Source organism: Nomascus leucogenys, chromosome 14, assembly GCF_006542625.1.
Source record: "Nomascus leucogenys isolate Asia chromosome 14, Asia_NLE_v1, whole genome shotgun sequence".
Lineage (NCBI taxonomy): Eukaryota > Metazoa > Chordata > Mammalia > Primates > Hylobatidae > Nomascus > Nomascus leucogenys.
In genome coordinates, this window is record NC_044394.1 from 11,919,439 (window position 1) to 12,063,261 (window position 143,823).

Consider the following 143,823-nt stretch of genomic DNA (forward strand, 5'->3'; position numbering starts at 1 on the left):
CACATTAGATGCACTTTAGCAAGATTTTCAAAAGCAGATTGGAGAAGGAGCCCATGCTTCTGCTGGTTTTTTTGCTGGCAAGTGAGGGGTTCTGTTTTTCCTGGAATGGCTTTATCATGGTGGCATCTGAAAAAGGTTATTTCTTGATCAGAGAGACAGCAACCCCCTCAGTGACCTGGTTCTGTGGGTGTGTCTCTCCTGAGAGTTAATCCCAGAGCTCAACCTAGAGCTCAACCCTAGAGTCTCTTAAGGCTTCCCAGGGGTGGGGGTGCATTTAACAGTCCAAGTTGAAGAGAAAATAAAGGCCATTAAAGACCAAACATTGAGCACTGAGTGAAAAAGTTTTATTGCCAAACAGGAAATCTGATTCAGGCCAGGGTCTTGGAAGGTTGTTCAGGATGAGATGGGGAAGGAGAAATGGGGTAGGTCTTTGAAAACCAACAGATTGCAAATTCTCTGTCCCATAGCAGGAAACCGCAGTCTCTGAGTGATGTCAGCTGGCTGCCAACACGTCAGTTGTATCAGCATTAGCTGGCTGAAGGTGGCCTGCTGTGTGCAGATGGTACCTGGCACAGGATTGCGGTGTCCAGGTGTCTCTCCTTAGCACATAAGACCCTGTCTGAGGACTGTGGCATGACGTGCTGGAGTCACGATTCTGTCACCCAGTCAGGTCATCAGTGTCAGAGAGCTAGGTGGCCAGGTTGGAGTTGATTGCCAATGATAGGTATTTTTCTGCTTAAATCAGCTGGACTGGATTCTATTGCATTAACTTGACCCTGACTCATGCCGCCAGGCCTAATTTATAAACCAAAATAAGAAAGGGCTACTCCACCCCCTCCAATTTGTGTAAGGCCAGGGGACCTCCCCCCCACTCCCCAACCTGAGGCATGGACCCTCCCTTAGATCAATGGCTGTATCTCTGAGAATGCGGAACCGTGATTAATCCAGCCTTGATGGGGAGGCAGCAGGAACTGTAGGCATTCTCACTTCACACCCATCCCAATCCCCTCCCCCTTGCTGTCCTCTTGTACAGAGGACTGAAAGCACAACACTCTCCCCCTCTTTCCCTTATAGGTGGTGATGATCATGTGACTCTCTTCTGGTCAATGAGATGCAGCAGAAAGTCCTAGGAAGGCCTAGGAAAAGTCCTGTTGGGAGAGAACATTTTTTACCTTCTCCCTGCTACTTCTTGCTACTAGTACCATGGACGTGAGCCTTGGAGGGGTAACTACCATCTGGCACCTGGGGTGGCAAGCCAACATGGAAAGGATGGCAGAGAGGGAAGGAGGAGCCAGCCTTACCGATGTCATCACTGTCACTGCGCTAGCCCCAGACCACCTGCTCCAGAGTTCTGATTATGGTAATGAAATAAACCTTGATTTTTATTCCTTAAAACTACCCTTCAATGGGTTTTCTGTTCATTACAGTTGAATGCTTTCATAACTGATACAGGAGGGACCCTATGATTGGCAGTTCCACTAGACTGCATGGAGATGGGTGGAGTTATCTAAAAGAACAGAGATAGTGTCCCTAGAAGAAGGGGACAGGAAAGCATCCTGGGTACACAAAAGTCAAGGCTCCAGGATCTGCCCTGGGGGCTATCTCAACACCCCTACACTCTCACTGCAGGTAGTTGGTAAGCTATGAATATAACCAACTCTCGTGGTTTATCTCTGTTCAGTGGAACATAGCAGCACTGTGACCTGCCCACGAGAAGATGGATTTTTAGAACTTAGAGCAATTTTAGGTAGAGGAGCAGACAAGATGGCGTATGGGAGAAACAGATCTATTAACCCTGGTATTAATATTAACTGGCTGCCGAGAATATATGAAGAATAGCTTATTCTTTGCCATGTTGAAGATAGAAAAGGAATGAAGGGCTGGAGAAGTAGAGCTGGGCGAAGCACAGAGCAGCCCAGTGCTTGGCATGGGACTCAGATCTGAAGCAGCCTCTCCGGACTTCTCTGAGCCTGCCCCCGGTGGTATGACTGTGATATCCCTGCTTCTATAGTTGCCAACCAACATGTCCTAGCTCTCAGACCATAGAGGGCCGGATTCATGTCTCATTGACTGTGTAATCTCCGTGTGGCCCAGTACAGAGCATGCACACAGTAGGTTCTCACATATGTTTGTTGAGTGAATGAACACAATACCAAACGAATGGACAGGACAGAGCTGTGGGCTAGCAGGAAGGACATCTGGCTTTTGCTTGAATTAGCTAGTGAATTGCTGTGTGGCCTCCTTACTGAGCCTCATTTCCCTCTGTCTGCAGAGTCAAGCAAATCTTGCATTTTTTGTTCCCCTGCTGCCAGAGCATGGCAGAGTAAATGTGTGAGTTGAAGGGAGCAACCTCATGAGGTTTTGCTTTGTGTCTTAATTACAGCCATTTGTGGAATTAGGCTTTTAATATAAATATTTGTGTGCCTGCGTCTGCATATATGTATTTGGACCAATGCTCTCGTGTGTGCAAATATATGTATTCCAAAGAAATCTGTCCAGAACCCCAGCATCTGTGGTGTCTGTGGTGGGAGGGGCTTCCATATTACAGAGAGATGCCCACAGTGCATGATGTTACCTGTACAGGTGTGACATCACAGAGTAACCAAATGCTTTTGCCCTGGGGGTGGGAGAGGGATGGGTGCACGGTGAACAGCAGGTGGGGTCTTTCCATAGGGGATGAGGAAGACAAGGCCACTTGGAGGCAGAAGAGACCACAGTGGGGCATGATGGTTGGGGAAGGCCTTTTACTTCTGCTGCTTAAGGATGCCCTGGAGTTCAGGCTTTCGGATCCCAGAGCTCTCATTAGAGCAGCCCTATGTTGTAGACTTTTCTGCAGTGACAGAAATGTTCTATATCTGTGCTATCCAATATGGTAGCCACAAGTTACATGTGGCTATTGAACGCTTGAAATGGGGTTAGTGCAATTGACGAGCTGAAAATTTAATTTAAATTCACTTACATTTAAATAGCTGTGTGTGGCTTGTGGCTACCTATTGGACTGTGCAATTCTGGAGAATGGTACTTTACTTGTCCTTGGGGAAGCAGAAACAAATGAAAACGAGGATCTGGAGCTCATGAAGGTTCTCACGGGGTGGGGTATGTGTGTTGAAGCTGCACCTTCAGCAGGAACCTGGCCAGTCCTTAGTGGAGGACATTTCCTTCCATCCTGCATCCAGATGGCTGGTCCTGCTCCTCCCAGTCCATGGAGAAAAAAGAATTGAACAAACTATCTAAGCTGGGTCAGGTACTCTGCAGATGTTTGCTGAGTATCATTCTTGATGGAAATCCCCGTGGAACTCCTACATTTTCTCCTCTCCTCTCCTTCCTTTCAGAACCTCAGAGTGACAGAGCCAAAAGACCAGTGCCTCATTTTGCTGACATGGAAAAGGAAACTTCGTGGGGGAAAGAGATCTGCTTGCAGTTGGCCAGAGACAGAACCGGGGCAGCGGTAAGCTCTCATGACCTGGTGTCTGTTGCCTTCTGGTTAAGTTTTTCATTTGTAATTCTACAAACATCCCTTCTGTAAGCATTTCTCTCAAAATGGAGTAGGAAGCTCTCAAAAATGGACCAGAAAGGGGTCAGGAATGTAACTTTCTCTGCCCAGATTCCAGGACTTACAGTGAGAAAGAGCCTTCTGGGAACTTCACAATGGCTAAAGTGTGCTAATGGGATGATGTGCCCTTGTACACCCACTGCCTCTGAACTCTGCTTTGCATTGCTGAGCAAACTACATTTCCCAGGATTCCTTGTTGGATTCCTTCCAAACAGGTTTACCACTGGGAGAGCCTGTTGGTGGGGGAGGGCAGGAAGAGGGAGGAAAGAGGAAGGGACTCACTTCCTGTTTCCAGCTGAAGTCTAAATCAATCCAGTAACAACAGGTAGCTATCATACTACCCTCATTGTCACCCCTCAGAGGTCCCACTGCAGCTGCATAATGTCCCCTCAGTGACCTGAACATGAGATGAACAACACTGTTCTTGGGAGTACCAGCCTCGCTTGGTACATGGCCACTTTGAATAAAATGTACCTTTTCCGGATTATCTTGCAGCTATATTAGGTCATGTGACAAAGTTCTGGCCAATAGCAAGGGAACACAAGTGATGTGTACAGATAGAAGTGTCTGATACTACATAGATTATGCTTGCACTCACTCTTAAGAGAGAGACATGAACTTTTACCCACAGAAGCCATTATTATTTTGAACCTCTGTTAGAGTGGCTTGAATCTGTATCCTAACTAGTATCCCTAATGTGTGACCCATGAAAATTAGCCAGGCAGCACCAGTTCCAAAGAAGCTCACACTCCCCTGAGGCTGCTTCTGCCAAGGTCACTGATATTTCCCTTTGCTAAATCTCGTGGGTGTTTTCTTCAGTCCTTGTCTTAATCACTCAGTGGCACTTGGCATTCATTCCTTCTTGAAGCCCTTGTTTCCCTTGGCTCTGTGGCATCCCGTGTTCTTGGTTTTCTCCCACATCTCTGACCCTCTTTCCTTAGTCTTTTTTCTTCTTCCTCCTGTCCCTTAAATGCTGGTTGTGATCCTCTTTTTATCTCCTTCTACACACTCACAGCCTGAGTAATTCACACCATCTTGATGCTGAGAACTTCCAAAATGTTGGTATAGCCTGGATCATTGTTATGAGCTCTAGACTCACAATGCCAATTGCTTGGTGGAAACCCCTCCCCCATGGTTATCTCATGGGTCCCTCAAGTCCAACTTCTCCTTCACTGAACTAATCACCTCTTCTGTTCCTCCTCCTGGGTTCCCAGGCTCAGTGGTGGCACCACTGTCTACCTGGCTGCTTAGCCTGAGACCTGGCTCCGTCCCAATTCCTCTCTCTCAGTCTTATCATCCCCATCCAGGCAAATCATTGATTCTGTGGACCTACTCTTTTGGGTGTCCCTCAAATCTCTCCACGTCTCTCTGTTCTCACTAGCACTACCTTGGTCCACCCTGCCATCTGCTTTCCTCCTCCACTCCTGCATTCTGAGTCATTTTCGGCAGCACATGCATCCTTAAAACCCCTCCACTGGCTTGCCAATGTCCTCAGGATTAGGCGAAAAGTCTTTGCTTTGTTTTACAAGGCCCTTTGCTATCTGGCCCCCCCATTACCTCCTTTGCTGTGCATGCCCCAGTCCTGCAGAACTACACACAGTTCCCCCAACAAGCCCCTGCTCTGCTCTCCCCACACACGGCTCCTCTGCCTGGGCCACTCTTCCTGCTCCTTGTCAGCAGGCTTGCTGCTCTCAGGCTCAGCATGGACAGCTGCTTCTGAGAGCCTTCTCTGCCTACCGAGGCTGGGTGGCTGCCTCTCTTTGGTGTGCCCATGGCAGCCCAGAATGCCTGGTGGACAGGGAGCCCTCAGCAGGCTGTACTGCAGCGCCCTGCCCCCATCAGCCTCCAGGAGCCTGGAGTCCAGGGACAGCAAGGGCCGTCCTGTCTTTCTCACCCTTGTCTCTCCAGCCCCTAACACAGGGGATGCCCGACCCCAAACTAGACGAGTTACTTGACCTCTCTGACCCAAGACAAAATGGGAGGAGAGTGCTAAATTTCCAAGATTGGCCAGGGGATTAAATAAGATAAATATGCAAGTCTCTTATCCAGGGGCCTGGCTTGGTAAATATAAAGTTCTTTTTTCTTTTCTTCCTTTTTCTTTTTTTTTCTTTCTTTTTGAGACAGGATCTTACTCTGTCACCAAGGCTGGAGTGCAGTGGCATGATCATGGCTCAATGAAACATCGATTTCCTGGGCTCAGGCGATCCTTCCACCTCAGCCCCCTGAGTCTCTGGGACTACAGGTGTGCATCACCATAACTGGCTAATTTTTTGTATTTTTAGTAAAGACAGGGTTTTGACATGTTGCCTAGGCTGGTCTCGAACTCCTAGGCTAAAGTGATCCACTTGTCTCAGCCTCCCAAAGTGCTGGGATTATAGGCATGAGCCACCGTGCCCAGCTAAAAGTTCCTTTTTAAAATCTGCTTGTTAGATACACCCATAGAAAGGTAACTGGCCACAGAAGGGAGAGGAATGGTAGTCCATCCAGGGATCACTGGAGTGTCATATGAAATGTTATAGGAATCACAAGCCTTAGAACTTGAAAGGAACCCAAGGATCATCTAGGCTACTTCATGCAGGTAAAACAGCCACCTGTGCCCATCACATAGCTGGGGCACAGCTGGAGACCCCAACAGAGAGGAGAGCTGATGGGTGACCGGAACTCAGGCCTCTCCACCATGGCAGCCTAGCTAATGGGTCTTGACTGGAAGCTAACAGGAAGGCCTCTTTCCAGAAACACTGTAAGCCAGTGTTTCTCAGATTGTTGGGTGTAATTCATAGGCAGATCATGAAATCAGTTTAATAGCTTTGACCAGCATTAAACCATTTATGCCTAGTGTTCCCTTATTGGAACACTAAGTCTGTGAGAGTTATTTACATCCTACTGCTTAAGGTCATCGCCAAGATCTGATTTTTTACACAAAAAATTTGCAACCTCCAGCATAAATGGGTTACAATAAAACTAAACAATACCAGAATGAAAAATAGTGCATGATCTGTACAGTATAGTTGTACAAAACTTCTTGTTTTATCATTTGATGTCATGAAAGTCCCTGCTGTAGATAAAAGATGGAGCTCATGCTTTTGAGTGGTCATGCTCAACAGGGTGGGGAGCCCAGGGGAGTGGGGAGTGATTGTGTAGACAGAGGTGGGTGGGGCCAGTGTGAGCCTGATGGTCAATTACTTCTCATTTCTAGGGAAAATTGAAGGAAATCTGGAGGGGGCTGTAGAGGGGAGAGAAGCCTCAGTAGAGTTTGCACTATTATTAGGGCAAGTAAGCTCCTTCTGAAAAGAAGGGGTTTGTAAAGGCAACTGGGCAAAAGCAATCTGCTGGAAGAACTTCATCCCCAGCTGACACTGTGGGAAGGACCCCATGCAGAAGCAATAGGGCAACCTGGTCCCATATCCTCATGAAATGTCTCTTATAATTGTGACATCTTGCAATTGTGGAGGACTTTACACTTTTCAGAGTTCCTAGCCCCTCATTTATTTCTCATAAGACCACTGGGAGGTGGGGGGATGGTATCATTATCCCACTTTAGAGATGGGGAAACAGGATTGGAGTGAGCTAAATGACTGCCAGATCCAAAACTGGAATTCAGACCTCCTAGTTTCTAAGTGGATGCTCTTTCTACACCACCATAATGTGAGTGTTCTGTGTTTACAGAGTGTATTCAAGTCTATGACTGCCCATTAGAATCCCCCAAAAAAATTCCAGGGCTGGCCTGAGTTGCTCCTTAGACCAATGAAATCAGACTCCTGGGAGTATGGCCCGGGCCATACTTTAAAGCTCCATTTGGAGAGCCTCGTGCACAGCCAGGTTAGGGCCATCTCCCAGTCCCCCAGCCTTGGCCCAGCCTGGCCAAGCTGCCCAGGAGGTCCCTTGGTGCCCTGGGCTCTGTTTCACTGTTGTTTTGTAGAGTAACTTCCCAGTGATGCTGCCACTGCCCCATCCTAACAGCTGAAGTCCCCCGGGCCCTCCTGAGAGGAGGTGTGAACTGGAAGATGGGGAGGCAGGCGGCTCTGACAGACAGAAAGCAAACAGCTCAGAGGGGTGGCAGGCTGCATTTTATTCATCGTTAATTTAAACACCCTTCAAGTCCTCTCTTGGAATGCTGCTCAGAAAAATAGATGTATTGTTTGAGAAACCCTGCAGGCTTGTCCCGCATGCTCTAGCCCCCTCCTGAGAGAACAGATAGCATAAAAAATGATTTGTAAAGCAAGGGGGAGCTTCCTTAGGGAAGAAGGGGAAAGGGAAGAGGGTCTGGGGCCAGGTCCAAGTGCAGAAATCTTCAATGCATGAGACTAGCGTGGAAGGTGTAGCAATTATGCTCTGGGGTGCCTGAAAGTGCCAGAGCTGCTCCAGGGGCAAGAGTCCAGGCCCCAAGTCCATGCTGATGAGCCCACCCTGGGGGTCAGGAAAGGCCTCAGCAGGCCCTCCCTCCCTCCCTCTCCACCCTACAAAGTGAGGAGCCTTCAGAGTCACCACGAGCACATTATACAACAATACAACAACCCTGCAACAGATGAAGCCCCAGCGCCTCTTCTGGACTCAGAAGTGCCCTAGGCTGGCTGTCTGGCTGTGCTTTCCAGACAGTGTGCATGTGGAATTGTGCTTTTTAAGAATGTAAAAAGTTACAGTAAGATCGAACCACAGGGCCCGTCGCTCCTATGGTCTCCGCCTGACTGGGCTGCCGTCTGCCTCAGTTCCCCAGAAGCTTCTCCTTTGGCCATGAGGGCTCAGTCACCCCTCACCCCAGAGCCCACAGGAAGAGGGGGTCTGCTGGGAGGCCAGTCTGAAGGACGGAGGATCCTGGGTCAATTTAGCAGCTATTTTCCAGGGTTTGGCTTGGGTTTGGATGCTGGCTTCTGTGTGAAACCTGAATACATGCAAATTGTACATAAAACTCCCCCAAGGCAGAGAGGGATTTTCCAGGCCCTGGTACATCTCTAGAGAGTTAAAAATGGGAAATCTTTCTTCTTAAAGTGGCCCAGACAGACTTTTCCTTGGGGAAAAGGGTTAGTAGCTCTTTGTAAGGCTGGTGTGTATATATGTGTGTATATATATACATATATGCATGATGCTGTGCAAATGCCTAGGGCTGTCTGGCATTTTCAACAAAATGAGAGCCTGAGATTGCCTAAGCCTTCTGATGCCTTCTCCAGGCCTGTTGGCACTGCTTCATTCAGAGGACACAAAGGCCTGACCACTTGGCTTTAGCAAGCTAGGACACCCAGGGTGGCTTCTTTATGTTGCTGCTCAGCTCTGAGAAGGCTGCTCGCCAAGACTCTGGCTTCTATGTGGCCACAGCCATATGGCGAGGGCTTCGTGGAGCTCATTCCACCTTTAAGGGAGCCGCACAGCACCAGCATGATGGGTAAGTCCAGGCCTAAGGTTAGGAAGCAACTCCTGGAGCGTGAGGAAGTTGTAGGCTACAGTGAGCTACCAGTGGTGGGCAAACTGGAGACCCCCAAGACAGTGAGAGAGGCCACAGCATCTGAGGGAATGGAGCTGTTTCTTGGCCTGAGGTTCAGAAGAACCTGCACCAAAGAAAGGCATCCCTATCAATGTCACTGTTCCTGAAATGATGGGAGAACCACATCCCTGCTTCAGGGAAGCAGCCCCTGGCGTCTGGGGCGCTGAGCCCTTTGGCCTGAGATGAAGGATGATGGTGTGACGTATCATGGCAGTGTGACTAAGACTGGGTTGGGGGATGGGGACAGGGGAACATAGGCAAAAATACACATGTGCCACTGGATCCTGAGCTGCCATTGTACCTTGGAGGACTGGCGTTTCTCTGGGAAGTTGGGAGGTGGGAAGGGGAAGGGTCTCATTTTCCTGCCCTTTGAAACCATGCTTACGATTCCTTTAGAAGATTGCTCAAGCTGCCTCCAATTGCCTCTTTCCAAAACCAAAGCATAAGAAAACAAGTAAAAACAGCTGAGGCTGCAGCATAAGCAACTTAGGATAGAGTCTAGGAAGCACCGCCAACAGAGAAGACTGCCAAGAAACGTTTCAAGTTTTTCTTCTCTGGAGGTGGGTCCTGGTTCCTCCCGTGGAGACCAGGATTCTCTGTAGTCCTGCACGCTGGGCGGGGGATTGCCTGGAGGTTTCTTTAGGCCTGTCTAGCTCACACAGTCTTGATGCCAGGGTTTTAGGCTGCTGTACTGTTGCTGGGGCTCACTTCCTGTGGGTAGGCTGTTATTTTGCCCGCAGATCAAGTCCTCACTGTCTAGATGCCTCTATCATGGGGATCTCTTCTTCCCTCTCTGGATGGCTCTGATCCCTAAGTTATTTCCTGTTGCCTAGGTAACACCTCTAATTGGATGCCTTTTAATCCTTCCCTTTTTTAAAGGGATAAACATGGATTTTATTTCTAGGTCCTGTCAGAGGGCCCTGCCCTAGAAAACATGTGCCCCGCTGAGTGGACAATCCCTTTACTGTGACCGCAACCATGGCTTGGATGGGGGGCACTCACTGGGCTGGCCTGACAGTCACAGTGAATCCTGAAAGCATGGTTTTCACAGGAGCCCACCCTTCATGATTTAGCAAGACTGACCTGTCTCCTGGCCAGCGTTGCTTCACTGGCTTCACCCCAGATTAGGGCCTGTGTTTAAAAACCAATCCCAACTCACATCAGAAATTACCCCAAATAGCTGGAGAGTCACTGAGATCTCAGGTAAGCTTTCCCTTCCTGCCATGAACTAGAAGGGGAAAGAAGAGTTTGACATTCAAGTTTGACTCTAATGCTGCGTGCGTGAGCGCATGCGTGCATGTTTGTGTGTGTGTGTGTTCCAGGCACATTTGCCAGGGAGAGAGATTTCACAGCATGGCTCGAGCTGGAGGCGGTGAGGCGGTGCTTTTCTAAGACTTCCTATCAGAAGCTGTGCATACTGGTGGGTCACGCCGTGCCTGTATAAACTCTGGCACCTGTCCTTGCCCTCATCATAGATGAGAAAAATGGGCAGAGAGAGTGTTCGTTTACAGCCCCAGACCACCATCCTTTCAATGAAGCCTGGGTATCTGGCCTTCCTCCAGGTCAGGGACCCCCTGTGCTGCAGAAGGCAAGTCTGGGAGAATCTGTCCCTTAGCCTGAGAGCAAAACTGTAATCCTAACATTACTTCCATCCACCAGTTTCACCAGCTCCCTCCTTCCTGCCTTCCTCTGCCTCTAATAGGCTGTGCATGGAGAAAACAAATCCTCTTGATAAACAATATTTAGAAAGGGATTCTATCTTTCCTGACCCCAAATACATCATGGCCTCTGGAGCCGAATACCCTGACATTTGCAAGATGGCTTCTTTTGGGTTCCTGGTGCTGCAGGCCCTGGTTCCCAAGGACGCAGCTGGCAGAGCTGCCTCCTTCAGAGGAGGAGGAGGAGAAGCTGGAGGGCTGCGCCCGGCAACCCCATGATCTCTTAAAGGGGGAAAAGTTGAACTGATCAACAGTAGTTAAGAAAAAAAAAATCCAGACCAACAAAGAAATATCTTGTCTGAGAATACCCAGATATTCCTGGTTAATACTGAAAAGCACTGCTGCGGATGAGCTTGTGAAAGGAAGGAAGGTTGGGGGATTCAAGATCTGCCGATCCGAGCCTGGAGATCAGCCAGCTAAAGCCCAGCAGGGCTCCTGCGGCCTCAGCGCTCCCCTCCTCACAGGTGCCCTGGACCGCCCACCATTAGAAGTAATTGCCCTGTGCTCTGTGCTAAATGGACTAACTCTGAGCTGAGAAAGGCCAGCTAAGCCCCTCACCACTGCAATTTCCAAATCTGGGGGAAATGCCACAGTCCGCAAGTTGGTGCTATGTTTCATCTCATTGCATAATACTACACCATTCTCTGTGTGTAGTGGCTGTTCTATATATATACATCGGGAGGCAACATATGGCTGTCCCTACCCCCACCTGTCAAAACTGTGACTATATCACTTCTGACGACCAGAAGGAAGCTGCTAGGCTGGGCCAGGATTCTAAATGCTGAGGAGGTAATTCAGAGCCACGAAAAGTTGCACCATATGCTTTGGGGTTGCCGGCTGCTTCTGTGCATGGGGACGGGGTTTAGTGCCAGTCTGCAAAACCCTCCTCGCTGCGGTATGCCCTGGGTGGGGGCCTGGGGAGCCACGTTTTCTCTCCCTGAAGGAGAATCTGCTGGGGACCACAGTTCTCCAAGAGGGGACTCACAAGGAACACAGGCGTCCCCAAAACCTGCCCTTGATAACATCAGGCCTGGCCAAATAGTATTTCTTTAAAAAAATTTTTTTTGTTTCATTTTATTGGATAAAGATTAAGAAAGCGCCAGCAGTGACTGAGAGAAGGGAAGCAAACCACGCCCGGCGGCCCCGCGGCCTGGAGAGGGTCCCCAGCGCGGGCGGACGGGCCGTCTACCTGGAGGCGCTGGTCTCGGCCAGCCGGTTGTTCATGATGCCCAGCGCGCCCACGCCGCCCGAGAAGCCGTTCTGGCGCGTGTTGACGCACACGCTGCGCGGGTAGCCGTTGGCCGTCTCCGACAGCTGCTTCTGCAGCAGCGCCAGCGACACCTTGTTGGAGGCCGTGAGGTCGCGCATGGAGATGAGCTCGCCCGAGAGGCGGCGGCCCTCGGCGTCGCTGTCGCGGGCCGCGGGGTCGGCGCCGAGCGCGGCCAGGCGGCGGCGCAGCCGGGAGCCCGGGGTGATGGCATTGCGCCTGGCCAGGGGCGCGCCGGGCGCCGGGCAGCAGCGCGCGCAGCAGCGGCAGCTCAGCTTGCGCAGCATCCAGTTGAGCACCTGCTTGATGAGGATGGAGATGACGTTGAAGAGCGAGTAAATGCAGCACACGCCGAGCAGGATGAAGAGGAAGTTGCCCAGGCGGTAGAGCCCCTGGTTCCGGTAGGCGGCGTGCTGGCTGCTCACCAGGTCCCCGAAGCCGATGGTGCTGAAGGTGACGAAGCAGAAGTACAGCGAGTCCACGTAGTCCCAGCCCTCCACGCTGGTGTACATGGCCGAGGCGCAGCACGACAGCAGCACGGCGAACAGGCCCAGGATGAGCAGCACGTGGTACACCGAGGGCTTCCAGCCCGCCAGGCTGTCCGCCTCCGAGAGCGCGGAGCCGCGGCGGAAGGTGGCAGGCAGCAGGCCGCTGCGGCGCAGCTGGCGCTCCCGGCAGGCGCGCATGATGAAGGCCAGCAGCGAGATGATGCGCTCCAGGAAGAGGTTAAAGAACAGGATGGTCCCGGCGCAGCCGAACAGCCCGTAGGCGATGAGGAAGGCCTTCCCGCCCACCGTCGCGGGGGTGGTCATGCCGAAACCTGTGGAGACAGGGCAGGGTCAGCGCGGTCCTGGCCGCGCAGGTGGTCCTCACTGGGCAGGGCAGGGGGTGGTGGTGCGGGGACGGGGGCATGCAGGTGCTTGCGCGGCTCGTATCTCGAGTGGCACCACTCAGGTGGAGGAAAAACAGCACTTAGTCATTTCTCTCCCTTGGTGGCACTTAATAGGGTTCCTGATCTTGGCAGCCCCTAAACTGATGGAGGAGACATGGCCCTTCATCTTGGGGACCTATAAACCCAAGTGGGTGGGGCAAGGAGTCACTAGGAAGGACCCATCATGACACAAAAAATAGAAACCACTCCTGCACAGGTGCAAACCACTGAGATACCCACAAAGCCAACAAGGGACCCCTGCTCTCCCACTCCTCCAAATTGTTTTTTAAAAACCGTCATCTTTATTTTAGTTCATAAATACGTTAATATACCAGTCTAGGTGAGTTTTGTTGAGTGAATTACAAATATTTACATTAGAAATCAAAACCAACATAGATCTCTTCAAAGATATCTAGCTTCTTATGTGCTTGTGCACTTTTTATACCAGTCTTGTTACTTGGAAACTCCACTGCCTACTTGAGAATAGTGAAAAAAGCCAAGTAATCTTAGTGCTGTGACTAATTTTCACTTTGCAGGCACTTCGAAAAGGCCTTTGGTCAAAGGACCATATTTTCTTTTTTGGGAGGACAGGTTCTTTGTCACTCAGGCTGGATGCAGTGGTACAATCGTAGCTCACTGCAGCCTTAAACTCCTGGGCTCAAGTGATCCTCCCACCTCAGCCTCCCAAGTGATAGAGCTACAGGTGTATGCCACCATGTCCAGTGAATTCTTTGTTATTTTTTCTAGCGGCGGAGAAAGGACCATATTTTCTTAGTCTGCCAACATTTCATGCCTCTGGAATTGGGCCTAAGGCCAAGTGGGTAGTCCGTCACTTCCCTAGTTCTTACAGTGTGAATATGGGGGTGACAAGACAATGTGCATTTCAAATCAATTCCCAGATGACTCCAAAGTCTTACATACTAGAATAGCAGACTTTTCTGTTTAAAGGGCAGTTTTTAAAGAGTTGTCATATGTGCCCAATTTTTTTTCCCAAGTGTGCCGTAGATTTTCGGTCCCTCCTTGTTATTAAAAAAAAAAATCAGTTTACCAACTCTGCCTACTAACTAAAGGACCCCAAAATTAAGTATCAGTGCTCAAAAGTCAACTGCAGCTCCTCTTCTTTCCTCAAGTTATTTGGAATTGTGAATGAATCCGAGCTGAACAACTGCTGACTATGAGTCTTTCTCCAAAAGCCTGGTTTTTAAATGTAACCCATAGTATACCTGGGCAGACAGCCTTGTTAGGGAAGCATTCCATAGGGCTTTGCCTTAATTGGGATTGTTCACTCTGGGACCAGGTAGAGTGTAACCAGGTAGCTAGAGTTAGTGGTCTCTGAAAAGAGCTTTGTGAGGCTGACAAAACGATTGTTTGAGAGTAGTCCACCCACACCCTTCAGAGACTGAGCATGGCTCTGCCATTGGGTGCCGGCTCCTTCTCAACCAAGGATCACCATCAATCATCCTTGCCCACACTTGTGGCCAAAGAAAGGCTCTGGCCCAGCTGGGTCCTGTGCTGCTGGTATATCTAAAATTGCTTTGTTCTGAGAGGTCTACACAACTGCGTATTGCTTCAGGCCCTTATCTTTGTTAACTTACCACTTGTTCAAAGCACAGGCTTTAAGGGTGTCTTTATCAATTGATTTCTGCAGAAGGTGTGGCTGCCTGCCGGTGTGCTCGCCCATGCCATCCAGGGCAGTGCAGAGTGGCAGCTCTGCCTCTCGACTGAGCTCCCTGCCCAGTGCTGGCTGTGATCTGTGGGACCCGTGGTTGCCTGACTCTGGTTATGGGAGAGGGTTTCATCTCTTGGTGGAAAGATTCACTTACTGCTTGGAGTCTGAGCTGAAAAAATGGATCATTTGTCTGAGCAGGACCATGATACCATTCAGCAACTCTGGCAGTGATCAGGGGCATCCCTGTTTAATTTGTGTCCTATGGCAGAAGGGCTACCTGTGCCCTGCCAGTGGGGTGGGGCCAGCCCTGGGAAAGTGGGGAAGAGTTTGTCCTATGTGGCTTACTAGTTTCTTAAACAGACTATAGGAAATTTTTCTTGTAATACTTTCAGTGTACATTCCTTAAGCCTATGTGCTAACAATCATTTTCTAGACTGTCTGAAGGAAATGCCCAGTTGCCCGAGTGTGGTGTTGATCTTATACTTAATGACTCAGGTTAGGGGAAAATCTTATGATGTTACCCACGTTGAGGAAGATAGATTATGTCCCTAGATTTACAGAAAGTGAAAAAAACCAAAATAGCTGTGTAACCAAGAACTTGATAGAGGGATTTTGCTACATTTTAAAGCCACACTCAAGTTATTGAGTTTATAAAGAAATCAACTCTGAATTTACATGGCTATAAGTGGAGTGGGAGTATATGTGTATATTTATAAAACGTTTTGGACCAATAACCTAAATGTCTAACAACACAACTAAATGACTGTCTATTCATAAAAAGGAAAACTATACAGCAATTAAAAAGCATGAACCATAGCTACTTGCAACAACACTGATAAATCTCACAAAAAGAATGTGGAACAAAATAAGCTGGACACAAAATAATACATTCTGCATTATTCCATTAATATAAAATTCAAAATCAGACCAAACTACAGCCTTTTTTAGGGATGCATGCATGGTTGGTAAAATTATAAGGGAAGGCAAGGAAGTAATTTTGATAAAAGTCAGAAGTGGGATTTCCTCTAGAGTATGGCAGGGGGTAGTAGCTGAGAGGGGACATAGGGACCTCTGGGGTGCTAGAAATGTTTTTGTTGACCTGGGTGGTAGTTACATGTGTGTTAGCTGTATAATAATTTGTAAAATTGTATGTTTTGTGAGTTTTTTTGTACTCATAGTGAGAAAAAAAATTTTTAATTTCTAGACTGTTAGAACTCTCAGATACCCAATTCTGACATACCCCTCACTGTATAGGTGAGGGAGTAGGGGCTGAGGGGCTGTGACCTGCGTCTCGGGGACAGACTCCCACCTCTTTGTCCTGGTTTCAAGCCTGGTACATAGACCAGTATACAGAACACTGCGTCTACTCACTGAGGGAAAACAAAATCTCTTATAGAAGGATAACTCTGTTAAATTCCTAAGGAAATTGAAAATCCTGGGCCTGGAAAACCAATACTTTGTCTAACTAAGAAAACGTTGAATTGGATTTTTCAGCTGAAGCCTCAAAGCTGAGAACAGTATGTGTACATTTCTCCCCATTCTAAAGAGAAGTTCCAGACACATCCATGCTGGACTTAATAAAACAGCAAAACAGGTCTGGGGCTAGCAACCCCCCACACCCCCACCTCCAGGCTGTACGGAAAGGCTGGGGATTGATGGGATCGTCCATCAATTGGGAAGTTGTTGTGGGGAGTTGTTGTGGCAGTGGGGAGTGCTGTGGATTCTTTCACTTACCCCCAGGCCAGGGGATGGTTGGAACAGGGAAGGTCAAGAGGACTTATGGAGCTTCAGCAAGAGAAGAGCCCGGCAGCTCACTTCCTAGCTGGCTGGGCACAGCCGCTCACAGGCCCACCCAGAGTGGAGCATGGTGAGAGTTCTGGGAGAACCCGGCAGTGTCCCCTGGAGTCCAGAGCTGTGCTGGAGAGTTCTCTGGGTGGGAGGCTGACTGGGGCAGCCCCCACAGGCAGGGGAGGAAGAGGGCAGTCACAGGAGCCATCTGCACTTTGAGGGCTTGCTGCATCAGGAGATGTGAGGGTGACCAGTGGATACTGGAAGGAAGAGATCTGAAGAGACTGCTCAAGAGGGCTGCCTGCTGGAGCAAGGGGGCCCTAGCAAGAAGAGGCTGAGGGGCAGAGGGCTGGGGGCAGCATGAGAGGGAGTCACAGGAGGAAAGATGGAGAGGGCAGTGCCCACTCAGGGAATGAGGCAGGGAGTGGTCCCTGTGCAGGGCTCCCAAGGACCCATAAATAGGCACCATGAAAGCACATATGCCTGTTCTAACAGGAAGCCTTGCAGCCCCACCAGCAAAAGTTAAGAAGGAATGATAGTGGCTCTAGTGATGTAAGATCACCCCCATGACCCATCCACTGCGGGTCCCCTGAGTCATGTGTCAGCCCAGAGCTAGAGGGGGAGGCTAAGCTCTGATTAGAAGTGAATTTGAAGATTTGATTAAACATCTGAGAACGAGTCTCAATCTTAAAACTGATACTTAACAACAACAAACAAAAGAGGCCGGGTGTGGTGGCTCATGCCTGTAATCCCAGCACTTTGGGAGGCCGAGGTGGGCAGGTCACCTGAGGTCAGGAGTTCGAGACCAGCCTGACCAATATGGAAAAACCCCAACTCTACTAAAAATACAAAAAATTAGCCGGGTGTGGTGGTGCATGCCTGTAATCCCAGCTACTCGGGAGGCTGAGGCAAGGGAATCGCTTGAACCCGGGAGGTAGAGGTTGTAGTGAGTCGAGATCACGCCACTACCCTCCAGCCTGGGCAATAAGAGTGAAACTCTGTCTCAAAAACAAAACAAAACAAACAAACAAAAAACAAGAAAAGAAAAGAAAGAAACTGGCTGAGCATGGTGGCTCATGCCTGTAATCCTAGAACTTTGGGAGGCCAAGGTGGCGGATCACTTGAGGCCAGGAGTTTGAGACCAGCCTGGGCAACTTGGCAAAACCCCGTCTCTACTAAAACTACAAAAATTAGCTGGGCATGGTGGTGTGCGCTTGTAATCCCAGCTACTTGGGAGGCTGAGGCATGAGAATCACTTCAATCAGGGAGGCAGAGGTTGCAGCAAGCCAAGATCGCGCCACTGCCCTCTAGCCGGGGTGACAGAGCGAAACTCCGTCTCAAAAAACAAAAACAAAAACAAAAACAAAAAAACCCCAAAACATAAAAAGACATAAAAACTATTTGGAAAACTCTAGCATCTACCCAAGATGTTAAGGAATCTAAAAGGGAGTTCTTAAGAGATGAGACAAAGCCATTTCTGGTTTTGGCCCATTTAATAAACTGGTTCCACCTGGATTTTCTCTTCACTGTGGTGAAAGCCACCACCTAACAGTGCTGGCCCTGCCTGCATCATCGCATGTCATCATGACAACCTGTGGGGGAGAACAGCTCCATTCAACAGATGCAGAAACTGCAGGTTAAAGGGTGAAAAGCAGTTGCGAAGGCCCCACAGCTTGGAAGTGGTGGAGCCGAGACTGAAACCCAGGTGTGCTAGCATCTAAAGTTCATGCTCTTTCCACCACATTACACTGTATTCTGAGGGCACTAAGGAAGCTCCATTTTTCTTAAGAAACCAAATTGCAGTCCTCCAGGGCCACAGCCAGGGGAGCATCTTTGTGGGAGAGTGGCTGCTGCTCAGAGTTGTGACTCGCATCCTTAAGAGTCCTCTGTCCTCTCTGGCCCCCTTTCTACTGATCAATCCTGCCCCCTTCACAGGGGAGAGGGGCCATGGCCTGTCCCCTAAAGAGTCTGCCAAGGTAGACTCATAACCTTCCTGTGGCACAGCTCAGACAAGCTGGGCTATTTCCGTAAGACTTGACCCAGGGCTTGGGGACAGCATGAAGAATGAGGTGCAGAGGAGACTGCTGCTTCTGGGTGACAGTCTGCCTGGCTGACCGCAGCCGGGATACTCATTGGCCTCTTGAGGCCCCCACAGGCCTGCCCTGCCTGGCCTACTTTCGTGAGGCCAAGGCCATCTCCTCCATTCTCTGGGGGCCTCTTCTGACTCCTCCAAACTCTTTCATGTCTGGACTCCTGGCTTCTGCCCAAGGCCATCTATTGGCGCTTGGGGTTTCCAGTTAAGGATCTGCCTTTTTCCTGGATGACCAAACCTAGAATGTGACCGGCCTCATGCTCCCTCCTCACAGGGGTGTGGCTTTATCCGAGGGCCTCAGCAAGGCAACCAACACCAGACATGAAGCTGGTAAGACCAACATCCACCTATTCATTCCTTCAGCAAACGTTTACTGTGGACAGCCTCAGGTTGGCAGCATCATGCGAGACTCAGGAATATGGTGGAAAAACAGACAGATGCAGTTCCTGTCCTCACAGTCTCTGGGCTGCCTTCCTAGAGGCCCCTCATTGGGTTTCTTAGCAGTTATGTACAGATCCTGCCCCCTTTGCTGCCAGCAGGCTCACCTCTGGGACAGGGTACGTAGAGTGGGCCAGAACTTGTCCTGGGGTCTTCTCGTGGCCCTGGTTCAGCTTGCATTCAGCATAACAACTTAATCAGGGAGTGCTGCAGGCCCCAAATGATGCTAAATACTAGACTGGCTGTGTAGCACCATCTGCCCAGAATGAAGGGACAGGCGGGTCAGAAGCGTCTCCGACAGCGCAGAGGGCAGCCAGTGAAAGCGTCCTTACTGTCCTGTTCCTGAGGTCTCTCTGTGCCTGCATTACTGCCCTTCTCTTTCCTACAGAGCACGCTCAGCTCAGCCTGGGAGACAAGGTGGGGGTGGAGGATGGTCCATCCTTCTTCTGCATCAAGGCCAGTAGGTTCAGAGCTCTGGGGGGGTGCTGAGACCCTGGGACAGGCTTCCTGCTGAGGGCACTGGGGCCTATGCTTGTGCCACTGCCTAGCCAGTTGCCTCCCAGAGTAGAGGAGCAGTCTCCCAAGCTCTTGCAATTTGTGGGGAGCCAAGCTGCTCTGGAGAGGGGCCTCAAAGCTTCAGCCAGAGAAAAGGCAAACCCAGCCACCCTGAGAATCTCCTCCTCCCCCTCAATCACACCCTGCAGAAGCGTGATCTGTCCCTGGGTTCGCACCAAGCCTGCTATTTTGTTTATGCCACAATTGATCTGCTATCCCAGTTTGCAAAGAGCAGACACTTGGGGGCTTTATTATGCCACTTTGACAAAAGCTGTGAAGCTCGTTCCCACAGCCTGTCTGGTGCCGCCTTCGCAAATGGGGCCCTGGTGACGGGGCCTTCAGAGATCAGCTCAGAGAGCATGGAAGTGAGATGGAGAGGCCAGCACTGATCTGTATCGTGTAGCCCTGGGTGGCAGCCTTGGTTGGGCCCTTGACACACTCCTCCCATCCAGGCCCCCAGCCACCCTGTGAGGGAGGCACTATTACCCGCAACAATGCAGGCAAGGAAATGGGCTGAGGGAGGGGAAGCATTCACTGAAGTTAGTTTGTACGTGGCTGAGCTGACCCTGAAGCCCATGCCCTTTCCACTTGCCAGACAGATGGGAAGTCTTGACTCATTACCCGCTGGAAACTTTTCCTGCTGGGCTCTGCACTGTCAACTGTGAGAGAGGGAAATAAAACGTACTGTACAATCCAATCTGGGATACTTCTGAGAGTGAAAGTGGCTCTACTAGTAATTACCCCAGGACAGCATGTATAAACCAGGGCTGTTCCAAGCAACTGGGACACATGATTAAAATGCAGATTCCATGGCAGGTCCCGCTCAGAGGTTTATTTAGTGGGTCAGAAAATGGGCCCAGGAGTTTCATTTTAACAAATGTCTCCAGATAAATCAGATGTAAATGGAATATTCCTTTAAGAATGCCATTCCTTTAAGAAATAATGTTAATAAGGTATTCCAGATGACCCTATTGGTTGGAATCTGTCCAACTACAAATATTTTGATTCAAATTTCCATTGACCTAAAATTTTGTGGTGGGCACTGCAGCTCTCTCCTTACCAATCATTCCCAACCTGTACTATATTGAGTAGCAGCCAGGCTACTTGGAGAACTGACCCAACTCCAGGAATGGGCTCTATTAGTCTAGGCCAATCAGGATAATCCAGTACCTTACCATGATTGGCTCAAGAATGGGTAGACCTAAGTCAATCAGTGCAGAGCATTTTCATGGCTACAGAGAAGCCATGGGAAGGCTGAGGCGTGGACTCAGTAGGCAGGGATGGAAAATGACTCAGAAATACTGGGCATGGCCCATGGCTCATTAGGGGTGCCGAGTAAAATACAGAACACCCAGTTAAATATGACTTGGGTAAACAAGAAATCATTTTTTAAGTATGTCCCAAATATTGCATGGGACATACTTATACTAAAATATAGTTGATTATCTGAAATCCAAATTTCACTGGGCATGCTCTCTTTTTATTTCCTAAACCTGGCAACCCTACTCATGACCCCACTTGTCAGCTTGGTACCTTCCTCTGAGAAGCTTCTCCCAATATCCCCATCTCATTTGATCCTTCCTGACTGGCCAGTGTTGGGATTAAGAGCCTCACTTTAATAATGAAGGAACCCAAGACTCACACAAGGCTGAGCCCTGCCCAGCTAGGCCAGCAGCCAGGCCTTCCCATGTCCCTCTCTCTCCGAACAGGGAGGAGTGGGAGATGTGGGGAGGGCTGTGGGATGGAGGGCGGGGCTGCCAACAGCCTGCTCTGTGGCTGGAACTGCGACGTCGCCTCTCTGGGAGTAGGAGGGGGCTTCTGGCCAGACTCAATGGGGGAGGACTGGACACTTGAGAGGCACTGGGCCAGAGACTTCCCTGGGACATGTGTCCCAGCCCTGGTACCTCAGGGCTGCACATGTCAGCCTTCTCCATGTCACACTGCTGGGGAGGACAACCGACCACCCTGGACAAGCCCTGAACCTTTTGGGAGAGCTGGTGCTAAAAGAATGGCTGGAGAAGTCATTAAAGTACTTACTGAGGACTGAAAGTGCAGAGAGTATAATAACCGCTGCTGTGTATCGAGCCTCACTATTTCCACGCACCGTGCCAAGTGCTGCATGTGTATCAATTCATTTAATCCTCACAACAACTGCATGAGGCTCCATGTTTTCATTGATTCCAAGTCACAGCTTTTTTCCTCTCATGTTAACATCTCTAAAATCATGTATCTTACAGTCAATGGCCTGATAGTTTATTTGGCAGTATTTTAAATTCTTAATGGTACATACCATGATTGTGTGTTCATAACCAATAGTGTCTTAGATTTGATGAACTACAGTGGAGATGATTATTGTCCCCAGTTGTGAGATTAGTAAACTGAGTTGCATTTAACAGGTAAAGACATTGAAGTTCAGTAACTTGCCCCAGATCACAAAGCAAGCACATGGCAGAGATTTGAAACTAGAGGAAGGAGCTTGCAATGTGATAAAGGAAAGCAGCAAATGTACAAGAGTTTGGAAGAAGGACAGGTAGATTGCTTTTGGCAAGAGCAGCAATTCTCAATTCTGGCTGCACAATGGAATCACCTGGGGAACTGAAAACAATCCCCAATCCCTGGGTGCATCCAGACCAGTTTAGGTCAACATCAGAGCTGAGGCCTTCCTGGTGGAATGATTAGGAAAGACATATGGAAGAAGAGATATTTGTGTTCAGTCTTAACAATTGGGTGGGGCCAGGCATGGTGGGGTGGCTCACACCTGTAATCCCAGCACCTTGGGAGGCTGAGGCGGATGGATTGCTTGAGCCCAGGAGTTCAAGACCAGCCTGGGCAACATAGTGGGACCCCATTTCTACAAATTTGAAAATCAGCTGGGTGTGGTGGCGTGTGCCTGTGGTCCTAGCTACTCAGGGGGCTGAAATGAGAAGATGGCTTGAGCCCTGGAGGTCAAGGCTGCAGTGAGCCATGACTGCACCCTTGCACTCCAGCCTGGGTGACAGGGCAAGACATTGTTTAAAAAAAAAAAAAAAAAAAAAAAAAGATTAGATGGGATTTCAAGAGATTGACAGGGAGCAGAGGCCTAAGTTTGGGAAAGGCATCTCCTGCTGGGAGAGTGCAGTGCCCAGGGCTACTGGGCAGGGTGAGGGGGTTCAGCCTGCTGGTGAAGCCTGGCCCATAGGAAATGTCCAGGGACTCTGGCTGATGGAGCAGGGGAATCTGTGGAAGAAGGCAAGGGACAATGCTGGTGAGGCAGGAGAACAGGGAGTTGGGGTAACCAAAAGTTAAGGCATAAGAACAGCGGGTGCAGCCAGTTCTAGGCAAGATTAGGCAGCACATAGGCCACATCCTCACTCCTGTGATAAGACAGAAGTTTCCACTTCAGCCTCTGATTGATTGTGGGCCAAGCTGTCACTTCAGCCTCTGATTGGTCACAGGCCAGTCTTTCATAGGGTGTAACTAACCCTAGGCCTCTAAAGGGCACCTAGGGGTGCTAGCAAATTCTTTTAGCTTTATAAAAACCCCGGGGAGAGGCGGAGGTTGCAGTGAGCTGGGATCACGTCACTGCACTCCAGCCTGGGTGACAGAGCGAGACTCCGTCTCAAAAAAAAAACCCAAAAAACAAAAAACAATATTCATTCATTCAAAAAACATTTATTTGCACACGATGTAGCAGGCTGTCATAGGCATTAGGGATACAGCTTTAAACAAAACAGACAACATTGACTATCCTGGAGCACACATTCTAGTAACAATAAGCAAACAAACAAATTTGTAAATAGCATGGGGAAAAAAAAACAACAAAAACCCTGGGGAGCATTGCAATAGAGAGGCTCCTGCGCCACCTGCTTGAGTCTGCTCCCACTTTGTGGAATGTACTTTTGCCTCAATAAATCTGTGCTTTCATTACTGTTTTTTTTTTTTTTTTTTTTTTTTTTTAAAGTTTATTCTTTGAGACAGGATCTTGCTCTGTCACCCCGGCTAGAGTGCAGTGGTATGATCTTGGTTCACTGCAACCTCTGCCCCCTGGGCTCAAGTGATCCTCCTGCCTCAGCCTCCAGAGTAGCTGGGACTACAGGCACCCACCACCACACCTGGCAACTGTTCTTTTGTTGCTTGGTCTTTCATTGCTTTATTCTTTTGTTAATTTGTAAGGTTTTTTCTGTTCTTTGTTTAACATGCCAAGAACCTGGACAACTCACAGTCAAGGCCTTCCATCTGGTAACATTGGGAGCACCTCCTAGCCACCTGGGACTCAGGTTGACCCTATAGGAGCTTTGTGAAGTGAGCATTGCCGGGCACTTTTAGGTGCCAGCATCCAAGCCTAGCACCTGGCATTGTGCCCTGCTCTGTAGAAACTTCTAGGCTCTGGTAAGCCTCATGCTCAGAAGACAAATTCAGCAAGTCTTCACTCCTGCAGGCTTGGGAAGGGCCTCCCTCGGAGAGCTGAGAGCAGAACTAGGAACAGGGACGGTAGTGTCAGGCTCTGGCGCCTCCACCTGCTAAGGAGGTGACATGGACACATTCCTTACCTTCTCGGACCCTCGCTTCTCCCTCTAAAAATGGCCCAATGCTCTACCTATTTATTTTTTATTTTTTTTGAGACAGTCTCACTCTTGTCGCCCAGGCTGGAGTGCAGTGGTGCAATCTTGGCTCACTGCAACCTCCACCTCCCAGGTTCAAGCCATTCTCTTGCCACAGCCTCCCAAGTAGCTGGGACTACAGGTGCGTGCCACCACATGTAGCTAATTTTTGTATCTTTAGTAGAGACGGGGTTTCACCATGTTGGCCAGGCTGGTCTCCAACTCCTGACCTCAGGTGATCTGCCCACCTTGGCCTCCCAAACTGCTGGGATTACATGAGTGCGCCACTGTGCCCAGCCCACTGCCCTACCTCTGAATGTCATTGTGAGGATTCAATGAGGATGTAGTTCCCACATGCATCCTACAGTGCCCGGGACATAGTAAGCTCCCCAAAAGCACCAAGCTTAGCTGGGAAGCACGATAGGTGAGACATGGACCTTATTTCACAGCAAAGTGGCCCAGGCGAGGCAGGCAAGGAATGGGCAAATCACGACATGACATATGGATTTCCAAGGCAGGGAGATGCCCCTATAGGCACACTCAAGCCTGGCTCTACCATTGACTTGCTGTTCTCCTACCTTGCTGGGCCTCCATCTCCTCACCTCTGGGCTCACTTCCTGCTTTGGCCCCTGCACTGGGTAGGAGGCCCAGCTAGAGGTTAGGCACCATCTTTTCCAGTCCCCAAAGTGAGAGTGTGTGTGTGTGGGAGGGATATTTTAAAATGTGGCTGTTGTGGAAAAGCCGAGACCGTGGGCTGCTCTATTTGTTGGCGCTTGCTGGTTTGTCTGATTTGCAGAGCTGGATGGACTGCTCCCTGAGGACAGAAGCTCTTGGTTTTCTTCCCTCCGAAGCCAGGTGTGGGGTGGGAGCATCCAGTGCACCCCTCTTGCATTGGGTGCGCAGTGATCCGGACAAAGAGGCTCCATGTCAGCCAGGCACAGAGAAAATGGCCCTCTGCCCCTGTTCTGCTTGCTTTTGTCTTGTTCTCTGGGGGCCTTTGAGGTGACTTTCTTCATTTGATGACAACAAGATGGGAGGTGGAGACAGCTAAGGTAGCAGGAGTAGGGGAGCTAGGGACAGAGGATGAACCCCACAGGTTCAGGCCAGTGAGTTCTAACATTAGAGAGGTTCTGGTTAACTGTGAGCAAATGCAAATGACTTCTTTGAATCGACTTTGTACCTCGGCGCAGCCTTCCTTGCTAGCGGGGCTGACTTCAACCACCCCCCACTCTGTGCTTTATCTCTGGGATTAAGGTTTTCTCTCCTCACCAGAAATCATTCAGCAAAACGAGTTATTAAAAGTCGGTTAACTACTCCTGCCTCCGGGTAGCTCCCGTTTAACAACCTCCCCTGGGGAGCAGCTGTCAAGTTCGGCCCCGAGCTGGCGGGAAGATGACTCATTTACATACAGCCCGTCTCCAGCCCCCCTCCCCAAGATCTGTCCCTGTCTCCCTGATGACTAATCCTTTCCAGGGATGAGATCACCGCCCCTTCTGCCCCCGCCCCCCAGAAAGAGCAGAGCCCTCATCTCAGCCCAGAATTTTGGGAGAAGACTAAATCCAAGACCAAGGGAGGCCTTTGATGGGACAAAGACGTGACTGATGAATCCGGAGTGAGGAGCAATGAGATGAAGAAAGCTCTGCCCACCTACCCCGTCCCTCACTCCTCCCACCCACCTCGGTGTTCATGTGGGGCTTGTGTGGGGAAGAGCTCCGGGGTCATACCACCTCTCAGAAGGGAGACAGACCAGCCGGCCGTGAGGAGGTGCTCGGAGCAGCAAGACAATGTCAATTCAATCACTTTACCTCAACTCCTCTATCACACAGGAGGAGATTTTAAAAGGAAGTCTCTGGTGGTTTGTAAAGCAACAAATCCTGCTTTCAAGTGGATAGTTCCAAGCCCTCCCAATGAATTCAGTTTTATACACCTGGAGAAGCACAGCCCCATCCTTTCCATGGAGCTACAAGCCACATCTGGGGGGGCTCAGTGCCCAGGCTGAGGGGGCACACAGAGCCCTCGGGGATGACTCAATGCACAGAGGCCACTCCTTAAGGGCCCGGCTCCCTCCAACTGAGGTGTCCCCATGCTTGGCCTTCCCACAGAAGCCAGCCTGGTTGGCTGCTTCAAAGGAGGAATAAAGATGAGGAGCCATGAGGAAAACAAACCCACACCTTTCAGCTGCAGCCAGGGAGGTGCTCTAGAGGCCCATGGGGAGCTGTGTGTCTGCTCTGCTAGCCCCTGACATGCACCTGCCCTATGGGCTGGTAAAGGGGCTGCCCACAGCACCTCAGCACAAGGGTCTCTCTCTCTTTTCATCCAGCCCAAAATGTCAAAGCACAAGGGTCTCTGTCAGGGCCTGGCTGTGGTCACTGGACTGCAGCTGAGGGGTAAGGCACACCCCTCCTCTAATGGGGGTGGGGCTGGAACTAACGGCACATTCCACTCTCAGCTGCCACAGACAGATGGGGAGGTTGATGGCCGGCACACAGGAAGTGAGGGATGTTGAGGACTGAATTTATGGAGCCCCTATTCCAGACCAAGCACTCTGCTGGTACTTTCACAGGTGTAATCCCTAGAGCAGCTCCTGGGGGAGGTGCCATTATGCAGGTGAGGAAACCAAGGCTCAGAGAAGTAAGGCAGCACACGTCCCAGCCCCATGCCAACAGCTCTTTCCACTCCACCTCTTGAGGCCTGACTCAGCCTTCGGTTCAGAGAATGCAACTGTGATTTTTCTCTGAGATGAGTATTCAATCATACCGCGCCAGGGTACTTGCTGTGGCCAAAACGCCTGCCCTGGATCTGTGGCATGACTTTGTGTCAGACCCTGTGTGATAGAAGGAGATGGAAGCTGAGGTTCAGAGACGTTAATGACCTTGAAGGTCAGGGTCACAGAAAATAACACAACCAGGATTGCAACTCAGTTCTGCCCAATTTCAAATCTACCTTCCTGCCACCTCCTTGCCTTGCCTATTGTCCCCCTCCCTTCATATGACCTGGGACCCAGACTCCCTGGTTTTCTGGAAATATTCTCTCTCCTTTTGGCTCATTCTGCACACTGTCCCAGTTGGTGGTATTGAGGCACAGCTCTGCCCAGATCACTCTCCGGCTCAGCTGCCCTGAGCTCCCCAGACCCACCTTTCAAGGTCAGGAATGACTTATTTCCTTTTCTCTTCACCTGTCTGAATCCTCTCCATCATCTGACAGCACTTTCAGCTCACCAGGCATTTAATTGTGTGCTGTCTTGTGACAGCCCCTGTCCTGACCATTGTCCCAGAGATTTAGCCCTTTGTGTTTTTCTATGTTAGCTTGCCAATGAGGACATGGCCCATGTCTTGGACTTCTTGCCACCCTCCAGAATGCAGGTCCTCAGGGAGCAGCTGCTAAATTCCCGACAGAACTGGCAGTTTGTCCAGTGATCACCAGCAGACACTGTACCAGAAACACGGTCTCCATCTTAGTTTCAGTTAACTCAACATGTTTTTGAGACCTGCTGTGTGCCAGGCATGAGGGCAGGGGAAGGAAGACTATGGTGAATAAGATTGCCCACAGACCTCCAGGAACACACCTGTAGTCAAACACAATTGAGCTTACTGGCTCACTGCAATGAGGAAGCTTGGCCACCATGGATTCTGGGGCATCTCAGTCACAGGGTATCAAAGAGGGCTAATTCTAGGAGTTGGGCTTGAGTTCTTGAGTTAGGTGATTTAGGGAGGGCTTAAGGAAGCAGGCTTTGCTCTGGATGGGATTCTGCCAAAGAGCGGGAGTACTTCTATGACTGGGCATCTTAATTCTTAGCTGGAAGATGGGAACGACATAGCAAGGCCAAGAAGCAGCAGTTGCTCATACTAACCATATGAGGGATGTTTGGTCTTTTTTGTGGTTTGGACGATGTTCTTGTTTTGGTCTGTGTTTGGACATGATTATGGGGTGAATGGTCTTGTTTTTCTCTCACTCCATCTTGGTCATAAGGCAGCCTTGCCTGATCAGGGGTTCTGGGAAATGCTTATGCTCCACGGCAGATCCTTCCAGCCCCACTGTGAGTGACAGGCCAGCTCTCGGCGCTCATTGGCTCCCTTCATTTTTCTCAAAATGCTGCTGTGCTCAGCAGCCCATAATAGCATTTTACTGGATGCCATTCATTATTTTTTGTAAATGAAATTCTTTCCAAGTATTCCAATTTACTTGGCTATGTATGTGCATGTGTGCACACACTTGTACTTAATTCCGTACATGGAGCACACTGCTCAGTTGTGAAAATATGGGTGACTTTCTTTTTTTTTTTGAAACGGCATGTTGCTCTGTCGCCCAGGCTGGAGTGCAGTGGTGCGATTTCAGCTCACTGCAACCTCTGCCTCTTGGGTTCAAGCGATTCTCCTGCCTCAGACTCCTGAGTAGCTGGGATTACAGAAGCCCACCACCATGCACAGCTAATTTTTATATTTTTAATAGAGACGGGGTTTCACCATGTTGGCCAGGATGGTCTCAATCTCTTGACCTCGTAATCCACCCCCCTCAGCCTCCCAAAGTGCTGGGATTAAAGGCGTGAGCCACCGCGCCCAGCTGTGATTTTCATTTTAAGTTTCTTCTATTTGCTTTTATAAATATTTCACATTTTCTGTGGTGCAAATGGGATAGTTGCTACTTTTGAAACCATAAGTTCACCCCCAACAAGCGCTGTTAAGTTTGTAAATAAAAATGAATAAGATATGATCCCTGTCCTCATACACAATGACCACAATGCCCTATGAAAATGACAGCGAGGGAGATGTCAGGGGATTCCAGGAAGCAGGAGAAGAGGTTTGGGAGGGTGTCCCAGAGCAGGTGCCATTGGAACTGAGTAGTGAAGATGCCTTAGCCAGGAGATGGAGGCAGTCAGGCACAAGGTCTGCAAGGTCCAGGTTGGCATTCAAGGGTTCAGGTGTCATGTGGATAAGACTTTCCAGGGAGCACGTGTGGTATGAGAACAAAGGCCCCTGAGGAACTCCAGTATCTAAAGAGCAGAAGAGGAGTCTATGAAGGAGACCACATTCATTCAACAAACATTTATTGAGGGCCTACTATGGCCAGGAACTGTGCTAGGCCCTTGGGATTCAACAGTGATCTAAACAGACAAAGTCCCCTACCCTTAAGAAGCTTACATTTCAGTATGGGAGACAGAATAATAAACCACAAACAATTATGCGGCCTGTGAGAAAGTGGCAAGTGCTACAAACAATAAAAAATAGAGCAGGCTAAGAGGGTGAGGAGTGTGCGGGCAGGGAGGAGGAAGGTCATGGTTTTAAGTGGGGTGGGTCCAGGGAGGCCTCATTAAGGAACGGATGTTTGATAAAGGACTAGGGTAAGAGTGTTTCAGGCTAGTCAACAGAACGAGCAAAGGCCCTGAGGCAGAGGGGCTGGAAACAGAGAAGAAAAGAGTGAAAGAGGACTGGGCATCGTGGCTTATGTCTGTAATCCCAGCACTTTGGGATGCTGAGACAGGTGGATCACTTGAGGTCAGGAGTTTGAGACCAGCCTGGCCAACATGGTGAAACCCCATCTCTACTAAAAATACAAAAATTAGCCAGGCGTGGTGGTGCATGCCTGTAATCCCAGTTACTTGGAAGGCTGAGGCAGGAGAATCATTTGAACCCAGGAGGCAAAGGTTGCAGTGAGCCCAGATTGCACCACTGCACTCTAGCCTGGGTGACAGACAAAACACTGGACAAAGAGATTAGCCAGCAAATGTCTCCTGCACACTTTCAGGGCAAAGTTTAGGTGATATAAATGTCCCTGAAATGAGAAAAACCATGACTTTCATTTGATTTTAATGTGAGGGAGAAACAGATAAACTAGTGGTTTTACAAAAAGAAAAAGAAATATAATATTCAAGTAGATTTCAAGCAACAGCAGATATGCTGAATATATTTGATAACTGTCTTCTTTTTCTCTGTCAGCAGAGTCTCATGCAATTTTAAAAGGAAATTAGATTAAACGAACACCCATCAACATCTTTAATAGCTGCAAGCAATGTGAAGCAAATTTTTTGTCTTATTTAATGTGGTCATCGCCATAACCCAGTAAAGACAATATCATCATTGCTCCCATTTTGTAGACAGGGAAACTGAATCCAGGATAAATAATGTAGCTTGCATGACATCAATCTTCCTCAAGTCTGAGCCAGAATTTATATCTCCAGTTTCTCAACCTCATCTCTCAAGCCTATAATCTTTCAGTTACAACAAGGGAAACACTTGAGGGTGTATCAGTTTGTGTTTTGTTCATAGTGTTTATATGCTTTCAATCAAGGACTGTTTATTAAAAATTTTTAGGAGGTGGTAGTCGAAATAAAAGTGTCTCTGGCTGCAGTACTGGGGACAGACTGCAGGGGTGAGTTCAGTGAGTCAAGTTCAGAGGCTGCGGATCAAACAGGTGGGGTGGCCCAGACCAGGGGAGTAGCCAAAAGGGGACTAAGGAAGGGAGGCCAAAGGGAGGCCACAAATGCAGGAGAAGATGAAGTTGCTGAAGCTAGAGGCTATTCAGGAAGGAAGGAATGATGGGGTACGGGGTCAGAAATTTCTAGAAGAATCTAGTAAGATGGAAACCTAAGAGTTCTACTGGGATTTGGCAACTGGGAGAAAGCTGGCTCTCTGCAGGAGAGAAGGAGGCACCACTGTGTGGATGCCAGACTGCAGAGGGCTGCAGAAGCAGCCAAAAGGGGAAGAAACGGACGCAGGTAGGGGAGGCTGCCGTTAAAGCCGCTTCCCAGGGAGGCCAAGGACATCCACAGCTGAAGTGCTCAGGACCATCCACAGCTGAAGTGCTCAGACACTGCGTTTTATCTCAGAGAGGCTGTGTGACTTGCCCATGTATGAGTACAGTGGCTAAATCACAAGCCCTGGAGTCAAGGGTTTAGGTTGATCCAGCCCCCACTACTCACTGGTGGCTGTCGGCAAGCTACTCGCTATGCCTCAGTTTCCCCATCTATCAAGTAGACAGCATTGCCTTACAGATGGTTGTGAGGATAAGAGGGGAGGGGACAGTTGGTGGATTTAGCAGAGTGTGTGGCACAGAGGAAACACTAAATATGCTTCTTCAGCTCCTTATTAAGGTTAGGCCTCCACAAAGGGTGGAGCAGGGAAGAGAAGGCCTCGCCAGGCAGACCTTTCTTGGAGAAGATACAAGCAATGGTGCTAAAGTTTCACAACAGTGTCAACCCCCTCCCTCACGTGTGTACTCACAGCTACTCACTTTCCTACTCTGTGTCAGCCATGAGGTGTAGTCACTGTGCCAGGGGGCTGAGTGTCCGGCCTGGGACGTGAGAGGGCATGGGCTCACCTGCTCAGGGTTTGAATGAGACCCCGGTAACCACAGCAGTAAAGACCCCTCAAATGCCATCTCTACATTAAAATGGGTGATCAGAAAATAGCAGGTGAACGATAGTGCCCTCACTGCCCACAGAAGTGCCTTCAGTCAGATTTAGTGCTCCATGTTCTGCCTTTCTGAAAGGACAGTGGAAGCATCCATTTGAAGACTCTTCCTGTGTCTTCTGCAAAACCAAAGAAAAACCATCACTGCCTATGTCTCTCTTTAAAGATCTGTTAGGCTAGGCACGGTGGCTCATGCCTGTCATTCCAGCACTTTGGGAGGCCAAGGCACGGGGATTGCTTGAGGCCAGGAGTTTGGGACCAGCCTGGGCAACATGGTGAGACTCCATCCCTAGAAACAAAAACAAACAAACAAACAAAAAGCAAGCTGGGCATGGTGGCTCACACCTGTAGTTCCAGCTACTCAGGAGGCTGAGGCAGGATTGTTTGAGCCCAAGAGGTCAAGGCTGGAGTGAGCTGTGATTCTACCACTGCACTCCAGCTTGGACAACAGAGTGAGACCCTGTCTGTACATGAATAAGTAAGATCCACCTGTGCAATTCCTTCCTCCTAGAATTCAGAATCTGAGGTGCTGGTTTCCTGAAGATGCTTGCGACTTGCTGCCTTTTATTGAACTCGGAGTGCCCTATTGCCCAGTTTGAGCGTTCCAATGGTAAGTGCGGAGCCACTGTGGCCATTCATTGCTGTAGAGCTGCGCCCCAGTACCTGATACATCCCTCACCCTTTTTCAATGGATTTTTAGCTTCCTTCATCCCTCCCTCTTTTCTTTCCCTTGTCCTCTTCCTGTCCACGGGAAGCCTGTTGGGAGCCTGCTATGGCAAGCGCTGTGCTAGGACACGGTCCTGCACTCTTAGAGTGTGTGGTTCAGTTATTCCAGTTTCAGCACTTACATTCATTCAAATGCTTTGTGGAAGCAAGCTGGCTTTTAGTCACCAGCAATAGCAATTTCTGAAAATCACCAAGCCACACCAAATATATGAAATATCTTTCTCTAAGGGGGTCTTTAAATTTTGGGCTGACTCTCCTCCCTCTAGGAATGTTCTGATGAGTTTCAGTCTGAAGGCAGGGAAATGGTCTCAGTGACCTCCTGGGCCCCTGTTCTGGGCTGAACTGTATGCCCCATAAATTCATATGTTGAGATCCTAACACTCCAGTACCTCAGAATGTTACTGCATTGGTAGAAAGGCTTTTTAAAAAAGGGAATCAAGGTAAAATGAGGCCACTGGGGTGAGCCCTAATCCAATATGGCTGGTGTCCTTACAGGAAGAGAGTATTAAGACACAGACATACACAAGGAAAACCACGTGAAGACACGGAGAAGGTGGTTGTCTGCAAGCCAAGGAGAGGGTCCTCAGAAGAAACCAACCCTGCCAGCCCCTTGATCTTAGACTTCTGGCCTCCAGAATTGTGAGAAAATACATTTCCATTGTTTAAGTCCCCCAGTCCATGGTACTTTGTTATGGCAGCCGGAGGAGAGTGGGGCTGCCTGCTTGCTTGGCTGCAGAAGCCCCACGTGGCTGCACCCTGCCTCATTCTGTTTTCTGTAACAGCAGCAGCAGCGGCAGCAGGGAGCCCAGGATGCAAAGCTTGGTTTCTGAGCCCTGATCAGGAGGCTGTGTTTATATTTATCCTGCTAACTGCAGGGGACTGTTTATTCCCAGAGAAATAACCTCCTGGGCAAGATAGGGGCAGCCAAGGAATCAGCTGCTTCCATCAGGCCTGCTGGGCTCCTCCAGGTTTTCATCATACCACTTCTGTCGAGGCTCTCTCTGACACAGCTCTCCTCACTCCACACCAGGCTTGGGCCCAGGGGCACAGCCTGGTCTTCCTGAGGATGCTCAGACGCAGAGACCAACTGCTCCTCACAAGCCCCCTGGCATGTGCACAGCTCAGGGACTGGAGCCTTTACAAACAAGTCACAGTCCTAGTCTGAGATTCAGTGCAACACTAGGCGCTTAGTAGATGCTCAATAAACAGAACAAGGATTTTTTTTTTAGTTTTAAAACATTAGTCTACCCATGCCTTGATAAACTGTAAAATGCCTCTGCCACCCATTCTCCCTTCTTGCTCCCTTTCATGGGAGCTCTGAGGGGAGGGTCTCTGGGGTGGATTCCAGCAACCCTGGGCCTGTTCTGGAGTCCTGCAGCCAGGTTGAGCTTTTAGAAGCCTATATTTCACCTGGGCCCTAGTTACACTACATAGATTTTTGTTTTATCAGAGAAATCACTGCCACACTGTGACCCTTAAGGTCCTCAGCAGGGATGGCGCGAGGTGAGAGTATCAAAGCCAGGTGAGAGCACTCAGATAGCTTCCGCCTTTGAGTGTGTGAGAAGCTCACTCATGCACAGCGACAAGCAAGAAAGACATGGGAAACTGACAGGTTTTCATCACTGGCTAGTGAAAACACATTTTATACTTCTGGGCCAACAAATACCTGGGTCAATTCACACATTGGCATGAGAATGAGTTCTTTTTCTTTTTATTTATTTAGAGATGGGGTCTCACTGTGTTGCCAAGCCTGGAGTGCAGTGGCTACTCACAGGCACAATCGTAACGCACTACAGCCTCAAACCTCTGAGCTCAAGAGATCCTCCCAGCTCAGCCTCCAAGTAGCTGGGACTATAGGTGTGCACTACTGTGCTTGGCCAACGTGTTTTTTTTAAAGGAATTTTTTGAGGTGGGAACTTTAATTTACTTGAGCAGATGTATCAACGTAGCTGTGAATAAGGAGCTACCAGGGCATTAGACTGCAGACTCTGACACAACCACCATCACCACAATAAATAGCAACAACCACCACCACAACAAGCACAGACACCTACATTTTTTTTTTAGCTCTGATTACTACACTGTGTTGCTTTCCTCACTGAGGCTTATGTGGGGTTTTCTGGTTTTAGAAATCATTTTCACACACGGTTTATTTACATTTCTTCACAACCACCTAGTGAGGTAAGCATTATCCTCGGTTTTTAGATGCACAATCTGAGGCTCAGAAAAGTGCAGTGTAACGTCACTTTGTGAATAAGTGATAGAGGTAATGTCAGAATTTGGGTCAGAGACTCCACAACGGCTGACCCTCCTTGCAGGTCTCCGAAGACACTGCATAAACCTGTGGGAAGCTCTGCTGTATTGATGGGTGCTCCTGTTCTGTGGCAGGACAACCTAGAAGGTGATAGGGGGTCTTCTCCAAAACATGTGCTCTGTTGGCTCTTTGGGAGAAAGGGCAGAGTGGGGATCAGGACGGTCATGCAGGCTGGCACTGCCCAGGGGCTGATCTTCCAGGAGCTGGGCTAGTAAGCTCGGGATGGGGGATGGGTCATTCCCTCCTTCTCCCCACTGTCACTATAATTCTGGAGATCTGTAAACGGATGTTTAACATGTTTAAAGTCTTTGTTTCCCATCCTTCTGCCAAGGATTGAGGCATCGCCCACCCAGCTTCAATCCTCATAGCTACTTCTGCCACTGATGGGAGGAGGATTGAGGTTCTTTCTACCAAGGAGCCAGGAGAATGGCTGTCACTGCTTCTGGAAGCAGGGACTCCCAGATGTGGGGTAAATACCCAGGGCCTGCCTTCTCTCCACTCTTGGTGGCTTCCAAAGGCCAACATTCTAGAAAGCCCACCACCCATGTCTCCTCTCTTTCTATTGGAGTGACTCTGCTGCTTCAGCAGGGAGTATTAAAAACAAAGACAGCCTTCCACCCTGACGTCAGACACACAGACACATGAGCACTAGCATCTTGTACTACCCTGTGCCCCCACTCCCCATCAGCATACACGTGGTGTTTCAGGGATAAAGGTACACCAAAGGAACCCTCCCATACAGGCTTGGTACAGTCTTAGCCTGTAACGCTTCCCTTTCGAAGAGCTGTCCCTCCAGCAAGGCCTCATAACCCAGGGAACCCCTGGCATCTCTGCCGAGGGCATAAACCATATTAGCTCTGAATTATAAAGAATGTTTACTGAGAACCACACTTGGGAAGACCTTTCTCTTTCAAACCCTTTCTTCCCAGGCCCCAGTGATGGCTTACACCATTGTTCCCGGCATTCCTACTGAAACACATTGGTCGTGTGTACTTTCCTGTCTAACTCATAGATTGCAAAAGCTATAATTTCATGGGATTTGTTTTAAGTGCCCTTTTCTGGCAGACGTAGGCTCAGTATGAGCACTCTGTAATTTTCCAGCCTCCTAAATGGCCCCCTGGCAGCTTACATACCGCATGGTGTAACCCACCCTTTTCCTATCCTGCAGACAGCCCAATTACTCACACAGTCTTCGCCAGGGCCCTCCTGGGTGGGTCCCCCAGGCTAGGTCCTGTGGGGGATGCAGTCACGCTTATAACAAACCATGGCACATCCTCTCCGAGGAATACTATGCATCCAACAAGAGGGATGCTTAGAAAGTTGATTTTGACATCACATACCAATACACAAAAACAAAACCCAAAATTCATCCAGAAAATAGACTCAAGGACAAAAAAATCTCTGGAGTACTATTTTAGTGGTGAAGCTAAAGGCTTTTTTTCCCTCTCACTTTTTTTGTGCTTCTCTTTTTCTCAAATGTTCTATAAGAAGTATCTATTATTCGAGTGAATTAAAGACCACTCGTTTTGTCATTATTTTTTAAAGGCAGAGTCTCACCGTCTGGGTGGGGAGGGAAGTCATACACAAGAGAGGAGATGGCAAGGTGCTAGGAGGTCAGATCATCACTGGCAGAAGGCAAATGGAGGAGGAGGCTCCATGAAGCCTGGACGATGAAAGTGGGCTCCGAAGAGGGAGTGGGCCTTAGATACATGAAGGGTAAAGGACAGGCAGGGATGCTCCAGGCAGGGAGAATGCCATGAATCAAGTTCAGGGTCTTGCTGATTAGTTTGGCTGGAGGAAAGGCTGCAGTGAGGGTAGCATTAGCCACACTCAGGCTTGGAAAGGCTGGGGACCACTGAAAAGCAAAGTAGCTTCCCCTGAAAGAAACCAGGGAGGCTGCTGCCAGAGAGTGGACCCTTTGAGAAGCCTAGATACAGATGGATGTCTTTTCCCAATTCAGTCATTTATAAGTAGCTCATATGTCTCTCAATTCCTCATCATTTGTGCAGCACCAACTTTGTGGGGAGTAGGGGGACTAGCTGTGGCGTCAGGGACACCTGGGCTAGAATCTCAGCTCTGTCACTTGCTGGCTCTTTGATCTGAGAAAGCCATTTAACCTCTTTTTGCCTCAGTTTCCTCATCTGTAAATGAGATGTGAACTGTGCTCACCTCCACAGGATGCTGATGAGGATTAAATGAAATGAAGTGTGTAAAATGCTCAGCATAGTGCTAATAGCATGACTACCTCAAAATGCAAGCCATTTGTGCTAACTGATGGACAGCAAGGAACAGAATTTCTAAAGAGAGTAGATAAGAAAAAAAATGGAGAAGAGGAGGTCGTGGAATATAAAGCCAAGACTGAATTGCACTTAACTTTTTTTTTTTTTTTTTTTCTCAAATAATTTGTTCAGGGCTGGGGCAGCCAGTATCATCTACATACTCTCTCACTCAGGGAGGAACCCACCTAACACTAAACTTCCAGAGAAAGAGGCAACTATGGACAGGGAAAAGCTGTAAATCAAGCAAGTGTCATAAGTTCTTCAGTAACACGCTCTCTCTTATTCAAAAACTTCCAGTGGCTTCCTAGGGTCTAGAACTGTGAGTCCCAATGATCAGGCTTGGAATCCTTTGGGAACTCTGCAGTTATTGCAAAGGCATATCAGTCTACTTGGTCACCAATTGTTGTTTGCAACCTTAACTTTCTCCTACATGGTTATGCTATTACTTTCCAAAAATATGTAAATGGTTTTCTGATGAAGATGCACTTAAAAGTGCTACTGAATTAATTCAGAGGACTTTGTGTGTCAATATGCCTTTTCCCTATTAATTAATGGATACTGAAAGTATATGTAACTTCCATCATATGGGTGCTGTGAAACTATTCCTCGCATTTAAAGCGATCCTCATGTTTAAAAAGTTGGAAGCAGTCTAAATGGCAAAACCCTGTCTCTAGGAAAACTACAAAAATTAGACAGGTGTGGTAGCGAGCACCTGTAATACCAGATACTGGGGAGGCTGAGGTGGGAGGATCTTTTGAGCCAGGGAGGTTGAGGCTGCAGTAAGCTGTGATCATGCCACTGCACTCCAGCCTGGGTGACAGAGGGAGACTCTCAGTGGAAAAAAAAATAATTGGGAGACTTCTGGTTCAAGATGATTACTTAATTACCTCAATTTATCTACTCTCCCTCTCAAGACTCTATTTAAATGATAGTAAAGGACATAAAGGTGTAAACTAGCAACAACACAGGGAATGGGCAGAGGGTTTACAGTGGAAGGGCCCGAGAATTTTCAACATGCTTGTGCAAGATGGACAGCTTGAGAGAGCTGTAACTGATGAAGGCAGGTGGAGAAACCCACAGCTCAGAGGGAGTACAGCTGAGAAGGGGAGGGAGGAGAACTGCCCCAAAGAACCCTGGAGAGACTTGGGTATGGGAAAGGCCATATAGATAATGGCTGGCTGCCCACCCTCTGCCCCAAAAAGAAAGCACACAGTCCACAAGCCCCGCCTATGCACACCGAGCTTCCAGTCCAATTTTCTATTTTTAATTCTTAAACGCTAGTGGACAGCCACAGTTCAGACATTTGAGGAAAGCCTGTAAGCCCTCTCTTGCATCTCCTCCTAGCTTAGCCTCCTTCATCTTCAAGGGCACTTCGGCTCAATCTTCAGATCTCTTCTGTTCTGCCTCCCAAGATCATGCCCTGGGACTCTATGGTTCTAACCTTGACAGCAATTGAAATTACTCTCATGAGGAGTTTTACAAAATGCTAATTCATAAGCCCCCACTTCCAGAGAGAATGATACAGTTGGTTAGGGCACACCCTGGGCATCAAGGCTTAAAAACTCCCAGGTAGCTTTAATATGCAGCCAGGGTTGAGAACCACTCTCCTAGGTGATCTTTTCTTTTTCTTTTTGCATCTGGGTCTGGCTGTATTTCCCAGGCTGGAGTGCAATGGCACGATCATAGCTCACTGCAACCTTGAATTCCTGGCCTCAAGTGATCCTCCTACCTCATCTTCCAGAGCCCCCTAGCTGATATTGGCAGGGCTTTATTTATTTTTGAGATGGAGTCTCATTCTGTCACCCAGGCTGGAGTGCAGTAGCATGATCTTGACTCACAGCAACCTCTGCCTCCCTGTTTCAAGCGAGTCTCCTGCCTCAGCCTCCCAAATAGCTGGGATTACAGGCATCTGCCACCATACTTGGTGAATTTTTATATTTTTGGTAGAGATGGGGTTTCACCGTGTTAGCCAGGCTGGTGTCAAACTCCTAACACGTATGAGTAGTTCTCACTCCTGGCTACATATTAGAGTTGATATGGCTATCATATTAGAGTTGATATCTACATATTACATATCATATAGAGTTGGCATCTACATATTAGAGTTGATATCTACATATTACATATCATATAGACTTGGCATCTACATATTAGAGTTGATATGGTTTGGATTTGTGTCCCTGCCCAAATCCCATGTTGAATTATAATCCCCAATGTTGGAGGAGGGGCCTGGTGGGAAGTGATTGGAACATGGGGGTGGATTTCCCCCTTGCTGTTCTCATGATGTGTCTGGAATTGGTGGGTTCTTGGTCTCACTGACTTCAAGAATGAAGCCGCGGACCCTCGCAGTGAGTGTTACAGCTCTTAAGGTGGCACGTCTGGAGTTGTTCATTCCTTCTGATGTTCTGATGTGTTCGGAGTTTCTTCCTTCTGGTGGGTTTGTGGTCTCGCTGGCTCAGGAGTGAAGCTGCAGACCTTCGCGGTGAGTGTGTCAGCTCTTAAGGCAGCGCATCTCGAGTTGTTCGTTCCTCCCGGTGGGCTTGTGGTCTTGCTGGCTTCAGGAGTGAAGCTGCAGACCTTCACAGTGAGTGTTACAGCTCATAAAAGCAGTGTGGACCCAAAGAGTGAGCAGTAGCAAGATTTATTGCAAAGAGCGAAAGAACAAAGCTTCCACGGTGTGGAAGGGGACCCGGGCGGGTTGCCACTGCTGGCTCGAGCAGCCTGCTTTTATTCTCTTATCTGGCCCCACCCACGTCCTGCTGATTGGTAGAACTGAGTGGTCTGTTTTGACAGGGTGCTGATTGGTGCGTTTACAATCCCTGAGCTAGACATAAAGGTTCTCCACGAACCCATGAGATCAGTTAGACAGAGTATCGACACAAAGGTTCTCCAAGGCCCCACCAGAGCAGCTAGATACAGAGTGTCAACTGGTGCACTCACAAACCCTGAGCTAGACACAGGGTGCTGATTGGTGTGTTTACAAACCTTGAGCTAGATACGGAGTGCCAATTGGTGTATTTACAATCCCTGAGCTAGACATAAAGGTTCTCCACGTCCCCACCAGACTCAGGAGCCCAGCTGGCTTCACCCAGTGGATCCCACACCAGGGCTGCAGGTGGCGCTGCCTGCCAGTCCCGCGCCATGCACTTGCACTCCTCAGCCCTTGGGTGAACGATGGGACTGGGCGCTGTGGAGCAGGGGGCGATGCTCATCGGGGAGGCTTGGGCTGCACAGGAGCCCACGGAGGTGGGGCAAGGCTCAGGCATGGCGGGCTGCAGTCCCGAGGCCTGCCCCACGGGAAGGCAGCTAAGGCCCGGCAAGAAATTGAGTGCAGTGTTGGTGGGCTGGCACTGCTGGGGGACCCAGTACACCCTCCACAGCCGCTGGCCCAGGTGCTAAGTCCCTCATTGCCCGGGGCCGGCAGGGCCGGCTGGCTGCTCCGAGTGTGGGGCCTGCCAAGCCCACGCCCACCCAGAACTCCAGCTGGCCCGCAAGCGCCGCGCGCAGCCCCAGTTCCTGCTCGCACCTCTCTCTCCACACCTCCCTGCAAGCTGAGGGAGCCGGCTCTGGCCTTGGCCAGCCCAGAAAGGGGCTCCCACGGTGCAGCAGTGGGCTGAAGGGCTCCTCAAGTGCCGCTAAAGTGGGAGCCCAGGCAGAGGAGGCGCCGAGAGCAAGCGAGGGCTGTGAGGACTGCCAGCACGCTGTCACCTCTCAATGATAGTAAGTTCTCATGAGATCTGGTTGTTTAAAAGTGTGTAGCACCTTCCCCGTTGCTCTCTTCCTCCTGCTCCAGCCATGAAGGACGTGTCTGCTTCCTCTTTGCCTTCTGACATGATTGTAAGTTCCCTGAGGCCTCTCCTGCCAAGCTTCCTGTAGCTTGCAGAACCGTGAGCCAATTAATCTTCTTTTCTTTATAAATTACCCACTCTCAGGTATCTTCTTCACTGATGATAACATTGCTTTAGCCAGGGTTAAGAACCAGTGGTCTATAGGCTGGCAAAATCTCAAACCAAACCTGTCCCTTGAGTTCTAGACTTGCCTATCCACTGTCTAACTGGCATCCGGCTTGGAAGTGGAAAAGTCATTTGAAAATTAACATTTCCAAAACGAAGCTCTTGATTCTCCCTCCCAACCAGCCCCTCCTTGATTCTACTTCAGCCTTTCCTATCTCAGTAAATGGCAAATCCATCCTTGCAGTTGCTAAGGGCAAAAGTCTTAGAGTCCTTTTTTATTCTTTTTCTTTCTCTCACACCCTACATCTGATCCAGGAACAAATCATGCCACCCTACTGTCAACACTTATCCAGATTCTACCCACTGACTTTTGCTTCAGGCCACGAGGGCGTAGCTGAATCGAGACTTCCCTCCCACCATAATCAACCAGGAAACAGGAAAAAGTCTATGAAATAATTATTTTCAGACATTGGAAAACAGGTAGTTCAGGATTATGGTCCCTGAGAGAAGGGAAACAAACAAGGTGACTGCTTCAAAAGTCCTAGTTTTTGCCTGGTGGCAGTTTTCAGACAGCCATGGGAATGGAGAGATCCAGACAGAGCCCAGAATTCTTGCTGAATTGAGGGGAGAAATTCAAGTTCAGGGAGGATAAATCAGCTGTCACTGCTTAACTGCTATAACTACTGTGGAGCACTGGAGAGGAAGGAACTATCAAGAAAAAGGACTCCAGAAATCTACTAGGGGTCCCTCTTTGTTATTCACCAAGGTCTGAATAACAATCTGTGCAGGTATAGGGTAAAACCTAGAAAAAAATAAGACCAAGAAAAACAACTTCCAGGAAATAACAATTTCCAGAGCCCTCACAAAGCCAGGAATCACCTGAGTTCCTATCAGTCAAAGGTGGAAAGGTTTCACTGAATCCACAAGGCATTCAGTAGAGACCCCAAAAAGGTTATTCTTTAATAGTGTGGCTCATCTAGTCCCAGAGAAAAGACTCCTTTAGACCTACCTTTAAAAAGCTTAAAAACAAGTCTGGAAAATATCAACTGATATATAAGGAACTGTCTGGCAGAACAAAGTCCAACCCTGCTTGAAAGAGTACAAAACAATCAAGCATCAACAATGTAAAATTCATAATGTTCTGATCTCTAATAAAAAATCAGATATGCAAAGAAGCAGGAAGATGTAACCCACAAATAAGAGAAAAATAGTCAATAGAATCAGACCCAGAAATGCCAGAGATTATGGAATTAGCAAAGGCATTTAAATACCTGTTAAAATATGTAAAATATGCTCAAGATTTAAAGGAGAAACATAATGATGAGAAAAATGGGAAAAAAATTTTTAAAACCAAGTAGAATTTCTGGAGATGAAAAATATAGGGGGCTGGGCGTGGTGGCTCAGGCCTGTAATCCCAGCACTTTGGGAGGCCAAGATGGGCAGATCACGAGGTCAGGAGTTCGAGACCAGCCTGGTCAACATGGTGAAACCCTGTCTCTACTAAAAATACAAAAATTAGCCAGGTGCAGTGGCAGGCGCCTGTAATCCTAGCTACTCAGGAGGCTGAGGCAGGAGAATTGCTTGAACCCGGGAGGCAGAGGTTGCAGTGAGCCGAGATCACATCACTGCACTCCAGCCTAGGTGACTGAGCAAGACTCCACTTCGGAAAAAAAAAAAAAAAAAAAAAATATAACGTCTGAAATGAAAAATTCACAGAATAGAGTTAACAACATACTAAAGACCGCTGAAAAAGGTTGAACTTGAAGACATAGCAATAGAACTATTCAAAATAAAGCACTGTAACCAAAAAAAGACTGAAAAGAGCCTCAGCTACCTGCAGAACAATGTAAATTAAGACTAACATATGTGCAGTTGGAGTTCAAAAAGAGAGGATAGAGTAGCAAAAATAATATTTGAAGCAATAATGTCAGTCTTTCCAAATTTGAGAAAATTCATAAACACACAGATCCAAGGAGCTCTATAAACACAAAGGAAACTACACAAAGGCACATCAAAATCAACTTGTTGAAAGTCAAGAATGAAGAGAAATCTTAACAGCAGCCAGAGAAAGGAGGCACAATTACTTACAGATAGAGAAAAATATTCACAGACTTCTGGTTTTGTTTTTTTTTTGAGATGGAGTCTTGCTCTGTCACCCAGGCTGGAGTGCGGTGGCATGATCTTGGCTCTCTGCAACCTTTGCCTCCTGGGTTCAAGTGATTCTCCTGCCTCAGCCTCCCGAGTAGCTGGGATTACAAGCGTGTACCACCATGCCCGGCTAATTTTTGTACTTTTAGTAGAGACAGGGTTTCACCGTGCTGGCCAGGCTGGTCTCAAATTCCTGACCTCAAGTGACCCACCCGCCTCGACCTCCCAAAGTGTTGGGATTACAGGTGTGAGCCACCACACCTGGCCACAGACTTCTTATCAGAAACTATGCAAGCCAGAAAACAATCTTTAAGGTGCTAAAAGAAACAGGAAAACAAAACAATGAAAAAAAACCCACACTTCAGTAAATATGCATTTCTTTTCTGAAAGATATAATCACTTCTCCCTGGCTCCACCAAACATGCCCTGGTCCAAATCATCATTATCTCTCACCTGGAATATTTCAAAAGCCTGCTAACGAGTCCCCACACTTCTATATTTCCCCCGTACAGTTGTTTTTGAACAGCAATGAGTGATCTTATAAATCAGATCATGTCAGGCCTCTTTTGTCTCCCCACTTTTTTTAACCTAAGTTTTGCCTCAGGATGTAATCATGCTTATTCTCAAAACCCTCCCGTGGCTCCCCATTTCACTCAGAGTAAAATCCAAAGGTCTTGCCATGGCCTGGAGACCCTGCATGACCTAGTCTGTGGCTACTGCTCTGACCTCACATTCTAACTCCCACTTGCCCCGCCTCCAAACACTATTCCAGACACACTGGCTTCCTTGCGTCTCCTCCAGCAAATCCTGCAAGCTCCTCCTAAGGGACCTTGGCGCTGGCTGGAGCCCTCTTCCTCCAGGCAGCCACGTGGCTCACTCCCTTACTTCATTCCAAGCCTCCACTCGAGTCACATCATCCAAGAGACCCTTTCAGACCACCCTACTTCCATCACTTTATGCTTACCCTGGTTTTGTTCTTTTTGCAGCATTTACCACCACCTGACATTTATTTGTATATTTATTGTCTATCTCCCCCAACTAGAATGTTAGCTCCATAAAGTAGGGACTTTGTCTACTTGTTCACTGCTGTATCCCTGGGGATTTTAAGTTGCTGGCAAATAGTGGGGCAGTCAAGAAGTATTTCTGAATAAATGGATCAATGGGGATCATGTTTTCTGGATGCCAAATTAGAATACAGGGCCTGCTAACTGTTCTGGAAAATATGACGTGTGAAATCAGTATTACCCCCTACCCCACACGGCACCATATTTTTCTGGAGCTCTCCAGTTCTAGACTCGTTGACACCTAAAAATATTTTGGTGCTAGTCCTGGGGAAGGCAGATTATTGGTTTAAGATTCAGTTCTAGCCACAGGCTGCACTGTGCATAAATCTAGGGGGCTACATGGAGTTCTGAATTACATGTGTCTCACTACAGCGGCATTACAGAGAAGGCCTGGAAACATTACAAGGGAGTAGAGCCAGGGCCTTGTAGATACTGGCTCATTCAATCCTGCAACCCAGAGGAGCTGGACCTCCTCCTGAAGGGCCTGCATCACCTCCTTCCTTCTTGTGCAGCCCTGGGGACTGGGGACGACGGGTGGCGGGGAGGCAGGGGAAGGTCAGGAACTGAGAGAGAATTTATCAGCATACTGGCTCCGAGTCTGCAGCTAGGATGCCCTTTAGCCATAAACAGCTATAAAAGAATAAGTTTTATGGAAAAACATTAAAAAAGAAATAAAGCAAGAACATAGATGGAAGTGAAGGGGACTCTAGGGACAAAAATGCTATGAATTAAGGTCATTGCTACACACCAACCTCTGCTGTACCCCCGCCCCCAGGTAGTGCCTTTCCCACCTGCAGGGCACAGGGGGCTGCCCTCAGCAATCTCTGACAAGTGAGGGGAAGGCTGCCCTCAGCAATCTCTGAGCAGTGAGGGGAGGGCTGCCCTGCTGAGCCCAGCTTTGGAGGAGGGGTATCCTCCTCCAGCCTCAGCCTGCTTCATTCCCCACTTCCTGGGTGGCTGCAGCATCTTCAACTGCCTTCCCCCCATTATGAGACATGCCCACAAATCTCCAGATGCATTGTTAGAAACCCTGGGGCCCTGTAGAGCATGGCGGCTCACGCCTGTAATCCCAACACTTTGGGAGGCTGAGGTGGGCAGATTACTTGAGGCCAGGAGTTCGAGACCAGCCTGGCCAACATGGTGAAACCCCATCTCTACTAAAAATACAAAAATTAGCTGGGCATAGTGGTGCATGTCTGTAATCCCAGCTACTCGGGAGGCTGAGGCACAAGAACCACTTGAACCCAGGAGGCAGAGGTTGCAGTGAGTGGGGATTGCACCACTGCGCTCTAGCCTGGATGATGCAGTGAGACTCTGGCTCCAAAAAAAAGGAAAGAAATCCCCAGGCCCATGGTCAGCCCCTTTGCCTAGATCTTCCTGTGTGGGCATGATATCAAGAAATAAGGGGGGAATGGACAGCAAGAAGACCCAAGATCAGCAGAGGTCATGTTGAGTCTTGTTGAGTGCCGATAACCAAATTCTGTCTTTGGCTCCTGAAAATATCTCTTACCCCTTTTCTTTTGCTCCTTTCCAAAGGCCACATGATCCCCCAGTTCCTATCCCTAGTCCCCTCTACCCAATTCATCCTGCCACAAATATTCAGCATCCTGGGCTGCCATATAAACAAATGAACAAACATTTACTGGTTCTCAGGCTATGCAAGGGTCCTCCCCACGACCCTGTGAGGTAGGCCTCATTGTGATAGTATATAGCTCTTCAGTCTAATGTGACAAATTCTGCTCTTTGTTTAAAGTGTGAACACCAGTAGCTATAAAATAAAATTATAACTCATAGATTATGAACCACTTAGAGCGCATAAAGAAACAATTCATGTTGGCAGTCCTCTTGAATAAGTTTGGAATCATATAGCAGTTCAGAGCTGAATATACAAACTAAGCACATATTCCTCAGTGATTTATCACTGATAGAGATATATAAGCTGGTTTTTTGGTGGGGGGGGGGACCCAGGATCTCGCTCTGTCACCCAGGCAGAAGTACAGTGGTAAGCTCTTGATAAAGTGAGAGGACAGTTGATGATGGGCTGATTTAATGTTTGAGGTGAACAGCCAAAACAAGGGACTTCACAATTATCTGGTTGTTTGAAGGCAGTTCTAGAGACTAACAATTTAGACTAACGAGGTTGCTTGACTTAACAGCCTAACTACATAGTGACTAAAGTGCCAGAATCTTCTTCTAAAACAGTCATGATCACATTACACCCCGTTCAAGAACTCCAGTGGTTTCCTGTTGCCCCCATACCAAGTCTAAATGTTTCCACCTGGCTTTCAAAGCCCTCCAATATGACCTTAACCTATTGAAGCAGTTTCACCTGTTATTGTTCCTTAACTTGCTTAAGGCAGGCTGGTGCTGACCTCACTCACACTGTTCTTTCAAACCTGCCTACCCTGCAACCTGAGAGGTGGCATCAGACATACTGGAAAGAACAAAAGATCTGGGGTCAGAGAACTCAGCTCAGGGTTTAGCTTTGCCACTTACATGTGAACTCAGCCAGATTATCTATTAATAAAAATATAAGCCCACATTAGAGTGCTTATGAAATACCAGGGCCAGACCAAGTACCTGCATTCATTGTCTCATATAATTCTCCCAACCACCACATGATACAGGTGTTATTATGATTCCCATTTTATAAACGTTAAAGTGGAAGCTTTGGAAGTTCATCTATTCAACAAACACAAGGTACTGTGCTAGGCAATGGGAATATAATAGTGGACAAGAGAGGCAAGAACCCTGTTCTCATGGAGCAGGGAGTGAGCAGAGGTCAGGTAACAAACAAACACATAAACACGTTATTTGTTCATGAACAGGACGATTTCCAAAAACGGTACATGTTCTAAGAACAATAAGGCAGAATAGTGTGAGGGACAGTGACTAGGGGTTAGTGGGGGGCACTATGTAATCAGGGGTACCAGGGAAGACTCCTCAAGGTGACATTTTAGCTTTAGATATGAGGCTTGAATGTGGTTAAGAGAAGTCAGCCATGCTGTGACTCACAGAGCAGTGCGCCAGGCAGCAGGAACAGCAAGTGTAAATGCTCAGAGGTCTGATCTGGATAAGTCCAGTGTGGCTGTAGTGCATTGAGTGAAGGGGAAAGCAGTGCCAGTGAGGCTAAGAGGGGGCAGGGCCAGATTATGCAGGGCCTTGAATGTCAAGGTGAAGAGTCAGATTTTGTGCAACAGGAAGTCATTGAAGGATTTCAAACAAGCAAAGGACTTGGCCTGACTTCCACTTTTAAAGATCTCTTTGGCTGTGTGTGAACAGGCTGTCAAGGAACATAGAGAAAGTTGGGGGATTGGTTAGAACACTAACTTAGTTGCCCCAGCAAGAAACGATGGTGACAGTTGGAGTAGACTGGTCGTGATGGGCAGGGAGACAAGTGGATGGAATCAGAATGTATTATGCGGATTGAGCTGACAAGAGTTGATGAATTGGATATGAAAGTTTAGGAAAAAAAGAGGAATCAGGACTACTCTTTATATGGATGACATTTATTGATATGAAGACTCATGGAGCAGCGTACCAAGGAGCAGGAACAGCTTGTGAGGGGAACAGTCAAGAGTGGGATACGGCAGGAATCAGGAGTTCTATTTTGGGCTTTTAAAAGTTGTGATACATATTGAACATCCATGTGGAGATGTCAAGTGGGCAGTTGGACCCATGGCTCTGAAGCTTAGTGTAGAAGATGGGTTATTCATCAATAGATAAATGGGTTTAAAGCCAAAGGGTGTGAAGGGGATCAGAGTATGCCATCCCCAAATATGTCACTTTGGCACAAGGATTGTTTTGAGCTGCAGGCAATTTGGAAGCAGCAGATGCAAAGAAAGCTCCTTATCCTCCCCTATCTGCCTAAAGGCAGGACATAAATTTCCCTTTGCCAAGGTGTCCTCCTTCCCCTCTCTGTACTCTTAATCACTGGGGACCCCATTATCACTCCAGAGATTGTACCAGATTGAGTCTGCATAACAAACCTTACTAAAACCAAAGCTTATTCTCCATTAGTTTCCCCCCATATTTATCTTCCCATAATTTACCACTTCTAGAAGTCCAAACTCCTTTTATCTCATCATTACTTCACAATTTATCACTCTTTGTTAAAATGGTATACAACTTTTTAGGTAATTACTTTTCTATGAAGGCCTCCATATGTATATGCAATAAATCTTTTCTCCCATTAATCTGTCTTTTAATTCAGGGCCCTAGCTGCTGAAAATAAGAAAATGTAGGAGAAAAGCTTTTCCTCTACAGGTGAGAGATTGTTTGGAGACAGTCCACAGTGAGGACTGAGCATGGGGCCCTCTCATATTGAAAGGTCACATAGAGATCCAGCAAAAAGGACCAAGGAAAGCAGCCAGTGAGGATCAAGGACAGCATGATGTTCTGGAAGCCAAGAGAAAAGAGGAGTTTGAGGATAAATGGTCAGCCATGTCAAATGTTGCCGAGATGCTGAGGACAGGGAAGTCATCACTGGATTTTTTTAGGAAGGGGGTCACTAGAGACCTTACAATAACGTAGTCACTGGAAAGGTTGGGCTGGACTCCTGATTGATGTGCATCCAGGGGAGAAGGGCAGGTGAGGGAGATGTTGAGAAACTTTCCTGTAAAGGAGGGCAGAGAAATGGGAAAGTAGCAGGAGGGTGATGCAGGGTCTATTAAGAAGGAAGAATACACATGTTTGCATACCAATGGAGTATAAATTAACAATACATGGGGAGTGGGTAATGACAGGAACTAAGTCCTGGAGGAAGTTAGAGGAAGTGAGACTCAGTGAAGCTGGCATTTGTAAGTGGGCACTTCATCCACTGTCACAGGAGAGAAAGCAGCTCCACATGGTGGGTGGATTTAGGGGTGTGAAGATAAGGAAGTCCCGTTCTGATTACTTTTATTTCCTCAGTGGAGTGTGAAAAAAAGGTAATTAGCAGAGAGTGAGGGGAATGGGAGGCTAAAGGTGGAAGAGGGAGGATAAGTGGTGGACACAGTAGGAAGTACAGTGGGATGGGGGGGTGCTGCCAGTGTGGAATGTTCAGCTGGTACTCAGGGTCACCAATTTAAAGTTGGACCAGTCAGCATCTCTGCATAGTTTGTTAGCCATATTCAGCTGCTTGAGGGCAGAAGAAGAATAAGTGGGAAGTTGGTATTTTGAGAGGGGTACAACATAGGGAGGGAGGGGCAAGGAAGTTAAGGGTCTCTGAAAAGGGAATGAATCCAAGCTGAGTTAAAAAAGAAATGCAGGCTCAAAGAAGATGGTGGAAAAAATAAGAGTGGGAGTGTAAAGGACCTGTAGGGCTTACAGCCAAAGGATTATGATCTCACCCAAACAGGGTGAGATCAAAGGATGGGAGCTGGAAGCATGGGAGGTGGTGGGCAGAGGTGAGATGTTTGGAGTCAAAAACTTTGAAGGTAATGCAGTTACTAGTAATAGCAAGGACATACATAGATAGAACCAAATGACCTGTTGGGGTGGGATGGAAAGAAATATGGTTATAGATGAGATGGTTAAGGAGCCCGGTTCTTGGATGCATCATCTGTAGGAGGCTGGAGAAGGTTGGAGAGGAACTCAGTGAGGCAGACTTCAGTGAATGGGCAGGAGATGCATGCTGGCAACCCTAATGACACAGCTTGCTATGGTTTGAATGTCTCCTCCAAAACTTATGTTGAAATCCAATGGCTATTGTAAGACTTTTAAGAGGTGAGAACTTTTTTTTTTTTTTTTTGAGACAAGTCTCGCTCTGTCGCCCAGGCTGGAGTGCAGTGGCGCGATCTCGGCTCACTAAAACCTCCGCCTCCCGGGTTCAAGCAATTCTCTGCCTCAGCCTCCTGAGTGGCTGGGATTACAGGTGCCCACCACCAAGCCCGGCTTATTTTTTTGTATTTTTAGTAGAGACGAGGTTTCACCATCTTGGCCAGGCTGGTCTTGAACTCCTGACCTTGTGATCCACCCACCTCAGCCTCCCAAAGTGCTGGGATTACAGGTGTGAGCCACCACGCCCAGCAAGAGGTGAGAACTTTTAAGAGGTGATTGGGTCGCGTGGGTTCTGTTCTCATGAATGGATTAATGTCATCATCACTGGAGTGGGTTGGTTATTGCGGGAGTGGGCTCCTGATAAAAGGATGAGTTTGGGCTGATTCTGTCCCGCACTTGCTCACCATGTGATTCCTTCCACATGGATGACTCTTGCCAGATGCCAGAGCCCTCTATCATAAATTTCCCAGCCTCCAGAATGGTGACTTAAATAAACTTGTTTTTTTTTGTTTGTTTGTTTTTAATAAATTACCCAGTCTGTGATATTCTGTTATGGAAGCAGAAAACAGACCAAGACAAGCTAAAATTCATACCCAAGACCAGGGCCCCCAGCATTCTCTCCCTAACCATTACATTGTACTGCAAATTGTCACTTGGCAATGCAGATTTCTTCATTCTTAAAATGGATACATGAATAATGCATACCTGCCCGGCTGAACAATGCACATCAAGGAGCTTTGTAAGGCAATTTCCGTATGTTAGGCATACAATCCAATCTCTGCTTGACTGCGCCAAGAGGCCCGAACAACTCCAATCAGTACAGGTGTATGACCCACTTCAGCTCTTGTTATACACTCTTCTGAACTGCCTTCTGGGTCATGTATATTGCTCACTAATTTGATGTTAGGGACTGAGATGCCTTAGGGATTTGGGGACCATGTGAAGGTAGAAATGGCAGTAAGGTGGACTTCATGCAGCTGCTGGGTTCCTGACATTGGTTACAAGTTACATCTCTCTTTAAATATAATGGGGTATGTTGCTGCTTACAGAAGCTTTGGAATGAATCCCTTTGAGAAGCAAAGCCTTCTTTTACTTTTCACTATCAGGTCATCATCTGATCATCATATTTTACTTTTTATAAAACAGGTGCCTAGGTAGAGTTGGGAATCTTGGAAACAGCCATTCATTCAAATTTACATTGATTCCGAAAATATCTCTGTAGCCCCTCCCATGTACCATGCCCTGTGCCAGGCATTGGAGACATGGAGGGGAATGGAGGAGATAGAGTTCTCATCTTCCAGGAACCCAGAATCTGGCAAGAGAAGCAGATGCTAAGCACACAGTCACACAAGTGATTCCATGCCAAACCAGCAGGAAGTGTGGGGAGTGACAAAGAGGGTGCTGGCAGGGGCAGGCCCTGCAGTCCCACTTCTGCACTGACACAAGCAAGGACCTCTTCCCTGCCTGCCACTGAGGCTGCCAGACCTTCAGAATTAGCTCCCATGCGATCTCAGCTTTCTTTCCCAACCTTCCATTTTAGAAGAGAACCCAACAATCCAAACCTGCATGGCCTCCAAAATGCACCCCGCCCCTAGGAAATGCCAACACACTCAGCACAGGCAGAGGCCCATGCCTACCTTTCCCTCTCGCACCTGGGCTGTCCCTGCAGAATTCCTGGCAGGTCCTGGTGTTAGCAGCTAAACAGGCTCACACGAGGCGCTCAGAATTCAGAACACTTGGCAGCAGGGAAGAGGATCATGGCCATTTGGAAAGGATTAGAGAGGAGTCACGCGGAGTGCGATTTGGGGTTTGCGTTTATCTCAACTGAAACTTTCCAGAAAGCTGGGACAACTGATTCCAATAAAAGCTTCCCCAAGTATTTTTGGAGGCATTGTGATGGTGCTGGGCCGTGTGGGTGGGGGTGGCTTTTCCTGGTTTGTGGAATTGCATTTCATTACTGATTAAACTTCCGTCAAATTTGTGAAGCAACATCCAGTTTCTAAGGAATGTGTCCCGGGCAGGTGAAGAGAAAAGGTAGAACCACTGGACTGAGAGGTGGAATTGAGCAGGGCCTCCTTATGGCTAAGAGATGTGGCCAAGGCCAGGGCCAGATAGGAAATCTGAGTCAGTGGGAAAACTAGGACCAGAAGCCCTCCTAGTTAAGAACTGAACTTTTCCTACTGCTTTCTGCGGGTAACAAGGGCTGAGGCTTAGAATTGTCTAGTTTGGTTTCAGTCCAGGGCAGGGTCAGGATAAGGGCCCAGCTGACTCAGAGAGCCATGGAAATAGCACTGCCAGGGAGGGGAGCTCCAGAATGAGCTGGCTGCCCTGCTGCACACCTGCCAGCCACTAAGAGAGCATTAAAGCAACGGCCCAGCAGAGGGGCTCATGCACAACCAGCCCCTCCAGCTGTAGGGGTGGGGAGCCCAGCAGGGAGGCCCTGGGAGGTTCTGGAAACCTGGCCTGGGCCCAGCTTGCTCCGTTTTTATTTTTTGTTGTTAATTTCCAGCAGTCTAGGGTTTTCAGTTACTCATTCATTCCATCCACTCAACATATGTTGATTAATCATCTACTTTGTGCCAAGTATTATGCTCCATGATTGACAGAAATTACCTCTTTGCTGCACTTCAAAGTAGTCATTCAATGCATAGCTGCTGCCATCATGGTTATTATCATGTTATTAATTGTAACAGTGACAAGCACTACTAAGATGTAGCTTCCGAGGTGGAGAAAGAAGAAACTAAGTTTTCTGTATACCTACTATGTGCTGGGTCCTGGGTCAGCTTTAGACACATCTTTTTTTTTTTTTTTTTTGAGACGGAGTCTCGCTCTGTCGCCCAGGCTGGAGTGCAGCGGCGCAATCTCGGCTCACTGCAAGCTCCGCCTCCCGGGTTCATGCCATTCTCCTGCCTCAGCCTCTCCGAGTAGCTAGGACTACAGGCGCCCGCCACCACGCCCGGCTAATTTTTTGTATTTTTAGTAGAGACGGGGTTTCACCGTGGTCTCGATCTCCTGACCTCGTGATCCGCCCACCTCGGCCTCCCAAAGTGCTGGGATTACAAGCGTGAGCCACCGCGCCCGGCCGACACATCTTAACCCACTGAACAGTGGCTTACTTCACAGATGGGGAAGCTGGCGTAGAAACAAATAATTGTCACAGGTCTGAGGGCAGTAAGAGGGACTTCACAGTGGGTCCCTCTCTAGTGACACCATTTGAGCTGGATCTTGAAGACTGATTTCACCTGGTAGAAAATAGGGAGGAAGGGAAGGGCATTCCAGGTGGAGAGAACAGCACATGCAACAGCCTAGAGGCTTAAAGTGCGAGGTAAGGGGGACAGAAGTTAAGGATGGCTAGAGAAGAGAGTAGCACTGGCAGGTGCTTGGTGCAAGGTCTGGGCAGGGTCTGTCCCAGGACATGACCTTAGGCAGAGTCTCCCTCAAGCCAACCAGCCTTCAGGAGGCGAGTTCTGAGCTGGCCATGTCCCCAGGCTTTCCTTGCTGGTGTGCTTAAGGGAGGCCCTCCTGGTTTTTTGGTTTTCTGTCCCGCCTGTCCATGCCTACTGCAGCTGTTTCCAGTGCAAGGCTGAGGGTTCTCAGGTCTGGGCGGGAGCTTGGTCCTCTTCAACAAGTTCCCAGAGTTCTGGTAAGCTCTGTGGGAAGCACATGCTCTACCCTCTCCAATCTGGTTGGCAGCCTCCTTCACAGAGAGGTACTAGGTGGCGAAGGATGGGAAGCAGGCAGCCCTTGCTTTAGTATAGTCACTGACACTGCCAGAAGCATAGCACAGCCAAATCCCAGAGTCCCCAAACTGTGCTTCAGCTCTCGCTGATGCCTCCTCATCCTCCTCCTCCACCCACACAACCCTGCAGACCCCAGACTGGGCTGTGGTTCTTCCCGCTCTGTGGAACTGCACAATTCAGAACAGCAGAGATCTTGAGCAGTCAGGAGCCCTGGATCTTCTATTCTGCCACTGATTGACTTGCTGTGTGATGCCAAGAAAGTTGCTTAACCTTTCTGAGCCTGTCATCTGTGAAATGGGGTATAATTTTCTTTGCTGTCCTAGGATTTTTGAGACCTTACTGAGTAAACGCAGATAAAAACACAGTGAACTGGCAAACATGACGTGGCAGGGAGGGGAGTCAATCAGGGAGACCAACAATGCCTCAGTTATCCCCCTCACTCCCCAGAACAAAGGCATTGGCTGCTGGCATGATGGAGAGTTCGGAAAGGGGAGATGCTGGTGGGCTCTGCGGCCTCCCCTGGCCCCAGATCCTGTCCTGCCCTGGGAGGCTTCTGCCTGGGAAGGGGGTCCCGGTGCTTCCTCCACCCACCAGGGAGCCATGGTAGCCCCAGGGTACAGGGAGCAGCAGCCTGGCGCCCACACATGGGGCTATTTGCTGCAGTGCCTTCCTTCAGCGACCTTCACCCAGCAGCCATGACACTGGACCCACCTCAGAGAAGTGTGGCGGGACCTGGCCTCAGCCAGCATCTGGCTTCCCTGCTACACTTCAGCTCCATGACCTCCTCCTCAGCCTAAGCACTGCCAAGAGGCCCCAGCACACCTGGAAAACAAGGGGGGTGGGCAGGGGCGTGGCTGCCCAGGGCTCTGCTCTGGGTGTGAGGGGCAGAGAAGCACTGGATGTCACTGGTCTAACTCACCACTCAATCATTCATTCAGTTATCCACCAATTACATCCTTGACAATGATTAAAGAGCACTGTGCTTATGAGGGATGATTAAGATATTCTAGTTGAGGACCCAAAGAAAATGCATTTTCAAAAGTACCCTTCCAGGCCGGTTATGTAACAGCATAGGACACAACACACCCGAGAGGCAGTGACCAACCAGAGTGCAGCAGGTGCCACACAGCAGGGGGGCTGAGGCCCAGAGGACTGGACCAGGCACAGGGTGGTGTGGCCTGAGCTACAGGGAAGGAAATGTGCCTTGGCCTCCCCTCCTTCACAGAGAGCCAGGGCAGGGCTCACCAACAGGGTTGCCGAGATCTGGGGAGCAGATGCTACTCAGGGTTACCAGGCACTGCACCCATGGGTTACAGCCTTCAGTCTTTAACCCCATGGGGTAAGAACCATCATGGTCTTCACTTCAGAGAGGAGGCACTTGAGGCAAGGAGAAGTATATCCACTCACCGAAACCACACAGTTTGAATACATAAGAATTGGGACGTGAATCCAGGCAAGCAGGCTGGCTGCAGTGCTGGTGTGTTTAGAGTCTACACTAAACTATACTGGAAGGATATGAGCCAATAGTCTTCCCAGATATAAGAACATCTGAGCTAAGAAGGGGCTCAAAGGACCTTGGGCATTCCCTTCTTTTAGTAAGGGACAAACTGAGGCACTGAATGGTGATATGTCCTGCCTAAAGCCACGCAGCCAGTTAGTGGCAGAGCCAGGTCTAGACTCCTAGTGCCTGACTCATTGCTGTTCTCTCTACCCTAACGACTCCAAGTGCATCAGCATAGGCATTGCCAGGAGCTCATGAGGAATGCAGACTGTCAGGTCCCACCCCAGACCTACTCAACAGAAACCACACGGTAAGCAGATTCCCAGGTGATTCCAGGCGCCTTACAGTTTGAGAAGCACTGCTGCATGCTATCCTACCTTCCTGGTCTGTAACATCTGTTGCTGTGAGTATAAAGACACTGTGTTTGAACATTGTTAAATCTGCAATTACAAGATTCTGGATACTTCATCCTGAGGTCACCTTGGAATGAGATCCTCTGGGATCTGGAGGAAGCAGATGGAGGAGAAACACCAGAGCTCAATTTTTCTAAGGGCCCAGGCACACCAGTTACCACTGACCTGCTAGTAAGCCAGGAACTTAGCCCGAAGTTGGGGGTTGGCCAAGCGCAGGAAGGAGGCAGCACTCACAGAGTCCAGAGCATTCTCCACCATAGCCAGTGGCCACTTGGAGAGGGGACCTAGAGTCCCCTGGTAGGTGGCTAGGGAATGGCAGGGTTTGGGGTAGAACTTCCTGGGGCCAGAGTCTCAGCAGTGATGGCAGCCAAGAGTTGGCTTAGGGTGAGAGCCAAGGGGCTTCAGTACCCTTCTTCATTCTCTACCAGCACCTCCCCAACCTCCTGGAAAGTGCTGTGCTTCCTGCAGTTTCAAGCCTCTCCAGCCCCTGTTCCTCACCAACTCTTCCTGTGTAGAAACTCTGCAGAGAGTATGACTGTGTCTCTTAAAAAAACTTTGGTGAGGATCAGAGGCTGGACTCTGCCCAAAGCACCCACCTTGGGCTCCACACACTTTCCAGATTGCTGGCTGGTGGCCCCATGCAGAGCCCCAGACCCCGGAAAGTCAGTGGAACTGGACGGAAAAAATGGAAGGGCCAGAAAGCTTGGGGAGGACTCCAGAGCTGGGGGTGACACAGGAATAGACCAACGGCCTTTTGTTATTTCCAAGATCCTCTGAATCTGAGGCAGCCAAACAAGGCAAGGGAGTGCTGCTCCAGGTGTCAGGGATGGGGACACTTACTGAACACTTACCCAAGGCTACCACCACCATCTCCAGATCAAGCAGGAGTTTCTACCCAAAGCCCCCTCACAAGTCACTCAGCCTGCCTTCTGCTCCTCAGATGCCCACCCTTCTCTCCAGCTTCTCCCCTCTGTGTGCAGCGCAACACTCACCCTTTCTGGGAAGCCTTGGTGCCCCCTAAGAACTGTGCTGGATTCTCTACTTGTCTATGTGAGCAGTGTGTGTGTATGTCTGTGTGTGCTGTTTGTGAGTGTGAGAATTATGTGTGTAAGAAAGGGTGTGGGAGAGTGAGATACACCTACCTTTGGCAATATGGATGTAACTCTTCTAGGGAGGATGAGAGCTCAAGCTCTCAGCGAATCCCCCTTTGACTTGCTGGGTAACTTGGGCAACCTCTCCTCCTCTCTGATCCTTGTGTAAAATGAGGAATGAGGGTAAATTCACCCTCTTTGGGCTGGTCTGGAGATGCTCTAGGGCTCCTCAGAGAAGACTTCAGGGAGCCAGCGGCAACTGAGGAAAGGCCCACTGGTCTGGACTCCGGCCCCCACCCCCAATTACAGCAGCTCTGCTCCTATTTGCTATAATGGGCTGATTGTTGGCTTTTGTTGACAAAATGGTCTACATGTCTGGGGAAAGTTCTGAAGGATCTTTGTGGTGCTTCCAGCTAGAATACTGTAGGAGTGTACCTTTGCTCCATTCGGCACAATTCTGAGTTGTTCGACGCTGGGGCCCTTGGGCATAGTCAAGACTGAGTGGAAATATGTTCTCTCTCAGCTGGCTTGGCCCAGGAATAGTGGCAGACCATTCCTGGGAGTCCAGGGGAGAGCAGGGGGATCCAGGTACCTTTCTTGTCTCAGTTTTTGATGGCCCGGCAGTGCCCCCACCTGTTTTTTCTTCTTACCTTTCTCCACTCTCCCAGAACTTCCCAAAGGAAGCTGCTCTCATTAAAACAAGGGAGGTTGAAGATCCTAACACCACAGCCTTGTTTGGGAGGCAGCTCACCTCCTAGAACTGGGTGCAATCCTGGAGAAAACCAAGTGGATGTGTGGCCCCTTTCCACGGAGCAATTAGCTGGATAACTGTCCAGTTGCTGCTAGGCTTTGTAGAGGCATAGGCTCAGATACAAAGAGACCAGACAGTCTCTCTCTCCAAAGGTGCTGGCCACAAGCACCATGAAGACAGCAGTACTCACTGACTCAGCAATTTCACCAGCTGGAAGTCATCCCAAGGAGGTATCACAGAAAGAAAAGGCCATCTTGCATAAAGATGATCACTGTGGCATTACTCAAAATAGCCCCAAACTGGGAAACACCCAGCTATCCAGCAATAGGGGTAGTGAATTACAGAACAGCACCTAGATGGAATATTATGCACCCACTAAAATTAGGCTATGTGAAAACACAGAAACAATATCAGTAATAAAATGTTAATAAAACAGAAGCAGCTCAGTACACATCAGTTAGTTTCCTTTCTTTTTCCTACAAAAGGCATGACAAGGAACTGCAGGGGAACGTGCAAACATGAAGAGTTGTGTTAGTGCAGTGGTATCATGAATAACTTGTTCTCTTATTCATATGATAAATAACTATTGTTTACTATGGGCTAGGTCTGATGCTGGGTGCTGAGGATGGAGCAGTGAATGGTAATACATTTCCTGCTCTCCACCCAGAGTTTCAAATTTAAGGAGTATTTTCTTCCTAAATGTCCTTCAAAGCTGTCACAGCATCATCTTTCAATAAAAAATAGTTGATGAGACTGGGCATGGTGGCTGGCGGCTCCCGGCTGTAATCCTAGCATGCTGAAAGGCTGGGGTAGCAGGATTGCTTGAGCCCGGGGGTTTGACATCAGCCTGGGCAATGTAGCGAGGCTCTGTCTCTTAAAAAAAAAAAAAATTAGCCAGGTGTGGTGATGTGTGCCTGTGATCCCAGCTTCTTGGGAGGCTGCGGTGGAAAGATTGCTTGTGCCCAGGAGGTCGAGGCTATGGTAAGCTGTGTTCGCACCACTGTTCTCCAGCCTGAGCAATGGATTAAGACTGTGTCTCTTTAAAAAAAAAAGTTGATGAGAGAAATACGCAAGGAAGGGTGCGCCTCTCCTTCTGGATAATGTATTTCATTCCAGATATCAAAACTATCTCCAGCTGGATTACATACATGTTAGAAGAAAGTTGAATGTAAATGTGGTAGTAACATTTTGGGCTTATAATGTCTTAGTTTCCTTTGTGGCAAAAAGAGTTTTAAAAAATCCATGTTGAAAAAGAGGGAAAAAGTTAGGACTTGTTACTAATCTCGTGGCTGAATAATTAAGTGTGCCTAATTCTGAAAGTAGCAAGCTAAATTATGCAGTGCCAAAAGTGACGACTCTTATACCTACACCATCCCGTCTACAGCGGCATGATTTTAGCTTTATAGCTAAAAAACGCTGCCAGAAAACCTAATAAAAGGAAGCAAAAATATTTCTGTTTATATCAAGCTGCCATTTGAGAAAGATTTTAAAATATGTTCTTTCCTATGTGTAAATCTGACAGCAGATGCATAATTAAAACCCCAGTGGAGAGTTTCCATTTAATCTTTTCAAAGTTAACTGATAAACATCCTTTAGGATGTGAAGTGATGGGTTAATTCTCTGTGGATTGTTTGGAATATCTTTGAGCTGGAATACTGTCTTCAAGAATATTGTTTCATGCTAAAAGAACACAAGACAGTATCTTTATCTTTAGGAGTTCATACAATCGCAGGAAGTGCAGACAACATGCCAAAGGCCACACATGCATCTATGATGAGTGATGCTTGTCTTAGATGTTTGTTAATTGGCAGAATGAATAAATTGATACATTCACATTAAAACAAACTTGATTTCAACCCCTAGGGAATATGTCACATAGCATAAATTGGAGAAATAATAATTATCCAGGATTTCAGTTCAGTGTAAGCAATCAGTATGAATAATTTAGACTACAAAGTGGATTTTTATTTCGCTTGAGCTATTCAGATTAACTTTCTACACAGCCTGAACGGCTGCTGAATAATCACAGGCAAAATTTTCCACTGGTACCGCACTGTGTAGACACACGTGTATCTACACGATTGCAAACTGCCCAGCTGTGGATATGGAGCCCTGTTCAAACCAAATGTCAGGACAAACATTCTAATTCATTGTGGTGTTCCATGTAACCCTGAGTACACACAGCCATACCTGAACCTTTCATTACGTCTTCCACCAGGTGAAAGCCCATTCCTGCCCTTTCTTCCCCTCCTCTATACACATGTGCTCTCAAGACTGTGTGTGTGCACATGCACACACACGTGCACACACACATACACACACTGGTGCAAAAAAGGGCAGAAAGCAAGTGACTTCTGTCTTTAGACCACAGTTTTCCAGAAGTTCTACTTGCTAGTACCCCATCTCTGCCCTTTAGGCTGGCTCTTGCCTGTCTAGCTAACTAAGACCTGCCAGATGCTTCTAACTTGTCTGGCCTGTAAATCTGTCTTGTCCTTCAAGTTTTCTCTGGACTTAATCAGTTGATGACGTGACCAATAGACCAGCAGACCAGTCCCTGCCCTGGTTACACACACTTGCACACACACTCTCTCTCTCACACTCAGACAGACAGACATTATTAAATATTTCAATCTCAAACAAGAACGTTCCCACCAATTATATGCATGAAATTGGTGGATATTGCACAACTTGGTTTCTGGACCTAGCTGAACCCCTCATTAACTGTGTGACCACTGACAAGTCCCCTGACCCTGTGCCATATGAGATTGGACCCAAAAGCTCCCCTTCTTGTTCTAATCATCTTCAGTGAGGATGGCCAAGATATGTTGCTCAAAAATGCTGTGATATGCCTTAATCTCTGCCATGCAGAATAAGCTTTAACCTTTCAAAATACAGCCTGATACATACAATCATGTTATGGAATGAATGGAAGGAAAGATTTCCTATACTAAAGTCTAGATGAATCATATATCTGGGTCTACACAACACACACACACATACATATGTCCTTTTGATTAGGCAGTATAAATAGCTAAATCAAATCATTTTGTTCCCCTGAATTCCACAGCACTGTATGAACCATACACACTGTGATACTCACTCATCAAATAAAACTGAGTATGTGCTAATTTTCCTCTTCATTGGATAAAGAGTCAGATAAAGAATCCTGACTGCCCATTTTTTGTGGACTGAGCTTTGGCTCCCTGATCTGTTGAACCCATAAAAGCATCAATAATAATAATAATTGTCTCTGAAGATTCAGGCCATTTAAGAGAAAGGAACTATGTAAGCAGAAGAGAAACTGACCTGTGGAGATCTTTACTTAAACCTCATCCAAATGCATTTTGCAAAGAGAAAGCTGAAATGCCAATTATGCTACTTGGGGATTCAGCAGAACTTATCTGACTGATGGAAGTGACCAATTTGAACCACTGACCCCAGAATATCCCAGCAGGGGCAATAATCAGGAGAGACCCTGCTACTTGTGTGGCTGTCTTGGCATCCTCACAGAGGGCTGGTTCAACCCTGAGCTGTACATGGGCTGGTTTGAATGCTTCCCCACAGATTTTGGAAGCAACATGCTGGGTCACTCATAACATAACCACATGCTTCAGTGTAGCCCTCCTACATTGCTTGCCTACATCTGAAAACACAAATCAAGAAAGAGAATATAGCTCCTTTCCACTTGACTAAATAGCAGTCAATCCTGCCAGTAGACTAAAGGCTGGGGCATGGAACAATTTCCCAACACACTGACTTGATTTTGTGTAAATTGCTGAAAGAGAAGCTTTAGAAGCTGTGGCTGGGCTCAGAATCAGTGCCTCCAAAGGAGCACCGAACAACAGATTGATGGAGCTCATCAGAGAGGCACAGAGACCACAGGCCATTGGAATGGGGCCTTATTTGGATGGACTCATGGCCCAAAAAGGAAAGGGACACTGCCAACAGCTTCTCCTTTAGCCTGTGGGTTCCATTAGGAAGCCAGAACATGTCACTGGGAAAAAGTGCTATGACCACCCAATATGTGCACAGGTGCCTCTAGGTGGAAGAAAGGGAAAGGGCGTGTTTACAAGAGCAAGAGCACAAGTCAACAATGAGCTATGGATGCATGATGTCATCCTCCAGAACTAAGCATCCTTAGTACTTTTAAAGCACTTAAAAAAAAAAAACCTCTAGTTGCTATAGCAACTTGATGCAGCTCTTAAAAGGGGATTTTTTTTGAGGGGGTCATTTTATATCTTCTATCACCATAACAACATGATATAGCTTTTTAAAGGGTATTTTTATCCAATTTGTGTGTGCCTTGGACTTGGGCCATATTTGCCTTTTCTATTTAAAATAATCAGATCAAGCATGACACATGAAAAATCATTGAAGGCAAGGAAGTGCTTTCATAGACTATACATATATACTTAGAGAGACATCTCTAGCTGCTCATATGCTGCACATGGAGGCAGCCTCTCTCCCTGCCTCCAACCAGCCATCTGCTGTGGCTTATCCTGGGCAGTTACAGTCCATGCCTCTGTATCTGAACTGGCATACCAAACCACTCCAGAAGGCGTGTCTATGAAATCCCTCACTTCTCAAGCCCAGCAAATCCAGCCCCCTCCTCCAAAACTGCACAGGAGACAGTGCCTTGGGGTGACTAGAGGTGTGACCAGCCAAGTGCCTTCTTCCTTCCTGGGATTCAAAGCAGGAGTAGGGGACACACACAGCCTTGTCAAGGTGATAAGCATGCATTTCTGCTGCACTCTGTACAGGTGAGTAACCGAGGGTGGGGGCTTTGTTTCACATGACACCCAAGGTCCAGGGAAAGTGGGGGATGGGAAAAGTGAGTGTGAGAAGAGGAAGAAAGAGGAATGAAGGGGTGGATAGAGAGCAGGGGTGGCTCCAGAATTTCTCCACAGGAGCTCAGAGGCAGCAATCTGGCCACAGAGAGAGGGGTGGGGGCTTGAAGGACTATTTACACAGCATTCTTCATAAGGCTGAGAAAACGTGAACTGTTTATATCCAAAAAAAGAGAGAAGAGATGATGGAAAGAATAGGGGAGCTATCCCTGCTCCCAGCTACCCCTTGGTACCACTAATGGTTGGAAAAAGTGGCAAGGGAACAAAGAAAGGGTCAAGAAATTGAAGAAGGGGCTGGGAGTTGGGGGAGAACACAAGGAAGGGAGGCAGAACAACAGCAGCTGAAGTCCTGGCCTCAGGCTAACGGGCTTTACTTTGGGGGGCGGTATAGATTGTAGGAGAAGCAGGTGGGAAAGAGATCTAGGGAAAGTGATTCTGGGGCAAGTGGTCACCCTCTCCGGGGTAAAGGAGTTGGAGACCACTGAGGGGGAAAACACAGCGTAAAAGAAGAAAGCGGGGAAGACTATGAAAAGAAACAAAAGCACTGAGGGTGGAGGGAGAAGGGGCATTTGAGATCATCCTGGAGAGGAAACTGAGGCCCGGGGGTTGTGGGTGGAAAACAGGAAGGAACCGGTAGCCCTTGGTACGTATTCTTAGAGGAGAAAACGGAGGCTCACAAAGGTCAGGTCACGGAGCCGGCCAGTGTTGGAGCGCAGGCGGCCTGGGGTAAGCGCCAGAGGTGGGCTTTCCTCCCTCACTGAAAGCCGGGAGGGAGAGAGAGAGAGAGAGAACGGGGTCCGGCGGAGAAGAGGGCGAGACAAAAGTAAGCAAAGGGACATTAGACCGAGGGACGAGCCGAGGGACGCGGACCGAGCGGCCGAGCAGTGGAAAGGGCAGCAGGTGAAAGGCAAAGAGAGGTAAGATGCGCCGGGGGCGCGCCGCTCACCTATGGTTGACACCACGGTGCCCACGAAGTAGAAGGCGCCGGGGAAGTCCCAGCGCGGGCGCAGCGCGTCGGCGCGGACGCCCGCGGCCAGCGCGGCCTCGTAGTGCCGGAGGAAGGCGCGCAGCTCCGGCTCGGCCACGCCGTGCGCAGCGCTGAAGTTGCGCAGCGTGGCGCCCCAGCGCGCCCGCGCCTCCGCCTCGCCGGGGCTCTCGAGCGCCGAGAAGACTGTGGCACCCGCCACCAGGTAGAGGCCGATGAGCGCCGCCAGCAGCACGAAGCGGCCGGTGTCCTCGTTGAGGTGCGAGCGGCGGCAGCAGCAGCAGCAGCAGGAGGGGCGCGGCAGGCGGCGGCGGCTACGGCGGGGCGGGGGCCGGGGGCTGCGGGAGGACATGGTCCGGAGCTCAGCCCCGGGGCCGGGACGGCGCTCGGGGCCCGGGCCACGACATCCCCCCGGCGGGAGCAGGAGCGTGAGGATGGTGGCCAGGGGTCCGGGGCCGCCGCGGAGCCCCTCGCCGCCTTCGCAGAGCCCCTCGTCGCCTTCCCAGAGCCCGGACAGAGAGGCGCCTCCGCCTCCTCCCCGGCGCTCAGGCCACACGCGAGTCCCGTGGCCCAGCGGGTGCCCGGGCAGGGGCGCTCCTCTCCGCGCCCCGACGCCTCGCCGACTCCCGCGGCTCCTTACCCGCCGCTCTCGGGCGCGGGGCTCCGCAGCTAGGCCCCTGCCGCCCAGTGGCCGGCGTCCGCGGGGCCCCAGGCCTCATACTCCTCTCCAGACAGGCCGCGGGCTGCTGGCGGGGTGGGCCGTGGAGCCCGGGCGCCTAGGACCGGGACGCGGCAGCAAGGCGGGGAGAGAGTCCCCGGCGGCGTCCCATGAGGCGTTCGGGCTCGGCGGCTCCCAGGTGCGGGCTGTGCGGGCAGTCCTGCTCCCGCCCCCGGGGCTAAGCTAGCGGCGTCGGCTTCGGAGCCTCGGAGCCGAGCCGAGTCCGGGGAAGCGCTCCTTTCTCAGCTCCAGCCGAAGAGCCGCCCGGCAGGGAGAGGCGGAGTCACTGGCGCCCGGGGCGGGGTGTTGGGGAGGGGTGAGTAGGGACAGGAGGGAGGGGGTGGAGAGTTGGGCTGCTGCGACGCCTCCCGGTGGCTCTGGCGGCACCAATGCGGGGCACCGGAGCAGGTGGCCGACTGCGGTGCGGGCTACCACTCCGCCGGGGAACCTCGTCTTGCTCCTCCCTGCGCTTCGCCTCTGGAATCCCTCCCTTATCTCATGCCGCGGTGAAACTTTGCTCAAGTTGGTGGTGCTCTGAGGTCTCCAGGGCTGGAGGCCGCGCGACGCGAATCGCCGACACTGGATTCTCGGGCGCTAGTCCGAAGTTTAAGTTCCCTTCGTTCACTCCTTTGCCCTGGATCGAACCGCAGCCCCAGGACGCAGCGGGTTCCATTGGAAAAGGGAAATCGGGGAGAGGCGGTCGCTGGGCTCCGGGCGCCCTGGGAACGAGGGCGTTTGCTCCCCCTCCCGACCGAGCGAGCGGGCGGCCGGCGTCAGCACCGCGGACAGCGCATCGGTGCCGCAGCCGCGGGCGGGCTCCGCTAGGGCTGCAGGAGTCCGAGGCGCCGGCAAGGCTGCTCAACCCATTGCGCTATACACCCCAAACCCTCCCTGTTTTCCTTTCTACCTCCCGTGTGCACCCCCCTACCCGCCACCCGAGGCAGGTGCGGTCGCTGAAGCAGGCTGCTGACAGGGCGGGGACGCTGCGGAATAGAGACGGGGGAGGAGTCAAGCGCGGGTAGGGGGCCAAGGTGCCACCGAGAGAAAGAGCCCAGGCCCGGCGGACTGCCGGGCTCCTCTCGCCACCCCAGCTCACCGACCCCTCTAGCCCGAGGCAGGGAATAAGACCCTGGCTGCGGTAGAGAGTAGAGGAATAGAGGAGGTGTAAGGGAAGCTCACTAGCAGCTCCCCTGAGGCCGGCGCGGGGAACGGTGTGCTATGGAACGCCCGGGGGAAATGGTCGTCCCGCTACGCCCCACCGCGGCAGGAAAAGACGACGGATGCCCCGCGCGGCTGCGGGTGCTCCTCTGCTGGACACAAGCCGGCTTTGCCGGGGCCACAAAAGTTCTGGCGAGGAACACCCTCAGTACAGGCGGAAAATCATCCTCTTCAGGCAGCCAGCTCCTTTCCTGTCCTCCCCCTTACTATGGACTGCGGGAAGCAAGACCCTGGTGATGATATGATGGCAGAAAATTAAAATAATAATGGTGACTGTACTTAGATATCCCAGGTGGGTGAGCGGTGGCAAAAAGCAGACCCCTGCCCCCTGCCCTCCCGCCCATTTCCAAGCCGGGGCTAAGGTCAACCCAAAGTGGTGGCAGCAGCGTGAGTCAATTACGGGTCATAGTACTAAAAGTGTTCCCTCCACTACTCACTGAGCATTTCACGCCTTCGAAACTAGCACCAGTCGCAGAATGAGAGGTGGACTGCAGACAGGAGAGCTGCTGAAAGCTGAAAGGCATCTGACTTGGGGTGTTGATTGTCCCAAACCAGGGTGCTCTGGAGATTTGGTTCTTCCCAGATATGCTGCCTCAGTTTATAGATGGAGCCAAGCACACTTCCCTCTGTGTTAGGGACAGATGGGTGGAAACTCCACCACCACCATGTCAGAACCAGGCTTCCTGGCACTGGATGGCATGTGGCTAGTTTTACAGGGCTCTTCTTACAATGGGCCTAGGGTATCTTTGTGTGAGGGGGAGAATATCTTATCCACCAAGAAAGCTGAACTTCCCTCGTTTCTGGAGCACAGTAGAAGGTGTATACAAACACAAATTTTTGTTATTGCAGTCTATTGTTATTATTGCCAAAACAGTCAACTCTTTCTTCAAGGCTTTGGCTCCCCTGGACTCTCCACAGATGCTGCCCTAGGCCCTGTTACCCCAGTACCCCCACTCTTACTGCTTCAGCACACAGTGAGGACAGCTCTGTCATGGACCTCTGGGGCTGGATTCCACTTGGCTGGTCAGATCTTGACAGAAGCCCTGAGAAGTGTCATTCTAGGAGTTGCCCTGGAGACTCCAGATGTAACTGAAGGGCATTGCCAGGCCTCTCAGAGGCTATCTTTGCCCAGACTTCCCAAGCAAACACAGGGTGCTTCACTGCAGTATTCTCTGCCTCTGGGACCAGTTCCTTGCCCAGTTGGCAGAAGGCCTGTCTTGTCCTCCAACTTGCTATTCTAGCTTGATTAGCAGCAAATCTCTGGCATCAATCTCAGCTCCGAATGACCTAATCAATTTATGTAATAGGGAAATGATGAGTTCCCTGCACATAGGCACAGGATTTTTAGGGAACAAGCCCTGTGATAAATGCGGCTTTTGCCCACTAAATCAATATTTAAGCTACTGACTTCCAGCTGGCTATGCTCAGAGCCTTTACTCAGCCCTGAATTGCTGCAATAGACTCCTAAGGACAAGGGCTTGCTTAGTGTCTCCCCACTTAGGTCCATCCTGCCTGCACCTGCCAGTCATCGCTGTGATCATGCCCATCTGATCATGTGACTGATGTATCTAAACCGCAGTCTCCAATGGCTCCCCTAAAGCTATAAAAATGTAGTCTTTAAACCCTTGAGGCTGCCATTCAAAGACCTTGATGAGGTGATTCCTAACAAATCATTCCAACCTCTCCTTCTACTAACTTTTACTTATTCCCCAAGTACTCTATATCCAGCCCAATCACCAGGCCTTTACTTGTGCTGTGGCCCGTACTACAGCACTATCTTCTCTCTTCTTGTCTCCAGCTCTTTAGAAAAGCCAGCTCAACTCAAGTTAGACATTTTTTCCAGGAAGTTTTTTATTTGTAGGATGTTTTGAGCCAATCACTTTGATGCCATCTTTTCAACTCCATGATTATTGAATGTGCTATGCACTCAAAAATTTCAGATAAGACATGCAAATAGGTACGGCCTGTCTTTCTCTTTTCTGTCTCACTCTGTGTGTCTTTCTGCCATACACACACACACACACACACACACACACAAACACAATATAGGAGTATTAACCAAGAAAATTAGGTAAGGTCAAATGGAACCAGTTGGCAACTCCACTCCTAGGTATAAACCCAAGGAGATAAACAAAAATGTACCTTCACAAAAACTTGTACATTAATATTCATAGCAGCACCATTCATAATAGCCAAAAAGTAGAAAGTGATGAACCTGTAAGTCCATTAACTGATTAATAATAAATAAAATGTAGTATATTTATACAATGACATATTTGGCAAGAAGAAGGAATGAAGTACTAATATATACTACAATGTGCATAAATCTTGAAAACATACTAAATGAAAGAAGCCAGTCACAAAGGACCACATATTGTATGATTCCATTTGTATAAAATATCCAGAATAGACAAATCTATAAAGACAAAACAATTTAGTAGTTGCTTAGGGGTGGGGGTTCAGGAGAATGGTAGTGTCTGCTAATGGGGATGGGGTTTCTTTTGGAAGTGATAAAAATGTTCTAAAGTTGATTGTGGTGATGATTGCACAGCTCTGTAAATATACTAAAAAGCATTGAATTGTACACTTTAAATGAATGAAGTGAATGGTATGTGAGTTACATCTCAGTAAAGCTGTTAAAAAACAAATACAATGGACCAGGCGCGGTGGGAGGCCGAGGCGGGTGGATCATGAGGTCAGGAGATCGAGACCATCCTGACTAATACAATGAAACCCCATCTCTACTAAAAATACAAAAAAATTAGATTAGGCCAGGCGTGGTGGCTCACGCCTGTAATCCCAGCACTTCGGGAGGCTGAGGTGGGAGGATCACGAGGTCAGGAGATTGAGACCATCCTGGCCAACACGATGAAACCCTGTCTCTACTAAAAATACAAAAATTAGCTGGGCATGTTGATGGGCACCTGTAGTCCCAACTACTCAGGAGGCTGAGGCAGGAGAATGGCGTGAGCCCAGGAGGTGGAGCTTGCAGTGAGCTGAGGGCTCACCACTGCACTCCAGCCTGGGCAACAGAGCGAGACTCCATCTCAAAAAAAAAAAAATTAGCTGGGCGTGGTGGCAGGCACCTGTAATCCCAGCTACTCGGGAGGCTGACGCAGAGGAATTGATTGAACCCGGGAGTCAAAGGTTGCAGTGAGCCGAGATCACGCCACTGCACCCACTGTACTCCAGCCTGGGTGATGGAGCAAGACTCTGTCTCAAAAAAAAAAAAAAAAAAAGATATGAATTGAGATAATCTTTATCCAAAAAATGGAAACAGAAATTTATCCCAAGGAAAATAATTGCTTTTAGAAATGAGAAAATTTGAAACAATTTAGTGGTGTTACAGAGAAAATTATGAAATTAAATTTGAATAAAGGAGTTTGCTCCAAAATACTTCCTCTTAAAAATTAATCTGTGATGGTAAAATTTTGGTGACAAGTTTTGCATTCCAAGTAGTAGCAGATTCAAAATGTTCTGGTTGCCTTCAAACCTCTTTGATCTTCTTGTTCTCAGAACTCCTCTAGTACTCATTGTCTGCATTACTTATTGGCAATTAGCTGTGTAATGGGATACTTTTTTTTTTTTTTAACTGGAGAAGATGGTTATCGCTATCCTGTGAAGGGTCAGTTGAGTTGCCTTCTTAGTAGTATAGATGCAGCAGCCCTCCTCCCCCCATTCTCCTGGAATTAGGTTTTTATAAAACCTTTATATTTTAAGTCATTTGGCAAATGTTTCCTCACACCATGTTTCACAGAGCTGGTAGCTGGGAAGAAGTGAACTAGTTTTACCCAGGGCCTTCCAGAATGGAAGGGAAAGACATCTGATTTGTCTTCTGTGAATTTAAGATCAAGGAGTCTTGTTGAGGAAAGCATGGGGAGAGTATGGTCACAGCCCAGGAGCTGGGAGAAAGGCCCTTTAAATAAAATTATTCTGGGGAAGCAGGAGTCTGAGTGGAGGCTTAGACAAGGGTCTAAGTGCTTTGGTGACACAGGATGTAACTGATGCTGGATGCCCTGTAGTTCAATCTCCCTAGAACTGTGTGGGATTTGACGACAAGGTTGAATCTGGACTTGTGACCTGAGAAGACAGTAGCCTTGGTGCCTGAAGTGGTTCCTTATGATAAAGTGCATCTTGAGTGGTGATAGACAAGAAATGTCTCAAATGGTGCAGCAGCACTTAACAATAACATTTGTAATAGCACTTACAATACTGTCCTCCTTTTCTTTCCATTGGCATTTGGAGGACAGGGTTCCTGTTGGACTGGAAAAAACGTGGGTAACATGCCTCTATTTTCATATTGCTCTTATGCCTAGATGTTCTATCCGTTATTGAAGGTGAAATATTGAGGTCTGCAACTACAAGAGTAAAACTATGTAGTTCTCCCTTCAATTATGTCAATGCTGGTGTCACATATTTTGAGGCTCTGTTGTTTGCTGCATATATGTTACAATTGTTATAGCTTCTTGATGGATTTACCCTTTTGTTAATAGAGATGGTGTCTGATTTACAATGGTTTGACTTACAATTTTTTGGCTTTACAATGGTGTAAAACCATTGCACTTTTGACTTAATGTGTAGTAGTCAATAAATTACATAAGATACTCAGCACTTTATTATACAATAAGCTTTGTGTTAGATTATTTTGCCCAATTGTAAGCTAATATACATTTTAGACTTAGGATATTTTCAATTAATGATGGAAATATAAAAGAATTTATCCCAAGGAAAATAATTTCTTTAAAATAAAAAAATGGGAAAATTGGAAACAATTTAACTGTTCTATAGAGAAAATAATGAAATTAAATTTGGATATAACCCTATCATAATTTGAGGAGCATCTCAAAATTTTGTCTCTTATAATAAATTTTCTTTTTGAGACAGGGTCTCACTCTGTTGCCCAGACAGAAGTGCAGTGGCACAATTATAGCTCACTGCCACCTAAAACTCCTGGGCTCAAGCAATCCTCCCACCTTACCCTCCCAAGAAGCTGGGACCGTAGGCATGTACCACCATGCCTGGCTAATTTTCTTATTTTTTGTAGAGATAGGGTCTCACTATGTTGTCCAGGCGTGGTCTCTCGAAGTGCTAGGATTACAAGCATGAGCCACCACAACTGGCCTACAACAATTTTTGGCTTACAGTCCATTTTTTCTAATATTAGTATAGCCACCCAGTTCTTTTTTGGTTACTGTTTGCATGGAATATCTTTTTCCATTCTTTCGTTTTCAACATATTTGTCCTTAGATCTTCAGTTAGTTTCTTGTAAACAGCATATAGTTGGGTCATGCGACTATCTTATAACTCAACTTGTTAAAAATTTGTAATTGTTCAGCTGTTTTCTGGTTATTTCCAAATAACTGATGAACAGATGTTTATTGAGAACCTACCAGGTATAAAGCAGTGTACTATAAACTGTGTGTGTGTGTGTGTGTGTGTGTGTGTGTGTGTGTGTGTGATGAACCTTACTCTCCCTGCAAGAGCTTAGAGTCTGGCTGGGGTGATAAGATGCCCGTGTATGAAGCAGTAAGGACTATGATATAGCAGATACAGTTAGGAGCTGACTATATGGTGCTGGTCATGGGAGGTCAGAGAAAGGAGCCTATAACAAGGGCTGCAGGAGTCAGAGGAAGCTTTGGATGACAGGAAGAATGGGGGCAAGGCCTAAAGGATGGGTAAGGTTTGGATTGACTGAAAGAGAGGGAACATCCCAACCAGGAGTATTGACCTGGGTGCAAGTATAGAAGCAAGAAAAAACATTGCATTCAAGGAACTATGGTGGGCTAATGTTGAGTATGGGTGAGAGGAGAGGGAAGAGTCTGTTTCTTATAATCCAGGACCTCCATTGGTGGCCTCTCAGCCTCTCAATACAACTTTAGGGCATAGATTAACTGACCCTGTGAAACCCAAAGGTGAGTTTTTTCCTTCTAAAATGAGAGTCAGATATGTAATATATGTGGACTCTGGCTTGATGAAGCCAATTTTATGGCAAACTTTGTCTCCACACAAACATGGCCACACTGAAAAGCACAAGCTATGTCTGCAGGGGAAAAGGAAGACAAATTAGGAACATATTGGGTGCAAAGTTGGGGGCTCTGGTATTAAAACCTCCCTGGGCTCAGTTGCCATATCTGTCTTTGTGAAGAATGCACTATGTCATCTTTAAGTCACCATAATATTTGAGGATTAATGAAGCCACTGATTGCTACCTTTTGATAGGGAGTTTGGAAATGAAGACAAGAATCCCAGAGTGAAGAGGAGCCTTAAAGCTTTGGGGGCAACTCCTTATTTCCTAATCCTCTTGTGCAGAAAGTTCTGGTTTCCTTGTTTGAATGTCTTTATGGAGTCCTGTCTTCTAATGCTGAATCACTCTTTATTAAGAAGTGATTTTTTAAAAATGATTTTTAAATATCTATTTCATCTCTTTCTTATTTTAAAATCTAATCCAGATTTTTTTGTTCTCTAGGTAAGGCCATACATGTATTGATTTTTGTCTCAAATGGATTTTGATATAACTTTTTAAGACTGTATAAGTAATGCATAATTAAATTCTGATATGACTTTTAAAAACTATATAAAGTGATGCATAATTAACTTAGAATAATTGGAAAATTCAGGAAAGCTAAAAATAAGAAAATAAAAATTACCCCCAATTCTATCACATTATGCAGAGAAAATTACTGTTATCAATCATTTTAATGATCTTACTGCCTGGTTGGTTGGCTCTATCTATCTGTCTATCTATCTACAATATACATACACATATTTGATTTTAGTAAAGTTATAGGATATTTTACATACTACTTTAAACTTACTTTTTTATTTAACATCATACATCATTCAAGACATCTTTTGACTTAAACATATTTGTTGAGCACCTACTATGTGCCAAGCACTGTCCAAGGTACCTGAGATTGTTCAGTGAACATGGAGTTTATATTACTTTTATGTCAATAAATACATATGAAGTATCATTTGTTGGCATAGTGTACTCTAAAATAAAGTTTTAGCTGAATTTCACATTGGTAGGTATTGCTGGATTCTTAAGATTTCCTACTCTTCCCTCTTCTCTGTCTTTAGTTCATCACTCTATTTTTCCCCTATTAAAATATCAGCAAATGTTTGAGTTTGGCTTCTCAGGGAGACTTCTAGTTCCCCCCCAAATCTCTGTTCAACCTCTTTTTTAGCAATAGAACTCCCATTTATTTGAGATGTCACTGTGACCAGTTAAAAGACCCTATTTTCCAGCTGGGCGTGGTGGCTCATGCCTGTAATCCCAGCACTTTGGGAGGCTGAGGTAGGCGGATCACGAGGTCGGGAGATGGAGACCATCCTGGCTACCACAGTGAAACCCTGTCTCTACTAAAAATACAAAAAATTAGCCGGGCGTGGTGGCGGGCGCCTGTAATCCCAGCTACTCAGGAGGCTGAGGCAGGAGAATGGCATGAACCTGGGAGGCGGAGTTTGCAGTGAGCCGAGATCACGCCACTGCGCTCCAGCCTGGGTGACAGAGCGAGACTCTGTCTCAAAAAAAAAAAAAAAAAAAAAAAAAAGACCCTATTTTCCATTCTCCCTTATAAGGTGAAACTGTATTTTTTAATTCTAGCAAAATATTATGTGGGACTTCCAGGAAGTCTGCATAAAAGAAAGCTAATTCCACAGGAAGGGGGGCCCTTTTGCCCTTCTGCCATTTCTCCTTCCTCAGTCATGCTTCCTAGAATATAGATGTGATGACTGGGACTCCAGCTACCATCTTGAATCATGAGGTGATTTTGAGGATGGAAGCCACAGTGTGAAGGAGCAAGTTCCTGCATGAATGAGTCTGAGATTGGAATTTACACCTTCAAATGTGGTGAGACCATCAACAGGCCTGACCTTCATTTGCTTTAATTTTTTCCTCTTATCTCCCAATCTCTCCTCTTCTCTCAGGTATTTGTACCTTGTGTTCTCATCACGGTTGACTTTCCTGTGGGATTTTCCCCTCCACTTGGTTCCTCTATATTCTTGCAATTGGGAGAGATGAAATGTCAATAACTTTTCTAATCCAAAACCAATAGGCTGTCAGAACCAAGAACAAAAACAAAGCAAGGGAGGAAGGCTTAGGAGAAAGATGCTAGAGGGTTGCCATAGCTAATATTTCATCATTTGAATGAGTCAGGAATCTACAAATATTGAACTGATCGTTTTAGAGAGTTAGAACATTTGTTTTAGCTAGGCAACTCTAAAAAGAGGATGAGACCCAGAGGAGGAAAGAATGGAAGGTGGCATTGGAAGTAGATAGATTATGGAAGCAATGATTTTTATAATGAAACATTCTCATTTATTAACTTGTCTGTGGGTTGTGAAACATACAAAGATGAGATTTGTTCATTAGACATTAATTAAAACTGCAATGCTGAAAATGGATCACAGCATAGAACATGATGTTTGGTGTAAATAAATGCGTAGGAAACTGGGGGTAACTGTTTTACTTGCTAATAGCCCAGAAATGAGCATTGGTGAGGGGAAATTGGAGGAGGAGTGTGTAGTAGGGGATGATGTCTGGAGGGGTAGCATTGGTGCAGTTAGGTGTGGGGATGGGGTGGGGAGAAGACTCTTGGGGATGCCTTTCCAGGTATTACATGGGTCAATAGGGCTTCTAGTGGGGAGGAATGTTTCTTGTGAATAGAAGGTCTTCTTTATAGTTGAGCACATGAGTGTGGTCAGTCAGCTTCCCTTTTTCTCCCTCCCTCCCTCCCTTTCTTCCTTCCTTCCTCCTATGTAACAATTTTTTTTGAAAATTTTTTTTGAGACAGAGTCTCGCTCTGTCGCCCAGGCTGGAGTGCAGTGGTGCAATCTCGGCTCACTGCAAGCTCTGCCTCCCAGATTCACGCCATTCTCCTGCCTCAGCCTCTCCGAGTAGCTGGGACTACAGGCGCCCACCACCTTGCTTGGCTAATTTTTTGTATTTTTGAGTAGAGACGGGGTTTCACTGTGTTAGCCAGGATGGTCTCGATCTTCTGACCTCGTGATCCACCCACGTCAGCTTTTAAACCTCTACTCTGTGCCAGTCACTGTGCTATTAAGGATCCTAACTCATTTAAAATTGCCTTTATATTAATGACTGGGTAGGAGGGACGGTGGGAGTACCATTAGGGGCTGTTGGAATAGCAGATAAAGAAGCTAAGGCCCAGAAGGGCAGTCAGAGGTACTCACTTAGTAGTGCATTTGCAGTCTCCATCAACCCAACAATCCCCTGGGCTGGCTGGCCTTGAAATGGATGGTATTCTACCTCCTTATAGTATTGGACCCTCCTGCATGCAAGTTCCTTGGGGCTCTTATTGAATATGCAGGCCTTTCTGTTCAGCATATTCAGCAACTCAGAGCCTTATAGTAGAACAATTGCAGGAGAATTGTCAGATGGAGATGAGGGAGAATGAAAGGGGAGACAGAAGACAAAAGCTGGAGAAGAGAACAGCTTGAGAAAGGTTTCCTGGAAAGTTCAAATCTTTGCATGCATATTGAGCAGAAGCAAAAGTGCTAAATAAATGCATTCTCAGACATTGATTACAATCTGGATGGGGTTGTCTCACTGTATGAGCCCTTATTATGTTATACTTAAAAAGCATAATATACTGTAACCTGAGGGTAATAAGCCAGCCAAAGTACTTGCAGGATTCACCCTGGGAGCTATAGCCACCCTTAGCATTCTTCATAAGCAGATTTTATCAGGAGAAAACCTCAGGCTGGGGTAGAGGAAGCCCCACCGAGCGAAAATGCCAGGATTCGAGTGACTGTCTCCCCTCTTCCCAATTCTCTTAACAGAAGTTATATCACAAAGGGCCCCAGGCTCATTGGAAGGATTCCAGTTTGGTTTGCTCATTTCTTTCTCCATCAAGTATTACGGAACACCAATTAAATACTAGATACGTGGCTAGATGCTGGATACAAGAGCCAAAATTGACTTGGTTTCTGCCTTCATTCAGCTTCAGGATCAAAAGTTACACAAGTCAGTGAAAAATTACCATGGTGACAATGGCTATGAAGAAAGACTATGTTGTTTCAGGAGACGCATATAGGGATATTTGACTTAGACAGGGCTGAGACAAGTAGGCATTGATCAGGAAGAGGGTGAGTGAATGACAGAGGGCAGCTGTGCAGCTTGGAATGGCATGCCAAGGCTGTTGGCAGGAGGAGAGAACTGTGGAAGACCACTGTGAGGGCATTTGGGGCTGGGCAGAGGCCTGATCCTACAGGGCTTTGGAAGCCCTGTTACTGGAAAGGGGTCCCAGTCCAGACCCCAAGAGAGGGTTCTTGGATCTCACGCAAGAAAGAATTCAAGGCAAGTTCATAGACTAAAGTCAAAGTAAGTTTATTAAGAAAGTAAAGGAATAAAGAATGGCTACTCCATAGACACAGCAGCCCTGGGGGCTGCTGGTTGCTCCTTTTTATGGTTATTTCTTGATTGTATGCTAAACAAGGGGTGAATTACTCATGCCTTCCCTTTTAGACCATATAGATAACTTCCTGATGTTGCCATGGCATTTGTAAACTGTCAGGGTGTTGGTGGGAATGTAGCAGTGAGGATGACCAGAGGTCACTGTTGTCGCCATCTTGGTTTTGGTGGGTTTTAGCCAGCTTCTTTACTGCAAGCTGTTTTACCAGCAAGGTCTTTATGACCTGTATCTTGTGCCAATCTCCTACCTCAACTTGTGACTTAGAATGCCTAACTGTCTGGGAATGTAGCCCACTAGGATTCAGCCTCATTTTACGCAGCCCCTATTCAAGATGGAGTTGCTGTGGTTCCAACACCTCTGACAGCCCCATAAGAATTCCTAAGAAAAAGGGGAAGCCATGGTGTTCTAAGCAGAGGGTGATGGACTCACCAGCTACTTCTGCCTCACCCAAGGTCTCATTGTGCATCAGGAGAAGGCTGTTCAGAGCCTTGACTCCGCGTCTCTTCAGAGGGAGCCTTGGCTCCCTCTCTGTTCAGAGCACTTGCCCCATCTAGGGATACCCAACTGCTGTTTGTCACATGCATCTATGTGAAGAGACCACCAAACAGGCTTTGTGTGAGCAATAAAGCTTTTTAATCACCTGGGTGCAGGCAGGCTGAGTCCAAAAAGAGAGTCAGCAAAACGTGGTGGGATTGTCATTAGTTCTTGTAGGTTTGGGATAGGTGGTGGAGTTGGGAGCAATGTTTTGCGGGCAGGGGGTGGATCTTACAAAGTACATTCTGAAGAGTCAGGAGAATATTACAAAGTACCTTCTTAAGGGTGGGGAAATATCACAAAGCACATTATCGCAAGGGCCAGGGAGGATATTACAAAGCACCTTCTCAAGGGTGGGGAGGGTGTATTGTCAAAAAGTCAATTGATCAGTTAGGGTGGGGCAGGAACAAATCACAATGGTGGAATGTCATCAGTTAAGGCAGGAACTGGCTATTTTCACTTCTTTTGTGGATCTTCAGTTGCTTCAGGCCATCTGGATGTATACCTGCAGGTCACAGGGTATATGATGGCTTAGCTTGGGCTCAGAGGCCTGACATTCCTGTCTTCTTATATTAATAAGAAAAACAAAACAAAATAGTGGTAAGTGTTGGGGCGGTGAAAATTTTGGGGGGTGCTATGGAGATATAATGGGCGATGTTTCTCAGGGCTGCTTTGAGGGGGATTAGGGGTGGCGTGGGAACACAGAGTGGGAGAGATTAAACTGAAGAAAGATTTTGGGATAAGGGGTGATATTGTAGGGTTGTTAGAAGGAGTATTTGTTGTATAGAATGATTGGTGATGGCCTGGATGTGGTTTTGTATGAATTGAGAAACTAAACGGAACACACAAGGTCCAAATAAAAGAAGAAGAAAAATAGGTATTAAGGGGCTAAGAACTGGGAGTACCCAGGACATCCAATTAGAGACTATCCAAGGGGGTTCAGCATAATTATTTGCTTGGTTGGCGAGTTTTGGGGCTCTATCCTTGAGTTTTTTTATGTTGTCATATACCAGGCCAGATTGATTTAGGTAAAAACAACACTCTTCATTTAAAAATATACAGTTCTCCTTTTTCAGCAGTGAGTAAATCAAGGCCTCAGTGGTTCTGGAGGACAACTGCAGCTGAAGAGTCAACTTGGGCTTGGAGGACAGATAAAGTTTGTGATATATCTGTAATGCTAGCAGAGAAGTCATTAGAGAGGCTGCGGAATGTTGTGACAGAGGTTGATATGCCTGCTCTTCCAGTTCCAAGTGCAATAGTAGAGGCAGAAAGTCCTAGACCTACAAGTATAGGGATTAGTGGGATGACTCTTTTTTGTCGTGTTGGTGTCATGAGAGGGACAAGCAGTCATTCATTCCCATCTGCAAACTGGATTTTGGGGGTAAGGAAGACTAGAGTACATGTGCCCATCCATTTGGCAGGTACGCACATGTAGGTGGAAGAGCTACATAAAAAGAAGAGACCTTGTATCAGGCAGAACTGGAAATGTAAAGTGAAAAAGTGAGAGGGTGTACTGAAAGAGGAGTCCTGCACCCAAAATCCTAGAGATCCAGCAAGGGCAGCAGCCATTAGAGGTTATAATGGGGATTGATGGTGCAACTGCATAGAGGGAGAGGTTTGGTTTTTGTGGTACATGAGAAAGTGCATAGTGTCTATGAGTAATCTTTCACTGCTATTCATGGGGCTGGGTATAAGCAAGCAAGAGGAGGGCCTAGGAGGAGATTCAGACAAGCAGGGGGAGGGTAGCCAAGGATAGAGTGAGATGCAGGGTTGGTGTCTTCCTTAACAATAGTGACTGCCAATGTTTTTTAGTTTGTCAATAATGATAGAGGGCTTATCAGTAATGTGAAGTTGGAATGCTCCCATCTGTATGATAATGTGTGTGGCTGGGTTCTGGAGATAAAAGAGTAAAGGAATGTTTGGACGGTGGAAGGTTGCCTAAAGGGATTCCAGTAGGCTGTTGTCAGGAGATGCATAAAGGAGCGGCAACATGGATAGTTGTTTGTGTGGTTAGAGGTCCAAATATGGCGGAGGGTGGGGTGTGGAATTGACATAAGGAGAAAGGTGCCGTAAGTAGATGTGGAGAAGTGTGGCAGCTTTTTGGTGCAAAATGTCTGGGGAGTTCTCACCAAATCTGTCTAGAAAGTAAAGAAGTTCCTCAGGTGGGTAAAGATGAGGGCTATTAAAGGAGGTTCGGGGGTGCAGGGAGACAGGAGAGGTAGCCCAGTTGGCCTGTAGAGCAGGGACGGCTGTGTAAGAGTAGGAAGAAAGGGAAATGCATAGCCAACAATTCTTTGCTAGAGAAGGATTGGAGGCAGTGAGGAGAGAGTGGGTGAGATTGATAGTGTGCTGGAGGTAACTAGGGAGAGGTAGAGAGTGACTGGAGAATGGGGGCAAGGATAAGAGTGAGTAGAAAAGTAAAAAAAAAAAGGGCTTCATCAGGATAGAAGAATTGGAGTGTACCTTGCCACTGAAGATCTTCTATCCACTTCAAGAGAGACTTAGGGGTGGCGGTTTGAGGTAAAACCAGGAAATATCAGTTATGATGGTTTGGAGGAAAAGTGTGGCATTTACAAGTAATTGAGAATGGTGAATAGGAGTATGACTAGACAGATAGTAGGGATGACAAGTTTTTGGGGTGCAGTCCAAGTACTGGGGGTGACTGTGTAAAGCCCTGTTGCAAAAAGTAGGGTAAGGATGAATAGACCTGATAGAATGAGGGGATGTATTAGGCTCATAAGGGTTATTACTGCTCTTCAGAAATGCGAGTGAGTTTAAGGGAAGTAGGGGAGAGTACTCGCAATTTCCAGGAGGAAGAAGAGAGATCAGGCTGGCTGTCTGATGGGCACAGCTTTATTCTGGAATGGTGAACCCAATGGGGAGGGTCCTGCAGGAGGACAGCAGTTGGGGTAATATAGATGACTAAGTAGGGTCTGGTCCATAGAGGTTGTAGAATTTGAGGGGTCAGATTCTTAACAAGAACTGATCATCCAGCTAGGGTGTCTTCATATGGCTGGGAATCTGGAGTAGGCAAGAGAAGATTAGCAGCCTGGTGATTTTCCTGTCTAGCCTGATGGAGGACTAGAAGATAGTCACATAGAGAGCTGGTGTCTGGGATGAAGTTGGGGCCAAGCAAGAAAGTGCGTCCATATACAACTTCAAATGGACTATACCCTGTAGCATCTCGAGGACAAGCTGTAATTCTGAGAAGGGCAAGAGGTAAAAGTACCGTCTAGTCCTTTTTAAGTTGGAGGCTGAGCTTGGTGAGGTGTGTCTTTAAAAGACCATTAGTCTGTTCTACCTTTCCTGAAGATTGAGGATGGTAAGGGGTATGAAGGTTCCACTGAATACCAAGAGCCTGAGAAACTGCTTGGGTGATTTGACTAATAAAGGCAGGTCTGTTATTGGACTGTATAGAGGTGGGAAGGCCAAACCAAGGAATTATGTCTGACAGAAGGGAAGAAATGACTGTGGTGGCCTTCTCAGACCCTGTGGGAAAGGCCTCTACCCATCCAGTGAATGTGTCTACCCAGACCAAGAGGTATTTTAGTTTCCTGACTCGAGGCATGTGAGTAAAGTCAATTTGCCAGTCCTGGGCAGGGGCAAATCCCCAAGCTTGATGTGTAGGGAATTGGGTGGGGGGTGGTGTGGAGGAGCCTGAACAATCCCTGAGGAGTAGTAGAGTAGCAGATGGAACACTGAGAAGTGATTTCCTTGAGGGTAGATTTCCATGAAAGAAAGGAAATGAGAGGTTCTAAGAGGTGGGCTAGCGGCTTGTAACCTACATGGAAGAGGTTGTGAAATGATGACAGAATAGAATGGGCCTGTGAGGCTGGAAGGAGATATTTTCCTTGGTCTGAGAAACATTTGCCTTGTGTGAGAAGACATGGATATATGGAGGTTTTAGTGGGAGAGTAGGTGGGGGTTACCAATGAGAAGGAGAAAAACTGGCCGTGAGGGACAGAAGTTGTAATGCTCGCTGCTTCTTTAGCTACCTTATCAGCATAAGCGTTGCCCTGAGCAATGGGATCTGATGCCTTTTGATGGCCCTTGCAGTGAATGACTCCAGCTTCCTTTGGAAGTAAAGTGGCCTTGAGAAGAGTTTTTATTAAAGAGGCGTTAATGATGGAGGACCCTTGCATAGTGAGGAAACCTCTTTCAGCCCATATAACAGCATGGTGGTGCAGGATATGAAAGGCATATTTAGAGTCAGTAAAATATTGATGCATAGTCCCTTTGCAAGAGTGAAGGCCCGAGTTAAGGCAATGAGTTCAGCTTGCTGAGAGATAGTGGAGGGGGGCAGAGTGGCACACTGAATGATAGATGTGGAAGATACTATAGCGTAGCCTGCCTTTGCTGGTTAGTGGCGATTAGGCCTGGTGGAACTGCCATCAATAAACCAAGTGTGATCAAGGTGAGGAAAAAGAAAGAAGGAAATATGGGGAAATGGAGTGAATGTCAGGTGGATCAGAGAGATACAGTCTTGGGGGTCAGATGTGGTATCTGGAATAATGTGGGAGGCCGGATTGAAGTCCAGGCCAGGAACAATGGTAACTGTGGGAGACTCAACAAAGAGTGAGTATAGCTGAAGGAGCCAGGGAGCAGAAACTATACGTGTCGGGTGTGAGGAAGAAAATAGATTTTGGAAGTTATGAGAACTATAGAGAGTGAGTTGAGCATACTTTGTGATTTTAAGGGCCTCTAAAAGTATTAGGGTGGCAGCAGCCACTGCATGGAGACATGATGGCCAGCCTAAAACAGTAAGGTCAAGTTGTTTGGATGAAAGGCTACAGGGCATGGTCCCAGTCCTTGTGTAAGAATCCCGACTGCACAGCCCTGCACTTCGGCTGTGTGTAATGAAAAGGGTTGGGATGAGCCAGGGAGAGCTAGTGTGGGGGCAGTATCTAAAGCTGTCTTCAAGGAACAGAAAAAGGAGTGGGAAAAGGATTTAGGATCTATGGGGTCAGCTAGGTTTCCCTTTGTGAGTTTATATAATGGTTTTGTTAGGATGGCAAAACCAGGTATCCAAAGGTGAAAATATCCAACCATGCCCAGGAAGGAAAGGAGTTGTTGTTTTGTACAAGGGGTTGGGGTTTGAGAGGTCAGCCAGACATGACCGGCAGGGAGAGCATGTGTGTTTTCATGAAGAGTTATGCCGAGGTAGGTAATGGATGGAGAAGAAATTTGAGCTTTGGAGGGGAATACCTGATATCCCTTGGAGAATAAATGTTAAAGGAGCAGGAGGGTGTCTTGTTGAGAAGATTCAAAGGAGGGGCTACAAAGTAGAAGGTCATCAATAGATTGAATAAGGTGAGAAGTGGAGGCGTGGAAAGAAAGTAAATCATGAGAAAGAGCTTGGCTAAAGTAATGAGGGCTGTCCCTGAAGCCTTGTGGCAGTACAGCCCAGGTAAGCTGCTGGGACTGATGGGTGTCAGGGTCAGTCCAGGTAAAAGCAAAGAGAGGCTGGGATGAGGGTTGCAGGGGAATAGTGAAAAAAGCATCTTTAAGATCAAGAACGGAACAGTGAATTGTGGAGGAAGGTATTGAGGATAAAAGAGTGTACAGGTTGGGCACCACTAGGTGGATAGGCAAAACAATTTGGTTGATAAGGCACAGATCCTTAACTAACCCGTAAGACTTGTCCGGGTTTTGGACAGGTAAAATGGGGGAATTGTAAGGAGAGTTTATAGGCTTTAGAAGCCCATGCTGTAGCAGGCAAGTGATAACAGGCTTCAATCCCCTTAAAGCCTGTTGTGGGATGAGATACTGGCGTTAAAGCAGGGTAAGGGTGATTAGGTTTTAATGGGATAATAATGGGCGTGTGATTGGTTGCCAGGGAGGGGGTAGAGGTGTCCCATACTTGTGGGTTAAGTTGGGGGGATACAAGAGAAAGATGCAAAGGAAGCTTTGGGTTGGGGAGCAGGGCAGCAGTGAGATGTGGCTGTAGTCCAGGGATAGTCAGGGTAGCAGATAATTTTGTTAAAACGTCTCGACCTAATACGGGAACTGGGCAGGTGGGGATAACTAAAAAGGAGTACATAAAAGAATGTTGTCCAAGTTGGCACCAAAGTTTGGGAGTTTTAAGAGGTTTAGAAGCCTGGCCATCAATACCCACAACAGTTATGGGGGCAAGGGAAACAGGCCCTTGAAAAGAAGGTAATGTGGAGTGGGTAGCCCCTGTATCAATTAAAAAGAGGACAGACTTACCCTCCACTGTGAGAGTTACCCAAAGCTTGGCGTCTGTGATGGTCCAGGTGGCCTTTGAGGCAATCAGGCAGTGTCAGTCTTCAGCCGCTAAGCTGAGCAGATCTAGGAAGGAGTCAGTCAGAGAGCCTTGGGCCAGAGCTGTAGGGGCTCTGGGAGTGGCTGCCAGGTAAGTTGGACAGTCCAGTTTCCAGTGGGGTCCTGCACAGATGGGACACGGTTTAGGAGGAATCCCAGGCTATGGGTATTCTTTGGACCAGTGACCAGATTTCTGGCACTTGAAGCAAGATCCTGGGGGAGGAGGCCCTGGAGGAATGCCTGGCCACTGCAGTTTAGGCATTTTGAAGTTCTTGTGTGGTGGAGATGTGGCTGGGGTTTCTCTCACAGTGGAGGCAAGTAATCGCAATTCAGAAATACGTCGCTGCTTGGCTGCCTCTTCTCTATTATTGTACACCTTGAAGGCAAGGTTAATTACGTCCTGTTGTGGTGTTTGAGGGCTGGAGCCCAGCTTTTGGAGTTTCTTTCTAATGTTAGGAGCGGATTGAGTGATAAAATGCATATTGAGAATAAGATGGCCTTCTGGCCCTGCTGGGTCCAAGGCTGTAAAGCATCTCAGGGTTGCTGCTAAACAAGCCATGAACTGGGCTGGGTTTTCATCCTTTCTTTGGGTAGTTTCTTTAAGTTTGTCATAATTAGCAGATTTGTATGCTGCCTTTTTAAGCCCTTCAACTAGGCAAGAAGTCATGTAATCTTGCCTAGCTATATACCTGGGGAATCTGCCTGATCCTTGGGGATCCTCTCGGGGAACTGCTCTAATGCCTTCCTGGAGGCCTGGCTCATGAAGCCGGTGATTGTCAGTGTGAGATTGGGCTAGAGAAAAAACTCTTTCCTGTTCATCTGGGGAGAAAGTAGAAGTTAGGATGACATTTAAGTCACTCCAGGTTAAATTGTAGGACAGAGTTAGATATTGGAATTCCTGTATATCTTTAGTGGGGTCTCATGAGAAAGGGCCTAAATGCTGGCTGATTTCAGAAAGGTCTGATAGAGAAAAAGGCACATGTACCCTGACTATGCCTTCAGCTCCAGCCACCTCTCTAAGAAGAAATTTTGGGGCAGATGGGGGAGAGCTAGTCATGGAACGAAACTATAAGCCAGACCAGGTGTGAGGAGGAGAGGTGATAGAAGGGTTGTAGGGTGGGGGAGCAGAGGCTGAAGAAGAGTTGGAGCCTGATTCAGCCTGGCAGGGAGCAACCTGAGGAGGAGCAGTCTGGGGAGCAGGGGAGAGGTCAGATGGGTTGGTAGAAAAGGAAGATTCAGAAGACTCAGCGATGCTTGGGGTTGGTACTGAAGGGACAGGCGGGAGGGAAAGAAGGAGGATTTGGGACGAGTTGCATTGGGAACAGAAACTAGGGAGGGAATGAAGTGAGAAAAATGCCTGGACATAAGGCACCTCAGACCAGTTGTCCATTTTTTGACAAAAATTATCTAGGTCTTGTAGGATGGAGAAATTGAAAATGCCATTTTCTGGCCGTTTAGAGCCATTATCAAGTTTGTGCTGGGGCCAAGCAGTATTGCAGAAGAAAATAAGATGCTTAGGTTTTAGGTCAGGCGAGAGTTGAAGAGGTTTTAAGTTCTTGAGAACACAGGCTAAGGGAGAAGAAGGAGGAATGTAGGGTGGAAGGTTGCCCATAGTGAGGGAGGCAAGCCCAGAGAAAAGAGAGGGTGGAGACACGGGGGGCGGGGTGGTACTTGCCACCAAGGGGAGGTAGTGCTTGCTACCCCAAGGAGATGGTACTTGCCACCAAGGTGAAGGATCAAGGCTGGCATCCCCACAGTGATCAGACACCTCTGAAATGTGGGTGAATAATCAGGCAGGCATTCCCCCCAGTAATTAAACACGGATAAAGCGTGTCTCCTCTGTCTCTACCAGAAAAAGAAAGGAACCGAAATTAAGGAAGAAAGAGATTGAAGGGTGGAGGGATGGTGAGAGAGGTTGGAGAAGAGAATGAAAAGGCCGCTTACCTGATTTGAAATTGGTGAGATGTTCCTTGGGCTGGCTGGTCTGAGGACTCGAGGTCATAGGTGGATCTCCTCACAGAGTGAGGGCGAGGACAGGGGACTGGTCTCCTGAAGGAGTCCTCCTGTCCTGGGTCTTTGGCACCAAATGTCATGTGCATCTGTGTGAAGAGACCACCAAACAGGCTTTGTGTGAGCAATAAAGCTTTTTAATCACCTGGGTGCAGGTGGGCTGAGTCCGAAAAGAGAGTCAGCAAAAGGTGGTGGGATTATCATTAGTTCTTGTAGGTTTGGGATGGGCGGTGGAATTAGGAGCAATGTTTTTCAGGCAGGGGGTGGATCTTACAAAGTACATTCTTAAGGGTGGGGAGAATATTACAAAGTACCTTCTTAAGGATGGGGGAATATCACAAAGTACATTATCACAAGGGTGGGGGAGGATATTACAAAGTACCTTCTTAAGGTTGGGGGAATATCACAAAGTACATTATTGCAAGGGTGGGGGAGGATATGACAAAGTACCTTCTCAAGGGTGGGGAGAGTGTATTGTCAAAAAGTCAATTGATCAGTTAGGGTGGGGCAAGAACAAATCACAATGGTGGAATGTCATCAGTTAAGGCAGGAACCGGCTATTTTCACTTCTTTGGAACTTCAGTTGCTTCAGGCCATCTGGATGTATACGTGCAGGTCACAGGGGATATGATGGCTTAGCTTGGGCTCAGAGGCCTGACACTGTTTATTCAGCCTTAGAAATTCCTCTCAAATGGATGTTTTCTGCTTCCTGAGCCCACTGCCTCTGCAAGAGTGGGAGGCCTAGCCTTTCCAAACCTGGACTATTGCATCCTCCTGTTCCTCCACTTGACAGTCTTGCCTCTGCAACCCACCCTCCATGGCTGATTTCCTTCCTGAAACACACACTGACCTTTGCCTGGCTCCCCAGAGCCTAGAGGAGCAATCCCAGTCTCATTTAAGGAGCCCTCAAGGCTCTGATTTTTCTGACCTAACTTACCTGTTGCCTTGTCTCCTTTTTTCCCCAAAATCTTCCTACCTTCCCTGTACATCTGATGCTTTAGCCCCAAGGACCTTCTTGGCCTTCCCCAAACAACACACCGTCTCTGCTATTCTCTCTTCCTAGAATCCCCTTCCCTCTTTTTACTGGAAAACTGTAATAGGCCCATTGTCTGATGTGTGCAGCAAATCAATACACCAAGATACTGGGCTGCAGCAGAGACAAGAGATTTAATCATAGAGTTGCCCAGAAAAGAGATGAGAGGGAACCTCAAATCCATCTCCCTGAGGAGTCTGGGGCTAAGGTTTTTAAGGGTTTTGGAGTGGGCCAAAGTGTAGAGACCATTGATTGGTCAAATAGTGCAGGGTGACGTCATAGGATGGGGAACTGAAGAAACTGTATTCTCATGCTAATTCCATTTCTTTGTGGGAGTCTTCAAACTGGCTGGCATCAGCTATTTTGCTGGAATTTGGGATCTGAAAAACATCTTAAGTGATCCTTAAAAAAAAGCCTTATGATTCAAATGTCAGAAATCCTCTTTATAGAAACAATGGGTACGCAAGTGGTCAGGTATCTTGTGTTAGGAGACTTATAGCAACAAGGAAGTGGGTCAAAGTGCAGCCTAATTAATGCTTAGTTATAACAATATTTCTGTCCAGAATTCTGTTAACCCTGTGAGGATGGCTTCAACTCCTTTTCCTCTGTCAACATAGCAAAGGAAATGCCAGAACACCATTGGCTGTCCCAGGCAGGATAATTCTGCTGCTGCAGGTCCTTTTCCCTGGCTGGACTGAACCTCTTGAGGGCAGTTAGTCACATAGTACCTGGCCCATGGTGGATGCTCAAGGGATGATGAAAGGAGAGGTCACATGTTATATGCTCACATTTTTGTGAAATTTCCAGGATAAACAAATGTGTAGAGACAGAAAATATATTAGTGGTTGCCAGGGGATAGGGGGAGGAGGGAACTGGAAGGTATGAGGTTTCTTTCTGGGGTAATGAAAATAGTCTGGAATTAGATAGTGGCGAGGGTTGCCCAATATTGTGAATATACTGAAAACAATGGAATTGTATACTTTAAAATGGTTACAATGGTGAATTTTGTGGTAGATGAATTTTATCTGAATGTTTTTATTTTAAAAATGTTAAATAAAATTTATAGGAGTCCATTGATTGAGACTGAGCTCCTGCACTAGGCCCCTGTAAGCCAAGCCAAAATGGAAACCCTTGTGCTAAAGTCTCACATCACCAAACCGAAACTAAATTGTTTATCTTACCTTGCAAGGAATCAGGAGAAAGAGAGAGATAATAAGCAAATCCCCAAACAAGCCAGTGTTATTCCTCATGATAAGGAAGTCCCCTCTTCTTTAACCCTGAGGAAAGGAACCTAAAGTAACTTGATGCTAACCAATCCACTTTTTGTTCCCAGTTTCTGATTTTCTCAGCCCTTTCTGCCTATAAAACCAACCTCCTCGGCTCAGCTTATCGTAGGAATTTTCTAAATTATTGGAGGAGATGTCACCCCAATTCATGAATTGTAAACAAAAGCAAATTCGATCATTTAACTAAATTTGTTGTCATTTTGAATTTTGTCTTTTGACAGAAATGATGAAAAGATGAAGGAATAATAAAATACTTCTTCTTATTTTCTAATTTGCTTTTATCCCAGACCCTTTTTGTCATTCTTCAGCTATTCCCCCATATGCAACCATTATAATCTAGATGAAAGTGTTTACTCATCACAGACCACATCTGAATTATAATCAAATACCAATTAGCAGTCTTGTATTGATGGTGTCTGTTACTTTTGCTGTTTGTCCTTTTCCTGCTGAAGTAGAAACTCTGCAGGGAGAGAAGCTGTCTAGACCTGGTGGATGTCATCTCTAATACATCCATCTGTCTACCTTGCTAGAGACCAAACTTGGACTAATCCCTGCAAAAGAGAAACCAGCAAGGAGAAAAGGCATCATTAGGAATGTAGTTTGACTGTGATAAAAGTAGCTCTTCAGAGCTTTTTACACACACACACGGGTTCATTTATTCATCATGAAAACCAGTGTGGGTACCTTTTGATGGGGAAAAAAAGCTTCTGACCTGCCCTCACTAGTGAGTGGGCTGAAGGAGTGAGCTGGGCTCTTCTGACCTGTTGGTTATTTCTGCAGGATAAGGAGAGAGAATGTGTTGAGCTTTCTCTGCATGAGGCTTGTACCTGTTACTCTCATTATTTCATGAGTAGAGCCCAGTCTGCCTGGAACATTGGAAAACAATAGGACATGCAAGCATTGAAGGCCCCACTGTGGCCACTTCAGGAGAAAATGGCAAAGACAAGTCCCAATTAATGAAGTCACCTATGTCAACTTCACTTCAGACAATTAACTCAAGTTCCCATTGTCAGCCCCCAGAGAACTGAGACACATAATTAACTGTAAATTATAGTGACTCCTCCACCCCGAGGTGTCCTAAACATTCTTGTGACCAGAGAATTTTCAGCTGATAAACAAGATATGATAGAAAAAAATGGAGTTGGGGAACCAGTTACTCTATGAAAACTTTGATAAGTAGTTTCCCATGGATTAATAAGAAAATCTCCACTCATATTACACAAAGATAATGTCAACCCCATTATAGACACATGATGTTATTATTTGTGGTAAGCTAACATTTTCATAGCACATGCGATGTTGCCAGTGACAGAGCAGGAGCATTGCCATCTTGAACAAGCACTGCCATTTTGAAGTTCCCCTTGATCAAAAACTGCCTAAATCCAACCCAAAGGGCATCAGCCTAATGGCTGATGTCAGTATGACCATAAACCACAACTGACATCTCTGACCAGAAACATTCCAACCCTAAGATAAACCCCTTCCCGACCAAAGACATGCCAGCCCCAAGATAACCTCCCCTTTGACCGGAGAAATGTCAGCCCCAAGATAATCTCCTCTCCAACCAGAGACATTCCAGCCCCACAATAAGCTTCTCCTCCACACAGAAACATTCCAAGCCTGTGATAAGCTCCCTCGCCCTGAACCCTTAAATATTCTTAGTCTGTCAGAGAGAGCACTCCTGACTAAAATCAGCCAGAAGCCCCTCTCAGGTTTATTCTCTGAAATAAACCTATCTTTGACTGTTGAGCTGCTTTTTTTGTATTTCTTCTCTTCTTTCTTTAACTCTTACAGCAAGCACTATTTTAAGTGCTGTTGATAAACTAACCCATTAGTCTACACAGCAACCCTATAAGTAGATTACTGTTATCCCTTTTTACATATGAGGAAATCGAGGCACAGGTAATTTGCCCAAGGTTACACAACTAGCAAATGGCAGAGCTGGAATTTGAACTCAGGCCACCTGGGTCCAGAGTCCATTCAACAAACAGAGTCCACAGGGTTGTGTGGTTAGTGAGATGGGCAATCCATGCAAACATGCAATTTGGGCCGAAAGGCTCCCAGTGCAGGACACAGCACACAGAAGTAAATCTGCGTTTAGTAGGATTTCACAGAAGAGTTATTTCTGATTGTGAAAAGCTTTCTGTTGTGCGGTTTTTGTTTTTTTTTTCCCCCAGAGAGGAAACAGATTACATGGACTGTTTTCATATGTTTGTGAACTGGCCGTTTGGGCCAGATTAAGGGGTCAGGAACTGGTGGGGAAGGGAGTGGAGGAGGTGGGGTCAGCCTCATTATCCAGCCCTTCCATCCTACAGAGCACTCCCCAAGGCTGCATTCTTCATTTGAATGCATTTCAAAGTGCAGCCTGATTAATGCTTAATTATAACAATATTTCTGTCCAGAATTCTTGTTAACCCTGTGAGGATGACTTCGACTCCTCTTCCTTTGTCAACATAGTGAAGGAAATGCCAGAACACCATTGGCTTTCCCAGGCAGAGTGATTCTGCTGCTGCAGGTCCTATTCCCTGGCTGGACTGAACCCCCTGGAGGCAGACACTCACATAGTGCTCAGCACATTCTTCAAATGAAGCATTCTTCATCCGCCTCCTGTGCCTTCCCCTGGCACACTGGATTCCTTTCACATTCAAAACACTTCAAATCACCTCCCTGTTCTCTAGAGAGAAGTGCCCTGTTTCTTAAGCAAAGTGCTAAACAGAGATAGTTAAATAAATTTTCAAGTAAGTAAGAGAGGGGGCTTCAGTAGTTCCCTAATGCAGGGGCAAGCCCAAATTATTTAAAAATTGCACTGGAGAGACTCAGCAAATTCTGAGTACAAGTTGGATGCCTGCCGACTTGGGCCCAGACAAAAGACCTAGCACCCACCTTCTCCTTGCCTCACCCCACTCCCACCTCCTGGCTTCCCGAGAAGCTCAGCAGCTGTGCTAGTTCATCCAGGCCCAGGAACTGAGTGGGGATGGGGGCTGGGATCCCTGGGGTGGGTCATTCCCAACTGCAGAGGACAGAAGCCTTCTGGAATAAAAGCCTTCTGCCAGGCATACCCCTTTGGTCAATCCATCACCAAGTCTATAATCAACACTACAGTGGTCCTAATTATGTGGGCTCAGGGAGTGCTGGGAAGGAAGACCTGGTGTGGGCACAGTGATTGTGGAGGGAGGTCTTAGAAAGAGGGCTTGGATTCAAGTGTGAGAGAAATGGCAGCTCCCCATGAGGGAAGGGGCATGTTTTTTCTTTCTTACCAGCTCTGTCCTCCTGATCCAAAGTCATTATTCATCATCAAAATAAAATTCCATAGGGCCAGCTTGTTCTGGCATGGCAAGGACAGTTAGACGACCTGAGGGGGCATAATGAGGGGAAGGAACATATAGTTAGTGGGGCTGAGACACTGGTGGCATTGGGACAGATGAGTGGAGATTAGGGCTATGCCAAGGAACTCATCTTCCCCTCGTGCTGCAGCCTTCAAAAGTATCTCAGCACAAGAAGAGGGAGGGAGAAAGAAAAGCTACACTTTCCAGAGTCCTGGAGTGGACATTGGCTATTTCTGCCCACCCAGACTCCATTGCCTTTGGGGAACACCTCCTCCCCTTTCTCAGCCCCTCTGGTTTGGATGAGGCAGATCCTATGATGCTCACCCCCAACCCTTGCCACAGGGTCAGACCAGGACCCACCCTGGCCAGTTAGAGCATTTTACCTGCCTGGCCTCAGGGACTGGCTCAGGCAAACGAGACTCAAATTAGGGGCTTTTGATGAATCCACTGGGAAAAGTGAAGCTTTCCTTCAGTGGGGATCGCTAGCTCTAGGGATAATGTCTGATGGAAGGTCCAGAAGCCAGCATGTGGCCAAGCCTGCCAAGGGAGCAGCATTGAAGGATGGAGGGAGAGAGACCAAGTCCTGATGAGATCCTTCAAGTGCCTAGATTTTGGGGGCATGGAAGCCCACAAATTCATTTTTTTTAAATTAACCATCTTAAAGTGAACAAATCTATGATATCTAGTACATTCACAATGTTGTGCAAACACCACCTCTAGGTCCAAAACACTTTCATCACCCCGGAATAAAACCCTGTGCTCATTTAGCAGTTACTCCCTATTCTGCCTCCCCTCAACCCTGGCAACCACCAGTCTACTTTCTGCTTCTATGAGTTTACCTATTCTGGATATTTCACATAAACTGAATCGTACAATATGTGATCTTTTGTGACTGGCTTCTTTCACTTAGCATAATGTTTTAGAGGTTCATCCACCTTATAGCATGGGTCAGTACTTCATTTCCTTGTGTAGTGTATTAGTCCATTCTTGGGTTGCTATAAAGAAATACCCAAGACTGGGTAATTTATAAAGAAAAGAGGTTTAATTGGCTCGTGGTTCCACAGGCTGTACAGAAAACATGATGCTGGCGTCTGCTTGGCTTCTGGGGAGGCCTCAGGAAACTTACAGTGATGGCAGAAGGTGAAGAGGGAGCCAACACTTCATGTGGCCGAGCAGGAGCCAGAGAGAGTGAGGGGGAGGTGCTATATACTTTTAAACAACCAGATTTCATGAGAACTGACTCACTACTGTGAGGACAGTACCAAGGAGATGGTACTAAATCATTCATGAGAAATCCACCCGCATGACTCAATCACCTCCCACCAGGCTCCACCTCCAATATTGGGGATTACAGTTTGACATGAGATTTGGTAAAGACACAGAAACAAACCATATCATATGGCTTAATATTATTCCTTTGTGTGGACATACCACATTATTTACTTATTTAGACACAGGGTCTCACTCTCACCCAGGCTGGAGTGCAGTGGGGTGATCATAGCTTGCCTAATTAAAAAAAAATTTTTCTTTGTAGAGACAAGGGTCTTGCTATGTTGCCCAGGCTGGTCTTGAACTCCTGGCCTCAAGCAGTCCTCCTGCTTTGGGCTCCCAAAGTGCTGGGATTACAAGAATAAGCCACTATGCAAAAAAAAAAAAAAAAAAAAAAAAGCCACTATGCCTCACCAACATACCACATTTTGTTTATTCATTCATCTGTTGATGGATGTTTATGTTGTTTCCACCTCTGGGCTATTGTGAACAGCACTGCTATTAGAGTTCATATACAAGTATTTGTCTGAACACCTGTTTTCAGTTTTGGGGGGTGTATATCTAGGAATGGAATTTCTGCATCACATGGTAATTCTGTGTTTAACTTTTTGAAGAACTGCCAGACTCTTTCACAGCATCTGAGCACAAAGTCCTTTTTTATTGTCCCATTTGACCAAACAAGATCTTGTACATGCCAAGACTGAAACCTTTACTGTCCCCAGGGCCTCCAGCAGAATGTCCCTCACTAGTTTGGAATTGTTCCTGGGCTGGCGACTGCGATGGTGCAATCCATAGCCCAGGAATGACCACAGCTAAGAAGCCTTGCCCCAAAACAGCCCCTTTTCAGCTGCTGGGGGAGGCCTGTCTGGCCAGTGACTGTCAGCCATTCTGTCTGTGCCTTCTGCCTGGATGGCCTCCCACAGAGCAGTGCTGAGAGGTCACTGGCTGGTTTGGGCTGAATTTCAGGTAGGGGCAAGGCTGTGGGTTGGTCTGTCTCTCCATAGATCCAGGCCTTTGGATGGCCTTTTCCAACCATCAGCAGGTATGGGAATGCCAAGTATAGGTGCTATGCTCTGAATGTTTGTGTCCCCTCAAAATTCATGTGTTGATATCCTAACCCCCAAGTTCATAGTATTAGGAGGTGGGGTCTTTGGGAGGTCATTAAGTCACGAGGGTGGAGGCCTCCTGAATTGGACTAGTGTCCTTATAAAAGAGGCCCCAGAGAGTGGGCTTGCCTCTTCCACGATGTGAAAACGTGCCATCTATATGACAGTGGGATCCCTCACTAGATACCAAATCTGCCAGTGCCTTGATCTTGGACTTCCCAGCCTCCAGGATGGTAAGAAGTAAATTTCTGTTGTGTATAAGCTGCCGAGTTTGTGGGATTTTGTTATGGCAGCCTGAATAGACTAAGACGGGGGTGGGGGGGTAACCATGGAGAGAGAACCAAGGCCAGGACACTTGTACTTCACCTGCCACCTATCCGGTATGTGGCATTAAGGAAGTCACTTTCTCTGTCTGGGTTTCAGTTTCTCAAGTGACAAATGAGAGGGGCCTATTAAATGATGACGTTGACAGTCTCTGGTCCTGGGCGCATCTCACTCCATCCTACTCCCAAGCTTTCCCCATCTCTCTGAATCTTCATAAAAGTCTAGGATTTCGCAGCTGGCAGAGGCCATGGAGATAATCCGGACCACCTGCCCTGGTGTCTCTTCTCATCTCTCAGAGCTTGCATGCTGGCTGCTGTGTGCCAGGCAGCTCCTGGAGGGCATTCATGATTAGCACCAGCGTCTTCCTGTGACTGTCCCAGTAGATAAAGCAGTTATTACTGATGGAGGGACAATGAGGTGTGCTCGCTACAATTGGCCCTTAATGATGTTGGACTCCCCAGGATTGCCTTGGCTAGGCAGCTTCCTGTTTAAATGCAGGGCCTAGAGACACCAATTTCATCTACACCAACAGCAGCACTGTAAGTGCCCTCAACGCCTGCTGCAGCAGCTGTGGAGTGCTGAGCAACATTTGGGGTGCCTTTTCTGTGTCTTTCTTGTACACACACACACACACACACACACAGAGAGCTATCATGAGGCTTGCCCTCTACTACATACACCTAAGAATGCCCCTCTCTAATATTTCATCATTTTAATCAAATGTTCACTCTTTCACAACATATATAAGTGTACTTGGTATGCCAAAAATGCTATAACAGAGTCAGGTGCTTTGTTATTATTGCTATTATAATTGCTCAATCATTATAAATCCAAAAGATACAAATGACAACCTCTTAACTGCAATTTCAAGAGGAGTCTCAATATCCAAACTTTGAATGTTCATTCACATGGGAAATTTAATGCTCTTGGACTGGTATTTTAAATACGACATGATAGAGGCCAACACTTGGGCCCTTTCTGTGGGAGTGGGGCAGGCTGTGGTTTGAAGAACATCCTGTTCATGTCATGGACCCCTGCTTTTTGAAGGACCACTTAATTGCCTTATTGAAAGATGGAAAAAAAAAAAAAAGAAAGATGGGTGCTGTATGATCCCTGGGGCTCCATGCCCCATCCCTAGGTGTCCTCTCAAGGAGCTGAGGTTACCATGGCTATTGGTGGGCTGCGGGGCCTTGACGACAGGCAGCACCAAGGGGGCCTGGGTAATGAAGGGCAATGAGGGGGTCAAGGCCCTGTGTGGAGAAGACTTGGGCAGTGGCATTCCTGCTTTTTAAGTGCTGCTGATGTTGGCAAGGGGAGGAAGGCGACAGATGAGGATGGGGTAGGGGCAGGAGGCAATGAAACAGCCCCTAAATAGTTCCTACCCTGAGATCCAGGGTCTGTGAGTAAAGCTCTGCAGCCCCTGAGGATTTGGGCCATATGGTTTCACCCTGCCCTGGGAGGCACCCTTAGGCCCTCACCTTTCAAGCCATCTGCGTCTCCCCAGCCAGGACAGGGTATGTGGTCTTCTGTGCAGACGGTGGCACAAGGCAGGCACACAGTGCCACAAAAAGGCCTCGCTCTTGATTGACTCATCGATGCTGTGTGGCATGTGAGGAGTGGGGATGTGTGCAGGAGACCCCTGCCCCCAGTACTGTGCTTACCCCACTGGCCCCCAGGCATTCTGCCAGCTGGGCAGAGCAGGACAGAGGCACACAGAAGATGAGGTGCTGTGTGTGTGTCTGTGTGCATTTGGGGACATCCATCCATCAATCCAGTCAGACCAGGGAAGGCTCTTCCTTGGGCCCCTACTGTTCTGTCCCTCAGGCCAGGAATATCGAATGGCCAGGAATATAGACTGGCCAAGGCCAGCAGAATCTGTGCTAAGGGGAAAGGGCTAACAGAGCCTGACAGTGAGCCAGGGGTCTGCACAATGGAGAACTCTCCACTGGTGCTGACCAGGAGCCTGTGTTGCCCTTTGGCTTAGGCGAAATAGACAGCTGCCTGTGTGGTAGATAGTGAAAATCTCAGAAAACACTCCAAAGCCCCTCTCAATGTAGTTCTCCTTTGTGCCTGATATTCGCTCATCAGCAGTTCTCACCTTTTGAGTTTTAATGGATTCAAATGGATTTGTTTCTAGAGAGGGGGAGGGTATCACACGTGAAGACCCTTCTCTTCGGCACTGTATTTCTCCCATGATAGAAGCGCCCTTAGCTCCCACCCCTGCTGCCCCCAAGGCCTAGAGCGGGGTGGGGGCAGGGTCCCTCAGTGGGACAGATGTGTAGAAGTCCAACCTTCTTGACTTCCTTGCTTTGCTGTGAGCATCACAGCAGTGTGCAAAGGAGGGGGCAGGCAGGGGAAAGGGGTAGGCTTGTGTGAATGGCTGCTGTGAATTTTAATTCAATTCAGTCTGGCTGGCTTACTGAATCAATGTTGGGAAAACATAGCGTTCTCCTGGGAGGAGAGGTGTTTGGTATAAATAGAAGGTATTATCATTAAGAGGCAATTGGGGGACGTCATGTCGCTCAATACAGTACAAGGCAGCAGCCAGAGCCCCAGCCGTGGGCTGCAGAGCTACAAGGAACTGCTGTCATTTACTTGTACCTGGAGAAAAAGCCCTTCCTCCATTCCAGGGCTCTCTCTGATCCCTTAGCCCCTTCTCTGCTGGATAAATTGAGCCACCTCATTCTCAGGGGGTGCTCGATGGGGTCGTAACCACACCAGTGAACTAACCATAGAAAGGGGTTACCATTCTCCACTCAAACTCTGAGCAAGAGCCTTGCCTTCCCTCACATACCACCTTACTCTTTCTAAACAGCTTTATTGAGGTATAACTTACATAGCATACAGTTTACCCATTTAAAGTATATGATTCAACTGGGGGCGGTGACTCGCGCCTGTAATCTCAGCACTTTGGGAGGCTGAGGCAGGCAGATCACCTGAGGTCAGAAGTTCAAGACCAGCCTGGCCAACATGGTGAAACCGTGTCTCTACTAAAAATACAAAAACTTAGCCGGGAGTGGTGGCAGGTGCCTATAATCCTAGCTACTTGGGAGGCTGAGACAGGAGAATCACTTGAACCCGGGAGGTGGAGGTCATGCCATTGCATTCTAGCCTAGGCAACAATAGTGAAACTCTGCCTCAAAAAATAATAGTAATAATAAATAATAAATAAATAAAGTGTATGATTCGATGTTTTCTAATATATTCACAGATATATGCAACCATCACAACAATTTTAGAACATTGTCACCCCCAAAAAGAAATTGTATATCCTTTAGCTGTCACCTGTTCATCTCCCCAACACTTGCCAGTCCTAAGCAAAAACTAATCTACTTGCTGTCCCTACAGAGACTTATTCTGGACATTTTATGTAAATGGAATCATATCCTATGTGGCCTTTTATGACTGCCTTCTTTCACTTAAACATAATGTTTTCAAGGTTCATTTATGTTTTGGCATGTATCATTAATTCCTTTTTATGGCTAAATAATATTCCACTGTATGGATATACTATGTTTTGTTTATCGGTTCATCAGTTAATGGGCAGGCATGTGGGTTGTTTCTACCTTTGGCTACCGGGAGCAAGTTTTTGTGTGGGCATATTTTTCCTTTCCCTTGGGAACATACCCAGGGGTGGAATTGCTGGGTCATATGGTAACTCCATGTTTAATCATTTGGGGAGTTCCTTCTTGCTCTTTTTAAAAAATTATTATTTTTTTTTCCAGGACACACAGATGCCAGAGAAATGGGGTCAGTGCTTACTCCTCCTTGTTCTTAACAACACTTATTAAATAACTACTACTATTAACTGGGGGCCTGCTGGACAATCATTTAGCAAATACCTGTTTAGCTCTTTTTATGTTCCAGGCACTGTTCTGGAAGCTGGGGAGGCAGCAGAATGGTGAGTGGTGAGTCAGCCATGTTGCTTCAGCACTATGAGGACTTTGGCTTTTACCCTGAATAGGATGCAAATAACTTGGAGGTTTGTTTTTTCTGTACAGGTTTATTGAGATATAATTGACAAACAAAGCTCAATAAACTACACATAAAGTGTACAATTTCATGAGTTTTGGTGTGTGTATATATACCCACGAAATCATCACCACCATCAAGATAGTGAACATCTTCCCCCAGAAGCTTCCTTGTAGCACTTGGCAATTCCTCCCTCCTGCCTGCCTGTCCCTACCCACCTATCCTCAGTCAACCATTGAGCAGACTACAGATTAGTTGCATTTTCTAGAATGGAATAGTATGTGGTCTTTTTAGTGTTGCTTTTAAAATTTGGCACAATTGTTTTGAGATTTATCCATATTGTTGCTTATATTAGTAGTTCATTTCTTTTTATTGTTGACTAGTAGTTCATTCTATGGATGTGCCACAATTTGTCTATCCATTCCCCAGTTGATGGACATTAGGGTTGTTCCATGTGGGATCTTATGGCAGATGTATGTTTAACTTTATAAGAAACTATCAAACTGTTTTCCTAAGTGATTGTATTATTTTATACTCCCACCAGCAGTATATAAAAGTACTAGTTGCTTGCAGTTTTTTTCCAACACTTGGAATGGCCCATCTTTTAAATTGTAACCATTCTAATAGGTATGTAATGATATCTCATCATGATTTAAATTTGCATTTCTCAATCACTGGTGATGTTGAGCATCTTTTCATATGTTTATTTGCCATCTGTTTATCTTCTTTAAAGAAGTGTCTGTCTAAATCTTCTGCTCATTTTTTTTAAGTTGGGTTTCATGTTTTCTTATTATCAAATTCAGAGAGTTCTTTATTAAGAGTCCTCTCAACAATGTTTTGTAGTTTCCAGCATGCATCTCTATAGGATATCTGTGCTCCCACATACCCTGGTGTGGAATCACCACCTCCTGGGTGGGCTCAAGGCATATTGCAATAGTTACCCGCCGGGCACGGTGGCTCACACCTGTAATCCCAGCACTTTGGGAGGCCAAGGCGGGTGGATCACCTGAGGTCAGGAGTTCGAGACCAGCCTGACCAACATGGAGAAACTCCATCTCTACTAAAAATACAAAATTAGCCAGGCATGGTGGCGCATGCTTGTAATCCCAGCTACTCAGGAGGCTGAGGCAGGAGAATCACTTGAACCCGGGAGGCAGAGGTTGCGGTGAGCAGAGATCGGGCCATTGCACTCTAGCCTGGGCAACAAGAGTGAAACTCTGCCTCAAAAAAAAAAAAAAATAGTTACCCATTTGACTGATACAGCAAGAATTTTCTTCTGGGGCCGCTTGCTGGGATCGTGGAGATCCTTATTAATACATGGTATCAGCAGCTGCCTACTCTCCCTGCCAGGGAGTACCCTGTGGCCACCACAGGGAATGATGAGCCTTTCTGGCTGCCATCCTACAGACCTGCAAGAGCAGCCCAAGTGCCTTGGAGCTTTATGGCATCCAATTCCAAGAAGCAAGGTTAACCCTATAGGAGAGGAATAGCTTTTCCTCACCCATTGCTAGGTTCACAGCTGAGGTCCCTATAACAAAAGATAGATCAACAAGAGAAAAGCATAAAAGTATTTAGTAAGTTTTACATGAAACTGATTGCAATTTAAAGGAAATGAAGACACAAAGAAACAGTAAAACCTGTGGATTTTTAATGCTAGGTTTGATGAAGAAATGAATGACGGCGGTGAAGTATGATTGGATTAAAAGTATGATCTAATGCTTACAAACTAGGGGAACTTAGCAAGGCCCATTTGTTCGGATCCCCTCTGTGACCCTTTGTCTTCAGAGATGAGGACGTTCCTTACCTCTCACATGAGGGTCTTCTGATCTGCTATAGGGGAGGGTCAGAAAAATCCTTCCTAGATCAGATGGTGTGCTTCAGGGGAGAAGAGGGGAAGGTGAAAGTGATCTTCCTACTTCCACTGTTTTTCAAATGCCAAGATACCATATTTGGGGGTAGCATGCCCTGAACCCCATCAAGCCAATCTTGCGGAGAGCCAGCTCCTTCCTCCCACACGGCATTGTGCTTCCTGACATGGGCTTGTCAATGCAGCTCTACTTGTGTCCCCTGAATCATTTTCTTGGCTACTACTATAACTTTTTCCAGGAACACACCCACAGATGACAAATAGCTAGACCAAAGTTGTTGATGCCAAAAGCCAAGAAGTAGTGGTGGCAGGGTGAATCTGGAGCCCAGAAGAACTTCTGTGAATCTTCCACTGGGTGTTTCTAAGATTGGTCTACTCCCCTCCTCCATGCCCCATTATCTCATGCTGGGTTAAAGCCATAGATGCCAGGCTAATTTCCTTGCCTCTAGACTCTTATCTTTAAGCATTGCTGCACCGTGTGGGCCAGATTCATTCTCTTCTGTTACAATATCCATCACCTTGCTTCCCTGTTCAGGAACCATCCATGGCTGGGGACAGCGGCTCATGCCTGTAATCCTAGCACTTTGGGAGGCTGAGGCAGGTGGATCACTTGAGGTTAGGAGTTGGAAACCAGCCTGACCAACGTGGTGAAACCCTGCCACTACTAAAAATACAAAAAAATTAGCCAGGCATGGTGGCAGGCACCTGTAATCCCAGCTACTTGGGAGGCTGAAGTAGGAGAATTGCTTGAACCTGGGAGGTGGAGGTTGCAGTGAGCTGAGATTGCACCATTACACTCCAGCCTGGGCAACAAAGTAAGACTCCATCTCAAAAAAAAAAAAAAAAAAAAAAGAACCATCCGTGACTCCTCTGTGCCCTCAGGATGAGTTCTAAACTCTTGGCCTCATGTTCAAGAAAGCCCAACACCTGGTCCTTCCCTATGGGTCCCAAATACTCTGCTCCAGCCAGCCCAGTTTTCTTGCAGGCCCCAGCATGCTCCTACCTCTAAGCATTTCTCATGTATGCCCTGTCCTGTCCCTCCCCACACCCACCTGCCCAAATCTCACCTCTCCTTAAAGGTCAGTGAGAATCCTATTTTTCTATGAAGTGTTACCAACAATTATGGCCGACTTCACCATCTTCTGTTCCTTAGGGTTAATCAGAGGTTTTATTTTACAACTTGCTTTCACTTTTATTAGTTCTGTTAGTTCTTTATTAGTTATTTGTTCTATTTATCAGTTCTATTAGCTCCCTTTTAGTGAGGCTATCTATGCTAGACACGACACATATACACACACACTTGTACTTTTTTTGCTTGGTTTATACATGTTGGTTCCTCATAAAAGTTGTTCTAATTCAAACAGCAAAAGTCTGGACTCCCAGAAACTCTGTTTGTAGATGCCAACATGGAGATTCAGAGAGCCCAGGTAACTTGCTCACGTCCTACAGTGAGTGAGTGTTGTGGGTGGGCTTTGAGCCCATGCCCACCCACTTCCTTCTCTCACATGACCTCCCATGGCACTGGAGGACAGGCAGGCCTGAGAGCCTCGAGCTGCAGGGGAAGAGAACTGAAGCACAGAGAGGTTGCTCCCTTCAAGGACACCCAGGAGCAAATGGCAACCAAACATGGAAAGTGGGTCTTTCCATTTTTAAAAAAATTATAGAAAAACACTACATAAAATTTACTATTTAACCTTTCTAAGTGAATAATTTGGTGGCAATAAGTATACTCCCAGTGTTGTACAACATCCTCACTATCTAATTCCAAAACATTTTCATCGCTCTGAAAGGAAACGTTAAGCAGTCCCTCCCAGTTACCCGTTAAGCAGTCCCTCCCAGTTACTCCCAGTACCCGTTAAGCAGTCCCTCCCAGTTACCTCCTCGCCCAGCCCCTCATAACCATGAATCTGCCTGTGTCTCTATGGATGTGCCCATTCTGGACATCTCAAAGAAGTGAAATCATATGATATGTGGCCTCGTGTATCTAGGCTCTTTCACTGGGCCCTTTCATTTTAATGCTGCACTTGAGATAGCTCATCTGGGTTGTAGTGTAAAATTATGTGTCAAGTGGCTGTATCAAAATGGAATGAACCTTTTCTCTTGTTGATCTCTCTTTTGCTATAGAGACCTCAGCTGTGATGTTGCTCAGCCTGGAATCTAGGTTTTCTGATGCCTATTGGTGAAGAAAATGCAGCTCACTGCCTGCCCCAGTGCTTTAAGTTTGACCCCTAGCCTTGAATTGCCTCTATTTCATGAGGTCTGTCTGTCTTCTTGCTTTTCTTCCAGACCCTACTCCCACCCCAAACACACAGTCCCTGACACAGAGCTGGGCATGTGTGGGCTCTCACTAGCGCTGGCTGAACTGCCTGCACCGGCAGGGCGTCTGGCCTCCTTCAGCGGAGAGGGCCCAGCAGGCAGGACTCGGACCGCCTCCACTACTCCAGCTGAATTCTAGCCCCTGCTTGGCCGTCTCCAGGTCAGAACATCAGCATTTGAACTTGAGTACTTCCCCCATGCCTGTCCTGTGGGACTTGGGGCTTGTACTCCCTCTGAGGTTGGACCACCCTGAATTGGGGTTTTCCAGCTAGAAGAATCCCTCCACAGAAGCTTGAATTTTCCTTCCGTTCTCTCCTTTGCTCTCCACTTCTCAGCAAAAAGCATCACCTATAAATGTGAAGGCTGATTAATTCTAAGTCTGGGGCTAGTGCTGATACAGACACAGCTGGCGAGATACAGAATTAAATAAACATAAGGTCCTCTGCTGACTCAGCAGTTGGTGGAACAGGGGACAAGCCCTTGGGCATTCTAGAAAGTCCTGCCTGCCCAGTGGTAATTTTCCCTTTCAGGTTTCTTACCTGGAAAGAAATTCCCAGCCACTCTTGCCAGCCTGTCTATTTCACTAAGCCAGAGGACATATTTTGTTGTAAGAGATTTGAACATTACTTTCTGCTCTCAAGGGACCCCCCTCTATCAAGTCCAATTTTCTGTCCCTGCCTTTACCATTAGAGAGTCTCTTTGGTGGAGCAAGGCACTACCCTTTCTATGCTTGTTTAGTGTCTGGTAGAGGCAGTGCCAAGGGGTGGCTGGGAGAATGGTTAGCTACCAGCTCCATTTCTTTTTTTTTTTTTCTTTTTTTGAGAGAGAGTTTCACTCTGTTGCCCAGGCTGGAGTGCAGTGGCACAATCTCAGCTCACTGCAACCTCCGCTGCCCATGTTCAAGCGGTTCTCCTGCCTCAGCCTCCCAGGTAGCTGGGATCACAGGCGCCTGCCACCGTGCCTGGCTAATTTTTGTAGTTTTTAGTAGAGATGGGGTTTCACCATCTTGGCCAAGCTGCTCTTGAACTCTTGACCTCGTGATCCACCCGTCTCAGCCTCCCAAAGTGCTGGGATTACAGGCGTGAGCCACAGGGCCCGGTCGCCATTTCAAAATAAAAACACTACATTTTATAATGCTAGCACTGTTTCCACCCAAATCTGCCATCGTTCTTCTTCCAACCAATTGCCCTCCCTAAATCCTTTCTAGATAGACATTCCATAGCCACACCACCCCTAGTATGAATGAGCTGATCAGGCCTTTCCCTTTGCGGGAGGCACAGCTTGCAGGCCCATTCTAGTTGCTGGGTCTCTGCATCTCAAATTCTGGGCATGAATATGCGGTAAATTTTTCCTCTGTGTCCTACATGCTTCTGTGCACATGCAATGTGCAGACTGTTCACCCCTTCCAGGCATCTTTCAGACTTTGCTTCACTGTGGTCAGCAGTGGGTGTAAGGGACAATGTGCGTGTACAGATCCCAAGTACAGCATTGGCTTGGGGTCTCACGCCCCCTGGCTTGTTCCTTAGGCTTTCACAGGCCTACATAAGTGACTGATGTATTTCCTCTCTTTTTTTTTTTTTTTCGGGGTCTTGTTCTATTACCCAGGCTGGAGTGTGCTGGCACCATTATAGCTCACTGCAGCCTTGAATTCCTGGGCTCGAGCTCCTCCTGCCTCAGCTTCCTGAGTAGTTGGGACTACAGGTGCTGGCACCAAGGCCACCTTGTGTTTCCCCTCTTGCCACCTTACCCTGAATGTGATCTGAGATCCAACAGTTTCTTTCCTGGCCATTTTATTTGTTTCAAATTGTTAGGCTGTTATAAATGATGCTACAGTGATCATCCTTGTGCCTTCCATCTGTCATGAAGTAACCTCAATGGGAGCCATACAGACAGGGAAGGATGTTCAGAATCCAATTGGATTTAAATATATTCAAGAGGTGTGGCCCCGACAGATTGGAAGAGCATAAAAAGAATTCAGAATAGTATTAAGCGGTCAATAGAGGACTTCTAATGTAGAGGGGAAGGATCTGGGTTGCTGGTGAGGGGCTGGTTTTGTAAACTCAAATCAGGCTTGATAATTGGGGAAGATATAGAAAGTAAGGAAGATATAACCCAGAGCACAGGCTGTGAGACCACCCCATTTGGAGGGTTTGAACTGGAATCACAAAGTTTAGGCACAACTTCTGCATAATCGGGCTCAAGTTATTTGTTGTTCTCATGAGAAAAATCTCCTTGGGTGTCTATAGCTCCAGATCTTATGACCCAGCCAAAAATATGGTCTATGAGCAACCCAGCCTAACAAGAGGGTCATCCAATTTGCTTGGAATGTTAATCCCAATTTCTTGCAATGGTAAAAATATTTTTTTTTCTTAGTGAATTAGAGTCTTTAACCCAGAGGAAGTTTACACTTAATTGTGGATATAGGCCAGGCTTGGTGGCTCAACGCCTGTAATCCCAGTCCTTTGGAAGGCCAAGACAGGTGGATCACTTGAGGCCAGGAGTTCAAGACCATCCTGGCCAACATGGTGAAACCCCTGTCTCGACTAAAAATACAAAAATCAGCCGGGCATGGCGGCATGTTCCTGTAATCCCAGCTACTCAGGAGGCTGAGGCAAGAGAATTGCCTGAATCCAGGAGGTGGAGGTTGCAGTGGGCTGAGACTGAGCCACTGCACTCCAGCCTGGGTGACAGAGCAAGACTCCATCTCAAAACAAAACAAAAAAAGAATTAATTATGGATATAAAAATGGAAATCAAAATCATAATATTACTAGTTTTTTAAAAATTAAGTTTAGGAATAATCCATGTATATTTGGTGTTTTTAAAGTGCTTGTTAAGAGTAATTAATAGGTTAGCCTCATGAGATGGTCTTTTCCTACCCCTCCCCTACAGTGCTTAAAACAATAACAGCATTAATTTTGCTCTCTTTATGTAGCAAAATTGAGGCCTGCCGAATTTCAAGGGGAGGAGAAATAAAGCCCCACTTCTTCATAGGGGGCTGGAAATATTGTAGTGGTCCTCCAGGGCCATTGGCTTCCCCTGACATTCCCCTTGAGGCCCTTTAGGTTTTCATTAACCCCTTCATCAAGGTGCTTCCAGCCTCCATTGCCACCCAGTCCCAAGCTGCATTCTTTGGGTTTCATTATGGTAGTATCCCACTTCCAGGTATCTAAGTCTATGTCAAGCATTAATTGCTGAGCAATAAACCATCCCCAAACATAGTAGCTCAAAACAACTAATTTTTCTCATGGGTCTTCAATCTGGGGGGACTTGGTGGGGATAGCTCATCTCTGCCCCACACCGTACCAGCTGGAGCAGCTTGAAGGCTGAGGCCTGGGTCCTCTGGAGGTGCAATCACTCACAGGTCTGGCAGCTGGTCCTGGCTATGGGCTGGGACCTTAGCTGGGGCCCTTAGCCAGCAAATCTATACATACCTTCCCCACGTGGCCTGGGCTTCATCACACCATGGTGGCTGGGTTCCAAGGGCATGCGTCCTGAGAGAGGCAGGTATAAGCAATATCTCCTGTTATGGCCTAGACTCATGAACTACACAGCACTGCTTCCAGCACATTCTGCACAGAAGTAGTCATGAAGGCCCACCCAATTTCAAAAGGAGGGAAAATAGACTCTGCCTCTTGGCTGGGAAGCAACAATGTTCTAGAAGAACATGTGGGACCAAGATGTGGCCATTTTGAGAAACTGTAATCTGTCACACTTTTGTACTGGTCTGTCATTGGCTATGACCTACCCTGGGGTGGAGGGTGGTTGGGGGTGAATACAAACTCCCAGGTGCTTTCAGCTGAGAAAAGGATCTCCAGTAACCAAGAGGTTATCTTCTTAAGATAGTCACTGGTATGGGGTGTTCATAATAAAGGCACATAGAAGTCGAGGAAGAGATGCTCAGAAATACTCAAGGGTAGGTTTAGGGCTTATGGGAAGCATCAACAGTGTCTGTTACAGGATAGTAAAACAAAATACTAGGCCCAGCATGGTGGCTCATGCCTGTAATCCCAGCAATTTGGGAGGCTGATGAAGGCAGATCACTTGAGATCAGGAGTTCCCGACCAACCTGGCCAACATGGTGGAACCCCGTCTCTACTAAAATTACAAAAATCAACCAGGCATAGTGGTGGGCACCTGTAGTCCCAGCTACTCAGGAGGCTGAGGCAGGAGAATATCTTGAACCCAGGAGGTGGAGGTTGCAGTAAGCCGAGATCGCGCCACTGCACTCCAGCCTGGGAGACAGAGTGAGACTCCATCTCAAAAAAAAAGAAAAAAAAATACTGATGGTTCAGAAGTCAGGCCCAGCTGTAGCAGTTCACACCTGTAATTCTAGCTCTTTGGGAAGCAGAGGCAAGAGATCACTTGAGGCCAGGAGTTCAAGACCTGGCTATGGGCAACATAGCAAGACCCAGTCTCTATGAAAAAGTTTTAAAAATTAGCCAGGCGGTATGCGCCTGAAGGCTAAGATGAGGGAATTGCTTGATCTCAGGAGTCCGAGGCTGCAGTGAGTTATGATCATATCATTGTACTCTAGCCTGGATGACAGAGTGAGAGTTTGATTCTAAAAAAAAAAAAAAAAAAAAAAAATGTCAGGGTGAATTATATTCCCTCATGTGAAGGCAGAGAAGAGGGAACCCGACATCTTAGTCTTTCAGGAAACATTAAGTGACAGAAAATGTGAACCCGAGATCAGCTTGGTGCCCTGCTGTAACTGAGAGTTGGCCTGACCTCGTGTGTCCATCTCTCAAATCTTTCTGGTGTCTTCCCACTGAAGAGATGGACCAGTGGCTCTCCACTAAATCATGCCATCATTTAGCCATGACTTGTTTTGATCCAACATAGAGTGTAAATCAATCATTTTGTTTTTACACACGGTCCCATATGCACGCAAAATGAGGAAGTCTTTATCCACTGAACATATTGTTTAAATAACAGCTACCAAAATACATTTAAGGATCTTTATTGGGATACTAAGACTGTAGCATTTTGGGTATGGTGAACTAGCTTCTCTGAGAAAACAATAGGCAAGATCTTTTTTCTAAGGGTGAGTGGGTGGAAGGACGAAAGGTGGGCATGAAGTAGCTAAAGAGCACATGCTCCAGCTGTTAAAGGCAGAGTGTTTAATGTATTAGGTAAGACGGTGCCATGGAATAGAATTTTCAACTATAAAATTTTTCACTCTATACCAAACCTAGAAGTTTTTCTCTTACTGCCAAAACCTCACAGGCCCATAGACCCCTCCACTATCACAATGTGGCTTTGAGGAAGGAATTGAGGCCTCACAGAGGGCAGGGAAGGAGTGGGAGCCATTTCTAGACACAGAGCACATCCTTTATTCTGAAAAGTGGCCTCCTAAGGAGTCTGCCACCTCCAGTTCTAACATCACAGGGAGATGAGTCTGCCAAGACACCTCAGTTTCCTCAATGCAAGGTGACGTGACTGGTCTGAAGAGACACTTAGTGGGGAAGGAACACTCAAGGGTCAGTTGTGCTTGGCTGTTTAATAGGTGAGCCACACCTCCCAGCCCCTGCCAGGAGGACTGGATGGGCCATGGCACTCACATGATCTGACAGAAACATCCAGTGGGCGTTTCTAGAGATGGTCAGGCTCCAGCCTCTCTAAGGGCCCAGGCCTGTGGCTGTGACCTCTATGGCTAGATGTTGCCTATTTCTCTTCTAGATCAAGGCTGTCTTCTCCTGGTCCATCTCAGAATCTTTAATGGAGAACTTTTAATATACAAAGTACCTTCTTTGAGGAAATTGCTTATGTAATTCCTGGCCTCTGTCTCCTTGGAAAAATAATGAATGGTCCCAAACCATAAGAGAAAGCCATTGTACAACCTCAACACACATGTCTGGGCAGCCCTAAGGAGAAGGACTGCCAACGCCGGAGAAATACGGCAGACTTTCCATTGGATTTCAGGGTCTTACTCAGCCCAGCTGCTCTCTCTTTTTTCTTCTCTGGTGGAGGCCATAGGACCCTTCAGGTGGGCTCTGGGCTTTGTCGCTGCAGCTGTCTCCTAGAGAAATGGAAAATGAACCAGATTTGGAAATGCAAGACCTGGGGACAGGCCCCAACTCCCCTCTTACTAGCTGTGTAACTGGGGCAAATCCCTTAGCCTCTCTAAGCCTGCCTACCTATCCTCACAGCCTGGAGGTGGACCAGATGAGATGGCATGAGAAAGAGCCTGCTGAGTTCTAAAACTCTCTGTCTGGGCTGGGCGTGGTGGCTCACAGCTATAATCCCAGCACTTTGGGAGGCCAAGGTGGATGGATTGCTTGAGGCCAGGAGTTTGAGACCATCCTGGCCAACATGGCGAAACCCCGTCTCTACTAATAATACAAAAATTAGCCAGGCATGGTGGCACATGCCTGTGATCCCAGCTACTTGGGAGGCTGAGGCATGAGAGTCGCTTGAACCCAAAAGGAAGAGGTTCCTCCTGGACAAAATAAAACTTTCTGTCCATATATAGAAGGTCGTAAGTGGCACTGGCTCAGCACAAGGCTTCAGGTTCCTCAACTTGGAACATCGAACAGGTCAGGTTCTGAGTCCTCTGCAGGATCTTAAAGACAGAATTGACTATTCTCAGTTGACCCCTGGGCTTCCCTGGGGCAGGCTTTATAGCCTCACCCCCTTAATGCATCCCTCAAGCCTCTCAGGCACACAGCATCTCAGAGCAGTGCTATTGAGGGTGGACTGTCTGTGGGTATGGGAATTCCATATGGGTGGGTATGATGGATCCCTCCTGTAACTGGCCACTAACACAGAATGTAGAGAGCTGGCTTATGGAATTAACGAAGACCTCATAGAAAAGTGAAAATTGGGATGAAATGCCAACATAGCACTGAGTGCTGAGATACGATCAGTGAACTCAAATTTGTGGCTGGTTTGAGATGGGTGCTCTCCCTCTTCAGCTGCCCAGAGCTCCCACCTACCAGAACCCACTCTCAGAAAAGGCCTGCTGTCAGCCAGTAACTTCATCTTTGATGTCAGTGGAGGTTACTTGACCCTTCTCCTGTGGGTGTCTGCACTCCCAATGCAGAATGGAAGGCATTGGTCCCAAGTTGAGGACCATCAGCCCTCAACTAGCATGTTAGGGATAATCTTTTGGGGCAGGAGGGTTGCCCTGGTGTCCTTAAAATTCTTACCTTTCTCTGTCTGAGTCAGGCTGGACTTGGAGAACCCTGAGATCTGGGCTGTGAAACGTCTCAGGGATTACTTTCCACTTTTGGATGAAAGAAACAAATATAGAGAAGTGTCACCTCCTCCACCCCTGTAAAAATGGGGAGCCCCCCAGCCCCCCAGGGCTCATCTGACAGCTATAAACACCACCAGCTGAAACCCAGGTGGTGTGCTCAGCTTTCTGTTGAAAGAGCCACTTTAGAATGAGGCCTTCTCAAGGTCAAAGGCCTTGAGTCCAGACTGGGAAAGAGCCCGATGTGCAGTGTGATTTCAGGGGCTGGGAAGGAAGGCTTCTCTCCCCACCACCCAACTTAAAAAAAAAATAGTTCTAATATGATACTTGGGCTGTATTTAAAATGCAAATTCCCCTGGGAGGGTCACAGTACTTTGAGTTTCTGGTGATTTACCTTGCAGTGTGAATGAGTCCCAGACCTATTCTTGGAAATTTTTATTGGAATAACCAGGTGAGCTCTGAAGGATATTCAAGGACAGAACTAGCTACAGTAATAGAGTGCTGCTGGGGTCTGGGCAGGATTAGACACTAAGGTATATTTTCTCATGTTGGTCTCACAATAACTATGTAGAGTTGGGGTTATCCTCATTGTATAAACGAGGAAACTGAGGCACAGACAAGCAAATTATCTAAGATCAGTCAGCCGGGAGTAGACACAGCTGGGACTGGAAGCCAGGTCTGCTTGGCCCCAAAGCAGTGAGGATCTCATGGCCCTACTCTCCTCTAAGGCAGAGGAGAGGAGGGTGCTGATAGTATCAGAAGGGAAGAATGGGATCCAGACAGCAGATGAAACATCATCAGTCTGTGAGCCTCCTAATGCACAGCTCCAGGGCTTCAAGGAAGGGCTGTTCCAAACCACCCTCAAGGCCACCATGTGCCTTGCGCAGTGGGTGGTGCTCTGAGTCCAGAAAGGAGAAAACCTAGAGCAGTGGTTCTCAATCTTGGGTGTTGTCAGGGAGCTTGTTGACACACACATTGCTGGGCCCCATCCCCAGAATTTCTGACTCAGTAAGTCCAAAGGGAATGGTCAAATTTGCAATTTACACAATTTCATAGGTGATGCTAACCCTGCTGATCTGGGGACCACACTTTGCAAACCACCTGAGTTAGTGCCCATCTCAAGGAGTTTCTCTCTGTTGAGGTCAGGATATGTACCTGTAACCAGCAGAGAGGTTTAGTAGATGGGAGTAGGGGAAGCTGCTGTAATAAAGAGACCCTACAATAAATCAGTGGCTTAAAGAAGATCAAAGTTTCTCCCTTAGGTGACAGTCTGCAGTGGATGTTGTGGTGCACCACCCAGACCCTTTCTTCATCCATTTCCCCAGCTGCTGGGCGCATTGGTTGTTGAGGGCTCTTAGCTTAGTCCCTCTCTGGGAATTACCCTTGGAAAAAGGGGGCTGCCTCACCCAAGTTGTGCCCCTTTTGGGAGCAGCCTTCATTCAAAAAGGACTACTAGGTATGGTGTAAAAAGTTTCCATCCCGTTGCCTCAGTCTAGGACATCTTGGAAGGGCCATCCCAGGTCTAGAGCTCCCCACTGGATCAGTGCAGGGCTCTTGCCCAACTTCACTGCGGTTCAGTTTCTCCTGCCCTGCCACTTACAGATGCTGCTCCTGAGAGCTTTCCCCAAGAAACCTCTTGGGGAGTCTGTTCCTAGTCAACTGATGTAAGATACAGTCAAGGCGAGCATTACTGGTTGGCAGGTAGCTTTGCTGCCCTTGATCATTGAGGGACCCAAGTTTTTTCCATCTTGTTCTTTATTATCCCTTCAGCTTTGTCCCAGGTTGAAGCCAGGTTGCAGGCCCCTCTGTGCTCCAGTTTGTGGGAAATGGAAAGAGACTATAGAGGAAACACACTGTGCCTTAAGACATCGGCCTGGAAGTGGCACACATTGCTTCTACCACTTCACTGTTTCTTAAAACATAGTCACGGAGCTCCACACAAGGAGGCTAGGAAGCACCCAGCAGCTGGGCAGCCTGGTAGGCTACACCTGCTACTTTGGAAGAAGAGTAAAAGAGAGGGTGGTGGGTGGCCAGGAGTCTCCATGGCAACCTCTGAATATGAATTTGTGTAGCCCTGACTCTGTGTACCACAAAGCTCGTTAGATAGGGCCGCAGATATGAGCCATTTACTGGGCACAAAGACCCCTACAGCATTGCTATTCATGTGGACGAAAATTTCTAGAGCTGTTTAGGCATTGCTTACTAGGGACTCTCCGTAAAAAGCAGCACTGCAGATTTTGCACAATACTCTTGTGCTGGCCGTAACTTGTCATTTCTTCTCCATTCAAGACAGTGTAGCTGGACATAAGTGAGATAAAGTAACACGACAGAGACAACCTTCAACAGACTCAGTCAAAGAAAATGATCCCAAGCTTCAATTTTTTATTATTAATCACAAATTACTTGTCAAGTCTTCCATCTGATCAAGACAGGTGGTTGCCTGATTTTGCCTGTGCCCTCCCCATTTGAGAGTGGGGCAAGCACTGTGGGTTTGACAGTGCCAAGGGGGAGGGCTGGCTTATTGCACCTGGATAGGGCAGACAATCCTTGGCTGTCACGGAAGTCTTGTCAAAGGCCCAAGCAAAGGGTCACATCATACTGACCCTACCATCCCCCTGGCTTAGAGTTCACAGTCCATCTTTGTCATAACTTTGTTGCAAATACCCTCAACTTGTTTGCCTCCCTCCCACTCTGACAAGCCTTTGTCTCCTCCATTCTGTGCCTGAGAGGCCAAACGTTGCTGGAGAGAATCTTATATTTGGGCCAATGCACTTAATGTTTATTACCCTAAACCTCAAATGTGCAGGCAACACCATGGGGCAGTTTTTGCCTTGCATGCCTCCTGAGGAAATTCCCTTTCCTGCACAGCTTCCCACCCAGCCCCCACATCCGCTTTCCCTCTCCATTCCAGCCCTTTGCAGGTGCCTTGTTCTTCATGGAGAAAATAGAAACCATTAGAGGAGACTCCTTCTCCAGTCTCTCACCAATACCACCAGTGCCCACTGCACCTCACCCCAGTCTCTATTTTCTATCTAAGGCCAACACCTCCTCTTGGTCTATAAATCTTATCCCCAAGTCCTGAGTTGACATTGGCAGCCCTGCCGGCAGACTCAATACTGAGCTGTCTGCTCAGCATCTGCACTGGGTGTCCAATGGCAGAGGGAAAGCAAGGGCTGTGCTGGGGAGACGAGTGATGGGGAAAAGCTGTGGGAGGCCACCTCCACCAGGAGGGAGTGACCCACTGCCTCCCAAATACCTCTGATGGGAGGGTTAGGCAAAGCCCCCTTTAATTCTACTCCCAACAGGCCACATTCTTTGGCCTTGGAGCCGACGGCCTCCCTGGAGGTGACTTCTAAGACTGGCTCTCTTCCTGAGCGGGTGGGAGAGTTGGGGCTAGGCTTCAGTGCTTGTCCTTCTCTATCTCAGGGGGTGCCAAATTGCCTGAGGCTCAACCTGTGCCAGGGAAAATTTGCTGACAGGCCTGTGTCCCGGTGCTGCTTCTGGGTAAGGGAAGGGAGGCAGCAGCTGGGTGAGGAGGGAGTGCTCTCGCAGAGAAGCCCCTCCCTCCTGCCCTGCCTGGGGGCTCCAAGAGCTCCAGGTTCTAGATCGGCAGCAGAGGCACCTCATTAAGAAGCTGCCTGGTGCCAGGTGAGGGGCAGTCTCTTTACTCACCTTGCTCCTGGCCTGTCCTCTCTCTGACTCCCCACACTGTCCAACCGGTTTGTTCCTTGGCCAGCATCTGGGAGCCAATTTATTCAGGCCCTGAGGTTTGTTTTGTTAAGGACTTTAAAATGTATTAAGAAATGCACGAAGAGCTTTGTCATCACTTTTCCCTTTCTAACGTGCTTGAGCAATTGGATCAGGAAGTCCCTGCCTGCCTGTCCTCCTGGCAGACCACCAGAGCTAGCCGAAGTCCCAAAATGGGGCAAGAAGGTAGGGCTGTGTCCCCTTCAAGCCATTCCTCTGGCCAAATAGCCTGGGCTGTAGCAATCTGAGCCAGGAGGGGTGTTCACGGAGGAGGGCGTGATGGCTCATGGCTGTAATCCCAGCACTTTGGGAGGCCAAGGTGGGTGGATTACCTGAGGTCAGGAATTTGAGACCAGCCTGGCCACCATGCCGAAACCCCATCTCTACTAAAAATACAAAAATTAACCGGGCATGGTGGTGCATGCCTGTAATCCCAGCTACTCAGGAGGCTGAGGCAGGAGAATCGCTTGAGTCTGGGGGGCAGAGGTTGCAGTGAGCTTAGATCGTGCCATTGCACTCCAGCCTGGGCAACAGGGCGAGACTCTGTCTCAAAAAATAAATAAATAAATAAATAAAGCAAAATAAAATAAAAGAAGAGGTCAGAGTCATGCAGGCTAAAGCCAGCCGTTTGACAGTGGAGGCAGAGATGGCAGCAACATATCTCTCTGTAAGCCAAGGAATGCCAAAGGCACCAGAAGCCAGAGAGGCAAAGAAGGATTCTCCCCTACAGATTTCTGAGGGAGCATGGCCCTGTCAACACCGTGACTTCAGATTTGTAGCCTCCAGAACTGGGAGATGATATATTTTTGTTATTCTAAGCCGCCCAGTTGTGGTGCTTTGTTACAGCAGCCCTAGAAAAGTAATACAGAGGTGAAAGCAGCTTCACTCTGCAGCACCCATTTAAACAGGATTTATGTTGTCTGCGCACAGTCAGTTGATGGTCCAACACATCCTGGAGATTCATCAGTCACTCCAGTCCTGAAAAGCCCTCGATGGAGCCTAGTCACCATCAGGGCAAGGAGGGTACCTGTGTGTTGAGCCCCACTAGGATCTCGGGCAGAGATCAGGCCTCTGGGGTCAGGGTGGTTAATAGACCTGGACCCTAATTCAGGCTTTCAATATGTCTTCTGCAAAGCCACATTAGGGGCCAACCCTGGGAAATCTATAAGACGCACTGTCTTACTCACAGTTAATGTGCTTCAGATTAATGTCTCAGCAAAACAGCAGGTTATTTTTAAAGGTCACAAATCTTTAAATAAAAGGTTCACAAACCTTCAGAGTTGACTAGAGAATATCTGACTGTATGAATGTTACATCTGTGAATGCTGAGGCTGTGGCAATGAATGAGGTATCCTGATACATTCCAGCACATCTTCATCCTACCCTAAATGCCCCGGTTGGTCCTGGATGTGCAGACCTGTCCTCCTTTTCCATGTGTCATGCTTGGGGGCTCTGCTGCACAACTCTCATGCACACCACCAACCCCGTGAAAACTCAGCTCTCCCAAAACCACACCTGGCTAATCCGAGAAACAAATTCAAGTCCTCAGTAATAGTAACGCACCCCATTTGTTCACCTCCTATACCCTGCTCCAGGCAACATTCCATTTTATCCTCACAATAACTCTGTGAAGTGGCCTGTTATCTCCTTACAGATGAAAACACAGCAGCTCAGAGAGGTTGAGGAGTTGACCCAAGGTCACACAGCTGGTGATGGGCAGAGCTGGAATGAGCCCCAGTCCATTTGACTCCAAAGCTGCAGCTGTCTCCACTGTGTCCTGATGGGAGAGTCACTCTGCCCTCCTCCCAGGAGAGCTGCCTACTTCCTGACAGAGGCCTTCTACAAAATCATAATCCTTGAGAATTTTAGGCAGTGTGATGTGCCATGGTTGGAAACCGTTGGAGAGGCAAGTCCGTCTGGGGCAGTATTTATGCCTATGAATTCAGGAAAGTCTCAGTGCTCAGTTCTGGGTCTATTTTTAGCTCCTCTCCATCTTGCCAGTGCCCCAGGAGTGGCCTGAAACTCTGTTGGCCTCCTAGGGCAGCACTACTGAGCAGATTGGGCTCCATCTATTGAAATGCTCATGGCATTTGAGATGAGGTGCTTTTCCCGATTAATTCTAACATGTCAGTTTTCTTTTTTTCCTTTGAAGCCCAAATAACAACGTTTCACCTTTCTCGACAAAAAGCCAGCATTGGCGTTGACTTTTCCCTTTGGGCTAGACTCATGGAAGGTGCCAGAATCAGGGAACTGGAGCTTGTTTTTGTGTATATAGGGGAAAAAATCTTGGAGTTACATAAATCATGCAGGATCTACCTCCATGGAAAGTAATGCAGCTATTACGATGCCAGCGTATTTATTAACATGAAAAGGTGTTTATACTACATTGTGGAGTAACAAAAACTGTGTGTAGTATAATCCATTTTGTTTTTCTTTTATCTACTTATCTGTTTTTTTTTAATCCTAACTTTTCTCCCAAATTAAACATGTATATCAGCTCTTCAAGTGGGGGAAATTTTTTTAAAAAGAAAAGGAAAAGGAAACAAATACATACATGTTTAAATTTATAAATAAATTTAAATACTACAGCAAATTTACTGTTAAGTGTGGAGCTGTAACAGCAAACCCTGGCCCTGAATTTCAGTGGATACTGGTCTCTCAATCAGTTACAATAAATTTAACATTTGAATGAATTTCTGTGCAGACCCATATTCTATTTATTTAAACTTTTTTTTTTTTTTCCTGAGACAGTCTTGCTCTGTCGCCCAGGCTGGAGTGCAGTGGCTCTATCTTGGCTCACTGCAACCTCTGTCTCCCGGGTTCAAGTGATTCTCCTGCCTCAGCCGCCCAAGTAGCTGGGATTACAGGCACCTGCCACCACACCCAGCTAATTGTCTGTATTTTTAGTAGAGACGGGGTTTCGCCATGTTGGCCTGGCTGATCTCAAACTCCTGACCTTATCTGGAACTCTGATCTGCCCACCTTAGCCTCCCAAAGTGCTGGGATTACAGACATGAGCCACTGCACCAGGACTCATTTAAACATTTTAAAATTTTATTTTTATTGACATATAATAATTGTACATATTTATAGGTACAATGTGATGTTCTAATACATGTATACATTGTGTAAAATTCAAATCAGGGTAATTAGCATATCCTTCACTTCATACATTTGTCATTTCTTTGTAGTATGAACATTTGAGATCCTTTCTTCTAGCCATTTTGAAAAATACAATACAATATTGTTAACCATAGTCACCCTACTGTGCAATAGAACACCAGAACTTATTTCTTCTATTTAATTAGTTGTTTAAATTTTTAAATTTTGAATTTTTGTGGGTATATGTGTATATATTTATGGGGTACATAAGATATTTTGATACAGATATGCAATGCATTATAATCGTATCATGGGAAATGGGGTACCCATCAACTCAAGCATTTATGCTTTGTGTTACATACAATCCAATTATACTCTTTTATTTATTCCTAACTGCACAATTAAATTATTATCGACTATAGTCACACTGTTTTGCTATCAATTACTAGGTCTTATTCATTCTATTTTTTTCTGTACCCATTTATCATCCTGATCTATCCCCTATACCCCCTCCACTAGCCTTCCCAGCCTGTAGTAACCATCCTTCCCTTCTCTATATCCATGAGTTCAATTGTTTTGATTTTTAGATCCCACAAATGAGTGAGAACATGCAATGCTTTTTTTTTTTCCTGTACTTGGAGGGCTTATTTCACTTAAAATAATAATCTCCAATTCCATGCATATTGTTGCAAATGACAGGATTAATTCTTTTTTATGACTGAATAGTACTCCACTGTGTATATGTAGCACGTTTTCTTTATCTATTCATCTGTTGATGGACACCAAGGGTGCTTCCAAATCTTGGCTATTGTGAACAGTGCAGCAACAAATATGGGAGTGCAGATATCTCTTTGATATACTGATTTCCTTTTCATTGGGTATATACCCAGCAGTGGGATTGCTGTATTGTATGGTAACTCTGTTTTTAGTTTTTGGGAGAACCTGCAAACTGTTCTCCATAGTGGTCGTACTAATTTACATTTCCACCAACAGTGCATGAGGGTTCCCTTTTCTCCACTTCCTCTCCAGCATGTATTACTGCCTGTCTTTTGGATGAAAGCCATTTTAACTGGGGTGAGATGATATCTCACTGTAGTTTTTTTTGTTTTGTTTTGAGACAGAGTCTCAGGCTGCCCAGGCTGGAGTGCAGTGGCACAATCTCAGCTCACTGCAACCTCCACCTCCTGGGTTCAATGATTCTCCTGCCTCAGCCTCCCAAGTAGCTGGGATTATAGGTGCACCAACACGCCCAGCTAATTTTTGTATTTTTAGTAGAGACAGGGTTTCACCATGTTGGTCTTTAACTCCTGACCTCAAGTGATCCGTCTGCCTCAGCCTCCCAAAGTGCTGGGATTACAGGTGTGAGCCACTGCGCCCAGCCTCACTGTAGCTTTGATTTGCATTTCTCTGATGATCAATGATGGGGAGCACCTTTTCATATGCCTGTTTGCCATTGTATGTCTTCTTTTGAGAAATGTCTATTCAAATCTTTTGCACATTTTTTTAGTCAGATTATTAGTTTTTTTTCCTATGAAGCTGTTTAAGCTCCCTATATATTATGGTAATTAATACTTGTCAGATGAGTAGTTTGCAAATATTTTCCCCTATTCTGTGGGTTGTCTCTTCACTTTGTTGATTGTTTCCTTCACTATGCAGAAGCTTTTTAACCTGATGTGATCCCATTTGTCCATTTTTGATTTGGTTGCCTATGCTTGTGGGGTATTACTCAAGAAATTTTTGCCCAGACCAATGTCCTGGAGAGTTTCCCCAATGTTTTCTTATAGTAGTTTTATAGTTTGAGGTCTTAGATTTAAGTCTTTAATTCATTTGGATTTAATTTTTGTATATGGCAAGAAATTGGGGTTGAGTTTCAGTCTTCTGCATATAGATACTCAGTTTTCCCAGCACCATTTATTGAAGAGACTGTCTTTTCCCCAGCATATGTTCTTGGCACCTTTGTTGAAAATGAGTTCACTGTGGGTGTGTGGATTTGTTTCTGGGTTCTCTATTCTGTTTCATTGGTCTATATGTTTGTTTTTATGCCAGTACCATGCTGGTTAACAAAACTCTGTAGTATAGTTTAACGTCAGGCAATGTGATTCTCCCAGAATTTTGGGTTTGTTTTTGTTTTTTGCTTAAGATAGCTTTGGCTATTCTGAGTCTTTTGTGTATTTTTTTTTTTCTATTTCTGTGAAGAATGTCAGTATTTTGATAGGGATTGCATTGAATCTGTAGATTGCTTTGGGTAGTATGGACATTTTAACAATATTGATTCTTTCAATTCATGAACATGAAATATCTTTACTTTTTTTGGTGTTCTTTTCAATTTCTTTCATCAGTGTTTTACAGTTTTCATTGTAGAGATTTTTCACTTCTGTGGTTAATTCCTAGCTACTTAATTTTATTTGTGGCTATTTTAATGGAATTACTTTTTTCATTTCTTTATCAGATTGTTCACTGTTGGCATATAGAAATGCTACTGATTTTTGTATGTCGATTTTGTATCCTGCAACTTTACTGAATTTGTTCACAAGTTTTAATAGTTTTTTGACAGTCTTTAGGTTTTTCCAAATATAAGATCCTATCATCTGCAAATAAGGATAGTTTGACTTCTTCCTTTCTAGTTTGGATGCCCTTTATTTCTTCCTCTTGTCTGATTGCTCTAGCTAGGACTTCCAGTACTATGTTGAATAACAGTGGTGAAAGTGGGCATCCTTGTCATGTTCCAGATCTTAGAGGAAAGGGTTTCAGTTTTTCCCCGTTTAGTATGTTATTAGCTGTGAGCCTGTCCCTTCTCTCTAATTGTAACGTTGTACTCACTGACCAACTTTTCCCTGCCCCTGCCTCCCTCATCCCCTCCCAAACTTCTAGTGATCACTATTCTACTCTCTGCTTCTATGAGATCAACTTCTTTAGATTCCAAATCTGAGTGAGATCATGTGATATGTGACTTTCTGTGCATGGCTTATTTCACTTAACATAATGCCCTCTAGGTTCATCCTTGTTGCCATGAATGACAGGATTTCTTTCTTTTCTAAGGCTGAAGAGTATTTCATTGTGTATATGTATCACATTTTCTTTATCCATTTATCCATTGATGGACACTTAGGTTGATTCCATATTTGGCTGTTGCGAGTGCAGCTGCAATGAACTTGGGAGCACAGATATCTCTTTGACACACTGACTTCCTTTCCTTTGGATATATACCCAGTAGCGGGATTGCTGGATCATGTGGTAGTTCTATTTTTAATTTTTTTGAGAAACCTCCATACCGTTTTCCATAATGGCTGTACTAATTTACATTCCCACCAACAGCGTAGGAGGGTTCCCCTTTCTCCACATTTGTATCATCATTTGCTGTCTTTTGTTTTTTGATAGCAGCCATTTTAACAAGTGAGAGATAATACCTCACTGTGATTTTGATGTGAATTTCCCCAATGATTAGTGATGTCCAGCAATTTTTCCTACAACTTCTGGCCTTTGAGAAATATCTATTCAGATCTTTTACCCTATTTCTAATTGGAATCTATTCATTTTTTTTACTTGATTTTCTATTTTGAAAAACTTAAAACCCACAGAAAGTTGCAAGAATGGTGTACCATTTCAATCAACACCCAAATTTCTTTCACCTAGTTGGATTGACTAGGATCATTTTGCCACATGTGCTGTCTGCATGTGGTTCTATGTATGTCACCCCTAATCACCTAACACTGTGCTGAATAAATGAATGGCTGGAGTGGCAGAAAGGCCAGTCCTTAAAGGGCAAGGGGGGGTCATACAGTGGGCACTATCTGAGGTCCAGTGGGTGGCTGGAGGAGAACCAAAAGCAGGATGTCCAAAAGGACATCACAGGCAGAGAGCAGTGTAAGCAAAGGCTCAGAGGGTGGCCAGCGCAGAACTTCAAGGAGGATATAGATCTGGCCAACAGGATGTGGGAGGGAAGGTGGAGATGAGCCCGGAACTGGGGAGATTCTCAGAAGTCTCAGCTGCAACCCAAAAGTGACAAAGTGTAAGGGGAGTGATATGATTTAGATCTGTGTCTCTACCAAATCTCATGTTGAGTTACAATCCCCAGTGTCAGAGGTGGGACCTTGTGGGAGGTGAGTGGATCATGGGGGCAGAGTTCTGATAAAGGGGTTGGCACTATCCTCTTGGTGCTGTTCTTATAATAGTGAGTTCTTGTGAGATCTGGTTGTTTAAAAGTGTGTGGCACCTCCCCGCCCCCCTCTCTTCCTCTCGCTCTGGCCATGTGAACTGCTGGCTTCCCCTTCCCCTTCTGCCATGATTGTATGTTTCCTGAGGCCTCCCTAGAATCCCAGCAGATGCTACCATGTTTCCTGTACAGCTTATGGAACTGTGAACCAATTAAACCTCTTTTCTTTGTAAATTACCCAGTCTCAGGTATTTCCTTATAGCGGTGCAAGAACAGACTAATAATACAGGGAGCCACTGAAAGGAGTAACATGAGCAGTTTTGTGCATTTTATTTTATTTTATTTTATTTTGAGACAGAGTCTCGCTCTATCGCCCAGGCTGGAGTGCAGAGGCGTGATCTTGGCTCATTGCAACCTCCGCCTCTGGGGGTTCAAGCAATTCTCATGCTTCAGCCTCCCGAGCAGCTGGGATCACAGGCAAATGTAACCATGTCCAGCTAATTTTTGTATTTTTAGTAGAGATGGGGTTTCAGCATGTTGGCCAGGCTGGTCTCGAACTCCTGGCCTCAAGTGATCTGCCCACCTCAGCCTCCCAAAGTGCTAGGATTACAGGTGTGAGCCACCATGCCCATCCAGTTGTGTGCATTTTAAAGATATCTCTGCTACCACGATGAAGAGGGACTTTCAAGGTGCAGATGGGGGGATGGAAGAGAAGACCAGTTATGGTCCAGGACAAAGACAAGGAGGCCTGAACCAGTGAGAGGGGCCAGAAGGATGTAGAATGAGTAGCTCTTGGAATGACTGCCTGGGTGTGGTGAGGTGGGGAGGATTCAGGACAACTCCCAGGGTCTGGCCAGGAACATGTGACTAGAGGCCAGTGCTGCTTCTCCAGATGGGCAATACAGAGGAGAAGCCAGTGGTGAGGGAGTTGGGAGTGAAGGAGGCACTGACTTCAGTTTTTGATGCATGGAAGCTGAGTAGCCTATAAGACATTTAAATGGAATACCCAGCAGGCAGTTGAATCTGAATCTGGATCTCGGGGCAAGACTGTTCTGGGGATGGAAATGTTGGAATCATAAGAGACTTATGGATAGGATGACCGGCATCCTGGATGGCAGGTGCAGCCCCTGTTCATGCCTATGTTCCAGCATATTTATTAATTGTTCCCTCTTTCACTTTTCCAGTTTGAGCAATATTTTGTTTTGTTTTGTAGAGATAGGGTCTCACTATGTTGCCCAGGCTAGTCTTGAACTCACGGCCACCTTAGCCTCCCAAAGTGGTAGGATTACAGGCATGAGCCACTGTGCCTTGCCAAGTTTGAACAATAATTAATACAGTCACCCTAAAAAGGGTAGATCAGTCACTCCCTGTATTCACCTAACACTTGCCACCCCTGGCCTGGCTTGGTTCTGTGGGTGTTTCATGCTGTATGTGGTTAATCACTAGAGGTCTGTGGCCTCTATTCTTGCGTATCTCCCACCATTCTTCCCTTGCTACCTTTCAGGTAGATGGCGCCTAAGAAATATTTACCTGTCCCGTGGTTGAGAGATTCATAGGCCCCAACCTACTGAGGGGAGAGAAGGTGGGAGAAGCTCTATAAGTTATCTTACTGGAGGCTGATGGATTAAGGGGCACCCTTGGACCAAGTCCCTACTACGTATGGGATTTAGGAAATGTAGAGAGGTAAGAAAACTCTAAAACATTCCCTGTTTTCATAACCGGCCCGCACTGCTCCACTTCCTTCACCCCTTGCGTGGGCTGTGACAGCTGGAGCGAGTTTGCAGGCCTCTCCCTTTCAGTGCCTCCTCAGAGGCAGCGTGGCTGCCTGGCTCTGAGTGAGACCTTTTGGAACCCACCCTGCTGACAAGAGCCACATCCTGGCTGTCCTTGGACAATCCCTGTCCACCTCCACTTTCTGCTGTTCCCCTCCATGTGGCCTTTGCTCCAGCCACATTCTGAACATATCCTGAACATGTTTGCCTTTGGGACCAGTAATGCCCTTTTTCCATACCCTCATTGCCCCTACTCCTATGTCTATTAAAATCTACCCACTTAGCTGGGCGTGGTGGTGAGCCACCGGCGCATAGAGCGCCTGTAATCCCAGCACTTTGGGAGGCTTGAGGCGGGTGGATCACAAGGTCAGAAGATCGAGAACATCTTGGCCAACGTGGTGAAACCCCATCTCTGCTAAAAATACAAAAATTAGCCGGGTGTGGTGGTGCATGCCTGTAATCCCAGCTACTTGGGAGGCTGAGGCAGGGAGAATCGCTTGAACCCGGGAGGCGGAGGTTGCAGTGAGCTGAGATTGCACCACTGCACTCCAGCCTGGGCAACAAGAGCAAGACTCCATCGCAAAAAACAAAACAAAACAAAACAAAAAAAATCTACCCACTCTTCAGAGCTGACTCAAACATGACCTGGTGCCTAGGAGACAGTCCTGGATTCTCCCTGCTGGAGGCAAGGCTCCCTTCATCCAGAACGCCACTGTGGTCCCCACTGCCTCCTTCATGGTTTCATCTGAGTTCTTGCCTTACTTACTGTTTGGAACTCAGGGTGGAGAGGCTTTCTTTTACATTTTTGCATTTCTCCATAATGTCAAACATGGGAGTAGTTATGGTGTGTACAGACAACATGTGGAATGAACTGCCACAGATTTTGTCTCCAGGTGGGAGGGCAGCATTAAGGGTTATGGAGCAGGAGGTAGCAGGGTGAAGGAATTTGCATTCATTCGTTCATTCATTCAGCAAATATTTATTGACAGCTTCTGTGTACTAGACACTATGTTCCATGGTACATTTAGAGAAATAAATCTTCAAGGACCTCATTATCTAAAGGAGAACAAAAAGGAGATATGTAAACAAAGAGTCACCAAACAATGCAATAAGCACCATAAAACAGCAAGGCCAAGTGCACAGATGGAGGAACCCGTTCTTTCTCATGGAGTCTGGTAGCGTTTAACCAGGAAAGAAACATTTAAGCTGGGTCTTGAGGCATGCCTAGGAGTTCGCCAGGTATCAGGGAAAGGGTACTGTTTACTGTAGAGGGAACAATAAAGGCAAAAGCTCTGAGCCCCAGAGAGGCTTGTGTAGTGGACTGGAAGGCATTCACTGGGGAAGAGGAGAAGACAATAAGCATAAGGGTAGGGGAGGCAAGGGAATGCCAGGAGATGAAGCAAGGGAGGGAGAAGGGAGCCTGACACTGCAGGCAGAGGGCAAGTTTTAAGGTGAGTGAAGTCCTGGTGACCACAGCGGATTACAGGCATGAGCCACTGTGCCTTGCCAAGTTTGAACAATAATTAATACAGTCGCCCTAAAAAGGGTAGATCAGTCACTCCCTGTATTCACCTAACACACAGAGTGGAAGAGAGATACGGTCCCAAGCAAACAGCTGCTCCCCACCCACATTTACCTGGGGCTGCCCTGAATTGTCAGTCATGACTGCTTTGCTTTGGATTGCAGCTCCCTGCAGGGAGCTGCCCACCTCACACCACTGAGTTGCTGGCAGCTGCTACAGAGGCCAGCCACCTCCTCACCTACTCTCCTGGACAAGCACTTCCGAGGACAGAGTCCTTGTCAGGGCGGGTTTCTGGGCTGAACCCTCCTTTGCCACCAACAGAGAGATGCCTGCACCCCTCGAGGGCAGGCAGATGGCTAGGCCTGCCCTCCCAGCTGGGCAGCACACTGGACTGGCCGTGCCCTTTCAAGTGTGCAGGAGTTGGCAGGAGCCTGCAAGCCGGTATCCATCCTCCCAGGTATCGACACTTGGCAGCCTCCCTTGTCCCCAGCCTGTGTTCTTGCAGATGAAACTAGCAGAAGGAAGGAGCTTGCTCCTAGTTGGCTCCCTAATTTTTTTAAAATCACAACTTTGATGTTTCCCAGTCTGCTGGGTGACACCAGTTGTCCTTGTTTATTACTGCTTAGTGCTCCCAAATGGTGTTGGTCAGCCTGGAGTGCGGGGATTGTCTCCTTCTTCAGACCCTAGCACTTACCAGTCCCTGGTCCTCGCTGGCCTGCCTGGAGGCCTGTCTCGTTGTGAATGTTTACACAAATGGAAAATGTCCATGTTTAATCTGTAAAGGGAGGCCAGATTGCAAAGCTCCAAAAGGAAACATCTAAAGGCGAGCATCGTTCCTCTGGGTGTGGGACATTACAATGTCACATCAACTCACATCTCCACATTCACTTAGCACCTCTGTGGGCAAGAGGATGGGGAAGGCTCCCTGAACTTCCAGAGCTTCCGAAAGAAAAAGATAAACTTACAACTTGTAAAATCCCAGAGTCAGTGTCACAGTGCTGTGGCTAACTGAACTGTCAAGCAGATGCAACTTGCCCCAGGCATGGACAAAAAAGGTTTAGTGGGCTGGGCACAGTGGTTCACACCTGTAATCCTAGCACTTTGAGAGGCCAAGGCGGGTGGATCACCTGAGGTCAGGAGTTGGAGACCAGCCTGGCCAACATGATGAGACCCTCGTCTCTACTACAAATAGAAAAATTAGCCAGGCCTGGTGGTGCATGCCTATAATCCCAGATACTTGGGAGGCTAAAGCAGGGAGAATCGCTTGAACCTGGGAGGCAGAGGTTGCAGTGAGCTGAGATCACATCACTGCACTTCAGCCTGGGCGACAAAGCGAGACTCAGTCTCAAAAAAAAAAAAAAAAAAAGTTCCCTGTGAGTTACGCTGGGAACTGGGGATGGATGGAGATGGGGAATGGATGGAGATGCTTCCAGGAGGAAAAGGACATGAGAGGTGGTGAGGAAATTTCATGCTGGAGTAATGATAGAACCAGACGGCTGAGGGGAGAACTCAGGAACACAGATGATGGGCAAGCCTGAGGGGGTGAGGAGACTTGATTGCCTGTCCAGGGAGTTAAGCCCTTCTGTGCGCAAGAGAAGGGAGGCAGGCACACTCAGTCCTGGCTTTGCCACTAATCGGCCTGAGCCTTGGGCAAGATACTTCTCCCTCTGGGTCAGATGAGGGGGGTGGACCACAGCAAAGGTTCCCAACCAGGAGGACAGGGGTGCTTTACACATGTGCGTGCACACACACACACACACGTGCATCTAGGGCTAGTTCTGGGGTATCTCTGGGGATGTGGCCTGGACATGTCTGGGTATTTAAAGATGCTTGGTGCTTCTGGTGTGGCTCACTGGCTGAAGTCATTTCTAAGATCCTGTTGGCTCTAAAATGACCATGTTTCTGAGGCATGAGTAGTTGGTGACATGGCCGGTGTGAAGGAATCACTGGCCAGCCCAGCACTGACCTTTAAAACCAGAGGCTGTGGATTCACCTCATGTGTAGACAGTGCGTCGGAATCACTGGGGTGATGCGGATAATTTCAGAACACAGCTGGTGCTGGGGGCTGGGGGTGGAGAGATTCTTTGGGCCTGAATGATCCAGATAATTGCAGTGCTGGTGATGCCCTCTCAGCATGCCCCAGGGTGGGTGGTGGGAGCCCATTAGTCATGGGGTGGGCTGAGGCGAGGTGGTTGAGGAACAGGGAATAAATAAAAGGAGTGAGCAGTCATGTCTCAAGCAGGCCTGCAAGGGCGGGGGTGGCTGCCAGTGTCCCAGGCAGGGTGGCTGAGACATTAGTCACACCCGGAGACGCTGACCTGGCAGCACCCAGCCTCTCTAGGAGAGGGAAGGAGGAGGCGGGTGCTGGGAGTTCTGAATGTCAGGATTGCCTCTTGCTGTATCCTTGGGCTTGAGATCTTTGTCATCCCTTATCACCACACTTTGCAAAGCTACATGGTGGAGACACCTCTGTTCATAGCTCTTCTACCACTCTTTATCCTTAGACTATCAAAAGCTCTACTTCTGATCTTAAGGGCCATAACCACTCCGTTATCGTTCTGGACCATAGTAACCAGAGCATTCTGACCTTTAGAGCTGCCCTATGTGACCATTCTCTGTTTTAGACAGCCGGCCTGGTGTGTGAAGTAGGAGGGAGGAATGAGCTTTGTTACTACTTTCTCAGCAACCTGCCTCTCCCCAAGGCCTCAGTTTGTTCTTGCTCCCCTTCAGGTGTAACCCATGGCCCATACAGGAGATCGTCTTCCCTAATGTTCAGAGAAGATCCAGACCCCCAACCCCTGGAAAGCACAGACAGCTCTTCAGGACGCCTGAAAAGCCAGCTGTTGACAAATCTGCCTAACACTCTTGCAAACTCCATTTTCTACATGGTGAGATGCAAACATCTTTCCATGACACCTGTGGATGCTCTACAATCTGGCCCAGGCTGACCATATCCTGCCTGGAGGGCCGGGCAAGGGGGGGCACTCAGGCTTAGAACAGCCACATGCCTTCTCCTCCCTCTGGGACCCACTTTCAAGGGAGCCAGCTTGATGCTTGCATCACTGTTTGGTCTTCTCCTACACTTCCAGATATTCCTGGTGCTGGAGTTAGTGCCCCCCTTTTTTCTCAGCTGAGTCATGACCCTCACCTAGCCCAGCCCAGTCCCCTACCCTAGATCTGCTCCTACACCTGATTGACGCCCTGGCCTCAGGCAGGGCTGGAGCTTGGGGCTGGTGCCTTGGGCCTTCAGCCTTGCCCAGGGCAGTCTGGGCAGAAGCTGAGATTGGATGTCATTTGTCAACCTTGGCAGAGAAGTACTGAATGCGTCAAAATAATTGAAGGTTATTTGGTGCCTGTCGGAGGGATTTTTATTCCCAAGGATTCTGCTGGACCATCTGGGGCAGCCCTGTTTGGCTAGCTGAGGGTTCCTATGTTTTCCAACAATTGGATGTTTACAGTATCTGTGCTCTTGCTTTTTAAAAATGTCCTCAATGACTGGGCGCGGTGGCTCACGCTTGTAATCCCAGCACTTTGGGAGGCCGAGGCGGGCGGATCACGAGGTCAGGAGATCGAGACCACGGTGAAACCCCGTCTCTACTAAAAAATACAAAAAATTAGCCGGGCGTGGTGGCGAGCGCCTGTAGTCCCAGCTACTCGGAGAGGCTGAGGCAGGAGAATGGTGTGAACCCGGGAGGCGGAGCTTGCAGTGAGCCGAGATCGCACCACCGCACTCCAGCCTGGGCGACAGAGCAAGACTCCGTCTCCAGAAAAAAAAAAAAAAAAAAAAGTCCTCATTTAGAATAGCTTCCTTTTATTATATGTTTTATCTTCCTTTTTATCTTTTAAGTGGGAAATGGGAGACTAGTATGAGGGGACAATTGTGAAGCTTGCCTGTGCTCCAAGTTACGGACACGAGACCCCTTCACCCCTGGTTTTCCCCTGTAATCCTTCCAGAGCTATAGAGCTGAGCTTGTATTCGAGCCACAGATGGGGACCTTGACCATGAACCGGTCAAGGCTGACAGCCCTGGAGCAGGAGCACTGCTGTGAAATAACTCGGAGACATCCTCCCAGAGCAGTGAAGAGGCTGGAAGGAGTTAGGAAGCCTCAAATCCCCAGCCTCTGACTTACAAAGCACCCAGACCTCCCTCAGGACTAGACAGAGCAGCCGTTTCACCCAGAGCTGCCTCCATCCCAGCATCGGGATGCGGTTGGTAATGTGAGATTCTCACTATCCAACGCCGCAGTCATAGCCATATGTGGCTATTTAAACCTCAATTTAAATTAGTTAAAATTAAATAAAGTTTAAAAACCAGTTCCTCATCCACACTAGCCACATTTTAAGTGCTCACGAGCCACATGTGACTGGTGGCTGCCTCGCTGGACAGCACAGGTTCAGAACACCTCCGTCATCACAGGGCTCTCTTGGCAGGATTTATGAGTCCCCTTTACACTGAGCTGTCTACCCGTGTTGCCTAAATGCCTTTCCTACCTAATGGTAGATGTTCAGTGGGTGCATTTGCCCTACAGACTCTCCCAAGCTTCTTTCTCAACCAGTAGAAGTAGCTATGTGGCCTTGTGAGGTCTCCCTTCTAGAAAGAACAGGTAGCATGCCTCTGACAATCACGTTGACCAGGTGACCTGCAAGGGTCCCCAGGATCAACTAGCAACCTGGCATTTACTGCCCAAACTAATGCTTCTCCCTGTCCAGTGGACACTTCTCAACTAGGCTGCCCTTCTGCCTCACTGCTGCTACTTAGTCACTGGTTGACTTTGGAAGAAGAGGCCCTTCAGAGGCTCCAATGACCAAGAACATTCCCTTCCCTACTCCTCAGTGTCATGCCCCCCTCCTCCCAAGCATCACCATCACCAAAAATAAAACTGCCTTGGTATCCTTGCTGTAGTCCATGAAGCTTCTGTATTAGAATTACTTGGAAGGAAGAGGCTTGTTTAAAATGCATACTTTGGCTGGGTGCGGTGGCTCACACCTGTAATCCCAGCACTTCGGGAGGCAGAGGCAGGTGGATCACCTGAGGTCAGGAGTCTGAGACTGGCCTGACCAATATGGTGAAACCCCGTCTCTACTAAAAATACAAAGATTAGCTGGGTGTGGTGGCATGTATCTGTAGTCCCAGCTACTCGGGAGGCTGAGACAGGAGAATTGCTTGAACCCGGGAGGCAGAGGTTTCAGTGAGCCGAGATCGCACCACTGCACTCCAGCCTGGGGGACAGAGAGAGACTCTGTCTCAAAAAAAAAAAAAAAAAAGCCGATTTCTTGGCCCCACAGCAAGCCAATGGAATCAGAATCTCTGGGGGGTGGAGTCTACTGAATTTAAGACCCACTGCAAATGAGGAGGCCACACAGGAAGGACCTTGGGAGTCCTTGGAAACTAGAAATCAACCCCCTTTGCATTCTAAGGTCTCTGGTTTATTGCAGACCAACTCTCCCCAGGGCTGAGAGCCAGATACTGGGAGCTTGTGGTAGTGGTGGTGTGACAGAAATGTTCCCCATGGCCTCCTGTTCTCCTCCTGCCCACCCCCCTACCTGCACACACACAGGTGCATACACACATCCACATGCACACACTACTCTCTCAGGAGGTCTGCTGGGAAACCAATAGACTTTCAGAAAAGCCTGTTCCAACCCTGGCTTCGTGGGGCATGGTGAGCTCCTGGCCTTCTCTCACAGGCCCTTACTGGGGAGGAAAGATTTCTCTCCCTCACCCATCACTAGGTTTATGGCTGAGGCACCCATAGTAAAAGACAGATTAACAAGAAAAAAGCATGCACATTTATTTAATATCTAGGTTTGACATGACACGGGAGCCTTCAGAAATGAAGACCCAAAGAAACAGGAAAACCTGTGTGTTTTTATGCTTAGGTTTGATAAAGAGTGGACAGTCATGCAGACGTGGACAAAGGAGATAATACACTAATTTATTACTATTCCAATGATAAGGAACTGGCAGGAACTTAGCAAGGCCTGTTCAGAATCTTCTCTGTGTCCCTGTGTCCTCAGAGATAAGAACATTCTTTTCTTGTGGGTATAGGGTGGGCACCTCATGTAAGGGTCTTATCTTCAGAGCAAGATCAAGGAATTCTTTTATGGCCTGCTTTAGGAGAGAAGCACGGAAGAGGGTCAGAGAGCCCTTCTTGTTTCTGCTGCTTCCTCCAATGCCAAAGTGCCATATTTGGGATAGTCTGTTCTGAACCCGGTCATCCTGCTACGTGAACCCCCATGACCTGAGTCTCCTGCCTCAGAGAGACCTTCCTTTTCCTAAATCAGTGTTTTGAAATCTTTTTTAACCCTTGCCCCACTTTGGTCTATCTCTGGGATTTTATATGCCATTTTCTCCTCTCTTCATATCCTCCCCAAATATCCTGCAGTTTGTGTTACAGAAATAAGGTTTTCTCCTTATTTTCCAAATATAAAATTATATGCACACAATACTTAAAAGAGTATAAAGGTAGAGTATATTGCTAGAAAGAAAGTCACACTGCTAGACTCTAGCATGAGCCTGTATCAGAATCACCTCCAGGGCTTCTAAAATATAGATTCCTGGGCCCTACCTCTGGAGTTTCTCATTCAGGGGGTCTGGGATGCCTGGGGGAACCACACTTTGAGAATTGCTGCTGTAGAATGATGATACACACTCCCTCCCTAGAGCCAGAAGAAAGGCCAAGCCTTTAACGCAACAGACACCATATCATCTCGTGGGGCTCCCTTCTCTCTCTGTGCTCCCTCTCTCTTCAGCGTGGGAGCATCTACCTGGGTCTCAGTAACACTGAGGGCCTCTCCTGGGTGAATCTCTGCATTGTTATGCAGATCAAGTCTTTATCTTGGCAAATACTTCACCCACTCCAGGGAGAAAGGAAAGAAGGAGGTGAGAAATTAAGAACCCTTTCTTGCCAGAGTCATACTGAGCACATGTTTTCAAACTCCACATCCGGAAGGCTTAGGATATGTACATGGGGGGTGTGTGTGCGTGTGTGTGTGTATGTGAATGTGCACATGAGACACACACATATATGTTTTTTGTTCCTTGGATTTCTGGGCACCATGTGCAGTAACCAAAGCAGAACATTCATCCTGTGACTCTGAACAGCATTAATGAAGAATGTAGGTCTCCTATTCCAGCCGGGACTCAGAGCGGAGCAATGGCATAGCTTGCATATTTATTTAGGCCTTGGCATCTCAGCAATGAAAAAGTTCGTGGAATAAATGAGCAAAAGATAGAGAACTTTTCTGCTCTGTGTTTATAGGTTTCGGCTGTTCCCAAACCATCCATCTTGAGCTCTCACCATAAAGAAGGCAAGCAGCCCTTTGATACGCGCATCTTGAAAGCTTTACACTATTTATTTTTTCCTCTGGGAAACAGTCTAGGTCTCTGCCACTGAGGCTGTCAGGCAGTAACAGAGTGCCTGAGCTCATTCAATTGTTTATGAGGCTTTCTCTGAAATCCTTAGCCCTTTCCTATGGATGGGAAAAGCAATGAAAAATCTCTTAGCAACAACTGAGCGGGGCTCATCTGTCCTCCCTGTCCTGATTCTGCCTCCTGTTTAGTATTTATCACTAAACAGGGATAGTGATAAATGGCTCAGCTGGTCCCTTTCTACCTGGGGCTGGAGCATTACACTCAGTTCAAGAAAGGAACTTTAAGAGGAGAGTGACCCACATGGTGAAGAACTTTAAATTATGCCTTACAAGGAAAGACAGAGGGAACTTGGAAGGCATAATCTAGAGGTGGACACGACCCCTTGTCATCAAATATCCAAAGAGCTGTTAGGTAGAAGCACCTTGAACTTGCTTCCTGTGGCTCTTAAGGGAAGTCCTATGATGTTCAGTGTTTGCCAGGGTTCCCTCCTCTACCAGGCATTAATGTTAGCGGAGACTCTTTTCTCTTCTTCCTCTCTCTCTAGGCAATCTCATTTCTTCTCATGGCTTTAAATATCATCTTTAGGCTGATGACTCTCAAGTGTACATGCCTAGCCCAGATCACTTTTCTAAAATGAGAGCTTGGATATTCAGCTGCCTACTCATGTCTCCACTTGCTGTCTCCCTGACATCTCCAACTTCATATGTGTAAAAGTGAACCCTTGATCTGAACCCCCTAACCCAAATCTTATCCTCCCACCATTTTCCCCATCTCAGTAAATGGCACCAGCCTCCACCCAGTTGTCAAGTCAGGAATCTGGGTGTCATTCGTGGCATTTCCTTCTCATTCATACCTCACATCCAATCCATCACGAAGTTCTGTTTATTCCACCTCCAAAATATTCATTGAGCTCCTCTATTCCTCTCCACTTTCATATCCACCACCCTCATTGAAGCTGCCATCATCTCTCATGGGGACTATTACAAATGCCCTCTAACTACTCTTCCTGCTTCCATGTTACCTGCCGTCCTCCCACCCAACAGCCAGAGAGAAACCTGAAAACTCAACATCTGACCATGTCCTTCCCCTGCTTAAAACCCTTCAATGGGCTGGGCATGGTGGCTCACATCTGTAATCCAGCACTTTGGAAGGCTGAGATGGGAGGATCATTTGAGTCCAGGAGCTCAAGACCAGCCTGGGCAACATAGTGAGACTTCTTCTCTACAAAAAATTTAAAAACAAAAATTCCTTCAATGGTGTCTGTTGCAGTTAGATAAAGTCCAGGATCCTTCTGAGATGCACAGGGTCCTGCATAATCTCTCTCCCCTCATCTGGTACCACCCTCCCCACTGCTCTGCACTGGAGCCACACTGGCCTTTTCAGCTCCTCAAATGTACCGAGCTCCTTCCTGACACCTCTGCCTTGATTTGCCATCCCCCAGTGCCCCCTCCCCTCAGTCTTTTAGTTCTTATCTCACATGCCACCTTTCCAAAGAAGCCATCAATTTTAGTTATCTTTTGCTGCAAAACAAACCATCCCAAAACTTAGTGGTTTAAAACAACAGCCATCTTATTTCTTGTAATTCTGTGAGTTGCCTGGGGCTTAGCGGGATGGTTCTTCTGCTGGTCTTGCCTGTCAGGTGTTCACGGTGAGATGGCATCTGGGGCAGAAACATTCAAGATGGCTTCACTCACACATCTGCCGTCATGGCAGGAACATCTCACCTGGGACACTGGGATGGCTGGGCCTCTCTGTGTCACCACAGGGCTCACTCTCCCAGTGGCTTCTTCATATGATCTCTCCAACAAGATGACCACACTGATTTGGGGCTGGAATTATCCCATTAAAAGCTTTGTTAGAATAGAGAGCTGTGGATATTGGATATGTATACTTGTTAGTGTGAATAAATGGTTCCCAGGAATGATGGTGTAGTATACTGAAAAAGAACAGGACTTTGGAGTCCAAAGTTCAAATCCCATCTCTACCATGTATGATTCTTGCTTATTCATTAAGGCTACTTTGGTTACTAACAATAGAAATGGATTCTGGTGAGCTTAAGCCAAAAAGGGTGAATTTATTAGAATGTAGCAGTCAGAGTTCTTCAGAAAAACAGAATCCATAGGATGGATATATACACATATATATATGTATATATCTATCCTATGGATTCTGTTTATACATATATGTATTTGTATTTCTGTTTATATATATATTTATATTTCTGTATATATATATATATATATATATAGAGAGAGAGAGAGAGAGAGAGAGAGAGAGAGAGAGAGAGGGAGAGAGATTTACCAGGAGGGATTGGCACACACAATTATGAAGGCTGAGAAATCTCACGATCTGCCATCTGTAAGCTGGAGGCCCAGGAAAGCCAGTGGTGCAATTCCAGTCCAAACCCCGAAGCTGGAGAATTAGGGAGTGGGAGTGGGAGGTGAAGGGGATGGATAGGATATAAGATCTAGTCTGAGTCAGAAAGTCCAAGAACCAGGAGCACAGATAGCCAAGAGCAGGAAAACCTGGATGTCTCAGCTCAGACAGCAAGAAAATATACACTTCCCCTGCTTTTTTATTCCATTCAGGCCCTCAGCAGATTTGATTGTGCCCACCTGCATTGGTGAGGACAATCTTCCTTCGTCAGTCTACCAATTCAAATGCTAATCTCTTCTGGAAACACTCTCACAGACACACCCAGAAATAATGTTTTACCAGCTATCTCATAGCCCAGTCAAGTTAACACATAAAACTATTACAGATCACATGGAAGGGTTGACAACCATGACTCAGCAGTAGGAGTCAGCAGCCTTTTTTCCAGAGTGTTGCTACTAACCTTTCTCAACCTTAATGATTTCTGTGTCTCTCTCTCATTCTTTAGTTTTAAGTCTTTTTTTTTTTTTTTTTTTTTTTGAGACGGAGGTTCGCTTTTGTTGCCGAGGCTGAAGTGCAATGGAACAATCTCAGCTCACCGCAACCTTCGCCTCCTGGGTTCAAGTGATTCTCCTGCCTCAGCCTCCTGAGTAGCTGGGATTACAGGCATGCGCCACCACGCCCGGCTAATTTTGTATTTTTAGTAGAGACGGGGTTTCACCATGTTGGTCAGGCTGGTCTCGAACTCCTGACCTCAGGTGATCCACCCCCTTTGGCCTCCCAAAGTGCTGGGATTACAGGTGTGAGCCACTGTGCCCGGTCTCTAGTTTAAGTCTTACATTTTCATCTGTCTCAAGACTGTTTGACCCAGCTTGGTTCAAGTATCAAAATCCTTGGTCGAGCCAGGCACAGTGGCTCACACCTGTAATCCCAGCACTTTGGGAGGCCGAAGCGGGTGGATCACCTGAGGTCAGGAGTTCGAGACCAGCCTGGCCAACATGGTGAAACCCTGTCTCTAATAAAAATACAAAAATTAGCCGGGAGTGGTGGCAGGTGCCTGTAATCGCAACTACTCGGGGGGCTGAGGCAGGAGAATCACTTGAACCCAAAAGGCGGAGGTTGTAGTGAGCCGAGACTTTGCCACTGCACTCCGGCCTAAGCAACAAGAACAAAACTCTGCCTCAAAAAAAAAAAAAAAATTCCTTCATTGGCCAACCAGCTAAGGCTACAGGGTACAGTTGCATGGTACAGGGCAGGCTGCCAGGGACGCCAGAGGATGGGGTACACAGCCGGGAAAGGGAAATCAGCGTGAGGCAGGTGGGGAACCCAAGATGGGTCAACTACACTAGGTCAAGTTACTGGTAAGCCTCAGTTTTCTTACATATAAGGTAGGATAATCTACTTCTTAAAGTTATTGTAAGGATTAATCAAAATAATGTCAAAAAGTGCCTAACATATAGTAAACACTAAGTTTATGGTTAAGTGTTGTTATTTTTAAAAAACAGTGTATTTTATTTATTTCATATTTTTTAAAGAGATGGAGTTCTTGCTGTGTTGCCCAGGCTGGTCTCAAACTCCTGGACTCAAGCAATCCTCCCACCTCGGCTTCCCAAAGTGCTGGGAAAAATAATTTTAATACTGGTGAAGAACTGAATGAACTAGTAATAGCTTCAAAACATCATCATAATCTTAAAGAAAGGTTCTGAGCTCACCTTATACTTGTCTTGATCCAGCCCTGGAATCAGCCATTTCTCCAAGGAGCTCTCATTCCTTTTATGAAAAATGGTATTCAAAAACCAAGACCTGGTCCCTAGATGTGCTCACTGCTATTAGGGTGTCACTGTTTCGAGGTGTTCTTAGGGGACGGAGCTGGGGAACACACATGTGCACACACACATTTATATCTACATTTCTTTCTATCTCACTGCATATGGGAAATCATGAGTTCACACCCGTAGCCGCAATTCCAGTTCAACATCCCAGGTTTTATTCTAGTTTTCTCCTTTACCATATTTGTTAGTTTCCTGATTTTAATGGCTGTGTTTTGGTTGTAAAGGAGAATATCCTTATTTGGAAGAAATATACACCAAAGTATTTACCCAGTGAGGAGTATGAAGTTAGCAATTTACTCTCAAATAATTCAGGGAAAAAAAAGTTATTTGAACCATACTTGCAACTTTTCTGTAAGTTTCAGATTTTTCAAAATAGAATTTATTAAAAAACAAACAAAATCCTAAAACATATAACCTGATACATGTGTCATTTCCTTACCTGGGTAGGTAAATTACTAGAAGGAGAAATGCTGCATCAAAAGGCCTGTCCATTTGTAATTTTGTTTCTGGAGACAGGGTCTTTCTCTGTTGCCCAGGCTGGAATGCAGTGGCACAATCATGGCTCACTGCTTCCTCAAACTCTGGAGAGATCCTCCCTTCTCAGTCTCCCAAATAGCTGGGACCACAGGCATGCACCATCATGCTCAGCTAATTTTAAAATTTTTTGTAGAGATGGGGGTCTCTCTATGTTGCCCAGACTGGTCTCAAACTCCTGGGCTCAAGATATCCTCTGGTTTTGGTCTCCCAAGCTGCAGAGATTAGGCCAGGCAGGTGGTTCAAGGCTGTAATTCCAGCATTTTGGGAGGCTGAGGTGGGCGGATCACTTGAAGCCAGGAGTTTGAGACCAGACTGGCCAACGTGGTGAAATCCTGTCTCTATTAAAAATATAAAAAAGCCAGGCACAGTGGTGTGTGCCTGTAATCCCAGCTACTTGGGAGGCTGAGGCATGAGAATAGCTTGAACCTGGGAGGGGAGTTTGCAGTGAGCAGAAATCTCACCACTGCACTCCAGCCTGGGTGACAAAGCAAGATTCCATCTCAAAAAAAAAAAAAAAAGAAAAGAAAAGAAAGAAAGAAAGAAAAACACGAAGTGCTGGGATTACAAGTGTGAGCCATCTCACCTGGCCCATTTATAATTTTGATGGATGTTGCCCAAATTGCCCTCCACAGAGATTTTACAATTTACATAAGCCCACACCTGGAGTGAACGAGAAGCCTTACTCTCCTCAACACAATGTTTTATAAGACCTTAATTTAAAAAAAAAACAACACTTCAGTTGAAGACTGTACTTTCAGGGATCATTTCTGTAGAAGTTCTAGAAGAAACTAGAGAAGTTTCTCTGCGCAGATAGAGCACTGGAAGCCACCAGGAGGAGGCACCTTCTCTCCTGAACGTGAAGCTGGTCTTGGTGTTGCTTTGCAATTGCCATTTGGCATTGATAGGCATTCATTTCCCTCCAGCAGAGTAAGATGGAGAAGATGCAGCCTGAGTGATTTCCCTTCTTTAAAAAAAAAAAAAAAATCTGTTGGTGAAAGCTGCTTTCTTGTGTAGTTTTAATTTGCATTTCTCTTTTTTTTTTTTTTTTTGAGACGGAGTCTCGCTCTGTCGCCCAGGCTGGAGTGCAGTGGCGCAATCTCGGCTCACTGCAAGCTCCGCCTCCCGGGTTCACGCCATTCTCCTGCCTCAGCCTCTCCGAGTAGCTGGGACTACAGGCGCCCGCCACCACGCCCGGCTAATTTTTTGTATTTTTAGTAGAGACGGGGTTTCACCGTGGTCTCGATCTCCTGACCTCGTGATCCGCCCGCCTCGGCCTCCCAAAGTGCTGGGATTACAAGCGTGAGCCACCGCGCCCGGCCTTAATTTGCATTTCTCTTACTGTGAGTGCGTTTGAGCATCTTTTCAGAGACTTAAAGCTGGTTGTATTTCTCTTTCCTTGAGTGGTTGGTGCACAATCTTTACCCATGTTTTTATTGGCTTATTGTTCTTTTATTCTTGTTATTATCATGATCATTGTTGATTTAGAACCTCTAAATGTGATAGCACTTAGCCCTATATGAGTCGTAAATACTTTTCCCAATTTGTCACTTGTCTATTGACTTTTTTGAAGATAGTTTGCCATGCAGATAGTCTTTATTATGTTATCATGTACCACTGTTTTATAGCTTTCTAGGTTGTTTTACACCAACAAAAGATTACTAAAATTCATTTCCTTATGGTTTCTTCTAGTACGTGCTTTTAAATTTTGTTTATTTATACATTTAGATACTGGACACATTTGAAACATATACTAATCCAACTTCATTTTTTTACCAGAGGGCAACCCCATATATTGAATCATTCCTCTTTCCTTCCTGTTTTGAAATGCTGCCTTTCGTGCACATTATATTCCTATAACTTCTGCATTTGGGCCTATTTCTGGGATTTCTGTTCTGGTACATGGATCTCTCGCTTTATCTCCCCTATGTCTCTGGCCATTCCTTCTCAGCCTCCTTTTCTGGCACCTCCTGGCTTCCCCTCCCCTCCTCTTTGTCGTGAGGTCCCCTCCTGTTCTATCATGACACATTTTCCTTCTCTTGTCCCACGCTGATTTCATCGGCTTCAGGGCTTCCATATCAGCTTGGGCTGAAACTAATGTGGCATTTGTATCTCTAGCCTGGCACCCTCTCCTGAACTACAGACTCATGGAGCCACTGTCCTCTCAGGGGCTCCACTTGGAAGCTTAATCTGCATTTTGAAAATAACACTTCCTAACCCAAACTCCTGCTGCTCCCCAGAACCTGCTGCCGCCACAACATTCTCAGGAAACAGTAGCTCCATTCTCTCTATAGCTCAAAACTCCATGGCTTTGATGACTCCTCTCTCTCTCTCTTTTTTTTTTTTTTTTTTTGAGACAGAGTTTCGCTCTTGTCACCCGGGCTGGAGGGCAATGGCGTAGTCTCAGCTCACTGCAACCTCCACTTCCCAGGTTCAAGCAATTCTCCTGCCTCAGCCTCCCGAGTAGCTGGGATTACAGGCACCTGCCACCATGCATGGCTAATTTTTGTATTTTTAGTACAGACGGGGTTTCGCCATGTTGGCCAGGCTGGTCTAGAACTCCTGACCTCAGGTGATCAGCCAGTCTTAGGCTTCCAATGTGTTGGGATTACAGGCGTGAGCCACTGCACCCGGCCGACTCCTCTCTTCTTTGCGACATCCACTCCTATTAAGCCCTGTCAGCTCAGTTCTCACATAGACCCAGAGTTGAACCAGCTCCCTGTCCCATCATCTGTCTTTCCCCGGGCTATGGAAATAGCTTCCTAACCCATCTTTCTATGGCATCCCTTATTTCACCCCCTGACCCCAGGTCCACTCTCCCCTCATCAGCCAGAGCGATGCTTTTAAAATGCAAGTCTGATCATGTCCTCCTCTGTGCAAAACCTGCAGTGGTTCCCAAAGTCCCACAGAAGCCCCTAAAACCTACCTGACATGGTCCCCAGCTAACTCTTGGATCTTTACCTCTTCCATGAATCCACTCTTGCTGGGCACTCTGGTCTTCCTTCTGTTCCTTGAACACACAGCAGGACTCCTGTCTCTACCAATGCACCTTCTTTGAATAACTGTATATAAACCTATAGACTTAAACTTCTATAAGACTTACATAAGCTTTAGACTCACGTAGACGTAGAAGTTTATCATATATGACACTTGGACATACATTTAAACATGTAAGCAAAATGAAGCTGGACACAGTGACTCACACCTGTAATCCCAGATGTAATCTACTGAAAATACAAAAATTAGCCCGGCTGGTGGTGCGCACCTGCAATCCCAGCTGAGGTTGAGGCATGAGGACCGCTTGAGTGTGGGAGGCGGAGGTGGCAGTGAGCTGAGATTGCACCACTGCACTCCAGCCTGGGCGACAGAGCAAGGCTCTGCTAAAAACAAAAAACAAAAACCTAAAAATATAAGCAAAATTTGAATTGACAGCAGTCCTAAAATTTCTTCATATTCAGAGCTTATCTCTTCTGAATCTTATTTTGATTCTGACCATTGATGTTCTTGTTTTTCCAAACAACATTGTTCTCTGTGCCTTCAAGAGGGCTCATTTGATAGTACAGCATTTTTTAAAAGACTGCCCTACGATTGTCTCCAGGGCTTCTTCCAAGCTTCCAACAATCTTGGCTAGTGCTGTGTATATGGACAGGTGAGGACAACTGCGTCATGACTGTCACCTCGATGACAGGGATGTAAGACACACCTCAATTTCAGAGATGCTTAATTGTGAAAGCAACAACAACAACAACAAACAGGAAACAGAATCAGTGAATTATGGTACTCTCTGGTTGGGCTAATTCCCTCTACTTACTCTTCTTTTCCACGATTTTTTCTAGTTGTTTTTGCTTACTTTTCCTTTATGAGTAAAGTCAGGAATGTTATTTATATAAATAGATGACAAAAAATGGCAAATAAAAAAATGATAATAGCAGGCAGAATCAGACTTAATTACTTGGTTAATTATTTCATGTACCCATTGTAAGTGCCTTTTGCCCCAGAGTGGAATTAACAGATACCAGGTAGTCCCCCTACCCTCATCCCATGCTCTTGGCCAACATTGCTAATTCATCAAGGTCCTATTTTTCACTGATACCAGTGGAGGCCTTAGGCTCTTTCTCAGCGCAGCATTCCAAGTGGCCATTACCAGTTGATTAGAGTTGGTAAATGGAATTAAATTCTCCAGAGCCAACAGTCACCCAAGGCATGTGGATATGAAAAGTAGAGAAGTCTAAATCTGTTATCAGTTCTTCAACAATGCAGGATGCATCACTACCCCTCCTTTGGGACAAGTCATATCCCTATATCAACTGAAGGACATTAAAAGACTTCCCCACCACCATATATACACAGCTAGACCAACTGAGTTCAGAGCCCTGGACTACCCATAAGTCGAGTCATGCAAGACTCCTCTTTAGCAAAGCTGAAAGGCCAGCTATTTTTAGTTCTACAGTGTTCTCTTTTCCCAGCCTGAAGTGTTCAGCACCTCCCCTTAGGCTCCCTGATTCACACTGAAGAGTAAATGACTGCTAGTCCAATCAGACCCTTCCAGGAGCCCAACACATTTTCATAAGCAGTGCTTCTGAATCATCTGGGCATCTTGTGGCGATGCAGACTCTGGTTGGGTAAGCCGGGAGTTGGGCTTGGTAATGCTGGTTCAAAGACCAAAGAAGCAAGGTGCTAAGTATATTTGTCAGCTCAGACATAACAAAATACCACAGTCTGGTGGCTTAACCAACAGAAATTTACTTCTCATAGTTATGGAGGCTAGAAGTCCAAGACCAAGGTGCCAGCAAGGTAGTATTTATTATGATGAGGCCTCTCCTCTTCGCTTGTAGGCAGCCACCATCATGTTGTGCGCTCATCTAGCCTCTTTCTTGTGCAAGTGAGGAGACAGAGTGAACTCTCTGGTCTCATAAGGACACGAATCCTATCAGATCACAGCCCCACCTTAGAACCTCATTTAACCTTAATTACTTCCTTAGAGGCCCTATCTCCAATTACAGTCACCCTGGGGGTTAGGGCTTCAACATATGTATCCCAGTGGGAGGACACAGTCAGTCCATAACTAAGGAACAGAACACTGGGGAGAAAAATCCTACTTCGTTGGGACACTGGAAAATGCGAGTATTCTCTGGACACCTACACCAGGCCTCTCCTCAACACCTGAAGCAACCAACCGGGAGGATTCATCAGTGACTAAGGCCAGCAATGTTGTGTTGCTGGCAGGAAAGATCCATTGTCTAATTATGAATCTCAGCATCCTAGAATTATGGGGAGAAGCCAGTTCTCAATTCGTTTTAACAGAGCTTCTCTCTGTAGCAATTCCAGCCAAATAAGCCAACTCTGCAGGTTCCAGGCAAAGAAGGCTTTGTTATGGGCTATATTTAGTGCCCAGGTTGCAGGTGGATATCTGCCATGCTGAGCCCAGCACTACGTGCTCACCATTGCAGCATGTCAGGATGACTCCCAAGGGCTTTTGTGGCAACATGGAAGTTCCCACGGCCAGGTGCCTCCCCCTCTACCCTGGATGGCTTTGGAAAAGCTGCCTCAGGTGTCACTGTGCCTTTTTATGGGCACCATGCACTGGACCTACTGGCTTTGTAAAGGCCTGCAGAAACGCTATGGTTTGAATGTGTCTCCCAAAAATCGTATGTTTGAAACTTAATCCCCAATGGAGCAGTGTTGGGAGGTGGGGCCTAAGGGGGATGTGTTTAGGTCATGAGGGTTTCTCATGAATGGATTAATGTTGATTATAAAAAGGGCTTGAGCTGGGCGCGATAGCTCACGCCTGTAATCCCAGCACTTTGGGAGGCTGAGGCGGATAGATCACTTGATATCAGGAGTTCGAGACCAGCCTGGCCAACATGGTGAAATTCTGTCTCTACTAAAAATACAAAAATTAGCCAGGCTGGTGGCAGACGCCTGTAATCCCAGCTGCTCGGGAGGCTGAGGCAGGAGAATTGCTTGAACCTGGGAGGCAGAGGTTGCAGTGCGCCAAGATCACGCCACTGCACTCCAGCCTGAGCGACAGAGCAAGACTCCATCTCAAAAAATAATAAATAAATAAATAAATAAATAAATAAATAGATAGACCGGGCGTGGTGGCTCACACCTGTAATCCCAGCACTTTGGGAAGCTGAGGCAGGCAGATCATGAGGTCAGGAGATCAAGACTATCCTGGCTAACACAGTGAAACCCCATATCTACTAAAAATACAAAGAATTAGCCGGGCATGGTGGCGGGCGCCTGTAGTCCCAGCTAGTCAGGAGGCTGAGGCAGGAGAATGGCGTGAACCTGGGAGGCAGAGTTTGCAGTGAGCCAAGATTGCGCCACTGCACTCCAGCCTGGGCGACAGAGCGAGACTCCATCTCAAAATAAATAAATAAATATAAATAAATAAATAAAAAGGGCTTGAGTCTAGGGGTTCACTCTCTTGCCTTCTCTTGACCTTCTGCTTTTCACCATGGGTTGGTGCAGAAAGAAGGCCCTTGCCAGATGACAGCCCCTCACTCTTGAACTTCCTAGCCTTCAGAAGCCCAGAGAAGATATACAGCCACTTAATCACTGTGCATTCATTCATTCATCCAATAGTAATTGAGCACCTACTCTGCCCTAGGCATTGGGCTTAGCCTTGGCCACACAGCAGTGAGCAACAATGGATATTCTTTTTTTGTTTCTTTTTCTTTTTGAGACGGAGTTTCACTCTTGTTGCCTAGGCTGGAGTGCAATGACATGATCTTGGTACACTGCAACGTCTACCTTCTGGGTTCAAGTGATTCTGCTACCTCAGCTTCCCAAGTAGCTGGGATTACAGGCCTGTGCCACCACACCCGACTAATTTTGTATTTTTAGTAGAGATGGGGTTTCACCATGTTGGTCAGGCTGGTCTTGAACTCCTGACCTCAAGTGATCCACCTGCTTCGGCCTCCCAAAGTGTTGGGATTACAGGCATGAGCCACCATGCCTGGCCTAACAATGGATATTCTTACCTGCCTCGTGGGGCACACAGAAGTCAGGCACAGCTGCTAAGCAGATGTTAACAGGACCACTTGGAACCAGTGGGAGTTGCTGAGAAGTAGAGGTGGGGTTATTGGTCACAGGAAGGTGTATGTCTTAGTCCATTTTGTGCTACTGTAACAGAATGCCTGAGACTGGGTAATTTATAAAGAACAGAGATTTATTATAATACAGTTCTGGAGGCTGGGAAGTCCAAGGTTAAGGGGCTTACATCTGGCAAGTGCCTTCTTGCTGCATCATAACATAGCAGAAGGCATCGCGTTGGGGGTGGGGAACATCCACTTCCGAGATGGTTCACTCACATGCCTGCCAAGTTAGTGCTGGTTGCTGCCTAGCAGCCTCAGTTCATCACAAGAACTCCATAGGGCTAAGTGTCCTCCTGACATGGTGGCTATATTCCTCCAGAGCAGGCAATCCAAGAAAGCACAAACTAGAAATCACAGTGTCTTATATGACCTAGCTTTGGAATTCAATTCGCACTATGTCATTTCTGCAACGTCCTGTTGGTTACACAGATCGACTCTACTCAATGAGGGAGAGGCCTATACAGTGGTATGAGGACCATGAGGTGAGGATCAGTGGGGAGCCATCCTAGAAGCTGGCAACCAAGGGCTCAGGTGTCATGCTCTGTATGTAAGTATGAATTCAGAGGAGGGAACAGTCTCTGGGATAACTAGGATTGGTTTGATGAAAGAGGTTGACTTGCTCTGTATCCTGAAGGATAAGTAGCAACTGGAGAGTTGTCCATGGATGAAGGGAAGTCAGGCCAGGAGGGAGCACAGCATGAGCAAAGGCATAGAGGCAGCAACGGGCATCGTGAATTGTTAATCAGAGAGGAGAGTGGAATGGCTGGAGCAGCAAGTGCATGTAGTAAAGTAAAGGTAATAACAAAATGGAGTTGGGTGACATCAAAGTTAAGAGGGCTTTGGAAGCCAGGCAGTGGCATTCAGTTTTGATGGGTTGTTAAGGATCAATGATGAGTGCTACAATGGTCATGATGATGAAAGTGGTGCTTCAGGAAGCATAATCTAGGGACAGCATATAGACACCTCAGCCTGGGGAGAGACTAAAGGCAGGGGCATGAGCCTTGACCTTATGAGAAGCTGAATTAAGATACTGGAATTAAGGATGGAAAAGGAGTGGGGCATGGTGGCTCATGCCTGTAATCCCAGCACTTCGGGAGGCCGAGGTGGGCTGGTCACTCAAGGCCAGGAATTCAAGACCAGCCTGGCCAACATGTTGAAACCCCATCTCTACTAAAACTATAAAATCAGCTGAGCGTGGTGGTGGGCGCCTGTAGTTCCAGCTACTAGGCAGCGTGAGGCATGAGAATCGCTTCAACCTGGAAGGTGGAGGTTGCAGTGAGCTGAGATCATGTCACTGCACTCCAGCCTTGGTGACAAAGTTAGACTCTGTCTCAAAAAGGAAAAAAAAAAAAGAATGGAAAAGGAGGCAGAGTTTTAAGTGTTACTACAAATGAAGAATTGACACTACCCCCAAAAGACTGGGACCTGGTGGCTGGGATAAGATGGATTGAAACTCACTTTCTCCATGGTCAGAATGGAGGAGTAGCACTTGCTGTGTTCACCTCTTGGAAGTGAGCTGAGCCTCACATGAGACAATGGCTATGAAACCACTTGGATAGGAGAGAAGTTTTAAACACCAAAGGGATTATTGTTATTTGAATGATTCACTTGTAGATAGTACTTATTTTAGGATTGAGGGAGGTAAGGTTTGGGGGAAAATAGGGCATATCTGTGAACATGTCTGCCCAGCTCCTCCTCCCTCCAACCTTCCAACCTGATGGATCTCAAACCTAACACAAATCTTCCCCCCTTTCTTAGTCTTTGCCCACCTTTCTCCCAGTGACCCAGCTTCAATCTGGGCACTTGACTCCAGGTAACTTAGGGATCTGAAATGTTCTTTTTCACTCTACTCTACTACAAGCACATAATAGTCAGAAGACTGTGCCAGGGAGTATGTTTGCCCTGGCTAGCTCTGGCCAGTTACTGCTATTGGCTGCGCAGCTTGGGAGACTGGGTCATGTGGGGCCTGAAGCTGTACCAGAAATGGCCTAGTCAGGAGACACTGACCCAACTGGTGGTCTCTGACCTACAGTGTCTTAATCTTCGCATCTGTCTAATTTCTCCTGGCCCACTCAGTTCCTTGCCAGAAGTTAGTTTGCAGTGAAAACAAAGCTGTCTCCTCTTCACTGTGCTCACCCTTCACCGTCCTGTGTTATGCTATAGACTGGATGTTTGTTTGTGTCCCCCACAAATTCACATGTTGAAACCTAATTCCCAAGGTGATGCTGTTGAGGTGAGGCCTTTGGGAGGTGATTAGGTCATGAGAGCAAAGCCCTCATGAATGAAATTGGTGGCCCTATAGAAGAGACCCCAGAGAGCTCTCTCACCTCCCTCCACCATGTGAGGACACAGTGAAAAGACAGCCATCTAT

The 143,823-nt window shown here is 47.2% G+C and overlaps 1 protein-coding gene, 1 long non-coding RNA gene and 1 other non-coding gene across 3 annotated transcripts; 1 reads left to right on the forward strand and 2 right to left on the reverse strand.

Annotated features, from left to right (window-relative positions):
• Positions 1-322: 322 nt before the first annotated feature.
• KCNK12 (potassium two pore domain channel subfamily K member 12) lies at positions 323-64,046 on the reverse strand. Its single transcript, XM_030826970.1, has 2 exons — positions 63,007-64,046; positions 323-12,834 (listed from the first exon to the last, which is right to left on the reverse strand). Exons 1-2 carry the CDS (start codon positions 63,395-63,397, stop codon positions 11,933-11,935), a joined length of 1,293 nt encoding a protein of 430 aa, XP_030682830.1. The 5' UTR covers positions 63,398-64,046; the 3' UTR covers positions 323-11,932.
• On the reverse strand, positions 33,921-44,197 carry LOC115838225. Its single transcript, XR_004033246.1, has 2 exons — positions 43,116-44,197; positions 33,921-34,034 (listed from the first exon to the last, which is right to left on the reverse strand). It is a non-coding gene; the product is annotated as an uncharacterized LOC115838225 (long non-coding RNA).
• A 71,048-nt stretch (positions 64,047-135,094) lies between the features above and the next one.
• On the forward strand, positions 135,095-135,309 carry LOC115838512. The gene has a single exon (XR_004033528.1). It is a non-coding gene; the product is annotated as a small nucleolar RNA U3 (small nucleolar RNA).
• Positions 135,310-143,823: the final 8,514 nt, after the last annotated feature.

What these genes read in the sequence shown, in the direction of transcription:
- KCNK12 (XM_030826970.1), bottom strand. Translation starts at nt 63,397, where the DNA reads ATGTCCTCCCGCAGCCCCCGGCCCCCGCCCCGCCGTAGCCGCCGCCGC. An exon ending in CACCGTGGTGTCAACCATAG is followed by an intron (nt 12,835 to 63,006) that starts GTGAGCGGCGCG and finishes CTGTCTCCACAG; the next exon opens with GTTTCGGCATGACCACCCCC.